This window comes from Zootoca vivipara, chromosome 6 (assembly GCF_963506605.1).
Source record: "Zootoca vivipara chromosome 6, rZooViv1.1, whole genome shotgun sequence".
NCBI lineage: Eukaryota > Metazoa > Chordata > Lepidosauria > Squamata > Lacertidae > Zootoca > Zootoca vivipara.
Window position 1 is genome coordinate 21025673 of NC_083281.1, and position 115598 is coordinate 21141270.

At 48.2% G+C, this 115598-nt stretch overlaps 2 protein-coding genes and 1 long non-coding RNA gene across 3 annotated transcripts; 1 reads left to right on the top strand and 2 right to left on the bottom strand.

Moving 5' to 3' along the window:
* Positions 1-441: 441 nt before the first annotated feature.
* On the bottom strand, positions 442-7464 carry LOC118087935 (uncharacterized). Its single transcript, XR_004692881.2, has 4 exons — positions 7387-7464; positions 6171-6298; positions 3021-3158; positions 442-1455 (listed from the first exon to the last, which is right to left on the bottom strand). It is a non-coding gene; the product is annotated as an uncharacterized LOC118087935 (long non-coding RNA).
* Positions 7465-7584: 120 nt separating this feature from the next.
* BCAM (basal cell adhesion molecule (Lutheran blood group)) lies at positions 7585-59097 on the top strand. The gene is made up of 16 exons (XM_035118038.2): positions 7585-7726; positions 39194-39327; positions 39436-39652; positions 42674-42744; positions 43762-43858; positions 44544-44726; positions 45777-45901; positions 46180-46339; positions 46825-46940; positions 48198-48339; positions 50068-50195; positions 51359-51497; positions 53805-53840; positions 56152-56299; positions 57125-57239; positions 57969-59097. The coding sequence occupies exons 1-16, from the start codon at positions 7651-7653 to the stop codon at positions 57972-57974; spliced, it is 1893 nt and encodes a 630-aa protein (XP_034973929.1). The 5' UTR covers positions 7585-7650; the 3' UTR covers positions 57975-59097.
* A 23158-nt stretch (positions 59098-82255) lies between these two features.
* Positions 82256-102735, bottom strand: CBLC (Cbl proto-oncogene C). Its single transcript, XM_035120318.2, has 11 exons — positions 102083-102735; positions 98353-98499; positions 95461-95617; positions 92643-92764; positions 91012-91149; positions 90684-90771; positions 89831-89962; positions 87146-87328; positions 86930-87052; positions 84510-84665; positions 82256-83511 (listed from the first exon to the last, which is right to left on the bottom strand). Exons 1-10 carry the CDS (start codon positions 102415-102417, stop codon positions 84537-84539), a joined length of 1554 nt encoding a protein of 517 aa, XP_034976209.1. The 5' UTR covers positions 102418-102735; the 3' UTR covers positions 82256-83511; positions 84510-84536.
* Between the last annotated feature and the right edge of the window lie 12863 nt (positions 102736-115598).

Here is a 115598-nt window from a genome sequence, read left to right on the forward strand (position 1 = left end):
TGGAAAGAAGCAGAAGTCCCAGCAAAGGAAGAATGGATACAAAAAACTTATGGAATACTGTATGCAGAAATGGCGAAACTTACCGTAAGAATAAGAAGTCAAGATAACAAACTTTTTTATAAAAGAGTGGAAATGGTTTATTGAATATTTACGGATAAATTACAAACAGATAAAAACATTGGCAGGATTATTGTAATAACCTGCAGTTTCATAAGAGTATATATTGAAAGCAGATAATTAAATGAGCAACTTAAATGAATTTGGATATGCAGAAGATATTAAAAAACAAATTTAAGGAACCACAGGAAGAGCGGGAAGGAAGTAAAACTTTGAAATGTTAAATTGATTGTATGTAAAAGGATCCCCCCCCCCGGCTACAACGCTTTTCAATACTGAGGGAAATTTCCCTTTTATCATTAAAAAGGAAGAAGGGAAACGGGAACATTTGGGCAGCAGTCAAGGTTAGCACCCTCTGAGCAAACACTTGCCCACAGCCAGAAAAGATACCAAAGGATTCTCTCATCACATCTGCATGTGCTGGTTTATGTTATAGATGCCCATAGAGAAATAACGGCTGTACTGTAATTTAAATGGAAATTTAAAAAAATGCAGCTCACTATAATGGGGGGAACTGTGACCCAGTGACTTGGCAGGCTTACTGTTGATGGGAGTACAGTAACAGAATTGTTGAATCTGGTGCAAATGCAACAGAATACTGTTCAATAGAATTGTAGAGTTGGAAGGGTACCCATGGGTCATCTAGTCCAACCCCCTGCAATGGGTACCATCTTGGCAGAGAGGGTGAGGCCTTGCTCGCATCATGCGTTTAAAACACTAGGATTCCACTTTAAACAGTCATGGCTCCCCCCCCGGGAGTTATAGTTTGTCAAGGGTGCTGGGAGTTGTTAGGGGACCCCTGTTCCCCTCCCAGAGCTACAATTCGCCGAGCAGTTTAACAATCAATCCCTCTTCACAGGGAACTCTGGGAACTGTAGCTCTGCATGGAGAACGGGGTTCTCCTAACAACACACAGCACCCTTGACAAACTGCAGCTCCCAGAATCCTTTGGGGGAAGTCTGTCTGTTGGCACCTGTCTCAAGAGACAATGGAGTGCTCCTCCGGGGGTGAAGTCAAACCCCTGCATTAGCAGCACTGAAGTGACCTCCCCGGGGCGCAAGCCCGGGTAGCGTGTAACAAACTACAGCTCCCAGAATTCTCTGGGGGAAGCCGTTTAAAGTGGCACCGCGGCGCTTTATGGAGTTGGCTGCCTGGCCTCCAACTGAAAGCCTTCGTAAGTCTCCTCTCCGGCTTCGAGATGGGAGAAGAAGATTGGCTTGCGGCCAAAACATGATCGGATCTCTGATGTTGTTTCACTTCAAAGCAGGTCTCCAGTTTGGATCCGAATGGTGGTTCTGGGAGAAGGGTCTGTTTTAGCCTCCTCTGCCTGCCGTCTTCCTGGTGCAAATGCAATGGAATAAATACAGTGAATTGCACCCTTCTCCCTACCCGGGAAGAGAAAATACAGGCAAGAAAGACCATGCAGGGAATTCCCAGGTCCTCAGCCTAGTTTGTTTACCCAACCTTCTCTCCCCCCCTGTTTTGCCTGGCTAGCCTTGAGCTGGCCCTATCTGCTTGCGACAGCTGGGCTGTCCGTTTGCCATAGGATTCATCCGGACAGCAATTAAACTGCTGCTGATCCAGGGGCAAGGCCGTGTGGGTGTGCAAAGGAGTTTTTACAGCAGGGGGGCTGTGAAAAAAAGGAATCTCCTGCATGCCAGTAATTCTCCAAATGTGGGGCCTTGAAACGCCCCCCCCCCGCCTTAGGCCCCATCTGTGTCCTGAATTTAAAGCAGTATCATGGCACCTTAAACAACCATGCTGTCCCCCACTGATTCTTGGGAGTTGTAGTTTGTTCAGGGTGCTGAGAGTTTCATAGAAGTGGGAGGGGGTCTCCACAGTCATCTAGTCTGCAATGCAGGAGTCTTTTTTGACCCCTATTGCCTTCACAGAGCTGCAGTTCTGTGGTTCAACAATCTCTCTTCCCAGGGAACTCTGGGAAGTGAGGTCTCCTAGCAACTCTTGGCACCTTTAACATACTACAATACCCAGGATTCTTTGGGAGAAGGCATGCCTGCTTAAAGTGGCATGATAATGCTTTATTTTTACAGCACACATGGGGCCTTGTTGGCTAAAACGGAAATGAATTGCCTCCTCACTAAGAATTCTCTAAACGCTAATGCTCAATATTACCCTAGCATTCTCTGGTTAATCAAATACAGTATTTCCAGAAGCTTTGATGCTGGCAATAAATATACTGATAACCCAGTTTAATTATTTGGTACACGATATCTGACATGCAATGCTGTCCAGCGTTATTTCATCACTGACATGCAATGGTGTTTCCAATCAGACTGCTTTTAGCCTTTTGAAACTTTTGGCTGGACGGCACCTGCCATAATGAAAACAATGAAGATATATATGAACAAGTCTAAGGTGCTCAGGTTTCCAATGCTGTGAGGGAAAGCAACATTGACATTTGGGATTTCTGTTTCCAAATGTTGTGCTTGGCCAAATTTTGTGAAGACGTTTTGGCTTAACCACTGGATGGCGCAGCAAAGTTAAGCCTCCAAAAGCACAGAGGGCGTGTCCCAGAGAAGATAAATATGGGATGCTGAAGGGCAGAGGTTTCAAAATTGTTTTCTGGGGTACCCAGACCAGCCCAAAACATTTTGTGTCTGAGGCTGTCTGAGGCAGAACAGCAAATGCCCAGGGCCATTTTGACCCCTGAGGCAGCAAATCCCACAAGCACCTCCCTCTAGCAGTAAAAATACAATAGCAATATATTAAATCACTACCATTTTCTCATAACATCCAACCTCAGGTGCCTGGAAACAGAAGCCTCTAACTAATGGTAGAGCCGGCCAACCCTGGATTCTCTGGGAGCCTATGGGGAGTTTTTCAAGGAGAAAATTAGTAATAATGCATAAGTTTCCCTGACAGAAAGAAAAAAACCCACTTACTGCCAACTTCTTTCTGCAAGATGCAGGAAAGTTTTGGGAAACGGTCTGTTCCTGATGGGGAATGGTGCCCGTGCATGAGCTATGTGCCATAGAAACTTCTGCAACCTATAGGGTTTCCTTCCGTGTCAAGGCATGGCTCTATAGAAACAATTTTGTTTACATTTTCATACGCGGATTTATATGTAAATATTTTTCTATGTACATATATGTATATGACAAAAGAGCCTTGTGGAATTTTAACAAACGTATTATGGCATTGGCTTTTTGTGGACTTCATCAGACATGGTGGTTCTGAAGTCCGCAAAAAGCTGATGCCTTAATTAATGTAGTCGCTCTTACAAGAGCCTTTGTAGTTTTGGCCTTCTGGTAATTTAGATGTATAAATGCAAATTCAGAATTTAGATGTCACAACTAATCTTCCGTCCAAATCACCCCAGATAAACACTTCAATTAATTTGCGCCGCATCCCAAATCACCCTCTCTAATCAGTTCCCCTTTCATTCATTTCTCCCTAATTAACTTCCCCAAAGACCCTGCTCAAAATCAGCTCAGTTCCCCTTCATTTACCCCCTTCATTATCCCAAATCATCTCTAGATAAAGCCATCTGAAATTAATTTTATTGCACCCAAATTAATATCCTGCTCAGCAATCCAGAACACATCCAATTTGATTCCTCCTGAATTCATTGCCAACCAAGAAACACTGGGGGCACTCAAGAAAATATTTGGGAGTCTCTGCCCTATATGCCCACCCATAGCAACACCTGTTTGCTCAAAAGTTCATTGGGAAATGGTTCTCTAAGGATACAAAACGGCTCCTCTGGAGGGTGGGGATCAGTGGTGAGTTCGGGATTGTGAATTATGTGGGGAGCCAATGGTGGAGCTGGTGACTGATGATAATCTGTGCAGGGGGGCTCAAGCTGGAGCCTGGAGTCAGCGCTGTGGAGAGTTGAGGGCTGGAATTAAGTAGTAATAATCAACTGTGCTCCTGAGCACATGCAGAGTGCCTTTTGTACCCCTGAGAGACCAGGGCATGCATCAACACATCTGAGAACGCAGAAGGCTTGATTCCTGGAAGAGGGCTGCTTATTTTCATCATTATTATTTTTGCAGCTTTGTGAATTTTAGATCTAGTAGTAGAGTAAATAAAGACACATTTTGGGGAAATAGTCTTACAACAGCTTGAAAGCATCACAAGGATGAACGTTATCATTAAACTTATTATTCCGAAACATTGCAAACGCGCCCCCCCATTTTTTCCATGTGCCCACTAGGTTGATCTATATGGATTATTTTGCAATAAGTTAATTTAATCATTAAAGACCAGCTCCCCCCCCCCCACAACCTTTCACATAGCAGGAGATACAGTGGAGAGATGCTTATTTTCAAAACCAAAAAGTGCCCAAGTCTTCCGGCAGACTTTATCTCTAAACCCAGATGTGCGAGAGTTGGCTTTTCCCTTCTTCCTCCAATTAATAATTTTACTCCGTGTATTTCCTCTCTCACTTAGCCAGCATAATTGGGAAGATTCCAAAAGGCGGGGGGAGTTGCTGTTCATCTCCTTGGCCAGAGTCCTTCAAGGTCCCTGATGCTATTTAGCATCTACATGAAACAATTGGGAGAGGCTGCGCAGGAATTTGAGGTTGGGTGGCAAGAGTAGGCTGGTAACATCTGACTCTTTCCCATCTGAGTCCAGGAAGGCTGTGGAGATCCTGAACGGGACTGGATGGGGACTCACAAGCCAAGACTTAGGCTGCGTACACACCGTACATTTAATGCGCATAAAAAGAGCTCTGATAGATTGGGCCAATGGCCCATCCAGTCCAGCATCCTGTTCTCACCGTGGCCAACCAGATGCCTGTGGGAAATCCCAAGCAGGATCTGAGCACAAGAGCCCTCTTCCCTCCTGCAGTTTCCAGAAACTGACATTCAGAAGCATTACTGTCTGAAACTGTGGAGGCAGAGCACAGCCATCATCAGAGGTGATTTTAGGGTAGTGCGACCGGTGCGGCCGCACTGAGTTTTTAGTGCCACGCTGAAATTTGAGAGCCCAAAGTCCACCGCTGCCATCACGTCTAGCAGATTTCCCCAAAGAATCCTAGGAACTGTAGTTGAAGGGTGCTGGGAATTGTAGTTCTGCGAGGGGTGAACTACAGTTCCCAGGATTCTTTGGGAGGGGGGGGACCATGTGCTTTGAATTTGCTTTAGATGCCTGGTGTGTACGTTGCCTTAATCTAGCGGACAATGCAGAAGGGATATCTGTTGAGCAGGAGAGACATTTCAGGATTAGGCATGCAGCTGATTCTAGACAGGACCACAAAGTCATCTTCTGGAAGAGTTCAGGCTTGCAGCCTAGGCTTGCTCCTGGAGCCAGCGCCACTCTTGGGACATCCCGGTTGCAGCTATGTCTAGGAGCAGGGCTGGATTTAGATTTGACAAGGCCCTACCGTAAGCTACTGAAGGTAATGGGGCCTTTTATACGTCCACCTGTCCTTTGTCAACAACAAATTGTCGCTGTTTTTTGTGTGAATATATGCTATATGGTAATTTATGGACCTAATAGGTATCTAACGGCATTTGCACATAATAAAATATGCATTTTATCAAAGTAATTGTTGAACTGAAATACAATTAAGAAAAAGTATATTAATAGTAAAATACAGGTGGGGCCCATGACTTACGTCACAGGAGCCTACACAACACAAAACACTGTTGCTGTATGTTGGTTTTATTTTATTTGTTTTTTATCTTATATTTTGGAAATGTACATCTTTTTTTCCAAGGGAGTGTGGCCCTAAACAATAGCTTGTTTAGCTTATATGTAAATCCGGCACTGTCTAAGAGTGAATTTGCACAGCACTGGTTAACATGCCAGCTGTTGTACCCTTTTACTGGAACAAACAGCCCCGGCCTCTGCCCCTCGTGCCTTGATCGCATCCAGATTAGATTACTACATTGCATCTGCGTGGGGACGGTCTTTGAAAAGTTTCCACAAACCTCAGCCAGAGTATTGACTGAGGTTTGCAAAACTTCTGTTCAATCTGCATTGGCTTCAGTGTTCAGTTTGAAGCGCTGCTATGAAGCTCTAAAACTGTCTGGGACCAGGCGATTTGACAGGGCCCCCTCTTCCGCCAGCCTGAACCTGCTCACCTCTTGCATGCAAAATCTGAGACTTTGATCCAGACCGAGATTGTTCCTCAGGGCCTTCTCAGTTGTGGTGCCCGGAGTGTGGAACTCAAGCTCGATCGGCTTCCCTCCCTTCATGGCTTCCCAGCCACCTGTAAAAAATGAGCCAAGTTCTTGTTTGATCTGAGTTTTCTTCATACCCTTGCCATGAATGCATTTTAGACAGCCTTTCAATTTTCTTCCATTTTTAATTTTACTTTTGGATGTGATTGGAGTTTTTTACTTGACTGTTTCTTATGTGAACTGCTTTGAGCACAGATGTATTTATGGAAACTCCGGTATATAAATAAATTGTGGCTATTATTATCATGACCATTGCTTTGTTACAGATATACTGTGTATTTCACTATTTGGGGTTGTTGCTGTTGTTTAATTCCAAGCTGCCTTGGAGAGCCATTTGAGCAAAAAGAGGAGGTAAAAATACTTAGATAGGTAAATAGGCTGCATAAAGCAATATTAATTTCTGGAGTGGCAGCAGCCCCCTCCCCCCTAGAATCTTTGGCACCTGAAATACTAGATTTATTGTCATAAGATTCCATGTGTTTCATTACAGCACAGAAAGCATCAGCTTGAGTGACAGCTATATGCATCAAGAAAAGAATGGTACTCTGCACTTGCTCAGAGGTCCTCTCTTCTTATTTCTAGGTTTCAATCTCAGTGCTTAAAAGTGGATAGGCAAGGGGAAGTATAACCTCATTTGTATTTTAAGGGAATATGATATTGTTGTTATATTGCAATGTAACTATAGGAGCAGGAATTGTTAAATTGACAGCTGATGGATATTGGGAAAGGGAAAATAATACAGATTTAAAAAATAATTGCAAATTGAATATAAGGAATGAAATGTGAGTTATAGATAAATATGTAATTGGAAGCCGCAAAGGGGAAAACTAGGGACGCATCTTGGACGAGGGAACTATTTTGGGAATTTTTTATTAAATTTGATTTAATTTGGCATTGATTTGTTTAAAAATAGGAAAACTAATATTATTATTTGGCAAAAAAGAGAGGCTCCGGGCCTGAAATCGGGGTCCAACGAAGCCCTGCGCAAAGGAAGGCTGAGACCCGGCACCTCTCTTTTTAGAAAGCAATCTAAATTGGAGAGGGGCGGGAATGGGGGGACGGGGACGGATCTCGGCGAGGAAAAGCGGGACGGCGGAGTAACGGCAACCCCCTTTACCTGGGAGTAAGTTCCGTTGAATTCAACAGGGCTTACTTCCGAGGAGAGGTGGATCGGATCGCGCGCCAAGCCGGCGACCGTCTCCCCTCCGCCGGCCAGGGAGCCTCGCTCGCTCTTCCGCGGGGAGGGGGGGCCGACTGGGGCTGGCGCTGAGCCGCTGGGGGCGGGCCGGGGGGCGGGCCGTCTCGCCGGGCCGGAGGGGGCGAGCTGGCGGCAGTGACTGGGGTGCCGGAGTCGGTCGCTGCAGCTCCTCTCAGGCGCACCATGGGCTCTGCTTGCTCCCCGACGGCGTTCCCTCTGCGCGGCCTCGTGCTGGGGCTCTTTCTGCTCGCCTGCTCAGGTAAGGGGCCCAGGGAAGACCCCGATCGCGGCTGCTGCTTCTGCCGGCGGGGAATGGAAAGGGAAATCGGGAGCCCGGAGTCGGACGCGCGCGCCCCGGGGTGGGAAGAAAGAGACCGAGCGCGGCCGCTGCCGCCGGGAATGGGAGCGCAGCTCGCCCGGGATCTCAATACGCTTTCGGCCACCCCCCTTTCCCAAAACACCTCTTTGCCCGCCAAGGAACCTTCCCCGGTCTTTCTGCCTCCCCCTCCGCGGGTTTAAGCGTCGGATCCACCTGCTCTTCTCCGCAAGCCCCTCCCTTCCCAAGTTTCTGGCAACTTTTACGCGTCCGCGGGAGGAAAAATTTGGAGGCGGCGGCGAGAGGGGTGGGAGTGGGGGTCGCTTTGCACCTGCGATCTGCCCACCCCCACCCCTTTTGCGAGCAGCCAGCCTGCCACCTCGCCCTGCAGGAGGGTTTCTTTCTTTCTTTCTCAGTGCCTTGCCTTTTTGTGGCAGATGATCCTTCTTTTCTACCCGTTCCCTTTAGCCAACCACCTTTCGGGACCAGGAAAGGCGCCATTCGTTCTCTTCTCCAATCCTAAGGGGGAGAGAGCCAAAAATGAATGGGGCGGGGTGGTGGGGTTGGCGGCGGCCAGGTTCAGTTCTAGGGGAGGTGGAGAGGAGGGGGGGGACCTAGTAGATCAGGGTGGGTGGGGTGCAGGGACTGGGAATAGTTTTCTGTGTTACTGGATTGGTGTCTCTTTGCTAGGAATTCAGCTTAGTACTTAGAAAAGTATGGGTGTAAGCGTCTCCTGGTGGGAAGCAGCCAAAGATCCCATCTCTTCTCCATCCTGCCCTCTGACACCACCCGCATTCTGCACCACCTCTCCAATTAACATGCTACGGAGCCCCTTGGCAAGATTGAGGGTCCCCTTGGGGTCACTGCAACATAAAGCGTGTGACCCCCCCTTCTTTCTCTCCCCACCGCCCAGCTCCCTGCGCTTCCACCTTCCCAGTCCCTCCTTGCTGCCCCAGGACTGCTGCTGTTCCCTGCTCCCCCACCACTCATATCCTCCCCATCTCTTGGCATCATCGACCCTCATTTCCTGGCATTTTTTCTTGCTCAGCGGTGACTTGACCGTTCTTAAGTGACTCATGGGCAGGGTGAGGTGATTTGGAACGTAATTAAAGGAGGAAAAATAATGTGCGAGTTCCTTCCCCCCCTCCACTCCCCCCCCCCGTCAAATACAGAAGAGGAGCTGTGGAGAAGGGTGCCATCCTGGACTCAGACGCACCTGTTTTCGTCCGCACACACCAGATGGTGCTATTTTATTCCAGGCTAATTTACCCTGGAATAAATCCTGAAGCCTGGTTCTGTGCACGTTCTTGCTCGCTTGTTGTAGGAAGCTTGCATTAAAAAAATCCCACCCTTAAAACCTCAGCCTTTCCTTAACCACCTGGATTATGAAGGGTGTTTAGTCCTTATCATCTCAAAAAAAAAAAGCTGTTTCGAGTGCTAAGGCTGAGTGCTCTCTGGAGCATGAGAATTAATACAAAAGAGTGCCTCTGGGCGTGTGCAGAGTTTTTAAAAATATCTAAGGAACTGCGGCTCAGCCCATCTTTACATATTTGGGATTAGGACACTGAGCTCAGAGGGTGTGGCTTTTACACGGGGGTGAGATCCAGCACCTCTAATTCTTGCTACTTAAAAAAACACACCAATAGCTACAACCCAGCTTTCAGTCCTCCTCATTGGAACTGTAGCAAAGAATGGATCTAGCCCGAGATTCAGAAAACAAGCTCTGCAGAGCCTTTTCGCTTGGGTTCAAAATTACCCCTCGAGTACACTTTCTTCTCCCACTCCCTTTCAATTCGTTTTGGGGGCCCCTTTCTCTCAGGACACTGGGTTTTGCCCCACCCTGCCAACACCCCCTGAATCATTACCCCCTCCGCTGGATTTTGTAGATGCCAGAGGCTGGCACACAGGGGAGGATGTTTATACAATCTGCTCTTAGGGAGGCGGATGTCGGAATGGTGCTGGGTTGGGTGTGGAGGGCTCTGCTGGAATGAGACAGGGGTGCCCAGAAGAGTCGGGAGGAGGAGGAGGAGGAGGAGAAGGTGTAACTCAGTTGTAAGTCTCCCCCAGTCCCCTTCCCCCAGCTTGGAGTACTGGGAGGGATGCTCTTACCCAAACATGACCCAGCTCGTTGTTTGCTCAGCCCCAGCCTCTTTGCATTCCTGGTCCCCTGAGTTAGCTTTTCCCAGCCTCCTGGGCTCTTCAAGAACCACTCCCTTTACCCCTCCGAGCAGTGGCTGAGATTGCTGCTCCAAGGCAGCTCTGCCTCACCCCAGAGGCAGAGGCAACAGCAAGCATCTTGGGAGAGGATTTTGGGGTGGGTGGGGCGGGGCTGGAGAAGGTTTCCCACTAGTCCACCCACTTGAAACCTTCCCATCCAGAGCACCCTTTATAAAAGGAGGTGTTCTAAGAGTTGAGCCCCTGTGAAAACCACATATCCTATTACTAGTTGGTAAGCCTCTTTTATGGCAGGCCCCTTTAAAAACCCATTTTGTAAAGTGCTTAATTCATCTGATCCTGGCGAGCTCAACTTGGGCATCCTTCATAATCTTGAAATCTTTTCTCCAGGCCCAGAAGTATGAGATCAGGGTGGCTCTCCTGGTTTCCTGACTGGTGAGGAGGGAAAAAGAGAGAGAAAGAAATCCCTCTGCACATGCTCACAACAACCATCGCCACCATGTTCCAGAATTGAATCTTGGCTGAGATTTCAGTTCTCACGCAGCGCATCTTTAGGCATATCCTCCTCCTCCTCCTCCAAAGATTTTTACCCTTTTTGTGTACGTAAGAGCCATGGAAATCAATAAATTACAGCAATTAAAGCCTCTCCAGGTACAATTTCAGCAACCACAGCAGCCAGAACATTAAAAAAAGGAGGGCAAAGAAGTCAATATCAATAGCAAATGCCAGGATAAACAGAAAGGTCTTTAACTGCCTGCGAAAGCAGCTCACTGCCACTGCTCTGCTGATTTCCATTGGTAGCTCATCTGCAAAACGGGTGCCACCACAGATAAGGCCAACCAGGCTTCAGGAAACGGGGGTCCGGTCTGGAGGGCTTCACTCATATCGGTAGATCACCCTGAGCTGCGTTGGGAAAGGTGGTATTGGAGAGAGCCTGGTCCCAAACTCTTTCGAAGCTTTATAGGTCAGAACACGCACCTTAAATTTGATGTGCGGCAGCTAGCTGGCAGCCACGCCCTGGGTGGCATAATGTGTACTTGGCATAATTCCTGGTTTCTCTATCTGCGTTCGCAGCTTCAAATGACAAGGGCCCGAGATAAGGAATTTCATTTACTTCTGTTTAAATTAATATCGGCAACTGCCTCTTCGATTTAAGGCTGCATTTTAAGTGTGTTTTTTTTATTAATGCATGCTGCCTTGGTGGTGTAGCTGAAAAGTAGGATAGTTATTACATATTACATAAATATATAGTTTTTTAAACAAATATCTTATTGAACTGTATAAAACGGGAGGCATTAACTAAGAGTTCCAAATGCAATGCTATATGCTTAAAATGTATTAGTTGCTTGTGATGGCCATTATAAATCTCCTTGCACTCTGCTAGTCATCAAGGAGCGGTATGGACAGAGATGGGGAGGAGGGTTTTATCTTGTCCCCTGATTACTAATGGGGTGCAGATGTGCTGTAAAATCATCCCCAGCTCCTGTGTAGAAGCAGTGCAGATGGCCAGCTCCCCATGTGGCCATATATCTGCCCTAATAAGTCCCCACTTGGTGAATTGAGGTGGTTAAAGAGGTAAGGAGATTTGATTTCTTGCAGATGCAGGGCTCCCTGTCCTTGTTAATGGTGATGAGGGGCAGGATAAAGGGAGGAGAATAAAGAAACTGCAAAGCTCAAAACCATGATGCAGAAAGGCCACCATGACATCGGGTGTCGTGTTCTCCAGCGGTGCACTCATACAAGTCTAAACGGGCTCCTCGACTGCGGTGCGTGTAGCATCGTGGAAGAAGCCTTGAGCCCTTGACGAGGCAGACAGTTGTTTTTGCTCCTGCTGCTTAATTTTCTAAGTCTGCAGTTTATACTTCTGCTCAACTGCTGGGTCGTTTTTACGCCGTTGCGTTTTTATGACGGTTTTAGTGGGTGTGTTTGAACTGTGTTGTGGATTCCTAACATTCTTATGGGAAGGCAGCATAAATAAATGATAAAACATACATTGTTGTGGGAATTTCTGTTTTTTTTTTTAAACTGAGTTTCTAGTCCTCATGGATGTGGAGAAAAAAGTAAGAGTTGAAGGAGGGACTAGCTTGCAATTGACTTCTCAGTATGGTAGCTATTTTGTTGCTTTCTTTATGCTGCTTCTCCTTTTTAGAAGTAGCTGCTCTCCTTACCCCTAACCCCACACTTCAGTCACTCTGTCTTCTGACCAGTGCCTCTCCTCACCTATACAGTGGTACCTCGGTTTATGAACACAATTGGTTCCGGAAGTCTGTTCATAAACTGAAGCGTTCATAAACTGAAGCGAACTTTCCCATTGAAAGTAATGGAAAGTGAATTAATCCGTTCCAGACGGTCCGCGGAGTAAGCGTTCATAAACTGAAGCGAACTTTCCCATTGAAAGTAATGGAAAGTGGATTAATCCGTTCCAGACGGGTCCGCGGAGTACTTAAACTGAAGCGTTCATAAACTAAAGCATGGGTGTAATTGGTTCCGGAAGTCTGTTCATAAACTGAAGCAAACTTTCCCATTGAAAGTAATGGAAAATGAATTAATCCATTCCAGATGGGTCCGTGGCGTTCATAAACCGAAAATTCATAAACCGAGGTGTTCATAAACCGAGGTTCCACTGTAGTTTGGAAGAAAAGGGTGGAGAAAGAAAATGAGATTTGCAGCCCAGTTTGTTCTGAAGTAAGCTCCCTGCGCTCAGTGAAACATATTCCCAGGTAAATGTGCATAGAACTCCAGCCTCCATGTCTATTTTGGTTCTCAAGAGGATGGAAAGTTAGGAGTCTGATACCACGCTGACAGATCTCTGCCTGGGGAGATGGTGGTGCTTGGATTCTGTGAGATGCCTCTTTCTGGCTCAGCCTCAGGGCATTGTGAATGAGACCGGTGTGAGCCTGCTCTCTCTCTCTCTCTCTGTGTGTGTGTGTGTGTGTGACATTTGAGGTGTGAAAATTGCCTTGGCTCACTGCGTAGGGAAACAAGACTTGGAGCAGCTTCCCACAACAAGTGACATGAAGGATGTTAGAAATAATTGCCTCTGCATGGAGCACACCGTGTTCTGTGTCCTGCTGGGAGTTGCAAGCAGTGTGCATGCAAGGCCACACTCACACCATGCGTTTAAAGCGCTTTGATACCACTTTAAACTCTGGGAGCTGCAGTTTGTTAGGGGCACCAGGAGTTGTCAGGAGAACCCCTGTTCCCCTCCCAGAGCTACAATTCCCAGAGGTTTAAACCGTCAATCCCTCTACACAGGGAACTTTGGGAACTCTAGCTCTGTGAAGGGAACAAGCCATAACAAAGGGCAACTCCCAGAATCCTTTGGGGGGGGAACACACGGCTACTTAAAGCCCTTTAAACATGGTGTGCATGGGCCTGTATGTGGCAGCGAGGGGTCAGGCTGCCGTGGCGGTTCTTCCACACAAAGAGCTTGCCTTGTGGGCTCACCCTCGCACCCAAAGAAGCCTGGGGCTCGACTGGGTGCCACAGGCCTGTCATGGCTCCCACGACGACAGGGCTACGTTTTTGTCCGTTCGGGGGCACCTCTCGCTCCTTTTCCAAATCCTGCCTGCTTGCTTCATATCCGCACAAACGCTCTCCCCTGCCGGAGAGAGAATGTGCCTGCCAGGAGGTGGCTAAGCAGTGCCCGTGACAGAATATATGCCGCTCTTGTGTGCCAGCCGTGGCACTCACAGTGCCATGCTGCCAGCTCTGGGCCCTCTTCCTCCACCTTCTCCCCCTCGGCCTGATTCCCTGATAACATCTCTTATATCCCTGAGCCAGAGAGAGGGAAGACAACCGGTCTGGCCACTTCAAGGGGCCCTCAGAGCCCAGAGCAGTGGCTGGGGGCTGGGCTGCAATGCCGGGCTGCCTTCCTTAGGCGTACCTAAGGGGGCAGCGCCCCGTCCCCTATTCCCTTGGCAACCGTCCTCTGCTTTGTTCCCCTGCCTTTCCCATCAAGGCCTCTCAAAGCCCCTTTATGCGGCGGCTTCTGTGGTTTCAGGTGTGTTGAGGCCTGTTCCATCCCACAAGGAACGCCTTTCATTGCTCGGCACCTGCCCGGCTTCCTCCCTCCCTGGGGCAAGGCCTGTTTTCGTTCCCCACTGTCTATCTCTGCCTCTCCCTTCCCGATACCCGTTTCTCTCTCTATTTCTCTCTCTCTCCCCCCTCCATTTCTCTCGCTCTGCCTGACTCCTTCTTCGCCCGTCCATCCTCTTCGCCGCATTGTGTTTATCTGACCAAGCGTGTAAACTTCTCTTCAAATCGCAGGCTAGAAATTAATGCGCGTGGTTCCCCCCTCCAAACACACACATGTGCGTCCATGGCAGAACCTGGACAAAGATTGCCTGATAAACTCGGTCAGAACGGACACTTGACTTCTGGATTTTGACTTCTGGAGTGCTTTTGTGTGCGCGCTGGGCTTTGTGTTCTGCTTCTTCTATGTTGCCATGCTGTTGCAGGGAATCCCAGAGTCCTGGAAATCCTGTTCCCAGACCTATGGTCTAAAGCAGGCATCCCCAAACTGCGGCCCTCCAGATGTTTTGGCCTACAACTCCCATGATCCCTAGCTAACAGGACCAGTGATCGGGGAAGATGGGAATTGTAGTCTAAAACATCTGGAGGGCCGAAGTTTGGGGATGCCTGGTCTAAAGGCTGTGCTAGAAATTGAGCCCGTAACCTTTTATTTTAAAACGCCAAGGCTAAATGTGGAGGCTGGCATCTCTGAGCATGTGCAGAGTGTCTTTATCTTTCCACTGATTATCCATAGCTAGCAGGTTTTGCAAGGTTTCTGGAGCCATGGTTGATAAGCGGTCTGAAGCCACTGCACAGAAATATTTGGGCGAGAGCTGACACAAAGTCCTTCCTCAAGGGTTGCCTGCTTTCACCCACGTGGATTCTGTTGTCTTCTCAGAGCTGGGGAAAGAACCCAGGAGTTCTGGCTTTGATTTTTTTCGCTTGGAGCGCCCCTTCTCCTTGCTCCTCCTTCTTCTCTCAGATTCCTGAAAGTTCCCTCTTCCTTTGCTCTATTTGGCAGCTCCCACACCAGGCAAACTCCAGTTCTCCCCCATGTTAATTAGCTGGCTTCATTAAGCACGTCTGCAGGCGCCCCAGCCCGGCTGGGATGCTGAGCCGATGCCTTGCTCTCATCGCTGCCCTGGGAGCCAGGGAGATAAACAATGTGCCCAGCAGCACCGCCTTCCCTTTCATCCTTAGACTGGCACGGCAGCGTGGGGTGGGGTGGGGTGGGGGGAGAAAGCTCAGAAAGTCCTTGCTCTAGCACCAGCTTGTGGTTATTTCTAGACCCTGGGGCTTTTTTTAGTTCCTCTGGGGATTTGGGGCTGGTCCCCCCAGGCAGCTCTGGGATGGAGCTATTCATAGCTGGGCATTTGGTCTGTGGGAGCTGGGAAGGAAAGCGTCCCTCGCTGTCGTTGGCTCTGAACGTGACGCTGAAGAGCAAAGGAACTTTGCCGGATTCCAGCCCCCTTGCTCCCACCCTCTGGAATTCATGTGCTGAACATAGCAGGAACCCGTGCGCATGCATGCTACCTGGCGTGCCCTGGATCTGCGGGAAAGCTGCGCCACGGGACTTTGTGTGCGCATGCAAACCGCAGGAGAGTCTGTGGTGCAGACACGCATGTCACTACATGTGCTTAGAAACACGCTTAGGTATGTGCCACAGGGGACGTTTGCCGTGGGTGTGCATGTTCTGCGCTCGATTTTTAAAAAAGCAAAAGCTCTTCCGAGGCAATTCAGATTCTGTAAGAAGATGAGCTGAATTCTGCAACCTGTGTACATTGTACACATTCAGTAAATCTTAATCCCCGCTCCCCTGAGTTTACAGAATCTGCTTTGCAGAATTGTGCTTATGCCACACAGAGGAAGAGAAACCAGCCAGGCGCTGAAATTTAGAACACATTAAACATCAAATAAAACAACCCGGGATAAAACAAATTCAAGTTTCGGGAAAAATATTTCAGATCCTTCTTTACGTGACATGTTGCTTTCTCCCTATTTATTTAACTACTTGGTTTATAGAGCTGCCCCGTAGCAGAAGGGCTCTCGGAAGGCAATGTGGGGTAGTGGTTAGAGTGTCGGACTCTGACCTGGGAGATCAGCGTTCAAATTCCCACTCAGTCATGACTCTCGAGGAGTCAGTCACAGCCTCTTAACCTGCATCGCAGGGTCATTGTGGGGGATTAACCGAGGAGAGGGACAAACAATGTACCCCTTGGAGAAAAGGGTGGGCGATAAATGCAATGAATAAGCTCTTCTGCTTACCTGCTTAAGGTAGGCGGAGGGGCCAGCCAGATGGAGATGTCAGTCACCAACCTGGCACCCAGAGATCTCCACGTGGTCGCAATTGGACTAGCACCAGTAGCAAATTGGCTAATTTCTAACACCACATCAGAAGAAGAGTTTGGGTTTGATATCCCACTTTATCACTACCCAAAGGAGTCTCAAAGCGGCTAACATTCTCCTTTCCCTTCCTCCCCCACAACAAACACTCTGTGAGGTGAGTGGGGCTGAGAGACTTCAGAGAAGTGTGACTAGCCCAAGGTCACCCAGCAGCTGCATGTGGAGGAGCAGAGACGCGAACCCGGTTCCCCAGATTACGAGTCTACCGCTCTTAACCACTACACCACACTGTTGTAGTTCTGATAGTGCAGTGCCGGAAGTTGCATCCAGCATTTCTTGGTGCACATGCTGTCAGGAAGGGAGTCCCCAAACTTCCCCTCTCCTTGCTAAGTGAACTTTTCTAAGCCTGCTTTGTGCAGCAGCTGCTGCTAAGTAAACTAGGGAACTTGCTATCTCAAGCCGTCTATCCAGCCCCCCTTGACCTTCTGCCATCTAGTCAAGATGTTTCTCTTCCAACATGCATCTGGCCTCTCAGGTTCAGTTTTTTAGCAGACCGACCTCTTTATTTGCACTGCTTTCATACGCTGCTCCTTTCTCTTGTTTTATTGATCGCTAACATGTCACAAATTGATTTTGTAGTTTTTTTAAAAAACTGCTGTTAGTTACTCTGCGATTGCAACAGAAAATCAGCCGAAATGAAAACTAGCCAAAGAATAAATATGAGCAATTCAATATGTTTTTGTGCCGAAGCTGGACACCCTTCCTAACTGGCGCTGTTAGGTGATAGGCATGTCATGGTGAGAATTGCTCCTCTGTTGAGAATTCGCCCGTTTCCAGATCTGGTGTAATATTATAGACTTGATCACGTTTGTGTGGTGGGAGAGAGTGGGCAGAAAAATGGAGGGGTGGGTCTGTGGACTGCAAAACTGATTTCAGCTGCAGAACTGATTTCTTGCTTCTCCTTGGAGTCATAGTATTGGCAAGTTGGGAGGGATCTCAAAGGTCATCTAGTCCAACCCCCTGCAATGCAGCTGTCCCTGGGTGGGCTCGAACCACCAACCTTCTGGTTAACAGCCAGACACACTGACCCATGGCGTCTTTGCCTGCACATCTGATTTCTTTATACAACATCAAGCTGCCTTTCCCTCTTTCGCCTCTAGGCTGTGTGTGTGTATGTGTGCAAGCATAATATTATCGTTATTCCAACCATATCCGTTTATTATGAGGACCAAGCCTTTACACAAATATCTACACGACAATAATTTAAAAATATATTGAAATTCATTACATACTATCCCAATAAAACCTTCACCCCACAAAACAGGAAGGAAAAAAACAGCAATGAGTTACACAGACAATGAAGGGGTCTTTACTTTGTCATCCAGAAATCTTTGCCTGGCTTTCATGGCCTTCGTCACAAAGACTGCTACCACGTGGGCAATCCATATTATCATTATTCTTGTTATAAAAATCTTAATTTTATGGCAAGGAAATCCGGTTTCTGTAGAGCTGGAAATAAAAATGTGTGCAAATCAATTGATTTGCACACATTTTTATTTATTATTTCCTTAATGTGTGTTCCACCTTTCTCCCAATGCAGGGCCCAAGGATAAATTAAGCAGATGCAATTTTAAAGTGGGGAAAAATATAAAAAGGAACCCTATTAAACAAATAAGTAAACCTATCATGCATTGTGCGATTTACACAAAAAGATGCACATGTATGTCTTCATTTTTCTTTTCAAAGGCCCAGATATTCAAGGCACCATCATTTGGAAAATGATGGAGAGGCAGCTATGGGACACTGGGGGGAAGCCTGCAGGTTATCATGGTTGGATGCTAGGCAAGAAAAAACAATGCGAGGGGGACTGAAGTTTGCCTCTTGATCTTTGCCTCCGGGAGTCTGTGGTACCTCTTCAGATACTGCAAGGCTTCTCGCCAGCCACGAGGGCTAGCCAGTTTTCTTTAACAAAGGAGGCAGTGAGAATCCCAGGATGCCAAGTTTTGAACTGGCTGCCCACCGCTGCATTTGCAAGCCCAAATCCCAGTGGCGCAGAAACGCCACGTTCTTTCTGCTCCCATTAGTCCTTGGCTGCTCATCCTCTCGGTTCCCCCTCCTCCTCCCTCGTGCTTTCTCCCCCTCCCCACCCTCCCTGTTTTTATTCCTTGGTTGTCCCTGGCTCCTTTTTCATGGCAGGCCACAGCTGTTCCCTGGGTCAGCGGCACCTGTTACTGTTTAATCAGCCTCCCCTTTCTCAGTAACTCCTTCGTCTCCGCCACCCCCCCTCCCCAGGGATGACCTGGAACCCACAAGGCTAGCAAGGGAGATCCCTCCCTCTGGGGATCTGCAAAGAGAGAACAGTCTGTGTGATCCACTTCTAGGACTTCATCAGGATCCTCCCCAATTGCTCTTTTTAGACGTGACTAAATAGCTGTGCTTCTCAAGTCACTAGGAAGCATGACATAGAAACATATGCATGGGCTCAGGATATGTCCTTGGAATCCTGCACCTTTTCTCCTTCTGCCCTGTGTTTCTTTCTTTTTTTTCCTTTCCAGAAGCTCCTTTTGAAGATCAAACGGTTTCAGCAGGCCTTTGGCCTGGTTGGCTGATGACCAGCGTTCGAAACTCGCATTGTTCTAGGCGCATTTTGTGAGCATCATCAGCGCGAGCAGTTTCTGAGCTCTGGGTGCAGTACTGCGCCTAAGATTTCAGATTAAAAGTGCAGAGTGGAAGGAAAGGAGGACCTTTTTCTGCCTCCCCACTTCCAGCTACTCTCTGAAGACCGGAGAAGAGACATTCTCTTAAGAATATTAGGGGGTGGGCAGGGGAAGGACTAGACCATGTGCAAAATAAACACAATATTTTAACTGTGGTTCATTCATTTTCAGCTTTGTTTTCTTCCTATAAAAAAGCACGCCTAGACATTCCTTTGTTGCGCCCATAACCTAGGTTTAAGGTGCCATTTAGCCCCTAGCTTTCATATCTCAGCTTCTAACACTGTTGATGATATATTTATCCCCCGTGCCCCAAGATATCTCTCTTATCTAAGTGGCTGGTTTGAATTTAATTTTTGTGGGGTTTGTCTGGTCCGTGTGTGTGTGTGTGTGTGAGAGAGAGAGAGAGAGAGAGAGAGAGAGTGAGTGGAAGAGAGAGAATTGTTCTGTATGCTATTCTGGGAGGCTGAGAAGCAGAAACAGGTACAGGCGAGGAGACATCAATATTTTAAGTAAATAAATAAGCGTGCTGCTGGGCTCCCCATGGATGGCGCATGTATCCTGCCTGAAGAAGCTGTGTCCTAAGTGCCTTTTCATGCTGTGACTGCGTGTCAGCTACTTGTAGACATCTCCTGGCTATGCGTAGGAGGGGGGGTCATCTCTCTTTATGTGTTTCTCCATTCTGTCCCTCCTCTTCCTGTGACATGAAACCATATCAAGGTGCATGTTCAGAACAGCCAGCTTAACCCAAGAAGCTGCCTTAGGGTAGGCCAGACCATCTCAGCACTCCTGTGTAGATCTGTTTGGCTAATAAAGAGTTAACTCCAACTCACGGTGTGATTTACTGCACGGTCAGGCAGATGTCTTCTAGATCAACCTTCCTCAACCTGGCACCACCCTCCAACTATTTTGGACTACAACTACTCCTATTCCTTGGAGGGAAGATCGATTGAATAAACGAAACTCCTGGAGGGCACCAGGTTGGGGACAGCTGTTCTACACCACCTGCTACCTGATCCTCGTAAACAGGAGATGCCAGGGATTTAAATGGACTGTGCCAGTTTGTTCTCCCTACCATTGAGTTGTGACTGCCCCGCTCTTAAGTTTAACAGCCTAGCTACCCCCTCAAAACCTTTCGCCGAGCTCTTGCCTGATGGGACTCATTGCAGTGGCTTCCCCCACACCACCCTTGCAACTTTAATATATCTGCGTGTACAGTAAGTGACTGGCTAGGAAAATCTGGAGGAATTACATGTTGCAATTTAACTAAATCTTCTGCAGCAGCTCCCTGTTTGGAAGCCGAGTCATCTTTACGGTCTCTCTTTCATTCCCCTAATGCATTAAGACGCCGCAGCCAAGAAGGCTCGGAGAAACCGCAAGCGAAGCATGCCCATCCATCTCAGCCCCATCCATTAGGAGCCTTCCCTCCAATTGGCTGATTAACCTGCAGATTATATGGTTTCAAGCTTTTCAAGGCCAGATAATATGGAGGAGTCCTAATCCGTGTTTGTGATTGGGGTGGTAATTCTGGATTAATTAACGCAGAGCAGGAGAGTGTGACGTTGTCGTTGTTAACAAATGCTTCCTCCCCGCTGTTGTTATTTTCCAGCAACAGGGTTTCTTCATTGCTTTGTTTATGTGACAACTTGTTGTTGTTCTTCCTCCAAATTTGAGGAAGTGTCTTCTGCTTGGCCAGAGAGGTGTTGACCAGTCTCTGTCCCCTTTATCAGCTTTGCACAACACCCCCCCCCCAAAAAAAAAGACTTGTTTGGGATGATAGCAGCTTGATGGACAGGAAAAGCAGGGCATAAATGTTTTAGCGACTAGATTAATGTTCATTGGCAAGCGTCCAAGCCACCCAGATTTTTTTTCTCTTTGCTTTGGAGAGAGTCTGCTTTCGTTCTGCGCTTAACACTACAGAGGTGTAGGTCATGGGGCTATGCATTGGCAAAGAAGAGTAGTTCCCTTCTGACTGTCTCCTTGTTTATCATGGGATCTGTTGCTCTGCTGTGGCTATCGATTAGTTTCTGGGCTCAGTCCAAAGCGCTGCTTTTGATCTCTAAAGTCATTTGTGACGCAGGTCCACCCTCTTTCCTCATATGAACCAACCCAAACCTTTAGTCGGAGGCCCTTCTCTGTGTGCCCCACCTGAGGGCTGTCACCTGGAGGATGGAGCGAGCTTGTTTTTTCCTGCTCTGGAGGGTAGGACCCAAAGCAACGGGATCAAGTTACAAGAAAGGATATTCCGACTCAACAATAGGAAGAACTTTCTGGCAGCCGAAGCTGTTAAGACAGTGGAACGGATTCCCTCGGGAGGTTGTGGGCTCTCCTTCCTTGGAGGTTTTTAAGCAGAGGTTGGATGGTCATCTGTCATGGATGCTTTAGTTGAGATCCCTGCATTGCAGGGGGTTGGACTAGATGACCCTCAGGGTCCCTTTCAACTCTATGATTCTATGTTTTTAAGTGCAGCAGCAGAAGGCTGCAGTATGAGTGCTGACAGGAGTGAGGCCGTGAGCATATATTCACTCAGTTAAGAGAGCTGCGCTGGTTGCTGATCTGCTACCAGGCCAAATTCAGTGTGTTGTTAGCATATAAAACCCCACCTCTTCCCCCTGAAAATCAGCTCTTTAGTGCAAAATCAGTTCCCCAGAGATAAACCCTTTGTCACATTTTAGGCAGCAGGCTAAGACCTTTCTGCTTTCCCCTGATAATGCCTTTGGTACATTAATGTTGCATCTTTTTAATGGGGTGGGTAGAAGTGGTTGATGGATTTAATTTCGTATTTTGTATTCTCGTTGACTTTTTCGTTTCTCAGCTTTTAAATTGCTCCGGCGTGTTTTGTTGTGCCAAGCCGCTTTCGAAGCTTTTCAGTTGTATAACGTGGACTGGCAAATGGAATAAATAGATAAATAACAGCCATAAGAACAGAAAGAGGCTGGGGATAATCGATACTGGGGAGTGAAAGAGGCACCGCATTCTGCACCCAAGCAAAGTGGATTCTGGTACTGGCATAAATGAAGCAAAACGCATTGTCAGCTGTTGTGCATCACAGATCGAATCTCCTAGACTTGAGGATCGACAAGGAACTAACCTCACAGCACCATAAATCCCTGCTCCCTAGAGATCCTGATCAGCCCCTTCCCCAGCTTTTAAGACTTTGTTGGGCTCTGCCCGCACACATGGAAGCACAAGCCTGCCTTTCCCCTGATTTATTTATTTTTTAAGCTGCTGCATTATGTCGCCATTTCAAAATATTTTAGCCCCTATACCATGCAGTCAAGGAATATGCAGTTCTGGCTATGAAGTCTGGGGCCTGATTGCATGTCCATTTACGAGACCGTGGCCTGAGAGACGGAAGAGAAAAGCCCGCTTTAGGGGTGTAGGTATAGGAAAACCTTGAACCTGCCCGGACAGCTCAGTTGATTAGTATGTGGTGTTGATAATGCCAAGGTTGCAGGTTCAATCACCGTATGGGACAGCTGCATATTCCTGCATTGCAGGGGGTTGGACTGGATGATCCTCAGGGTCCCTTCCACCTCTACAATTCTATGATTCTTTCCACTTGCTGCTGCTCCGCTCCCAATTGCTTCTTCCAAAGATCCCCCCCCTTTTCTTTTGGAAAGAGCTTTCAAGCTGCAGTAACACACTTTTGCATGTCCTGTGTAATTTGGCACTGACAAGAAAGGGGGGGGGACGAGGCGGGGAGCTGACCTGGCTTTGGAAACTTTAGTTAAAAGAAAACCGCTCTTTTGGACGCAGGTTAGTATGTCGAAGAGAGGGATGATGTGTCTGGATTATTGCATCACTTCCATGGCTCTCAGCAGAGCAGACTTGGGACACTTGCAACCTGTCATTATATTGTTTCGATTCTAATTCCCAGCGGCACCAACCAACCAGCATGCCCAGTGGTCAGGAATGATGGGAATTGTAGTTCAGAAACACGTGAAAAGTACCTAGTTCGCTATCCCTGCTGTAGGGGATGAGTTTAGGTGGGGAGGAAGAAGGTCAAGATTTGCAACTGAGTTAATTTGTGATTAAGATTATGTTTATGACGATTTTTATTTCTATTTTTTTGTGTAAATGCGTGATTTTGTGTGATTCTTTTTCGTTGTTTTTTTGTTTTTTTTGTTTTTTGTTTCCTTTGCGTATTCTTTTTGATGTGATTGTGAATGTATTTTTAATGTGCAATGCAATAAAGTTTAATTTTATATATATAAATTTTTGCAACTGAGGCCCCTGGTTTCTTTCCCTATTTTTGGGAAGAGAGTTGTAGGGTCCAAGGTGTGAATCCTGTCCGCATCAGGGCAGGAATTAATGATCACATCATTTTTTATTTTTTGCAAAACTGCCGTCAAGTTGGAAGGTAGGACTCCCGGGTTCTCTTCTTCCCACTTCTGGGAGATCCATTATTTTTACGAAAGGTTCACGCTTCAGGAGCTCTGTCTTCACTGAGCAAAAAGTGTGTTAGAGCTGCGGTTTTGTTTGTTCTGGTGAGGGCGGGATTTCTTGCCCAAGTGCATTTCAATCTGTTTTGGCTCCGGTTTTGAAAATGTGCTTGGAGGCGGAGAGGAAAAAAACTTCCTGTTTTCTTGCGGATAGGATGGTTATCTGGAGAGTCCATAAAAGGTGGTAAAAGCTTGGCTGGAGTTGGCTGGACAGAGATCAGGGCAGGAGGGATTAGGAACTTTCAGAGTTTGGGAAAAGAGGGTTGTAGGAGCTAGCCGAGGCATTTGGGGCTCATTGAGAGGCAGTGTGGCATAGCGATTAAAGCAGCTTTTCCCAGCATGATGGCCTCCAGACAGTTTGGGCTAAAACTCCCGTCAGGATGGGAAACTGTAGTCCCAAACAGCTGGAGGGCGCTTGGTTGGGGAAAGCTGAGCTAGAGTGCCAAACGAGAAATGACAAGACCCAGGTTCAAATCCTTCCTCAGTCACGAAACCTACCTCACAAGGTTGTTGTGAGGATCAAATTGTGTGTGCTGCCAGAGTGGAGGGTTGGGGAACAATGTGCAGTGACCGCCCTGAACTCCTTGGAGTGAAAGTGGGATCAAATTGTAATAGCAGACAAAAAATTCACCCCACATTTTACTACACGTTGGCAGTGGTAAAAATTCTGCTTGGTGGAATGATGCAGGAGACGGAGGCTGTACATTTGGAGCAGAATCGACACACACGTAAAGCCTTTAAACACACATAAAACCCCACCAAGAATCTAGGGAACTGTAGTTTCTTAAGGTTACTGGGAATTGTATATGTGAAGGATGAATTACAGTTCCCAAGGATTCTTAAAGGGGAGGCAGTGTGCTCTAAATGTCTGGCGCAACTGATAATATTAGGGCCTCATTGCTTGCTTTTGCAAATCCCCCGACCCTTTGCTTTTTCCTCTGCCCTGAGAGAAGTTGGCTATTCTTAGGAGACCCCTCCTCAATATGAATAAAGAGGCTGGCCTGGGTGTACGCCGCCGGCCTCTTTCATCTGCCCTTCCCATGCCACTGTGGGCTGCGTCTGGCGCAGGCTCTGGGATTTGGGGTGGGTGTGGGCGAGGAGGCTCCCTTCCCGGCCTGGGAGCGTCCCCAGCGCCAGCTGTCACTGGTCTGTGTCCCCTCTGCGGGAATCCCACTAACAAGGCTAATCTGTCACTCCGGCTTCTCTTCCCTGGCAGGGGAGGCCTGAGGGAGGACAGGGCAACCTGAACCCAGACAGGGCTGGGGGGCTGGGGGTGGGAGAGAGAAAGATGGCCGGGTTGGGCTCAGATGGGACAGCTTTTGTGTGCGTGCCTCAGAGGTGGGACACCGTGGTCCCCCGGTCTGATATGGGGTGAGGCAGCTTCTGCAGGAGACATTTTAAGCTAACCAGACAAGCCTAGCATAGCTTTTTGTGGTGGTGGTGGTGGTGGTGAATACTGTCACAGATTGGGGTTTGGCCAGAGCGGAGAAAGTTCCCTCGGAATTTGCTTTTAAAAACAAGTAAAGAAAACCTTCGAGTGAAATCTAGGGGGCTGTTAAGCTGTCAGAAGTGGCTGGCTATTTACAGTTTGGAAATGGTGCGGCAAGAGGAAAAGGCTCTTTAAGAAAGGAGGGGGGGAAAGCAATGCTTTGCCAAATTCTGGGAGAACTAGCAGCACCGGGATAAAATCCATTTAGTTGTCCTTTATACAGGGCAATGCGGCTTTAGGTGGGTGTTAAGATGCACATTTCCTTATATTTTTGTTTTTCAAAGCATCAATGGCTCATTTGACAACCAGGGTTCAGGGTCCCCCACCTCCCCATTTTACCCTCACAACCACGCTATGAGGCCCACAACAGTTTGTTTGGTTTGCAAATGTGATGCCCACTGCCCCCCCCCAAATTGGTGATCCCTCGTGTAACTGAATGTTCCCTTCTACATAAAAAATAAAATTCAAGAATGTGATAGCTCCAAAAGCTAATTTGGTTGGAGGTGCCTGGGGTGGGGTGGGGGGGAGGAATGAAGAGATGAACACAAACATTATGGCTGTGTGGACATTCCCAACTAGAAACTCAGCTGGTTCACTCTGTTCCTCAGTTTCAATGGAAGATGGTTTGGGGGCAGATGCATCAAAGTGCGGTGTTTCATAAGAAACTGCAGGATAGATACAGGATAGATAGGGAATACAGCAGTTATTTTGTGTGCACTGTTTCCAGAACAGTGGTGAGTAAACTCTGGATCCTGACTAAGGCTCCAAAATGTAGTGTTTTCAGTGTTGGAGTTAACACCTACCATCTCATTGTTCCGATGTGCATGAGGTTAATTTCCTTTGTGTAATGGAGAGAGTGCCCCTAGGTACATGCAGAGTTCAGTTCCCTTGACACAGTCACCACAGCCAGTCCTCGCTCACCCAGGATCTTAGCAGGGCTGGGTTTCTCCACAAACAAAAGAGCCTTGGTGAATCTCGTTTTGCAAAGTCGGCAGCGTACAAATTGCGTTTCAAGGTCTTTTTGCTTGCCCACACACATGGCTAGGAAGGGGGGATTAACTGCACTCTATTTGCAAACATGTACATGTGCTCATGTTTGCATGCAGGCATGCAGCAGAGGGGGCAGAAAACCATTTTCCCAGTCAGTCACAAGTAGGGTTCAGTGAGTTGTTACCAGAAGCACAAGCCTAGGTGGGTGCCTTCCTCTTCTGCCAAAGGGACGCTTTTCTGCTGCAGAAGCTCATTTACAAGACTGACGTTCTTCAAGGGACTGCCTTAAATCTAGCCTTTGCTTCTAAACCCAGCTACTAAGATTATCTGAATCTGAGTGGCAAAACTCTTGCATGGTTCAGCATTTGAGTGAATGGGCTTCCTTTCCTTGCCCTTTCCCATTCTCCGCTTTTGGGTGTAATGCCGGGAATCCTGGCCGGTTGAAAAACACGTTGACAGTTGAGGTCGCTGCCTGTATGTTTTATCACTTCATCTTGTGTAGTTTTCATAAGTAAACATGTGAATCTGGCTCTCGTGATGAGTCAGAGCGCCGTTTCATCTAGCCTGGTGGTTTCCCGCTCTAAGCATCTTGGTCTTTTCCCGCGTCAGCTTTGCTTTTCGAGTGATAGCTATGCATTACCTGAACTTTTCTGTGTTGAAGAGGATTCTGGGCAGGTTTTAGTGTGAAGGCTTGAATCACGCATGGCGTTTGTTGCAGGCCTATTGAGTCTTGCTGTGGCCCTATGTAAACTGAAAGGTTGCCCTAGGCAGGAGTGTGTGAAATGACCGCGAGCTCATTTCTGCTACTGAAAATAAATGCTCAAGCTGTGTGCTGGTTGAGAACTGTAACAATAAATTAACTAACTAACTAACTAACTAACTAATTAACTAACTGCTCAGGCTGAGTGTGTGTTCAGGTGTGCTGTATTCTTTAATTTTAAGTGTGGCTTGTCCACACTCCCCATCCCTCCCCATTCTCTGTTTTGCATCTGGCTCCTGTTGGTGAATCAAGTAGATTCGACAAGCCTGGCGTCTGCCCACCCCTTTCTCAGAGCACGCCCAATACACCCTGAATCTCTCTCCATTGCAGAGGAATCAGAGGTACCCCAAGGGCCATCTAGTCCAACCCCCTGCAATGCAAGAACCTCAACTAAAGCATCCATGACAGGTGGCCATCCAACCTCTGCCTAAACAACCTCCCAGGAGTTTCCCAGGCACAGTGTGAAACGCCACAAGTCTAGCCTGGATCGCCGTGTTCTCTGGCAGAGTTCCTCCCTGGTCTCGCTACGGGAGATATCTTTTAAAACAAAACAATGTTGCAAGCTGAGCCATGGGACTGTTTACCTACATGAGTAATGGTTCCTCTCCTATACTGTACAAGCGGAAGGGCCATAGTTCAGTAAGAGGACACCTGCTTTGCATGCAGAAGGCCCTAGGTTCAATCCCTGGCATCTCTAGGTAGGGCTGGGAATGTCTCCCTTTCTGAACCTCCAGGGAGCTTCTGCCCTTGGTGTGCCCAATTCTCATAAAGCAGTTTCCTATCTCCTTCCAAGGGAGGATAATGGTCTGCTCGGGTTCAAATCCTACTTCAGCCATGGACTCCCTCTCTGGAGCTACCCTTGACATACGGGTGCCAGATGTACCCGGTTAAGTGGAACAGTTCTGGGGAGCGCATGAACTTTCTCCCTGTCAGTAGAGTGCAACGTCACCTTCCTCTGCCGTACTCTCCTGAGTGCCAGCGAACTGAGAGGGAAGGAGGGAGATGTTCGTGTTGAGAATGTGCTTTGCCACCTCACACGGAAAGGCCTGAAGGCATGCACCCCAGTGGAGCCTTCTGCCTGGGCGCACCCGGTGTGCCACTATGGCCCTCCCTCCCTCCCGGTGCGGACAGGAGACAAAGCGAGCAAGTGGCGCACTTCTAAAACTGGCAGCTCGCATTTTTCTCACCATTATCTATACAGGCCTTTCGAGAATAACGTTCTTCCCACTGGGGAGCCCTTGAAAATCTCTTTCCCACCGTGCTTCTTCGATGCGCAGGCTGGAGCATGGCTCCAGGGGAAAGTGTGCTTGACAGGCCCGAATCGACAAGGCCCAGCCTGACCAAAGAGCCTCTGGATGTGGGCCAGAGGTCCTCATTCTTGTCCTTTCTCAGTCACGATGGAAACAGCTGGTTGGCCTTCCCAAGTTTAATGTCCCCAAAATAAAATGAAATAATCCCCAGACAAAACGGGCCTGGCAGCGCACCCTGGGGACTAGAGAAAGGCGTGTGGGCCTATTTGGTTCCATACGGTTTTAGGCCCCTGGAGATGCACCTCAGGTGAAGGGAAAATAGGTGTGTGTGTGTTTTGTTTTGTTTTTGATTCCTGGTGTTTTTGACCATTCTTGTGAGGCATGGCGTCACACAAGCTCTGTTTTCACTGCTGCAGGGTGGCAGCAAGCTGGCAATCTGCCTTCTGGTACAGACTGCCAGTCGCTGGCATCTGTCTCAGCCTCCTTCCCATGGGAGACCTGACTTGCACTCTGAACATCAGGCATGCAGGCAAACCCAATCCTAAGCCAAAGGGCATCCATTTTCAGGGTTGTTGTTGTTGTTTTGGTAATGTTTATTGTAGAATAAAGGTAAAGGTAAAGGTACCCCTGACAGTTAAGTCCAGTCGCGGACGACTCTGGGGTTGTGGCGCTCATATCGCGTTATTGGCTGAGGGAGCCGGCGTACAGCTTCCAGGTCCTGTGGCCAGCATGACAAAGCCGCTTCTGGCGAACCAGAGCAGCACACGGAAACGCCGTTTACCTTCCCGCTGGAGCGGTCCCTATTTATCTATTTGCATGTAACGTGCTTTCGAATGGCTAGGTGTGCAGGAGCTGGGACTGAACAACGGGAGCTCACCCCGTCGCGGGGATTTGAACCGCCAACCTTCTGATCGGCAAGCCCTAGGCTTTGTGGTTTAGACCACAGCGCCACCCGCGTCTGTTTTTTATTGTAGAATATATTGTAGAAAAACAGAGGTCCACATCCACATTCAGTCGCAAGATACAGTCAGACAGGGGGTCGCTTCATAGGTCCATCACCAGACATTGTAATATATCAATATATCACGATGCTTAGCTGGTGATATATCGTGATGCTGAAAACCAGATATTGCCCAGCCCTAACGAACAAAGCACTGAAAGGAGGCAAGCGGGGGGGGGGGGGAGAGACACTGCCTTGTTTTCCATCACTTAACCAAGTCGAAACTCACCTATCGTTATGTGCAAAGCCTGCTGAATGCTCTAAAATTTAAAAATATCTGTAAGCAATATAAACGAGAGGGAGGGGAATAGAGAGGGAGGGAGGGAGATTTTTAATTGCTTTGGTTAGGGCCATCAGTTTTCCACTACTGGGTTTAGAGGAGATTAATGTAACAATGCATATTTGTTGTTGTAGTTCAGCCTCACCACCTCTGTGGCGGACAGTTGGTTCAGCTTCAGCAGCCACATTGTGAGCTGACAGGCGGCAGATAACCTGCCCATCTTATTTATACATAATTAACCTCATTTGCATACAATTAAGCATGTGCTCGGCGAGGGGAAGACTACTGCCGGTGGACATATTGCAACATTTCCGCGCTTGTCTTTTGTGTAATTTCTAGGCTGAGGCCAGGAGTGAGCTGTTGTTTATTTTCTTGTTGCTCAAGTTGAGATTGCTGTACCTTCTCAAGCTCAGAGCAGCTGCATCCCCCCAGTCTGCACTTGCTCATAATAAACCTATGTCACGCTGGAGACAAGTGAGAAAATGGACGGTTTCACCTCTTTGCAAACGGAGGTCGCAAGTCTCCTTTTGCAAAGTCTTCCAGTCATATTTAATGGAGGCTGGGAGTCAGTGGTTGTGAAGAAAGGTGAATGTAAACAAACAGAGCATTTTTCACCTGGGCCAAGGCAAGGTATATCTTCCATAATGCCTTTCATTGATAGGGACAGGAGTGCCCTCCTCCTTTCCATTGCCTTGCCTTGCCCCAGCCAAAATGAGGGTTTGTCAGCTCAAATGTACCAATCCTAAGTTAACCTAAAGCATGGTTTGCAAAGCCACTTCAAACTACAGTTTTGGATTCCAGTTTGCTGTCCAGCCATGGTCTGTCAACTTGGACATTATGCCAAGCCATAGTTAAACTACAGGAACCATGCCGTGGAGCTGAATTCAGCCAGAGCCATAAAGCTGTTGTCCCTAAACATTCAAAATCACAATGGTGTCTCTCAGAATCACGATATAGGGGTGCATAATACGTTTGAAGCTCTTCTGAGTTTTGAGAATAAGGTGTTTACCTGGAGCATAGCTGTCAAGTTCTGCCTTTTTTTAAAGGGAAATTCCCTTATGTTAAATAGCCTTCCTCGTGAGAAAAGGGAAAACTTGACAGCTATGCTCAGGAGGCTGAATATTGGAGGGGAAATTGAGTTATTTCCTCCTCTGACTGTTCCGCAACTAGAAAAAACAAATTTCAAAGTGAAAAAATCAACTTGCTTAGTTTAGACAAACCTGTTAGTATGCCCCTGTATGAGGACTGGATCGCAGGACTTGCCTGTCGCAGTCCTCATCTTGTGCATATCACTCATCTCACCGTATGCAAGATAGGAACAATCAGGAGGTATTTTCTCGGCTCCATTTTGTCACTCGCTCAGGGGCAATTGCCTTCTCAGAGCGTGTTTTAGCCTGCTGCATGAAGGAGAGTGTAAGGACTTGTTCTGTAACCATTCCCGCCCTTTCATCTCTTTTACCAAAGCTTCTGCTTCTCCATAGAGAGAAAACCTGAGTTGGGTTTGCTCACCATCTGCAGGGATTGGACATTTTAAAACAACAGCACGTGTTCTTTCTTTGAGAACTTGCCCCATGTCTTCATGTCTTTCTGCTGTGAATCACCCCTCCATACCTCAGCATGAAAAACGGCATTATACGGAGAGTGATTATGGGTGTATCTACTCCAAAATGTTGCAGAACAGTCAAGAATGCTTGGCCTTGATTCATGTATTCCCCCCCCCCCCGATGTCTAAGATTGAAGCAGTTTTGCCCAGGACCGGATTATTGCCCAAACTAACAAGGCCAAAGCCTTAGGGCAGGCACCCCCAAACTGCGGCCCTCCAAATGTTTTGGCCTACAACTCCCATGATCCCTAGCTAACAGGACCAGTGGTCGGGGATGATGGGAATTGTAGTCCAAAACATCTGGAGGGCCAAAGTTTGGGGATGCCTGCCTTAGAGCTGGATATTTGGATAAATATGGTGCTGTTTTTAATGGTTTATGCTGGTGCTGGGGAGAGGAGAGCATTTCACAAGTGGGGGGCCACCACAGAAAAGGCCCGTTCTCGTGTTGCCACCCTCCGGACATCTCGTAGAGGAGGCACGTGAAGAAGGGCCTCAGATGACGATCACAGGGTCCAGGTCAGTTCATATGAGGAGAGGTGGTCCTTGGGTTATCACGATCCTAAGCTGTTAAAAGCTTTATAGGTCAAAACCAGCACTTTGAATTTGGCCCAGAAACTAATTAGCAGCCAGTGCAGTCGGGCCAGGATCGGTGCAGTATGCTCAAACCGTCTTGCCCCGGAGAGCAGCCTAGCCGCCAAATTCTGCACCAGCTGGAGTTTCCAAACTGTCTTCAGAGGTTATTCTTTCGGAGTGACTTAGGTTATGTTTTCTGTGAAGTTCCATTGGGCATAACAGAACTAAACGGGCTCAGCCCCCATCGTTCAGCCCGTGCACTGAGGCCCAGCTCCAAGGGCCTTCTGGAGGTTTGATCATTGCGAGAAGTGAAGCTACAGGGAAGCAGGCGGAGGGCCTTCTCGGTAGTGGCGCCAACCCTGTGGAACACCTCCCAAATGTCAAAGAGATAAACAACTATTTGACTTTTAGGAGACATCCGAAGGGAAGTTTTTAATGTTTGATGTTTTATTGTGTGTTTAATATTTTGCTGGGAGCCACCCAGAGTGGCTGGGGCAACCCAGTCAGATCGGGGGCATATACATAATAAAATTATTATTATTATTACACACCAATCTCTTGAAATCAAAACCACTTGTGTTTTCAGTGTTCCTAAAGCCTTAGCTTTGCACAGAGCAGCTACAAATCCCCACTTTCACACTGATGTTGGAGACAGGGACCCCGTTGCAGAAATAGTATGGGGTATTTGAGACACACACACCCTTGCCCTGTGCCCTGAACCATTACTCTACTGGTTGGGACACAGGGAAAGATAGCGATGTGGTCTTGCCCCATTCAGCACCAGCCCCATGTCTCCTTATAAAGTGCAATAGTTCTCCTCTGAGCTCCCAGAAGTCAGAGTGGGACAGAAACATCCGTCAAAAAAAGAGAGAAAAGGGTTAAGTACTGTACCAAGGGTAAGAGGGGTGTGGGAGGATATCTGGGAATGGTTGGCCTTGAAGCTAAAATCTTTTTAAGTTGCCAGGCCAGCTGCTTATGCATCTCTTTGCCACAGGGTTGTTTGAGCTTTGCTGCTGGTCCTTTAGCACAAAGAAAGGCGTTTGCATCTGAATAATGCCAGGAGCTGAAAGCTTTTGATTTTGCCTCTCTGTTCCTGCTGTGCTCTTAATTTCAATTTCATTTCCTCTTCTATTTGGGGGCACCTGTTTTCTCTTTCCCCATAAATATTCTAGGGTGGCAGCATTTAAATAAACCCAATGCTGCCCTGAACCTCTAATAGTTATTCAGAGCAGGGGTAGGCAGACTTCTAGAACCCCGGAATCTGCAAGGCAAAAGACTTGGAATTGAAAAACAGTGAACAGGATACCTGTGCTGAGCACCGCAGTACTTCAAGGACGGCTTGTCTTCATATGAACCAACCCGGACCCTGGGATGATCATCTGAGGCCCTTCTTTGTGTGCCTCCTCCATGAGAGGTCTGGAGGGTGGCAACACAAGAACGGGGCCTTTTCTGTGGTGGCTCCCCATTTGTGGGATGCTCTCCCCAGGGAGGCTCGCCTGGAGCCTCCATTGTATATCTTTAGGTGCCAGGTGGAAACATTCCTCTTCAACCAGGCCTTTGATTCTATGGCCTTTTAAATGTGTTTGTAGGAGGAGAGTTATTGTCTTTCTTTTGTTTTATTACGTATTTTGTGTTCGCATTTTGTGTTTTCATGTTGTGAACTGCCCCGTGACCTCTGGATGTAGGGCGGTATAGATTTTTTGCTTATTACATATACAAAATGCATTAAACAGATAATAAATGACTCTGAGCACTTTCTCAGTCTAGGAAATGGCTTTTTTGTACCGGAGCTAAACTTAGTTCGCAAACCTTTCACATAAACTTCTGCTTGCTTACTGGCTTCCTTTTTCTCCCCCACTTCAGCCACTTAATTTACACGGAAAAAGGCACTTTGTGGTTGCCATTGTAAAACAATCATAATCCCTTGCAGCTCCTGGGCCAGAGTTTAATTTTGTTTTAATTTAATTCAGACAGGCTTTCGATGGCCAGAGAGATAGATGAGAGGGCACTGGCTTAGCGGTCGGCATGTTGTGATGTTACATTGACAAAATCTGCCCTGGGACCTGGTGGGTTGTCAATCGGAGAACTAATAAAGGCATTTGGGCAGGTGCAGTTTATCTACATAATGGTTGACCTGGGCGGCCCAATCAACTCCCAGGAAACTGGTGGACCACGTGTTCTGCGTAATATCTACCAGCGGGCATTAACAAAACGGCAGTGTTGTGTTCCATGGCAATGCACAGGTTTTGGATGTAAAAAGCCTTTGGTTCAATCCCTGATAACCTCCAGGTAGGACTGGGAGAGACTTCCTGCCGGAAACCCACTGCCTCACATTGTAGACAGCACTGAACTAGATGGCTCAAGAGTATAGGTTTCCCTAGGAATGCATCTATGAAAGAACTACAGAGCCCTTAGACGGCACCTGTCAGGGACTGGCTGGACGCAGAGGGATGGTGGGAAGAACCAGGTGGGGAAACCCCAAGGGAAGAAGGCGCAGAGTGGTGGTGGGATGATGGTGAGGGATCAGAGGGAGAAGACTGGGAAAAGGAGGTGTCAGAAGCTGAAGAGATAACAAACAGGGGAGTCTGTGGCAGAGAGAAGTCCAGAATTAGAGGCAGAAGCTGAAGCAAGAGAGGAGGGAGGTCAAGAGGCAGAGAGGAGTCAGAGAGGAATGCCCCTCCTGCTGAGACAAGCTCTCCTCCTCTCTTGTCTCCCAGAACCAGAAGTGGCATGAAGAGAGCGGAGGATAAATTAGCACCACGAAGGCGCAGTCTAGCTCAGGATTGTCTCACTAACAGGCACTTGCTTTCTAGAGTTTTAGGCAAGGGACGTTCTGACCCTTACCTGGAGATTCCCAGGATTGAACCTGGGGCCTTATGCATGCAAGACACATGTCGTACCCCTGAGCTACGCTACGCCACTCCCCCCCAGAAGGATTGCAGATTGTCGGAAGTGTTTCACACAAGGGATATTTTCCCTGCAATGCAAACATTCACCCCACCATCACCCTTAGTAAGCAAGCTTTCCTTGCAAAATCTTAAGCAGCTGAGTGTAACAACAACAAAAAGAAAAGGTGTGTGTGTTGTACCCCAGAGACAGTGACGCCTCTGCCACCCCATTTGCAACCCTGGACATGCTTCTGCCTTCCCCTGGGCATTGTATCCATCCAGCATCCTTTAGACCTTGCAATCCCTCCCTGTCTCTGGGCCTTGTGCCTGCCTGCTCTGCAGTCCGAATAAGTTCCTTCCTTCCCTCCTTCCCAGAGAGTCTTTTACAGAGGAGCTTATCATAGCCCTGTCATCGCCTCTAACTTTGGGTATCCTTGGGGATGTGGGGTGGGGGTGGGGCCTCCTCCGTTCCTCCGTCTGCCTTGGTTTTAGATGTTACGTGAAGACGAGGAGCCTTCTGTCTATGCACCAGTGTTTATGAATCAATCTCTTTTTCTTTCCTGGGTTTTCCCAGCTGGTTCCCTGGCGCTCAGCAGTTTCTGGGCATTCTGCCTTGCCAGAACCCCCTCCCTCCCTCTCCATTACCCGGCTGGAAGATGAAAGCTGGCTCTCCCCCCCCCCTCATTTGGAGGGGCTTATCCTGGAACAAAGCCCTCAGCGCCAGCCTGGAATCCCAAGCAGCTGCCGGCTTGCTTCCTTGTGGGCCCTTTCATATCGCCAATTTCTCTCTCTCCCCTTTCACACACCCCCAATGCTAGATAACTGCTTTATTCTTCTCTCCTCTTCTCTCTCTCTCTCTCTCTCTCTCTCTCTCTCTCTCTCCCCCCCCCCGCCCCATACCAGCTCCTACCAGCAATTCTTAATCAAGATTGCCTTAAGTGTAGCTAAAGGCATATAATATAGGGAAAAGGGGCATGCTTGTCCTGTTTTGAGTGCATGAGAAATGCACAACATACAAAATGTAATAGAGAAAGCTCTCTCTCTCTGTGTTAGGTGTGTGTTAGATGTTAACACATAACGCTAAACTGTGGTTAACAGTGTTATGATGAAAAGACCCATTGCTCAGTTCAGATGATCCCCTAACCATGATTTGGAGGACTGGGGATAAACCATGGGCTCACATACTCTCCCTTCCCTTCTTCTGTGCAGCTTCACTTCCCCGTTTCCTGTTTGGAGCTAACCATAGTTTGCCATGGCAACCATAGTTCAGCAAACTATGGTTAGCTCCTGCTCTCCACCGTGCTGTTGTTTCTCTGCAAATTGGAAAGATGCAGTTTTGGCTCTGTGTGCGTTTGTGTGTATGTGCAGGAGTGCAAAAACCCAGTGTAGGCTTGCAGATTGTTGAGTTGCGTATGAAAGGAGGAAAGGTGGTATATCCGGAAGGGTATCGATCATATAATTGTAGACTTGTAAGAGACCCCGAGGGTCCTTTAGTCCAACTCCCTGCAATGCAGGAATCTCATCTATAGCATCCATGACAAACGGCCACCCGTCCTCTGCTTAAAAACCTCAAAGGAAAGTCTGTATAATAAAAATAGTTCTATTTGGAGGGGTATTAATTAGTACACACATACCAGCTACAAACCTATGTAGCATGGGAGGATTGGGTACAATTGGCAGGGTCTCCTTAGACCCCACTTTACCAACTTTATTCTAGTAGTAAAACCGGAAGTTGCAGCAGCATACCTCTGGGACTTTAAACTTAGAATTTGAAATTTCTCCACAGGGTGTTGCAAAGGATGTGGCTTCTGGACCAGAAGCATTAGGCGGTCTTCTGGTGGCCAGTGAGTGGAGAATAAAAGGATTGCGTTTTCCACTTAAAGTCAAGCCGCCCTGGCCCTTATCTGCTTCTAAGACACGGCGGCAGAGAGAGAGAGAGAGAGAGAACCAGCCATGGATATTTTTAGAAAGGCTGAGGAAAGAGGAGCCGGGCATTCGGTGGTCCTGCTTTGCAGCTTAGAAACTTTCGAGGGCAAACTTCCCTTTGGAACAATCTCTCTCAACAGCAGCGGGGAAAACCGATGTTAGAAAACATTTGATGAGTACTGCGGGGACCTGATCGTTTTCAACAGTTGTGGAGACCCTCAGCATGGCCCTCCTGCCCCTCAGGGCAGGACTTTGGAGTGAATGTCAAGCACCTTACTCTGCTGAACGCAGCATGTCTGCCTTTCCACATATTTGCAATTCCCAGAGTTGCTTGGGAAGAGAGGTGGATGGTTAAATTACCATGGGAAGCGTAGCTCTGGGAGGGGAATAGGGGGGTCTCCTAACAACTCTCAGTGCTCTTAACAAACTACAATTCCCAGGATCCTTGGGTGGAGGCTAGGGCCACATTCATGGCGTACACTAAAATTTTATTTTATTTCTTTATTACATTTATATGCCATCTTTATCTTCCAAAGATCTCAAGATTGTGTACTTGTTTCTCCCCATTCCATTTAATCCTCACAACAACCCTGTCGTAAATCTCGCTCCCCATATTTCTGCAGCCACTTGCATGGATTTTTTTTTAAAAGCATGGAAGCCCTCCAGAGAAGTTGCCAGCATTTTTAGTGGAAATCTGTTCTAATGTACATACATGTACACAGCTTTGATAAATGTACAGTCGTACTTTGGAAGCCGAACACCTTGGCTCCCAAACAAATTGGCTCCCGAACGATAGAAACCCGGAAGTGAGTGTTCCGGTCTTTGAACGATTTTTGGAAGCCAAACGTCTGGCGCAGCTTCCGCAGCTTCCGATTGGCTGCAGGACGCTCCTGCAGCCAATTGGAAGCCGCGCTTTGGTTTTCGAATGGTTCCGGGAGTCGAACGCATTCTGTTCAAAAACAAAGGTACCACTGTACACATTTGCGCAAGTGGTTTTCCTTAGGACTTTGTACACTTCGGTTGCTTGGAGAACTGCACCGCAAAATTCAGAGAAGTGCAAATTTTGAAGGAATAATGTTACGAGAAGTGCGGATTTGGGGAATTTCTGATTTAAGATCAACATCAAATTTCTCCTTTCAAAATGGCCACTGGTGATGACAGGGGCAAGGAGAGAATCTGCTGAGGGCATTTTGTCCAAGACCAATTTCAATCACACACACACACACACACACACGGGACCTCACATGTTGTGAGAATCATAATTCTATATGGAACACATTTAACACCTTTCAAATCAAGGCATTTAGAGGCGAGAGAGATGAATTGCATTCTCTTCAGAGGCCGTTTTACTTCCCATTGGGAATGTTACCCATTGTGATAAAAGATGAGCTGCCAGTTTCAGTGTTTCTCCTCCTTCTGTTGCCATGGATGGGGCAGAGGAAAGGGCCGCTGTTTACAAAAAAACAATAACAGCGCAGGGAAGGGGGGATGACCGGTTTGCTGAAAAGATAGGCTGGCGAAAGCTGCTGCTGTAACATAATAGATAAGAGCAAGTGCTGTGAGCCAGGAAGTACATGGTTCAGATTTCATCTCTGCTCTGAATTTATTAGATAGCTTTGGGCAAATAACCAACCAACCCCACCCCACCCCACACACGGCTTTTTCCCCCTCCTCAGCCTCAACCTTTGCAATATGAGAATAACTGCCTATCTTGCAGGATTTCTCCAGTGAGGCCTGAGAGGAAGCACTTTAAAAAACACTTTGTGAGAGCTGCATGAATCCTAACAAATAAAAAAGTTGCTTTTATTTGTTCTTTAAAATGATGGGCGAGAGCCGTAGCTCAGGGGCAGAGCACTGCCAATTTCTTGTCGAAGGCCCATGGTTCAATTTCTGGCATCTCCAAGTTGGGCCTTGTCCGAAGGCCTGGAGACCTGCTGCCGGTCAGTGTAGGCAGCACTGAGGTAGATGGAGCATTGGTCTGACTTGGTTTAAGGCAGCTTCCCATGGATTTAAACCACAGGGTGAACTGCGAACATAAGGAAAGCCTGCTGGGTCAAGCCTGCGGCCCATCTAGTCCACCATCCTGTTCTCACAGCGGTTGCCAGAAACAGAAACAGGCAAGCAGAAGAGCACTTTCCCCCCATGTATAGTTTCCAGAAATTAGTATTCAGAAGTATTGTTGCCTCTGACCGTGGAGGAAGAGCATAGCCATCATGGGAAGAATAATAGAATTCTAGAGTTGGAAGGGACCCTGGGGGGGTCATCTAGTCCAACCCCCTGCAACGCAGGGATATGCAGCTGTCCCGTACGGGGATCGAACCCGCAACCTTGGCATCGTCGGCACCACGCTCTAACCAACTGAGCTATCAACAGGCTTATCCTCCGTTAAGTTGTCCAATCCTCTTTTAAGACCGTTATGTGGCCACAATAAAAGTACGTCTTTATGACTGTGACATCCAAAAATGTGCCGTTTCTTGCTGTAACTAATTTTGGTGGTTAACGTTTTTGGGAAATTGAGTCTGTAACCAATGTGCCCCTTTCCCTCTGTCCAGCATTTTGTGTGTGTATGCGTGTGTGAGAAAGAGAGAGAGAGAAAGCACTTTGGCTGCATCCTCATGAAAAAATGGTGGGCAGCACTGAGCACTTTGTAAGGATTACAGTGAAGGAGCTCTTGACAGCAACACAGCCGTTAAGATAGAGGTCAGCAACTGACGGCCCCCAAGCTGAATCTGGTCCCCCTTGAAGGAAGCCCAAAAGTTGCCAGCTTGGAGGCAAAAATATGGGATATGGAAGACCCATTGACGGTGAATATGGGGCTTGCTTGGGCAGGTGGGCCTTGAGCCTATCCTTTTTGGGGAAACTTCTGACAAAATCTACTACAGAGCATGGCCTTAGGTTGTTTTCTGGTCAGTCCTGATCGCCATTCATTCTTTCTTTCTTTCTTTTTCTCCTCCCCTCAGCCCCAGAATGCCAGGCAGAGGTGCAAGTGTCCGTCCCGACTTCGTTGGAGGTCCAACTAGGCCACAAAGTGTCCATCTCCTGCACTCACACCACAGAAGGTCAAGATAGCTTGCCCGTGGTGGAGTGGTTCATTGTGAGTATGTGGGTCTTGGGAAGGCGGATAATGGCGGCTGGGGGTGTGGTGCTTTTAGACGCCCTTAGTAACCAGCCCTTTTGTCCTTGGCTGTGAAATCCCCCGCAGACGGACAAGAACGGGGAGCAGCGGCGTGTGGCCTACAGCGTTCAGGGTCAGCATGGGGTGGACCGAGGCACTGAGTACACGGACCGCGCCTCCATGGAAGCCAGCTACAGTTTGGTCATCAAAGCGGCCGAGGTGATCGACGAGAGAGCCTTCTCCTGCCAGGTGACAGCGGGCACTGCAGGGAGCGGAATGGGAGTGACGCAGCTCAAGGTGTACGGTGAGCTTCCTGCCATCGCTTCTCTCGCCATATGGACCACGAGGCGCTCCTGCCGCCATCTTGTCTCCTTGTCCTTCCCTCGTAAAGCTCTCTTTACGGCTTGTCTTTGTTTTCGCTGCCTGCCCAGAGGTTTTCTGGCTCCACCCTTGCTCCCCTTGGGCCGGCCCTACCGTTGAGGCAGTGTGAAACGGGTGCCTCAGGGTGCTGGTTTTGGCTGTCAAAGAAGGCTAGCAAACGACCAGCTACCTAAATTATTGCTGGTAGATTGGCAGGGAGGAGGAGAGGTGCTTGTAGGGTTTTCTGCCTCCAGGACCAAAATAATTTGGCCGCCCTCAGGCTTTGTGCATGAGAATTGTGGGCGGGTGGAGATTTATTGCTCTGCCTCAGGCAGCAAAATGTCTTGGACTGCAGATTCCACCTTCAGATCCCAACCTTGCCTTCAAACACACCGTTTTTGGGTTAACCCTTAGGCCTCCACAAGAACTGGCACAAAGCCTGAATAAGTCCCTGCGGTTGGGATTTAGATCCTTGGAGCCAGAGACCTCCCCCTCCCACCCTTAAGTTAGCCGTAAAAGCACCTTGTAAATCAGTAAAAATGAATCTTGCTCTTCTTGGCTAGGTTAGCCCTTAAAAGCACCGTGTGAATCAATCGATAGAAGAAAAACAAGCCTTTCGGCGCAACCCTTTTTGGCCAGATGGTTTTTTTTCATTCCGGGTGTCTCGGCCGTTTTCTGTTTTCTCCGTATTCCCATTGCCAAGCTCTGAAAGGCTCCTAAAGAGGAAGTTCTAGGCCCTGAGATGGCCCAGTATATTTCTGGTACCCGAAGCAGAACATCCCTAATGGTGGTGAAATATTTCATGCTATTATTATGATTGGCTTCTTAATGGTGCCCTCAGAGCTGCAGCCTGAGGTGTCCCTTCCTTGCCTTGCCTAATGATAAGGCCGGCCCTTTCTTGGCCTCTTCCTCCACATTAACCTGTGGATAAATTAGAACTAAGCCGGTGTTTTGTGCCGGTGTGGAGACAGGACATGCAGTGTTAAGATATTGTGAAACGCCTGCCTTGCATCAGTTCAACCTGTGTCAACCTGTTTCCTTATCTCCTTAGAAGGCCCCTGTTTTTTGTGTTCCTTTTCATTTCGTTTCACTTTTAATTTGTATACCGCCTTCCTATATTACTATATGCAAGGCAGTTTACAAGCTGAAGAAACTGCACCTTATAACAATCTGATCCGGTACAAATAAGTCACAATAGAAACATAACTTTAAAATAAACAACTTACGTCAAATAAAATAGTAACTCGTTAGAATATAATAGTACGCAATGAAATTAAATTATCAGCAGACGACAATCAAATAAGCAATTCAATTACTGTACTATAGTCAGTAAAAATTACAGCGAGTCACAACGCATAAAATACATGCAGAACCCTGAGGAAGGATCAAATCGAGAAACCAAGACAGACAACTTGAGCCTGGTTTTGTGGCAGCCTTGCCTTGCTTAACGCTGGTCCTGCTTAAGAAAGATATAATTTCTTAGAGATGAAATAGCATCATAGAACTGTGGAGCAGGAAGGGACCCGTAGGGTCATGTAGTCCAACCCCCTTTCAGTGCAGGAACCTCGATTATCAGAACACTGACGGAACATATTGTAGCATTGCAGGGAGATCACTCAGCCTTCCCAATCTGAATTGGCGAGAAATATCTTGTGCCCCCATCTCTTTGCTATCCTGATTGATCTCCTCCCATCTAGGACTATCTAGGACTTCTCATAACTCCCTGCAACCTAGTCCTCCTGGGCCAACCTCTTTCCCTCCAGCACCCAGATGCTTCTTCGCCCGATGATGCGTAATTCCTTCCCTTACGCAATCATTTCCCTGCCTGCAGCAAAACACCTGGAGACGCCACCTCTGCTCTTTTGCCAAAGGTGGCTTGCATCTCTCATCCTGCCTGTACTTTCCCCTAATGCTGGTGGGTCTTGTATGCTCCCAGCTTCCACGGTCGTGGTCTTTCAGTGGCCAGGTTCAGGTCAGCCTTTCTGACCTTGGGACAGCAAACGGCTGCTTGCAACAACATCCCCGTGGCTCTGTCATGCACCTGCAAACACAAATGAGACGGGCAGGGAGAAGCAGCTGTGTTTGTCTACACACCTTGCTAATAAACAGAGGCGCCCGATCATTTCCCCCTCTCTGATCGAGAGGAAGCAGTGGGGTTTGGTCCCGGAATCTAGCTCAGTGCTGGTTTGTTTTGGGGTCCCCTCCCCCCACCAACGGTGCTTATTGAATAAGATAACTTCTATTGTGTTTGTCCTTGAACCGCAGCAGCACCAAGCGAGATAACAAAATTTAAACCAGATAACAGAAACTCACACAAAAAAATTCAATACTCTCTATTTATAACCAGTAATTCATAAAGTTAATAATTAGGATTAGCAAAACGAAAACAGTCATACTGAAGCATGAAACATATTAAAACATATTCTTAAAAAAGAAAAAAACCCATTTGTGTAATGCAAAACTGATACAGTATCAAGGTATGTTGCTTGTGTTTTCAGATCTCCAAGGTACCTCCATACTTATTCCTATATAAAGCGGTCTTTATGGCAAAATAAGCAACTTTCCATACCACATACTGATTAGTGACTTGCAGCAGGAAACCCAGCTTCCTTTTCGCACCACAAATTCTGGGAAACCTGTTTACTGATGGGGGGGACGGACGGATGGACTGAATTTTGTTCCAAGACCAGGGCTCCTCGCTCGTTTTCCCAATTTCAATCTCTTCATTTCCCCTTGAATCTGGGGAATGAAGATGGGAGAAGGTTGGACTTCCTAGGAAGGAATTTCTGCTGCTTGGGTGCCACTGGTGAAAAGGCCCCGCCTTGCATAGTCACCCACTCAGGACCCATCCTCAAAGGAGAAGCTTAATAAACAGGGATGTACACGCAGAACATGGCAAGCCTTGTAAGTGAGCAGAGTAGTCAATAGCCCTACTTTGTCTGACCTCTACTGTCTCCTCAAACAGGTGCACCTGAAGCCCCAGAGGTCATACCTAACAGCAGGACCCTCTCTGTGACTGAGGAGGACGCCTCAGAGGTGAGATGCTGCTATCCTTTTCTTAAAGACAAAAATAAAACAAAACCCTGGAAGTGCCCAAAAGCCTGCACTGACTATGGTGCCATTGCATCAGACGGAGAGCACTCTGTACATGCTTAGAGGAATTCGCCCTTCTCCAGCCCCTCTCCTGGCGCTGGAGTGAAATGGCTCAAAGAGATAGATGAGGATGAGCTGGAAACAGCCTTGAGAGTGTTCTCTGCCCCGTAAGGGTTTGTGAGGGAGGTTTTTAAGACTTTCCCTTGAGTGTGTGGATCTAGCTTCCCTTCAAGTTGGAAGACCCCACAGTTCCATGGGAATTAAATATGGCATCAGTCTCAGATTTAAACTACTTGAACTCCATTTTGAGTTCCATTTAAAAAAAGAAAGAAAGCATCTTTCTAGCTCTGGTGCTTCAAAATGTGTGGGCTGTGCCTGGTGAATCTCAGGGGACACCACGGAATAAGTTTTCCAGTTGTCAGGAGTCAGGCTTCTCTGCCCTATATAGCTTTGTCTCTCCCCATAATCAGCAGAAAGAATAAATCATGCAAAACACTCACTGCGCTCGGCGGGAGATGGTGCTCCAGCCAACTACCATCTCCTCAGGAGGTCCTCTCCAAGTGACATAAAAAATTGGGCCTTCAGCCTTGCCAATGTTATCTTATCGGTGCCTATTGAATGCCTTACTTTTTCAACAAGACTTTTTAAAGTAGAGATTATTTTAACTCAGCCCATATCCGTGTTGCAGCTAAAACTTTTAATTTTTTTAAAAAATTGTTAATGGCTTTGGGATGTTTTATGGGAAGCGATTAACAGGAAGTTAGGAAAGGTTCAGAAACCAGCGTAATTTAGCGTTTCCTCTTTTTTTTTTTTTGTACAGCCCCGCTGGCAAGGTGGGAGGCTATGACTGTAAATAAGGCTAACTAACATCCCAGGTGGGAGAAGTCTCCTAAGGAGAGTGAGGGAGAGTGGTCATAGCAGGGCCACACCAGGGATTCACTGCCTTTCCTTCCTCTCCAGATTGCAACGTGCACCAGCAAAAATGCCAACCCGATGCCAACCATCAGCTGGTACAAAGATGGCCGCCCTCTGAATGCCTCCACAGAACGCAATAAGGGTAAGGAAGCTGTTTTCTCCTGTTGTCTTTTCCTTCGAGGACAATAGCTGTCTGAGAAAACATAGCCCCAACTGCCACTGCCGTTTTCGGTCTTACGTTCCTGACTGCCACTGAGCATCTTATGCCATCCTGAGGCTAATTTCGAATAAATGTAGACAAACAGGTGCTCTCTCTCATCTTTTCCTCAGGTTGCTCTGTGCTGCCTGTTGTTTAAATTTATTTCCCCACTCAAAATAGGCCTCTATTACTGCAGAACCTTAAAACCACCCATTAAAACAAAACTACCACCGTATAGCTGCTAAATCCTTAAACTGCGTGAAAGTTGCCATTTTATATACCGTGGTACCTCGGTTTTCGAACGTCTCTGTTGACAAACATTTTGGTTTTTGAACACGCCTCGTCAGTCGAACATGCCACGTGGCTTCTCCTGAGTGCAAATCCTGAGGCCTAGCTGTTGGCTATTGAGTTTTCAGTTTTCAGACGTTTCAGAACTCGAACGGTATTCCGGAACGGATTACGTACATTCGAAAACCGAGGTACCACTGTATTTCTTTCAAATCAACAAAATGATGCGTTGAAAAATATCCTTGTACTGGCCCGTTTCTGGAGTTCTCGCCTCCCCATGTGCCCCTTGGCCGGATAACCTCACTCTCTGCATCACCGCTATACCTGTTGTCCTCCCCAGAGCTGTATGTCGTGTCACGGACGGTGAAAGAGGCGTCAGGGCTGCTCTCCGTCTCCAGCACGCTGTACCTGCGGGTGAACAAATCTGACAAGGACTCCAGCTTCCTCTGCCACGTCAGCTACGCAATGCCGCACGGAAAAGTCGGCAGCGCAGAGTCGGACCCCTTCCATCTCACGTTGCACTGTAAGTTACATGGAAATGTTGGGAGCTTCTGTGGAGCATTCATCCTGTATGGTTTCGGGTGTGGTGGCCCTCAGTAAGCATTTTCCATTTTGACTGTGCTAATGTTATCATTCTTGCTTTATTAATTCCCTTCCAAACCACCGTTCCGAGGCGATTTGCACACGTTTGTGTCCCTGCCCAAGTTTTAAGTTTTAAGATCTACTTTGGAGGCCTGTCTTTGATCCTCAGCGAAGGCCCAGTGGATGGGTACAGGGCCTTTTTGGTGGTGGCCCGCAGACTGCAAAATGCCCTCCAGCAGCTGCCTGTCTGCCAGGTTTCCTCTTTGACCTGCTTTGAGAGGTACAGCCAGAAGGAGTTGGTGCCACCTGAAAGATAGCTCATTCAGGACTCTTAAGCTCAGGATTGTGGGTTCGAGCCCCACATTGGGTGAAAGATGCTGGAAGGTAGGCTAGAGATGACCCTAGGGGTCCCTTCTAATTCTATGATTCTATGAAGACACCCGCCTTTTGGTTTTGCTTTTAAAATTATATTTGTTGCAAGCTGCTCCGAGGTTCCTAGTCAAGTAGAGGGTGCAGGATTACAAATATTGTTTAGAATAAATCCATTCCGGCAGGTTTTTAATTTGTTTTAATCCTGGCTGAAGGCTTTAATGTATGACCTGAATGTTCCTGCTTCTAGGATCTTGCCAAGCATTGGTTCTAATTTTATTGTATTGTGGTCAGGTGTAGCTAGGTACTTAAAGGAATTGGTGCACAGTCCCATGGCTCAAATTCTCTCAGCCTAGCCAGCTTCACAGTTATAGGGATTAAAGGAGGAGGAGAACCATGTAAACTACCTTGATCATCTTGGAGAAAATGGTGGGGTTATAAATGCAAGAAATAAACAAATAAATACTGTGCAGCAGGCTTATGAGATCTTTGGAACGTGCACGAGAAACTCTTCCACAGACTGCAGAGATCTGTGATTAATAGTAGTAATAACAATAACAATAATAATACAGAAATAAATAGTCATGTGCTGTCAGTGTGACCCTCCTTCCTCTTCCCTCAGACTTCACAGAGAACGTGGAGTTTTCTGTAGATTCCCCAGAGGTCATCAAGGAAGGGGATGATATCGAGTTGCAATGCCAGGCGGACGGCTACCCTCCACCGGAGTACGTCTTTTACAAAATACAGGTACTGTTGACCATGATGCATCATCCATGCCCAACCTGTTCCTTCCTGGGGGGAGGCAGGGGGGGAGGGGTTTGAGGCGTTCTGCGTGTTTTGGTTTTAGCTGCTGATATGAGTTGGAAAATAAGGACATCCTTTCTGACAACAGTGGGCATGAAGTCACTTCTCCAGGCCTAAGGCTGGGTGGTGGTTGCCATTGCTGTTTCGCTCCAGACGAAACTGGCCTCCTGACCTTTTTTTGGGGGGGGGGGCTTCCCTTTTTACCTCCCTTGCAAATCCAGAGTGAAAACAGACAGGTAGACCTGGGGTCCCGCCCCAACGGAATCCTGAGCCTTCTGCACGTGACCAAGGCAGACGGTGGGACATACCGGTGCCAGGTGCTGGACTTTGACAGCCCCAGTAACGTAGAGCTGGAGAAGGATGTGACCATCTATGTCAACTGTGAGTGCCCCGTGGGCTGCTGGGGGAGGGGTCAACAGGGCCTCGTGCTGGGAGACAGGTTGGTGGGGGACGACGGCAGTGAAACCTGTTAGCAAAGTCACTTAAACAGCACAGAGTCCAGAGAGAAAAGTCATCCTGACAACACCTTAGAGAAGAAGCAAAAATGGCGTATAATTTGAGGAGAATGTGCATAGCAGGGAGATGTACAACCAAACATACAGAGGAGAAACTTCCTCCAAACTACACAGCCAACCAGAGCACTCGCTGCTTCACAGAAGATCGTGCCAATCTGTCTGGTTGCCAAGCAACACCTCTACATACGCACATGCCCTTCTTGGGTAGTTGACCGAGTATCACTGAGGATGGAATTAACCCCTTAAGTTACAAACTGATTGATCCCTGCTGTTGCACTTCCATCAAAACCCTGAGTATTGTCAGCCTTTCTCACTCTCTCTCTCTCTCCCTTCCCCCTGTTCCCACTTTAGATCTGGACCCCCTGGTTCTGAACCCGAACAAGACTGTGATGGCAAGATTGGGCGAAAACATCGAGCTGACCTGCTCTGGTACTGGCTCCCAGATGCCCACCTTGCTATGGAAGAAGGTAGGTGGAGGCTCCACAAGGTTACGAAAAAACGCAGAAGCTGCCATCTAGCTCAGTATCTCCATTTGTTGCGATTCAGCACTAAACACCAGGTTTTCCTGGGGGAAAGTGGGGGAGCAAACGGAAGTTCGACTCATGTCCTTGACCTCTTGCAAAGCACAAACTCCGCAGGTGCCCTGGGCAGGCTGTGATGGTTTGCACACTTCTCTCCCTATTGTCTTCATTCCTCTAGCGGCTTAACTCAGGCCTAATCTCGTCTCACAGAACTGTGTCTTTAAATTTGCAACTTGCAAGGCTGAAACTGCACTTTTCTCTAAAGGCACAGCTAGCAGAACACAAGCCTAAAGCTGCACACTCAAAGGAATGCTAAGGTTCTCTTGCCCAGCTTCCCATAGTTGTAAATGGAGCCTGTGGCAGGAGAACCACCCTGTTGGGTTGCAGACTGTCCTGCTGGTCATAAGGGTGGAAATGGTAGGCAGTCAGAAGTGATGAATCTCCAAATCCCAGAGTCTTTTCAAAAGGCACCCTGCTTGCAGGTTTTCAGACCTGCTGCGACGACACTGAGGGATAGAAACTTGCATTTTAAGTGTAAGAATGGAGATGCTTGGAAAAGGCATCTGGCGGTGGGTGGTGGTTTGTTTTTAATTGTACTTCGCCTTGTAGTTATTTATTTCATAAAATTTATATACCACCTGATTGTGGGGAAAGCCTCAAAGCGGTTTACAAAAAAAAGATAAAGCAAGAACCTTATCACTAAAAGATTTGCAACCATAATTTAAAACACACAGAAAGTTTAAACCGCAGTAAAATAGAATGAAACAAATCAAAACTCCTACAAACCTTCTGGGTAGGCTTGTCTAAATATGAATGTCTTCTGAAAATCTTGCCCATTCTCAAAGGCTCAAGGCACGTGACCCCACTTTCAGAAGTAATGATGATGATGATTTAAGGTCATTTAGATCCTGCCTTTATCCCAAGTTGGGGTTCAAGGTATGGCTCACAGTGTTTAAAAAGGACGAGGCAACAAACTAGCTAAAAACAATCATTAAAATACATCAGAACACATTTAGGACCAGCAGTTAAGATCCACTTTGCCCGGACAGCAGCTGAGCGAGCAACTTCTGTCTTCTGCTCAGTTTCCTGAGCAGGAAAGTCTCAGGCTGCTGGATAACGAAGAGGGATCTGGGCTAGCCTCCCTTGGGAGGGAATTCCACCATTCAGGTGCATTCTCCTGTTTTTACCCCCATCCCCCTGCAGGGAAAGACTAAGGTGGGAGACGGCGAGACTTTGCCCCTGAGTTCACTGAGCTACCACATGGCCGGTGGGTACACGTGTGAAGCCTCTGTGCCTAGCATACCTGGGCTGCAGCGGACCCAGACCATCGAAGTCGTCGTGGAAGGTAGGCTGGTTGGGTGGCCATGGAAGTTAAGAGCAGAATTGCCCTGCAGAATCTGGTCGATGGCCCATAATACTCCAGCATCCTTCTCTCACAGTGGAGACAACCTGATGCCCAAGGGAAGCCTCAGAAAAGGACATTTTATTTATCTGTCTTGATATATTCCTCCAAGGCGTTGTTGTTGTTGTTGTTGTTGTTGTTGTTGTTGTTGTTGATTAAATTTGCAAACCGCCCTTCATCCGTAGGGCTCAGAGCAGTTCACAACATAAAAATACAAGACCAAAGCACAGAATACAGAATAAAAACAACAAAGGTCACACCCACACCCACTACAAACCAATAACCTCCACCCCCTCTCACAAGCACGTTTAAAAGTGCGCCGGATGTTAATCAGCCAAAGGCCTGGTTAGAGAGGGACATTTTTGCCTGGCGTCTAAAGGTGTATAATGAAGGAGCCAGGCGGACCTCCCTGGGGAGTGCATGACACAAGCAGGGAGCCACCACAGAAAAGGCCCGTTGTCATGTTGCCACCCTCCATCACCTTTTGTGGAGGAGACAAACGAGGAAGGGCCTCAGAGGAGGGTCACAGGGTCCAGGTCAGTTCATGTGGAAAGAGGCAGTCCTGGAAGTATTGTGGTCCTGAGCCGTTCAAGATGGCATGCATGTCCCCCCCCCCCCAAAAAAAACCAAAACCCTGTGAGGTAGGTTTGCCTGAGAGTCAGAGACGGACCCAAGGCCACACGGTGAGCTTGACTCCTTTCCTTCCAGTTTCTATTCCAACTCTCATCCGTTGCCCTTTTAAATGTGTTGTGGGAGAAGGGGGATTATTTGGTTTGTTGCTATTGTTCATATTTTTACTGCGTGCTTTGTGGCATTATGTTGTAATGTTATGTTGTGAACTGTGATCTGCAGATGAAGGGCGGCATACAAATTTAATGTTGTTTAACAACAACAACAACAACAATAACAACCACCGCAACACGTCCTGCACGAGTGACGTAGTCTTCCAGTCACTGGCATTTGGGCGTTGGTTGACTGCTTGGGATAGGCTTGGGCCTACGGCTGTCTCTCAGCCCAGCCTACCTCAAAGGGTTGTCGTGGCGACAAAAATGGGAGCTCCTTGGAGAAAAGGCTAAGTTTAAGTAAATATTGGACACAACTCTCATACATGATTCTGTGAAAGGGGGGTGGGGGACAAGGTTTGCTGTTGGGATTACTCTCCTTCCTTCCTTCCTTCACAACTTTCTAGTCCCTAAGACTATGAAGATCAGCTTGAAGGTATATAGGTGGTATTAGAAGCTCACTAGAATACATTTGTTGTTGTTGTTGTTTAGTCATTTAGTCGTGTCCGACTCTTCGTGACCCCATGGACCAGAGCATGCCAGGCACTCCTGTCTTCCACTGCCTCCTGCAGTTTGGTCAGACACATGTTCGTAGCTTCAAGAACACTGTCCAGCCATCTCGTCCTCTGTCGTCCCCTTCTCCCTGTGCCCTCCATCTTTCCCAACATCAGGGTCTTTTCCAGAGAGTCTTCTCTTCTCATGAGGTGGCCAAACATAGTTGGATATAATTCATTCTTTTAGTCAGAGAGAGAGGCTAGTTGACATTTTCTGTGCATGTTGCAGAATCCATCCTTTTCCCTGGCCCAGAACTTAAAAGCTTTTGGGGGCAGGGTTCATGTGCCTCCTCCTGGTTGTCATGTCCTGACTTCCTCCTCCTTCCCCAAAACAGGAACCCCACAAGTGGAGCAGCCTCAGTCCACACGCCATTACCAGAGCCTGGGCCAGAAACTGACATTTACCTGCTCTGCTTTCGGCTACCCTGAGCCAGAGATCAAGTGGAGCGTCACTGGGGAGGAGGTGAGTCTAGTGGCGAAGAGCTTTGTCGGGGAAATGCAGGGCTCAGTGAGGATTGTGGAGCAATTGTAGCCCCCTACAGGGGTGCTGGACCTTCCCCTTCACCCTACTCTGGGCCCAAGGGCACAGAGGTTTGCAGAGTGTGTTCCTGCTGGATTTCTTGGGAGCTGGTTGGGTCTTTCTCAAATGAGGCCAGCGGCGGCAGATCAGCTTCCCTGAATATATCAGCTCAAGGGGTATGGGTGTGTGGGTGTTGGTTATCTTCGTTTGAATCTGGGGAGCAGACTATTTGCTAGGGCTTTGTTCCCATATGGCTGGCAGTGCAGCGTGCAGCTCACCCCACAGATCACAAGGAGACCTGACAGGCCTGCTTGGGGGCCCCTATTCAGCACCTGTGCCCCCAAATGAACCCAGATAATCCCCTGCAACGTCCTGGAGCTGAAAAGCAGGCTTGCAAGGGGTTCATTAGTGGGCAAGTCAGCATCCCCTGCTGGAAGATTGTTTGCAAACCGCTGGTTTTAGGGGTCCTTCTCTCCCCCACACCCTTGCCTGCTGATACCCAGCTGCTCTCAAGCTGTCAGGCTGCGGGAAGCGGACTCCCTGGGTGGCCTCTTTGCGTGCCGAGATGAACAGAGGGAGCGGGCAGAGGCTTCAAGAAGAAGCCCAAGGTCATGAGTAGACACAGAAGAGCTGTCTCTGCCATGACTTCTCCCCAGTCCGCCCCCTCACCACCAACAAGCAGGGCACATTGGGAATGAAACATTAAACGTTAAAAACTCCCCTATACAGGGCTGCCTTCAGATGTCTTCCATAGGTTGTATAGTTACTTATCATTATGTAGGTTTGGGGAAACATATTGGCCAAAGTAAGCTGTAGTTCTGCCCTTGGGCATCCTTGCAACAACCTTGCGAGGTAGGCCGGTATTTGTAATGAGGTCGGATCCGGCACTGCGCACGTCAACCTGGTTCGCAGCTCAGTCTCTTGACCCCGACTCTGCAGCAGCCTTCTTGACTGCTTTCATTGTAGCTCCTGTGTGGTGCCTCTGGCATCCCAACAACCTGTCCAGGTAGAAACAAAGGTGAATCAGGTGTGAGGCAGAAAGCTGAGGATGGAGAGAGACTCCGTCCCATGCGAAATGCTGCCATTCTTTGCTTCTCTCTTCCCAGCCGTCTGCGAGGACCTTTGGCAACAGAGTCGTCAGCGAATTGTCGGTGGAGGTGACCCCTGAACTGGCCCAGAATGGGGTCACGTGCTGGGCAGAGAACGAGCACGGCAAGGCCGAACAGACATTCCTGTTACAGATGGGTGAGTGTCCACAAAGGGAAGGGAGGGACCTTTCACCCTTTCGCTCCAGACGCCTCTTCTTATCTTTGTTTGCAGATGACTTGTAGTCAATAGTCCAAGCAGCAGCATAAACCAGTGTCCGAATTAAACAGAATGTTAACTGCACAATTGCAATTTAACCTGCGTGGTTTTAAAAATTTAAGTGGCAGCAGTAATGGTCAGGGGAAGAGCAGGATTGCCTCCCCAAATGCTCACCATGGCCTTCTACTCGCCCCAAACTGCTACCTACCCAGAAATCACAGGATTGTAGAAGGGACCCCAATGGGTCATCTAGTCCACCCCCCCTCAATGCAGGAATCTCAACTAAAGAACCCATAATTAAAGCCTCGTCCCTCCCACGAGCTGCTGTCCCAATCCTGACAGCCGCTACTGACATCTTTAAAAGCCGGGCATGTTAAATTGCAGTCGTGCAATTAATTACATGCTCAGTTTGGCTCTAGCTTGAATTGGTTCTGGGGATGCCCAAACCCTTCAGGTCAGTGGAGGTTTATGGCCCAGGTGTGGCACTTAGTCATTTGCAGCACTCGGTCTGCTTTCTTCCCCCCAGGCTGGGCAGGTGTAGACAGGTTGGCAGGGAAAAAGGAGCGCATGGCAGTGTTTAGACAACCACAGTCATCGGTTGAGGCCACTGCAAGGCGCGTTTCCACCTCCTTTCAGTAGGTCTGCCTCTCATTCTAATTTCCTAGCAGTAAAGCTGTTGACAAATTATTAATCCTTGCATTTAAGCCAGTTGTGGGGAACCTAGTGTGTGACGATGAGCCTCTCTGGGAAGGCATGCTCTTGGCACACCTTGCTCCAAAACCAGGAAGGGGTTTGCATTGAACCTGCTGCTAAAACTGAGAGTTTCCCTCTCCATATTAGCAGGGAGTTCAATGCACATGCCTCCCCGAATCTGGAGGAAGCTGCTCTCCCAATGCCCAATCGCCAATTTAAAAATCAAAGCCGTCAAGTGCACAACCTCGTGGGTAAACTGGTCCCAAGCTGATACGTGGGATAATCTTGTGAGGAGGGGTGTTGCGATTTCTGTGCAGGTTCCCTATCTTTGGGGGGGGGGGTTGCGCAGGGTTTCTGGATGTTAGGGTTTGACTTGACTCCTAGAGAAACCTTCCCCAACCTGGCACTCTCCAACATTTTGGACTACAGATCCCATCAAGCCCATAGTCCAAGACTAGTCCAATAATTTTCCATGGCTGCGTGAACTCTGCACAAAGTCATGACCCAAAAGGGTACGCTTAGATAGGCTCAGTTCTGCCGCAAACTTCTTGCAAGGTGTGTGTTTACTTCTGCGACAACATGCATAGGGACTTCCTCTGCTAGGCCACAGATGGGGCAATACGCCTCATTCCTGGAGCAACAGAAATCGTACTCAGCACCAGCTTCCTCCTCCTACTCTCCAGCTTCTAAGATTTCGCCACACGTTGCCTGTATTCTTTCAACAACAGCCATCTCTCCTTCCCCCTTGCCACCTTCCCAAAAAGGGAACATAACAAAGGTGCTTGTTTATCTTTGACTGCCCGACAAGCCCCTTGGAACGAAAAAAAAAAAAAACATGTACAAAGCCGTTTCACAACAATGTGGGGGCACTGCAGAAAGGGAGAAGCTCTCTTGTGAAATCCAAGCACTAGTGGGCCATGCAGTTGCAGAATCGTAGAGTTGGAAGGGACCCCGAAGGTCACCCAGTCCAACCCCCTGCAAGGCAGGAATCTCAACTCAAGCATCCATGACAGATGGCCATCCAAACTCTGCTTAAAAACCTCCAAGGAAGGAGAGTCCCCATGCTCGAGTGGGAGACCGTTCCACTATTGAACATCTCTTAACTGCCCGAAAGTTCTTCCTGATGTTTAGTCAGACTCTCCTTTCTTGTAACCTGAATCCATTGGTTTGAGTCTTACCCTCCGGAGAAGGAGAAAACAAGCTTGCTCCATCTTCCATGAGATATTTCATTTAGATATTTGACGATGGCTATCCTGTTTGCTCTCAGCCTCCTCTTTCCCAGGCTAAACATACCCAGCTTCTTCAACCATTCCTCCTTAGGCCTGGTTTCCAGACCCTTGATCATCTTGGTCGCCCTCCTCTGCACACCTTCTAGCTTGTCAATATCCTCCTTAAATTGTGGTGCCCAGAACCGGATGTGGGAGTCTTTTGGCCCTCTGAATGATGAAAGGGATAAGGGGAAGTGGGGATTTGGGTGCAGGCTGAGCAACTGCAGATCGCAGCAAGAGTTCACCCTGTACCTTTGCTAACAGACCTGTCTCTCTTTCCAAGCAGTTGCACCAACGACATCTGCCTCTCCCATACCAGCAGGTAAGTCCTTCTTTGCCTCCCTCTTTCTCCTTTCTCTTCCCGCCCCGCTGCCCCCAGACTCTGCACTGCTATTACAGTGGGGTGGCCAGGATGGGCAATGACAGCACAGCTTAGCTGGGTGGGCTCACTGACAGTTCAGGTGGCTAACTGCTTTTTCCTTCTTGTGCATGCTGCCTCAGGGAACCCCGAGCTCCGGACAGGTGGGTGTTTGAGGATGAGAAGGCAGGACAAGAGTCACATGCACAAACACAATTAGCCATACGGAAAGGGAGGTAGAGACAGGGCTTTTTTGGTGGCGGCTCCCTGTATGCGGAACTCCCTGCCCCAAGAAATTGGATTGCCTTCTTCTTTATTTGCATTCAGCCAAATAAAGGAAACAACCTTAATAATAATAATAATAATAATAATAATAATAATAATAATAATAATAATTCCCTGCTTAAAAGTATCAATTGTCTATGCTGGTCTCTGCAAAGGGTTCCTTTGGCTTTTCTGCTTGCTTTGATATTCACAAGTCTCTTTGAGCAATTGCTCCGTGAAGGGGAAATAGTGGAGTATAATCCATTTGGGGATAATAATAATAATAATAATAATAATAATAATAATAATAATAGGTATTCTGGGTTTCGCTTATTTCCACTTCTCCCTCCCCACGCGAGGGGACCAACGGGCGAAATGAAAGAGGGAAGCCTTCCGTGGAATCTCTTTCCACCGCAGAAAGATCGGAATAGATTAATTTCCCAGATGTTTTTGCTTGCAGGTTTCTTTTGCTTTCAAGTGTAATAAGGCCAGGGAAGGTTCATTGTGTGTGATTTCGGAGCTCAGAAATGCTATCCAAGTTTGAAGTAGTACATGATTCACTTACCACAGTTTATTTCTCCCTGAGGTTTTGGGGTTTTATTATTTTTTTTAAAAAAAATCCAAGTGTGTGTGTGTGTGTGTAACACACCACATGAATAGGTGTGGCCTTGTGCTGTTGGTGCCCTGTGGCTGAAACTACACCGTGGAGCGAGTTTTTCTCAAGTTTGAGTCCCTAGCAGTGGTCAGGGTCCAGGATGATGGGAGTTGTAGCCCACCAACAGCTTAAGAACCTGAGTTTGAGAACGCGGCTAGACGTATAGAAACAGCCTTTGGCTCCTCTTCCTCCCGCACTCCAGCCCAAATTCTGAGAATTGTTGTTTTGCCCCTCGTCCTTCAGAATAACAGTTCTCATACCGGTAGTTCCCTGGGTAAGATCCAGGACAGATGAAAATAAAGCACCTCTCCCCTCGGCACGAAGATAAACTCTGGAGCTCGCTGCCTCAGGAGTCAGTAGTGGCCACCAACTTGGATGGCTTTAAGAGGCAAATTCATGGGGAGGATAAAGGCTACAATTGGCTACTAGCCGCGATGGCTACGCTCTGCCTCCACAGTAAGATTCCTCGTAGATCTGCTCCAAAACATAGTTTTTATGGTGTTTCCTGTTTTAATGTTGTACACCCTGATACATCACAAAATGGCGGTGTTGAAATAAATAAATAAGCAAGAGATCTAGCAGCAGATTCTTATCAACATTCATTCATTCATTCATTCCCTGACCAACCTTCTGACCTGCTTTAAATTGCCAGAACACAAACTACCTGTTGGAATAGTAAGTGAGGAACAATTGACTATAACCCTCCTACAATTTTATGATGAATCATGGGGTCGTTCAAAATGGCCCTCCTGTTTGGCATTAGTAGTGATCAGAACTACAAATGATCATGTGTGTGTGTGTGTGTGTGTGTGAGAGAGAGAGAGAGAGAGAGAGAGAGAGAGAGAGAGATTTTATCTAATGAGTATTTAGTTTAAATGGCATTGTTGTAATTCTAAGGAATGCAATTTGCTGTTCTCGTTACAAGCTGAACAATATTGTTGTTGATCTTATTAAAGATAATATGTATTTCACTTATACGTATTGTAACAGTAAACACATCCTTATATAGCAGCAATAATAATAAAAATGTTATTGAACAATACAGTACTATTATTGCGGCACGTTTAACAATAGACGTTTATCTGGTGAACCGCTCTGTGATCTTGCGATGCAGGGCTGCATATAAATCTAATAAATAACAACAACAACAGCAACAATGCTTTAAAAGCAACAACAAAGCTTTTATTTGTAGCAACGAACAAAAATGTTGGTAGAAACATGGCAGCGCTGTTCAGGTGGTCCTTCCCAATCTTTGCCAGACAGAAGCAGGCTACAGGCAAGGAGGTTGGGGAAGGACCTGGTATCTGCAGAACCTCAATCTCCCTTCCCTTTTTTTTGCTTCCTTCCCCCCAACAGTGGACGGGGAACAGAGCCAGGGTGGCAGTACAGTCGCCGTGATTGCTGTGTGTGTCTGTGTCTTGCTCCTCCTCATCATCGTGGGCTTCTTCTACTTCATGCAGCGCCGCGGCCAGCTGCCCTGCGGCGGAGGCGAGAAGAGATCTTTGTGAGTAAGGCCTTGCAGGCCGCTCAAACCACGCGCATCCTACAGCCCCTTCTGCCTCTGTGGGGCTCGGCACCAGTGGCAACGAAGCCACAAGTCCCTCGACGTCTAGTAGCAGGGCCGGCCCATCCATGAGGCCAAATGAAGTGACCCGCTCAGGCGGCAGGCTACACAGGGGCAATGGCACGGCAAGCGTTCCGGCCTCTGGTGCTCCTCATCTGCCATTGTTTGTGCCTTAGTTACACGCATGCAGCGAGTGGTGTCTGGCAAACCCCTCTGCTGGGGAGGAGGAGGTTAAAGACCTCTGCCTTTCTTCCATCATGGCTGATCAGGGGAAGGGGAGGAACCTTATGTTACAGCCCTTCACACTTGCTAAGTCCAAACGGGTGCCACGCTTTAAAAAAAACACCTACCTGCCAGATCAGAGATCTATGTGCAAATCTGGCTCACTTTATGCTCATGCTCAATTAAATGTAGACAAACCAGTGGCCTCTGTTTCCGGATATGTGGGTGTTTTGCTGGCATCTGTCTGTGGAGGTTTAGGATCAGAGTTTTCCTTCCCAGGTGGCCCTAGATACTGATAGATAGATAATAGATAGATGATAGATAGATAGATAGATAGATAGATGATAGATGCCCCCCTTTTTTATATGTAAATCTTCGCCAGCCTTCCCTGGGCTGCAGAGCCATAAATGGATGAAGGATCAGGGAGCTGTGCAGGGTGGGGTGGGTTCGGGGAGAGGCTGGACGTAGCCATACCCTGTTGGCTTTCTTGGCCACCTGTTCCTGGAATGTGGCGCTCAGATATCTGTTTCCTCCTCTCGTCAGGACCCCCAAGGAAGGGAATCCCGACGACACTGTGGTGGAGATGAAGACGGACAAACGGAACGAGCAGACGGGGCTCTTGAGCCCTGGGGGTGGCGGTGGCGGTGGGGCAAATGAGGTGAGGAACGGAGGAGAAGGTGGAAGACGGTGACCCTGCTCTCACTGAGCTTGGGGCGAGGGGTTATCCCTGTTTCTTGAGGGTACCAGGAATTGTAGCTCTGCAAAGGGGGAACTGCCGTCGGGAGGCCTCTAGCTCAATGGGAGAGAATCTGCTTTGCATGCAAAAGGTCCCTGGCAGCGTCTCCAGGTGGGGCTGGAAGAGATCCTTGCCTGGAATCCCAGAGATGTGCTGCCGGTCAGTGTGGACAGCACTGAACTGAATCCGCACCAGCAGTTTCCTATCCCTTTTGCAGACCTGGGACGATGCAGAAGTGTTTCCAGGGCCTGCTTTGAGGAACAGCGCTGTGTACATCTATTTAAAGCACATTTAAAACTTGGAGCCCCGTGTTGGGCAAAAGATTCCTGCATTGCAGGGCGTTGGGCTAGATGGCCCTGGGGGGTCCCTTCCAACTCTGTGATTCCATGAAAACATATTCTGCCCCCCGAGAATCCTGGGAACGGTGGTTTGCTGCTGGGAATTGTAACACAGCGAGGGCTAAGCTCCCGTTTCCAGGATTTCTTTGGTGTGGGGATGTGCTTTCAAAAGCATGGTTACAGTCCGTGTCTCTGTGGCAGGACTGCAATGGGTCCCGTAGGGAGAAGGCTGGGGGGTGGAGCCGAGGGGAAAGTCTGGGGCGCAGACTCCCTGTTTCATTCTCCCTCTCTTTCAAATCCTGTCTCCCTGCAGTGCTGAGAACAAGCCTGGAGTTGTCTTCTTCCGGAGGATCTGCCTCTTGCCTGCTCTGCACCACCCAAACCACGGGGCAAAGAGGACGCCAGGGCTGGACTGTGCGAGGGGAACCCGGTCCCTCCGGGGCCCTTCCTTCTCCAAGGGCAGGGGAGCATCCTTCCTTGCGTCTGGACTTTTTTTTGTGTGCAAATGGGGTGAGGTGAGGGGGTTGTGCTGCCGCTACTACTTCTTCCTCCTTGAAACGCCTGATTGTTATTATTGTTCTTGTAATTATTTTAAAAGAAACTGACACTTGCCCAGACCCCTCTGGCGTGAGTAGACACGCCATCGACACACAGGCCCCTGTCTCTCCACACACCGATATGCCTCTTGCTGACTTGCGGACCTGAACTAAGCCCACATGTGCACTTACGTCCTGAACACGGAAACACAGCCTTGGAAGAAAACTCACACAAGTTGACTGGCCCCTTTCTGCTGGCACACGACTGTTAGCCACTTGTGGTCTTAAAGGACTCGCTTTTTGTAAACCTTCCCACCACCACCCCGTCCCGCTTAGTCGCTTGGAGGCGATTCTTGCTCGCCGTAGGTGACCAGGCTAGCAGTGTCTGTCTTTCACCATTGGGCAAAGACATGTGGACACCTATATTCCTGTGCACACTTCTTCTTTATCCTCCTTGTGAAACATGCATTGTGAGTGAACACATACAGACACACCCTTGTTTTGTCACGCATCCACACCCCCACACCCATTGAGCATGCTTGTTGGAAAGTCGTGCAAAGACTTGCAAAGTTGACATGCTCCCCACATGCATGTGAATGTGTTCCGTCCATACATTAACATGTTCATGTGTGTGTGCGTGTGTGTGCGTGTGTGCATGCACACAAGGCTTTGCAAATTACGTGTGGGCATCGTAGCTGAGTATTAATTTCTACATAGAGCCCCGAAGTCCACTCCACAATACAGCACAAACAGCACCCTCTGCATTTATCAACACAGACGCTGATATCGCTCAGGCTGCAATTCTGTATATGCTAAGCCCCATTTATCTCAATAATGCTTGCTTCTGAGTAGATCATGCTGTCACACTTTTATCTAGGTTGACAAACGCATGGCATCTTTTTTTTTTTTTTAAAGTTTCCTTTCAAGTTGTGATTCATTCCACAGCTTCTGCCTGTTTTTGTCTCCTTCAGATTTATAGGATTGTTCTTTATGCACACACACATATTTTCTGGCACCAAACTTCAAAATACAGGAAAACGTTGGGTTTGGCTAATCAGTTACTTGTTTTTAATTTTCTGTCTGAGGCGTTTTAGTACAAAATTGAAGAGTGGAGGGGCAGTTTTTGAAAGAGTTTTTTTTTTTTGGTGGCCTGACTGTGGGATCTACCTGGGGAGTTTGTTCCTTTGAAGTCAGCAGTAAAATTAGTTAGATACCCAGCTTTAAGAGAGTTCATCTTCAGCCAGCCAAGGTTCAGCTTTCATTTAGGAATGTGAACAATTTCACAAAGAGGTGTTTATCCTATTTAAACTGCTAGCCTGAAGTAGAAATCCCATCAGTTAAGAAAAGAATTTCCCTTCTCTTAATGAGCAGCAAGCAAGGATCTCTGACTCTGCCATCCTGCTTGCTCTCCCACCCTCTTGTTTTTAGTTCTGGATTCTTGGCTTGGTACATTTGAACTGCATAGATAAGAACAAGCGTTGCCCTACGGTGAAAATCTCTCTGTTCCATAGATTTTTTTGAAATGCAGCGAAGATGTCACGGACAGTAGTAGAATTTGAAAGCCTCGTTATCACTTGCCTTTTGCCACAGTTACTCTGCTGTGTGGTTTTATGGAAGCCTTATGCATGCGTGCCTGTACACACACACACACACACACACACAAACAAACAAACAAACAAACACATGTGTGTGCTCACCACCATAATAAGAACACCTGCCACCCACATACATTTCCAGTTAGTAAGTATATTTGTGTTTTCTAGCACATTCACAAGCCAGCTGATGGGTACTGTATATTAAAGCAGCCAACTTCTGGAACAAGGCCTCTGCGGCTACCCCTTTTAAACAACTGTTTGATTTGCAGCAACAAGCAAAGGAGAAGGTTTAGGGCACCATGCCATGAAAAAAAATAGAAGAAAAGCTTTGCTTGCAGATTTCTCCTGCAGATCAATACTCTGTTGCAGCAGCCCAGGCCGGTTTGGGTGTGCTTGTTCCCTGCCGTAGCTACATGGCTGGCAACCTCGCAGTATGCCACTGCCAGATAAAGCATGCCAGCAACCCCCCCCCCCAATAGGGGCACAGGTTCCCAATAAGTTGCCTCAGGATCCTGCTTTTTAAAAAATCTCTGTTCCCGGAGGCTGGCTGTTGGAGAGCGCTTCCCTCCCTCTCTGCGTCTCCCTATGCAAAATGCTCCAGCCAGGGATGATGGGCCTTGGAGGGCTACAGATCCCCGCTCGCCCCGTCTTAACGTTTCCCACGCACGATGAAAAAACCACGGCAGCTGGAGAATGGGCGACCTGCCCCCAAACACCCGAGTCTTACCAAGAGGCAGCCACTCCCATTTCAGCTCCGTCCGTGCTCTCGTCGTTCACCACCCCTACCTACAGGGGGCGTCCTGATCTCTCAGTGTTCTGATTTCCTTCATTGAAATGCATTGGGTTTTGTGTGTTGTTGTTTTTTTTATTTAAAAAAAATGGCATGTATTATCGGTCTGTACGGGACAAGCCTTTTGGGGTTCTAGTCTTCCTATTCTCCCCTGACCCCCCCCCCCCCCGACGGCGTGTGTCCTTTCTCTGTCTCTTGCACTGTCTTGTCGAGACACTGGCTCTGTTTTGGGTGGGTGGGTGTGGGGAGACTTGGGGCCTTTTTTTTAAAAAAAGTAGTGTATTTAATGGTGTTGCATCCTAGAGAGCAAGGTGAGGCCGCGGAGCTATGGCAGGGCCCCCAGGGTGAAGGTGTGGGAGAAGGCAGCAATGAGGGCAATATTCTGGCTACTGACTTTTAACCATCCTTGCAAGAAACGAAGGTGGGGTTTTTCATAGCTCCTCTCCTGGCATGGCAGCTACAAGACTCCTTAGAAATAGAATAGAAATACTTTATTGTCACTGTACCACTTGTTTACAATGAGATTAAATGACCCCCCCTCCCTCCCACAATCTCTCAGTCCTTGTTACACTCTGTCTGCTGTTGTACAACCACCAACCCTGAACGTCAGCTGCAATGTTGCTGTCTTCCATTCAGCAGCCTCACGGTCCATGGACAGATACTGTTCTTTAACCTGTTGGTGCGGCTTATCATGCTTCTATATCTCCTGCCCGAGGGCAGGTCTCCTGCGATAACATCTAGCGGACTCAGGGGACAGCCCACAATATTGTGTGCTGTCTTCACCACCCTCTGTAGGGACTCTCCGTCCATGGCTGTCAAACCAGCATACCACACCGTAATGCAGCATGAGAGAACACTTTCTATCATGGATCGATAGAAGGAAATCATCAGTTGCGGTCCAATCTTGTTCTTTCGCAAGACCCTAAGGAAATGAAGTCTCTGTTGGGCCTTCCTAACCACCTGGGCTGTATTGACCTTCCAAGTTAGGTCTTCACTAAGAGCCAGTGTGGTGTAGTGGTTAAGAGCGGTAGACTCATAATCTGGGGAACCGGGTTCAGGTCTCCGCTCCTCCACATGCAGCTGCTGGGTGACCTTGGGCTAGTCACACTTCTCTGAAGTCTCTCAGACCCACTCACCCCACAGAGTGTTTGTTGTGGGGGAGGAAGGGAAAGGAGAATGTTAGCCGCTTTGAGACTCCTTAGGGTAGTGATAAAGTGGGATATCAAATCCAAACTCCTCCTCCTCCTCTTCCTCTCTCCGCACAGCCCCCCCCCGATATACAACGGGACTAGCTCCCCTCTCTTCCTCCAAAAGTCCAACACCATCTCCGTTGTCTTGCCAATGTTTAGGTGCAGAGTGTTCCTTAGCTCCCCTTCTTCACACCCTTCCTCACATTTTCCTAGCGATTGATGGTGTGTCTCTCTGAAACACATCCCACTGGCCCAGACTGCCCCCTCCTTACACCCCTTCTTGTTTCATGCCCTCTTTTCACTTGTGCCTGCTGCTGTTTTTAGGGTTGACAACCTTTAACAAAAAAAACCTAAAACAGATACCTGGCTCCTCTGCCTCCTGCAGCTGTTTGATCTGAAAGCTGCTAGCAGGTAAGACTGCCATGAAAACTTTCACCTGCCATTCCCCACCCCATCCACCCACAGACTTAAGTTTACTGCAAAAACCATGCAGGAGTACGGTAAGTCAGTTGGCAAACGCAGCCACCTGGCACCCGCGGGCCGCCCTCTCTCAGCTCATGCTATAGCTCCAGCTTCTCACTCCCCATCCCTTCGGATGTCTCTGTTACCTGCTGCCTTCCCACCCCCCAACTGGGTTACACACACTGTACATTAGCAAATAAAAATATTGTAACCTCAGTTTGGCTCCCGCGTTTGTTTCTTCTCCCTCCGGACCTTGTGCCCCTTCCTCTAAAGTCCCCCTTTTAAACTGGATTTCAAACAAACACAACCTTTCCCATCTGGGAACGTACCATTTGGAGTCGCCCCTAGTCGTGGACAGAGCGAAATGCTGTTGGCATTGACTTTGGAGATGTTAAGGCTTCCTTCCTCCTGGGAAGGAAACTTCAGCTGGGAGCGGGAGCGAGTTTATTTTTTGTTTTGTTTTGTTTTGTTCTCCCTGCAAGGTGCTCGTGGTCGGGTTTGACCTTCGGCCTTGCGTGGCCTGCTTATTTTTGGCCCTGGATTCCCATGATGCACTGCTGTTGCAGAAAACGCCGAAAGCGGAAAACGCAGGCTTGAGATATATTGAGCAGTGGAAATGGGAGACGCTTGATATTTCTTAAGAGATCCTCCTCTGGAAGGGCAGATCCCTACTTTTAAAGCACATGACTCCCCTCCCCACAATATCAAAGAATCCCAAGAACTGTGGTTTGTTAAGAGTGCTGGGAACTATAGCTCTGGGAGGGGGGGAAACTACAATTCCCAGGATTCTGTGGTGAAAGTTGTGTGCTTCAAATATCTATCTATCTATCATCTATCTATCTATCTATCTATCTATCTATCTATCTATCTATCTATCTATCATCTATCTATCTCACTCTCTCTGTCTTTGGTGATCCCTCATAGCTGAGTAAGATTGTCTCGCGTAAACACGGCTTTAACAGTGAGTCCATAAGTGACTGTGGAGGCCAATTCTGGATCCACACGTCCTTCCACAGTGGGGACCTAAGTTTCTAGGTGGGAGTTGATCACAGTGAGGGTTTGCCAAGTGTGCCTTCCTCTTAGTGTGTTTCTCCTTTTCTTCCTGAGCTGAAGTGGTTTCAAAGCCCACGACACCTTTGGTAAAGGCTGTTCTCCAATTAGAGCGCTCGCAGACCAGTGTTTCCCAGTTGTCGGTGTTTATACTACATTTTTATATATAGATTTGCCTTGAGAGAGTCTTTGAACCTCTTTTGTTGACCACCAGCATTACGCTTTCCATTTTTAAGTTCGGAATAGAGTAGTTGCTTTGGAAGACGATAATCAGGCATCTGCACAACATGACTAGTCCAACGAAGTTGATATTGAACAATAATTGTGTATGGTGCGGGTCTGCCCTATTTCACTCCTGCTTAAGACCATAGGAAGCCCCTTGCTCAATTAGACAAGGACCCAACTTGGTTGAGTGCTGCTTGCAATAATCTCAGTAACAGACAGGCGCTAAGTCAGGGGTAGGCAACCTAAGGCCCAGGGGCCAGATGCGGCCCAATTGCCTTCTCCATCCGGTCTGCGGACAGTCTGGGAATCGGTGTGTTTTTACATGAGTAGAATGTGCCCTTTTATTTAAAATGCATCTCTGGGTTATTTGTGGGGCATAGGAATTCATTCATCCCCACCCCCCTTCAAAATATAGTCCGGCCCACCACATGGTCTGAGGGGCGGTGGACCGGCCCACAACTGAAAATTGTTGCTGACCCCTGCACTAAGTGGTCCATTGGAAATTCGGCATCAGCCAGAATTTCTCAGTTGGGAGCATCTGTCTTAAATATTCGAATAGGGAGTAAAAGTGTAGAAAGGTTCATAGAACCATAGAATTCTACAGTTGGAAATGACCCCAAGGCTCGTCTAGTCCAACTCCCTGCAATGCAGGAATCTTTTGCCCAACGTGGAGCTTGAACCCATGACCCTCGATTAAGAACCTTGTGCTCTACCAACTGAGCTATCCCAGGCAATTATAAGATCATTGTATCATCTTAGACGGAGGCATGGCTGTGACTATCGGGAAGGAACCCTGCCCTTCTGAATTTACCATTACACTACTGGCAAAGAGGGAAGCTCGCTATAGGCAGAGATTGGTGAAACTTGCTTTGGGGGTGAGCAACAGAAAGGGGAAAGAAGCCTAAGGAAGGAAGCAGCAATGAAAGGAGGGTGAGATTTCTGCCAGCAGAAAGAAAACTGGGAAGACGGGCGCTCCACAGGTTCCTTTCTGCTAGTGGTTTGCCTTGGCGCAAGCTAAGGACGTGGCCAGGCTGGCCCAAGTGCAGGGTTGAGAGCCCAGGAACCCACAGACACAGAAGGAAGAAACTTTTTCTTCTTTCCAGAGGCCTTTGGCAGCTCCTGTTGCTGCTGCCGGCTGCCAAGGTTCCTTCTCAGGAAGCAGGGATTTGCCTGCGGAGACCTGAACAAAGGAGAAAACGTAAGCTGGGACTGGGAGGGGAAGATTGGCTTGGAAATGCCCAGCCACGTTCTGTAGGAGCCTGTAGACCAGGGGCAGGCAACCTAAGGCCCGGGGGCCAGATGCGGCCCAATCGCCTTCTCAATCCGGCCTGCGGACGGTCTGGGAATCAGCATGTTTTTACATGAGTAGAATGTGTGCTTTTATTTCAAATGCATCTCTGGGTTATTTGTGGGGCATAGGAATTCGTTCATCCCCCCCCCCAAAAAAATAGTCCGGCCCACCACATGGTCTGAGGGATGGTGGACCATTCCATGGCTGGAAAATGTTGCTGACCCCTACTGTAGACAGTGACGTTGGGGGGCTAGAAGTGCCTGCCCTGTTCTTAACTTGCCTTGCATTTATATCTCATCTCCGTCTCCAAGGAAATCGAGGTTCTCCCCCTCTTTTAATCCCCTGTGAGGTAGGTTAGGCTGAGAGGCAGTGCCTGGTACACGATCACCATTTGAGCTTCATGGCTGAGTGGGGATTTGAATCCTGGTCTCTCTTAACAGTCTGGCACTAGTCTAAACGCTATACTGTATCTCACTGCCACTCTTAATGCAAGGGAAATCCCCAGTTATAGGAGGCTGCCGGTTTGAGTCGACGTCTGTAAGGGGGAGACATGTCTGCTGTTAAATTCTGGCAACGGTCCCTGCTGAAAATCTTCCCCACCTGTTTCCCCATCCATTGGGGGAGTGAGGGAGATAAAGAAAAGGCAGCCAGAGGAGGAGGGGTTATGAACAGAAGACCCTGGAGATGACAGGGTTAAGCAGCCTGGACCAGGAACCCCCAAATTGCAGCCCTCCAGATGTTTTGTCCTACCACTCCCATGATCCATAGCTAACAGGACTAGTGGTCAGGGAAGATAGGAATTGTAGTCCAAAACATCTGGAGGGCCGAAGTTTGGGGATGCCTTGCCTGGACTCTCAGTGTGCTGTAGGACAGGCATGGCCAAATTTGGCCCTCCAGCTGTTTGGGGACTACAACTGCCATCATCCCTAGCTAACAGGACCAGTGGTCAGGGATGATGGGAATTGTAGTCCCAAAACAGCTGGAGGGCCAAGTTTGGCCATGCCTGCTGTAGGAGATGGAATGGGTGAGGGAGCTATGGGCCGCTTGAGTTTGTTGGACTCCAGCTCCCATCATCCCTTGCTATCGGCAATGCTGACTGGGTCTGATGGGAGCTGGAGTCAGTCAAGCACTCAAGATGGCCAGAAATCTTCACCACAGAAGTAGGGGACCCTTTTTTTGATCTGAGCAACCTTTAAGAGGCGGCGGCGGGGGGGGGGGGGGGATTGGGACAATGGATGTGACTCGTTGCCTTTCTACAGTCGGTGACTTTCCAACCATGCAAAAGGCAGAGGTTGAGACAGCCCCTCTCTGCCCTCCACCACCAGGCATTGTCGCAGCTCTTGGGCACATTCTAGCCAGTTGAAAGCATTTTCAGAGAGACCAGAGCAGCGCCACTGAGGGCTGTGGTACTCTGAGGAAGGGCCACAGTGGGGAGTCCAAGAGGGCCACATCCAGCCCTGAGGCATGCCCTTCCCCACCCCTGCTTTGCAAGGAGTTCCCATACCCCCGGCACTTGGGTTCTTGCCATATCAAAGGAGGACCAGAGCAGTCAAAACATAGATGCCCATCACAGGTTAGAAATGGTCTATCACTCCTGCTTTGGGGCATCCCAGTCAACTGCCTGTTAGGACTTCAAAGGGAGGTTGTGACCTTCATGCATGTGTGAACTGGTTTGGAGGTCTCACCTAGCCTTTCTGTGGTTAGAACAGGGGTGGGATAAAAACGTGGATTCAGAGCTGGATCTGTCTATGCCGAGGCCAGCGGCCACGGCTGTACATGCCTACCCAAAAGTGTATTGGACTCTCCCATCTCTTGCACCTCTTCCGCAGGGACTCTGGAAGACTCATAAGCTGCTAATTAGAGCAGTTCCTTCCTGCCTTCTTGGTCAGACATCCTTCCTTACTCCCTTGACTCCCCACACGCCCTTTTCGCTTTTAACTCATTAGCTCTCCTCCCCGTTTCTTTCCAAGGAATGTCCAGGGGCACTCGCCTGCCCCAACTCAGCCTGCTCTGCTTCAGGGGGGCCAACTTTCTTCCTGATCTTGGCTCCGGTGCTCTTAAAACCAACCAACTTTTTCTGGAGACTCTGGATAAGAGGAGGCTGCGAACCGGGAGTGTGTCTGGTAAGATGGAAACATTGGTGCCAACTCCCCGGGGTTCTGAGTGGCCAAGCACCCACAAATTTCCCCATGAAGGGGCCAGGCACCCACAAATTTCAAGGCCATGCATGTTGCATGGCACCCATGACCCCAGGCACTCATGGTCTCCTGGCTGGAAAGGACCCCCCTTCCCAGCCGGCCGCTGTCACATCCCCTCTGGGCCAAACCACCACCACCAGGGAGTTTCTGAGAATGAAAAGACTTGACATTGGAGACCATTGGCCACTATCTTTGGAACTCTGTGCTGCTGGGCCAGCAGTCACACTCGGCAGTGCCCTTGGTTCCTTACCATAGCTGCCAAGTTTTCCCTTTTCTCGTGAGGAAGCCTATTCAGCATAATGGAATTTCCCTTTAAAAAAGGGATAACTTGGCAGCTATGTTCCTTACCCTTGCTGTAAATCTGGGAAATTATCATGTGGGTCGTTGCTTCTTTCTTTTTGCAACATTAATAAAAAGTGCATGCATCAACAAGTCCGCACCTCTGCAACCAGCTTTCTAGGTGGTCTTGCTTAGAGCAACTGCTGTCAATCAGGCCCCTCCTTGCCCTATGGGGATAACAGCAGTGGCATAACCTACAGGCCCTGTTTTGCAATAACAGGAGAATACAGTACACACATGCTAAGGATTCATCCCTCAGAAGGGAAACAGCATTGCTGGGGGGTTGCAAGGACAAGATGTTGGTTCCGAGTACTTTTCTCCAGCTCAGCTGAGGAAGAGGGTTTCTAATAGTAATATATGTTTTGTCAGCATATAACACCTGTGCTCAGAGATCTACCTTGGTTACGATTTGCTACCGGGCCAGGTTTTAGGTGCTACTATTTGTATCTAATAGTACCTAAATTTGTATCTAAACACGGGACGTGGGTGGCGCTGTGGGTTAAACCACAGAGCCTAGGGCTTGCCGATCAGAAGGTCAGCGGTTCGAATCCCCGCGACAGGGTGAGCTCCCGTTGCTTGGTCCCAGCTCCTGCCAACCTAGCATTTCGAAAACACGTCAAAGTGCAAGTAGATAAATAGGTACCACTACAGCGGGAAGGTAAGCGGTGTTTCCGTGTGCTGCTCTGGTTCGCCAGAAGCGGCTTTGTCATGCTGGCCACATGACCTGGAAGCTGTACGCTGGCTCCCAGGCCGTCCCTAGGCCTGGGCTGGGTGGCGCAAGGCACCAGGGCGCCTGGCCATCAGGGGCGCAGAAGGCTGGTGTCTGCCTCCGCGCACCTCTGCTGTTGAGTGGCTTCAGGCCACTCTCCAGAGGCACGCGGGGAGTGCTGGCCTGGTGCCGCCTAAACAGCTGAGAGGCGCAGTGCGGCTGCCCCAGGCTCGCGCGCCTCCGGAGCTTCGCGCGGGGAGCAGGAACCTGGGGCCTCCTCCTGCGTGCCTCTCAGTTTTTGAGCGGCTTCAGGCTGCTTTCCGGAGGCACGCAGGGAGCGCGAGCCTGGGGCTGCCTCTTCCGCGCCCCTCCTGCCTGCCTCACTCACGGGGGGTGCCGGATCTGGTTAAGACGGCCCCGCTGGCTCCCTTGGCCAATAACGCAAGATGAGCGCCGCAACCCCAGAGTCAGTTGCAACTAGACCTAATGGTCAGGGTCCCCTTACTTATTTTTTATCTAAAGCCCTTGGGACCAGTTTACCTATGAGATTGCCCCGCCCCACCTCTGACAAGTTGGCTCAACCTGCTGAATTTCTTCCTGCTGTGCATCAGTTAAAGACATGGGGGGAGGGGGAGTTGGAAGTCCCCTTCCTGACCTGGAATCCTTTCTTGCTTGAAAACCCTTAAGAGGTGAGGGCTGTTTGTGACTACTCGGAATAACACTCTGTACATGCTCAAATGATCTGACACTCTAGTGCTGAATGATTGAAACTGAGAAGAGCAAGCTGGGAGGCTAGGTCTCAAGGGTGTTCCTCCTGTTCACAAAAATCCTGGGGTAAGAGAGGCAAGGCTTTCTTTGTGTCTTACATGTACCTAAAAATCCTCAGGGGAGCCAAAATCTAGTAAATAATGCAGGGACGTTTATGATCTCAGTTTTACAGCGTTCAATAATGCAGTGTGTGTAATCTGCAATTTGAGACCCTGTAAGCATTGTGAATATATATATATATATATATATATATATATATATATATATATGCCAGAAAATGAGCAAGCGTTTGTGTGACACAGAAATCTTTCGTCGGGCAAAAGACAGCCACACCTCTTAATTTAGGGATCGTAGCATTGCACACAAAATTCAACAGGTTCGGAATTCCACAGTGTGGAGTGGGCAGGGAAAGCTTAACCTGCTGGATTTCTGCCTGCCATGGGGGAGGGGTGGGGAGAGAGAGAGAATGGAAGAAGGGTGGTGAATGGAAACTCTGTCACTTCCTGAACTCTATAGGTGGTCCCTGACTGGATGTGTTACAGCTTCCCATCTGGCTCTCTCCTGTACGGATGTCATTCAGCTGGCTAAGTCAGAGAGACACAATGGTGGCTGGCAACTTACTTTGGAAATAATGGTTGAACAGGTGTGTTTGTGGTAGAAGGACACATACTTAGCATGCAGAAGGACTCAGCCCCCACCATCAACACCAGCCTAAAGGTTTCTGAGATCGGATATGGGGTCTTTGGCCAAGATCCCATAGAATCATAGAATCGTAGAATTGGAAGGTACCCCAGGGGTCATCTGGTCCAACCCCCTGCGACACAGGTATCTCAACTCAAGCATCTGCTATAAGAATTTTTGCTTATATCACATCCATGACAGATGGCCACCCAACCTCTGCTTAACCCCCCCCCCCAGGAAGGAGAGCCCACAACCTAAAAGGGAGTCCATTCCACGGCCGAACAGCTCTTACTGTCAGAAAGTTCTTCCTGGTGTTTAGTCAAAATCTCCTTTCTTGAGATTTCTCGAGTCCTGCCCTTCAGAGCAGGAGAAAACAAACTTGCTCCATCCTCCACGCGACAGCCTTTTGGAAATTTGAAGACGGCAATCACGTCACCTCTCAGGGGATTTGGGGAGGGCTGGGCGTGTCCCACTGGATCCTTGCTGATCCCTTCTTAACCAAAAATGCCGCACCTAAGAACAAGCCAAGTTGGCATAGATGGCAGAGAGCAAAGGGTGATCACACCCCGAACCCGGTGTATGTTTGCGTCTCTTGCCATTGTTCTCACCCTGCCAAATCACCCAGGCAGCTGAGCACCAAGCTGCTAAAATAAATCCTGGGGATGGAATGAATGGGGAGCCATTGGGGACGAAATGGGACTAGGAACTGCAGGCTCCCGAAGGAGTTGGTTTTATTGAACTTTTTGCCAAATCAAGACAGAAAACAACAAGGTCACCGTGGTACAACGGCACAGTAGCAAAGTTTCCTACAGATGTCCTCAAGCTGTGGCCACTCCTTTAAATATAACTCTTCCCTGTTGATATCTGGCTTGATGGAGGTTGCACAAATCTTCGTCGAGGTATGAGATATTATGTCAAGTTTATCTCTCTCTCCTGTCTGCAATGCCTCTCAGCCGCTTGGGTGTGATACACCACTTGCTCTGATAACACCACGTCCCTGTGTTCAGGGTAGCCAGGGTATCAAACTATCTGGCCTCTGGTGAGCCCTGCCACCTCCCAGCGGCAAGCTGTTTCTAGTCTAGCTGCTGTCGGCAGCAAGGCGGCCAATTCTCCAGGAATTATTTGAAAGTCATCAGAACTTGGGATCATCAGTAAAGCTCACCCTGCCTCAAAGCCTCGATGGGCCATTTGGCTGCATAAACACCAGGCGTTTAAAGCACACTCTTGCCAGAACCCTAGAATATAGTTTGCTAAGGGTGCTGAGAATTGTAGCTATCTGAGGGCTAAACTGCAGCTCGCAGCAATCTTTTGGGGGGTGGGGTGGGGGTAGAATGTGCTCTAAGTATGTTGCATACCAGTTTCTTCGAAAAGCCCCAGCTCTGAGAGTGATGTGAATTTTCTGCCTGTGTCCTTTGACCTTGAATGGTCTTTTATCCCCAGCCTGAGGCGGCTGAGGAAAATGCCTGTGTTTAATGGGGCCTGTTCCCAGCTCCCTTCGCTTCATAAAGAGGAGCTATCCATCATCGCGCCGCAGTGCAGCGCAGCTTCTCAACATGCCCTGCACAGTTGGCGCACACATATGCCAACCCTGGCCCCTGGGGGCTTGTGTCGATGCACTAAATATGGCATCCTTTGCTGAGATGCGGAAGAGAGAAAGGATCACAGCGCGCCTGGCCATTTCTGAACCAGTCCATAAAAGGAAGCAAGGGAGTTTCTGCCGAGGTCTGTTTGCAGTAACTCTTTAACAGGGGACCAGCACTCTGCACATGCTTTAGTGCCCTTGGGATCATCAGCATCCCCGCTGCCAGCGTTTGGGGTTCTGTTCCTGGTTCCCGGGCAGCACGGTTTAGAGCTGGACTCCTGGGTGGGTTGCTGCCCTCTGTTAAAGGCACAGGAGACCCAGCAGGCAAAAACATGGCTGCACAGCCGTCTCCCCACAAACAATTAGGTATGCCATGCTCTTTATGGACTGCACTGCATTGACTTCAATAATTCTTCTTCTTCTTCTTTGGCGATCACTCATAGCTGAGTAAGATTGTCTTCCATAAACACGGTTTTAACAATGAGTCCGTAAGTGACTGTGGAGGCCAATTCTGGATCCACACATCCTTCCACAGTGGGGACATTGGTTTCTAGGCGGGAGTTGATCATGGTGAGGGTTTGCCAAGCGTCCCTTCCTCTTAGTGCGTTTCTCCCTTTTGTCCTGAGTTCGAGCGTCTTCCAAACCTATGACACTTTTGGTAAAGGTTTTGTATGCAGAAGATCCCGGGTTCAATTCCTCAACACCTCCAGGTTGGGCTGGGAAAAGACCCCTCTCTGAGACTGCCTCCACTTTGAGAAGTTGCTCATGGGATGCTGGCAACACGGTGTCATTGCTTGAGAGCCAGTGCCATGGCTCCCATGCCCAGGGCCTGGGAGACCAGGGTTCAAATCCCCACTTGGTCACGTAGGATGGCCTTATAGGCCAGTCATCGCCTCTCAGCCCAACCTACCTCACAGGGTTGTCGTGGGGAATGAATGAGGAGGGGAGAAGGATGTACAGTTCCTTGGAGGGGAAAAAAGATGGGATATGAATGCAATTGATTGCTCGATCGATGCAAAATACAATTAAATGCGAGCAGGTGGTACAATCTCAGTGGTCCTGATCACAGACACAGAAATCCAGCAAAGGTTTGTAGAAAAGGGTGTGTGTGTGTGTGTGTGAAGTGATCCTGCACATGTGTGTGTTCAAAGAGAGAGAGAGAGACTCTTTTCCTGCTTATTAACTCAACCGTGGTCCTGAATATGGGCTGGGTTCCCCTTCAGACGGAAAGGCTGGGTGGGAGTGGCGGTGAATTTCCTTCCCTTAGCAGGCAGCCCTTGGATGGAGCTCCAAGTCCCTAGCAACTGTGTGCTTGCAAGGGGTTGAGAGTGCTTTGCTGTGTGTGTGTGTGTGTGTGTGTGTGTGTGTGTGTGTGTGTGTAGGTTCACTCTGAGGTCACACACTCACACACTCACACACACACACACACGACACTTTCCCTTCAGGACCTCGACTTAGTGGGATGTCAAAACCCAAGCAACCCCTACTTGTTGTTGTTTAGTCGTTTAGTCTTGTCCGACTCTTCGTGACCCCATGGACCATAGCACGCCAAGCACTCCTGTCTTCCACTGCCTCCCGCAGTTTGGTCAAACTCATGTTAGTCGCTTCGAGAACACTGTCCAACCATCTCGTCCTCTGTCGTCCCCTTCTCCTAGTGCCCTCAATCTTTCCCAACATCAGGGTCTTTTCCAAGGACTCTTCTCTTCTCATGAGCTGGCTAAAGTATTGGAGCCTCAGCTTCACGATCTGTCCTTCCAGTGAGCACTCAGGGCTGATTTCCTTCAGAGTGGATAAGTTTAATCTTTTTGCAGTCCATGGGACTCTCAAGAGTCTCCTCCAGCACCATAATTCAAAAGCATAAATTCTTCGGTGATCAGCCTTCTTTATGGTCCAGCTCTCACTTCCATACATCACTACTGGGAAAACCATACCTTAACTATACGGACCTTTGTCAGCAAGGTGATGTCTCTGCTTTTTAAGATGCTGTCTAGGTTTTTCATTGCTTTTCTCCCAAGAAGCAGGCGTCTTTTAATTTCGTGGCTGCTGTCACTATCTGCAGTGATCAAGGAGCCCAAGAAAGTAAAATCTCTCACTGCCTCCATTTCTTCCCCTTCTATTTGCCAGGAGGTGATGGGACTAGTGGCCATGATCTTGGTGTTTTTGATGTTGAGCTTCAGACCATATTTTGTGCTCTCCTCTTTCATCCTCATTAAAAGGTTCTTTAATTCCTCCTCACTTCTGCCATCAAGGTTGTGTCATCTGCTTATCTGAGGTTGTTGATATTTCTTCCGGCAATCTTAATTCCGGTTTGGGATTCATTCTAGTCCAACCTTTCACATGATGAATTCTGCATATAAGTTAAATAAGCAGGGAGACAATATACAACCTTGTCGTACTCCTTTCCCAATTTTGAACCAATCAGTTGTTCCATATCCAGTTCTAACTGTAGCTTCTTGTCCCACATAGAGATTTCTCAGGAGACAGATGAGGTGATCAGGCACTCCCATTTCTTTAAGAACTTGCCATAGTTTGCTGTGGTCGACACAGTCAAAGGCTTTTGCATAGTCAATGAAGCAGAAGTAGACGTTTTTCTGGAACTCTCTAGCTTTCTCCATAATCCAGCGCATGTTTGCTATTTGGTCTCTGGTTCCTCTGCCCCTTCGAAATCCAGCTTGCACTTCTGGGAGTTCCCGGTCCACATACTGCCTAAGCCTGCCTTGTAGAATTTTAAGCATAACCTTGCTAGCGTGTGAAATGAGCGCAATTGTGTGGTAGTTGGAGCATTCTTTGGCACTGCCCTTCTTTGGGATTGGGATGTAGACTGGTCTAATCAAGACATGAGCTGCGGCCAACCCATACCTTTGCAGCTCAGGCCAGTGGTTATGTGTGTGGGGGGGGGCATTTGGGACTGGTAGGGTGGAAAGTGGGGAGCCCAACAGCAGGTGGCGTCAGGGCCAACGTGAGGCGGCGCAACCAACTCTCGTTTGGTCTCCATCCTCCTGTTCCCAGCTGAGTCCTACAAGGGGCAGCACTGAGACAGAGGAGGAGGAGGAGGAGGAGGAGGAGGAGGAGGAGGAGGAGGAGGAGGAGGAGGAGGAGGAGGAGGAGGAGGAGGAGGAGGAATCTGACAGCCAGTCAGTCAGTCTCCAGGGATGGAAGGTACCCAGCCACAAACACCCACAATAAACCCCATTGCCTTGGGGGGGGGAGAAAGAATTACTGGAGTGCTGCTGTCGCTCAGAGTCTGCAATACTGAGCTGGATTGACCACTGGTCTGACTAGGCAGATTCCTGGGTGTGCTCCTTTCTTGGGTTTTGCTATGGGTATCCATGGTGCTGCATACCCGCCAACATTTCTCCGATGAAAATAGGGACACCCTATTCCATAATATTAATAATAATTTTTATTACTTATACCCCGCCCATCTGACTGGGTTGCCCCAGCCACTCTGGGTGGCTTCCGTTTGCAGAGAACATGGAAATGAGCGCTAGGCTTGTGCTATATATTCCGCTTTTCTGTGGCACAAAATGCAGTGCTGTTTTCCGAGGGGGGGGGGGGGGAGCTGCCGGACCTCTCTGTGAACGCCTCCCTCGTTCTCTTAGAACGGCAGTGGCACTGGAGTATTCTGTGAGCAGGGATGTCCTCTCTATGCGGTGTGCTGAGCCGGGATGTTCAAGGTGAAAGCTGAGACGAGCAAGACGACATCTGGCAGCTCCTCTTCCCTTTGGGCATCAACCTGACCTCCAGTGGAGCATATGGGAGAGGTCTCACCCGGCAAGCGCTAGCCAGCCCCTCACCCCCAACGCAAAGAGCTCGCCCGGCTGGGTCAGACCAAAGGTCCTTCTCTCTAGGCCACTTCTCTGGCTTCTAAACGGACTTTGGGGAGTCTATTCCTGGAAAAGAGGGACACTTGGAGGGTCTGGTGGGTGCCTTTTTTGTGTGTGAAATGCAGCTCTCCACCCCATTCTCTCTCTGTCTTTTGGAAGTTTCTCAGGCCACGCTCCCTCTCAGCCAGCCCCCTCTCCCACCAGGACACACCTGTCCCCTATTTTGGGGGTCCACAGCAGTGCAGACACTCAGGAGCAGAAGGAAGGACCAGATTCCCAGCTCCTTCCTTCCTTCCTTCCTTCCTTCCTTCCTTCCTTCCTTCCTTCCTTCCTTCCTTCCTTCCTTCCTTCCTTCCTCTGAGAGAGAGAGATAGCTGGCTCTCTCCTTTCAGTGCTTCATCTTGCTGCTCGCTAGAAAAATTCCTGCAGGTGCCCCATCTCACCCGCCCTCCTTCCTCCGCACCCTCCTTGAGTGTTTGCCAGGCTGGAATGTGCTCTTCATCTCCGATAAGGCCTCTCGCTTGCCTGGGTGGAAAATAGACAGGAATGTTTCCATGGGTGTAGACAGGGGGGGCAGGAGGGGGCAGCTGCCCCCCCCTAGAAGCAAAAAATTATTGTATTTTACAGACCATAACCAATACTTTGCCCCTCCAAAAACTGAAGTGGAAAGGGCTTTGCTTTAGCAAGAGCAGCTCTCCACTTGCTGGGGGCGGGAACACAGCTGTAACAAAAACACATCAAATAAATAAAGCAAAGTGGCTACCAGTACTTAAGCAGTTAAGACAATGGAGCAGAATATCCCTTCAGGCAAGGTCCACCCTATTCACCCTATTGTTATTCAGTGGGAGTTGTTAATGGGCATTCAGGGATCGCATTAACAGTTCTATTGGCGATTTAATGAGGGTGCAGAGGATTCAATTTGACTAAGGTGGCCCTGCAAGGCTAAAAGGAAGTGAATAAGAAGGGGGGGCTGGACCTTTGATAGACACAGTGATGTTTATAAAAAGCATTGGTGTTCCAGTCTGCCCCTCCTCCTGCATCTGTATACTGTAAATCAGGGGTGGCCACCTCCCAAGAGACTCTGATCTACTCACAGAGGTAAAAACTGGGAGTGATCTACCCCCTTTTGGGGGGTTCAGGTCAAAGCTGTTGAGTTTCTTTAAGGAAGGGAAGCCCTGTTTTGGGGGGTTTAGGTCAAACTTGTTGAGCTTCTTTTAGGAGGGAGGCAGGCCCATTATTGTTTAGGGCTTCAGGTCATAGTTCAGCTTTTTTTAGGGAGGAGGAAAAATTTGGGTGAGCTTTTTTTAGGGGTGCCAGTGATCTAGCAGTGATCTACCACAGACATCCAGTGATCTACTGGTAGATCACAATCTACCTGTTGGACGTGCCTGCTGTAAATCAAGCAGAGAGAAAGCTGCTTACAAGGCTCCTGTACAGGTGTACCGGTATCTTCCTCTTGCTGCAGAGTTCTAGCATCGCAGCGTCACCCAGAGGCACCCACAAATGTGAGTTATCCCTCTCTCTATTTCTTCCTTCCTTCCCTCCCTCTTCCATTCTTAATAAAATATGGGGGGCCAGATAAGCCCCACATAGAAAGCCCATCAACATGGGGGGATGGCTCTTTCACATACGGTATTTACTAGTAATTGGGGGGGGGGAGGCACCTAGGCCTCTAGGAGTTGACTGCTATGCCTAGGAGTAGGACAATTCAAGAAAGCAGAATGATGCATATGCTATGGCAATATATCAATAGAATCATAGAATTGTAGTCGGAAGGGACCACAAGGGTCATCTAGTCCAACCCCCTGCAATGCAGGAATTTTTTCCTGAGGTGGGGCTTGAACCCACAACATGGTTGAAATATTATGCTGATATGCAGCAACGCCTCGGAGCCGTCGTGACTGCGGCCGTGCCTTGCCTTGCCCTCGCCCACCCTGTCACCCCCTCTTGCCTGCCCGACCCTCCCGTCCTCTCCAGCCAAGCAGGGTAGCCGCCGCCGTTGCCAGCCCCAGAAGCACAAGGTGGCCGCTGCCGCCGCTGCCACCACCACGATGTCGTCAGGCCAGCTGGCCCTGTAGCCCCGCCCACGTTCCCACTTTGTGGCCCCGCCCCTGAATGATCATGGCTTGCCCCCCCCCCTAGTTTTGATCCTGGCTACGCCCTTGAATGTTTCAGCGTGTGTAGAAAGTCGCCAACTGTGCGAAGGTGGACTTGACATCCGTTGCTCTCCCTACACTGTTAGGTGTGTCCCCACAACCCCGTGCCAAAGGTTCCCCCCCTTTCGGCTGAAAATGGCTGCCCGTCCCTGGCCTAGGGCACTTTGGCTGGCTCGAGGAAGTGAGCCAGGCTGTGTCCTGCAGGAACGAGAGCTTAAGCACCTCTTCCTCCTTTGGCTCAATACCTGCGCTGAGTAGAAAGCGAGGAAACTTGTGAGGAGCTTCGATCACCCCCTTAAAAGCAAAGGCATTGGGGGGGGGGGAGAAGAGAGACATGGGCTTCTCTGCTCCAATTGCTAGAGCAGCAGGCGGGGAAGAGCTGCAGTGAGGGGCTAATGAGCCATCTCGATTTAATGGACTCAGAGAAAATCAGCATCCGCCAAAGGGAGCCAGAAAACCCCTATTAAGGCCACATAAAGGCTGGTGAGTATCCGGCCTTTCAGCGCCGTACGGGGTCTGCCTGAGTGTGACGGCAGAGAAAGACAAAGAGGGGTCTCGTGTGCGTGTCCACGAGGGACAGGCTCCTGGGGGTGATTGAGCGGAGGGCTTAGCCATCATGCGACCCAGAACTTGGGGGACAAAGCGTCTTCCAGGAGTCTGGGCAAGCGAAAGGTTGCGAGCATGCAGAGGCAGCTGAAACTTCGCCACTTTATCCAGGCTTCCCACTCGGTGATGCAACGGAATGATTGACGAGGGCCTATATACAGTTCCCTGGCTGGGCTCTTAACACAGGCCTGCAACAAAAAGCTTCCTTTACATCAGGGCTGGGGAACCTCTGTCACCAACCACTAAGTCGTTGTTGAACTCAACAGTCCCAAGCCCACGTGTGATGATGGGAGATGTAGTTCAGTGAAATCGGGGGTGGGGGCTCCGACTCCCCCTCCCCACCTTACAGGAGGACAGGGGAGTCTGGGATGTTGTCCACTGGCTGAGGCATCAAGGGGACCTGGGTGAGGACCGACGTTCCCCATGGAACTTGTGAGGGAAGCGGCAAGCAGCCCCAGGCGTTGCCCTATATTAGGACGGCTGCCTCCCCCCCCCCAGCTCCCCAGTTCTGTCAGACCCCATCTCTTCCCCTCACTGAGTCTCCTCTGTGCTGCGTCCCTCCCGGCAATGTTGCCCCCTCTCAAATCCCAACACCCACCCACCCACCCACCCATCCCAACCTTGAAATCAACTGTCCGAGCAAGACACTTCATCTGTTGCCGTAGAAACCGCCTCTTCTCTCCCTGCCAACTGGACCAAATCTTATGGATGGTGGGAGCAGCAGAAAGACTAGCCTGATTCATAATAGGCTCAGAAGCCATGGCTGCTTTCCTCAGGGGAGGGGAGGAGATAATCCCCCCCCAGCCCAGTGATATTATCTCCCAGTTCCTTCCCATATTTTATTCTGCGGGATGTGGCACCCCATATTTCACCCTGAGGGGGAGAATTTTGACTTCCGTTTCTGATAAATGCATTCCCTGGTCCCGTCAGTCCCACAAGGCCTGTGCGGTTTGTGTTGTGTGGGGAGGAAGCCATTTTGGAGCCCCCCCCAACGATGATTTATCCATCGCCTACCCCTCCCCAATGTCCTTCCCCACCTCCTGTTTGCTTCTAGCTCTATCTGAGGGGAAATTGGATGTGAAATGGAGCGTGGTTACAGCTGGCGCGGTGGCGTCTGGGGGGTGGGTGTAGGATGCCCAGGGTGGTGTGTTTGGAAAGAAAATAAGATCGCAGGAGCCAGAATGGGAGAGAAGAGGCAGGAGCTATTAAAACCCCCCACACACCGCCCAGTTTGCCTCAGATGGAGAATATAGTTAGGAGTTATGGAGGAAAACGGCAGATCTGTAGCCCGGCAGTGATCAAGGCTTCTCCCTCCAGTGCCAGTCTGTTAGGGGTGTCGGACCTGGGAGATCTGGGTTCAAATCCCACAGCCTTAGCCCCAAAATTCAGCTGGGTGGCCTTGGGCCAGTCATTGCCTCTTCCAGCCCAACCTACCTCACAGGGTTGTTGTGAGGAGAACAATCCCTGCCATCATCTGCTAGATTTACTCCCATCTGGATGTCGCTACAGGTCTTCATATACAAAATCGGCCAGGCACAGGAACAGTTTTTCCCCCTTGTGCCATTAAATTGTTAGATTTGTAGATGTGCAGCTGAAGGGGAGGTAAATTATGGGTGGGTTTCTTTGCTTATTTGTATTGTGAGTGGAACAGTGTGTGTATGTTTACATTGCAATGTAGCCGAAACAAATTCCAAGTATGTTGGAAAATGTACTTGGCCAATAATAAATTAAATTTATTATTATTATTATTATTATTATTATTATTATTATTATTATTAAGAGATGAGGGGGAAGACCATGCATGCTGCCTTGGGCTCCTGGGATGAGAGGTGGGGCAGAAATGGAATTAAGTTAGCAGGTAAAATGCCAAAGGCAGGTAGGGAGAAGGCGGCGAATGGGTGGGGGTGGCTTTTGCTGGGTTGCAAAGGGTTAAACTCCCCCTCCATGCCCATTGGGATCCTGATCTTGCTCCCCCCCCCGCCCAGCTCAGTGACTGCTATATACATTTTAAAATATATATACTGCAAATTACATCCACACCATTAGCATCATTTCTGCTTAGGCCACAAAGGGTGAGCACAAGGTAACTAGAGAGCTGTTCTATACCTTATTGGCTGCTGCATACGCAGTCTACGCTGAAAGCCCATGGCTCCCCCCCAAAAAAAAAACCTCTGGGAACTGTAGTTTACCCCCCCACAGAGCTACAGTGGAGGAGCAGTTGCGTAGTTTGGGGGTGCTCCTCCACCGCATGTGTCCACAATTCGGAAAACCCCGAATTAATGTTTGCTCTAGTCAAGTGCTAAAGAGAGGGTTTCCCTGGGGAAAACTCCAGGGCAACCCCCCCCCCCAAACAACAGCGTTCAGACACTGAGCTATTAAGCGTGGCTCCTGCTTGGTTTCCTGCTTGGCAGGGGGTTGGACTGGATGGCCCTTGTGGTCTCTTCCAACTCTATGATTCTATTCTATGATTCTATGTGGAGAAGCCCAGAGTAGTGACGGCACGGGCACTGCCCAATAGGAGCCTCCAACAGGATCACAACTGCTATTCCCCCAAGGAAAGGGAGGGGAAAAAGCAAGTTGCACCCCAAGAACCCGTTCCCCACTCTACCGCTCTCATAATAGCACCTCATCTCCACCACCTGCCTGTGTGCCTCGGCGGTCCAGAGGAGGGCGGTTCTTCTGAGCCTCCTCCGCTTTTGCGCAGATTCTGCTCTGCTCGCCTCCTGAGCTCTTCATTCCACCACAGAGCATTGATCTGTGCTCTCAACAGTTCCCGGAATAGGAGCTGATCTCACCAAACCACCCGGAGCCAGCAGCCACCTCTTCCTTCCCCCTGGGGGAGCAAGATCAATAGTCTCGCCAGAGGAGCCAACTGCCACACGGGTCAAGGTAGTGGAGAACACAGGTCGGACGTCTATTGGGGGTGTGTGGAATCCCCCCCCTCCAACAAACTGTAACCCCCAGGTCCCCAACTTCCTTTTTCTTCCTAGCAAATATTTCTAGCATTTGCAAAAAATTGCAATATGAGGCAAAATGCACTGCCCCCTTTTCTTCTTCTCTTTTTTTTGGCAAGAAATTAGTTGTTCCTGCCCTTTCAGTGTTTTGCTTTGCTTCCCCCCCTCCTTCGGATGTCCTGCCCGATATTTTGGGCACATCTCAGGGCCATGGTTTCGTTGACAGGCTCAGATCCTGCAGCCTCGGATGGAGGAACTTCGCAGACAAAGTTTTTCCTGGTCAGTAGTGCCAGGGGTGGGGTGGTGGTGAGGTGGGATGGGATGGGCACTGGGGGAGCTTCATATGAAAATGTCCCTTTTCATGTGTGGCTAAAGGTGACAGCAGGAACATCAGTTTTAAAATGGCAGAAACCCTAAACTGGTGATGGGCAACCTTTTGAGCTTGGTGTGCCAAAATTCACCAAAAAACCGAGCATAACTCGGGTGGTGTGTCACTTTGAGAAAAAACACCATAATTTCGCGATATTTATAGTTTAAATAACAAAAATGTATAATTGTAATATATAACTGTATTTAATAAACCAAAAACTAATTATTTAACCAAACCAAACCAAAAAACCCTTATTTATCACAAAGTGCCCAGAGTTGAGCTTTTTGGGGGCAGCTGCTGACCAAAGTTTTGGAGGGTTTTTTTTGGGGGGTGCAAAAGTTGCTTTGCTTTTTTGGGGGGAAAGAACAGAAATAAATGACGAATAATACCTTCTCTGGAACTAACACGCAGCACCGACGTAGTCTGCCAAAGCGCCAAAAACCAGCACAGAACGGGTTAAAAAACGAACGTTGTTACACCCAATCACAGTCTGCCAAAGTGCCAGAAAAAACAGCACAGAAAGGGTTAAAAACCAATCTCTGGCTACCAGCAACAACAACAACAAAAAAGGATCCGGGTTTTAACAGTGGAGACAAGCTGTAGGAGGAGCGGGAGAACAAATGGGGGGGGGGACAACAACAACAGTGCGACTGGGCCAATGGGGCACGTGCTAGCAGTGAGGGCACTGTGTGCCACGTCTGACACGTGTGTCATAGGTCCGCCATCACTGCCCTAAACCTTGGAGACTTTCCAGCACTGCTTTTGAGGTAATGTAACCTGGACTTGTCATCATGATGTTTTAAGATAGTAGCACCCCACATGTAATGTATACCTCATGGTGAAGGACGGCCAATAAATCTTATAAATAAAGATAGTAAGAAAATCCCCGGTCCCACCCCAAATCCCTGCATCCATCAGCACCCATAATAAACAATGCATGCTTCAAAAATCTGAAAGGAGACTCTGGTCGCTTCCAGGCGACCTGTTTATTACACTTTCATCCTGATTTGTTTGCACAAGGTTTGCAGGGAGGTTAGACGACATGTATATTTACCGAGTACACATTCTGATTTCTTTGAGGGGAGTTTGAAGGACGTCAGCTCTTATCTCATTATACATGATAAGCGATCTTCAGCCATCTCAACCCTTGCTTTTTCATGCAAAACCATTTGCAGTCGTTTTCGGTCATCAACAGCTATCAGTCAGTCAATCACCCACTTCCACCACCCTTCTGAGTGATCTCCCCTCCCCATCCCCACCCCTCCCCACCCCTTCTCTACATAAGTGCCTGGGGACTTCTATTTCACTGTATCTGAAGAAGTGTGCATGCACACGAAAGCTCATACCAAAATAAAAACTTAGTTGGTCTTTAAGGTGCTACTGAAGGAATTTTTTTATTTTAGGTCAAGCAATCGCCATCTCATACTTTACAAGGACAATTTCCCCCATCATTTTCCTTATTGCAATAAAATCTGATTTTGGGGGGAAGCAGGTCTGCTGCAAAACAGCAGCCCAATCGTCTTCAGAAGAGCAACCTGAATTTGCAGGAATGAGAATGAATCCCACTTGGAAGCAGCAGTGGTCTGGAAATGCCCTAGAAGTGCACAAGTGTGTGTGTGTGTGTGTGTGTGTGTGTGTGTGTGTGTGCGCGCGTGTGTGCATGCGTGTACACAAGTTCAAACTTGAAATTGTGGTATTTGCTGCTTCTATCACTTGAGTGTTGACACCACCTTGTGGATGTGGCTAATATAGCATCCACCCAACCTAGAAAAGCTTCATGCACACACAGCTAGCTGGAAATGCTAACCAAAACTAACTCTTTACCACTCGTAACACAGGCCAGATTCAACCCTGGCCTCAGAAGGTCTGAAACAAGAAATATTGGACCCTTCCTTCTGAGTTTGCTCCCAAAAGAGGGGAAAAAAGGCATCAGAACAATTTACAAAAACTAGCACCCTGCCAAACAATGACGCAGCTAGGCAAGGAATGGGACGTGGCAATGATGGCATGGACACTGTCCAGTCAGAGCCTGCGGCATGAGCACCATTCTCACAAGGAAAGGAGGAAGTTCTTGTGATGCATTGGCAGGAGCGGGAAATCGCTGTTTCCCAGCAATGATGCTTTGAGTGCTGAGCGACTTTCTGCTGGCAGGAGGGGCTGTCTGTGTGATGTGGTTTGCGCAGATTGTGCCGTTCTCCTGGGAAAACCGGTACCCGTCTGAAAAGGCACCCAGGAGTCACTGGAAAATACAGAGGACCCACTTGGCTCTGTCACGCCGGCTTCCTTCGCCCTTAGCGGGGGAAGTCCGTGCGGTTCAAGGCTGTGAGGCGAAGAGCTGCAGAGGAGCAGGACCATATTTTCCCCTGGCAAACAGGGAGCTGCTTTTCTAGGTGACAACCAGTGCGATGGAGAGTTCAGTCTTGTATGGCTGCTGCCCCCAATGGAAGCAATCTAGGCTGGCGATGGGATGCCGGAGGGGCAGGGGTACCTTCCAGCGGAGCAGATTGTGCATTGCAGATGGCATCAGCTGTGCAAACACAAAATGGATTAGGTGACATCTGGCTGCTCCTCTTGGCTCTGGAGAGGGCGGAAGCTTTCAAGTCAGGTAAAGGAGGCATTGCCTGGCCAGGAGCACCCTAAAGAGCCAGCGTGGCTTAGTGGTTAGAGTATTGGACTAGGACCTGGGAGACCAGGGTTCAAATCCCCACTCAGCTATTATTAATTATTATTATTATTATTATTATTATTATTATTATTATTATTATTATTATTATACCGGCCTTTACCAGGGGGTCTCAGTCATGAAGCTCAGTAGGTGACCTCAGGCCAATGGCTATTTCTTAGCCCAACCTACCTCACAGGGTTGTTGAGAGGATAAAACGGCAGAAAAAAACCCACATACCCTATCTCAGTGGTGTAGTGTAAAGGAGCTGGGGGGGGCTGTAGCCCTGGGCACAGAATCTTGGGGGCACAAACCAGGCACACCCTGCAGAGATCCTTGTTGCACCCTGCCTGGCTCCGGCAGCTCAAAGTCACTCTCTTTCAGCCTGACCAAGCTTACTGGATCGTTGATGAGGGGCAAACGAAGGAAGCATTAAAAAAAAAAATACTGAAAAACTGCAGTGGGGCTCTCCCACACCCCCTCCTTCCAAGCAGCTTGGGGGTGCATTTCAGCTGCTGCACAACGATCCTACGAGGTAGCTGAAGCCAGAAGATGGATGCTTACCCAAGGCCACCCATAGCTGGTTGGAACAGGTTCTGCTGAAGGACTCTGTGTAACATATGAAGTTTGCATCCTTCCAGCAATGGACATTGCTCCGATTTCTCCCTTCCCTCTTCCCTCTTCCCCTCCTGCTCCTCTCACTGTCCTTTTTCATTCTGCTCTTCTATCACTAGGTGGAGCTTTGATTCAGCACACAGGTCTCATATTCTCCTGTGATATTCATATGCAATTGGCCTAACCTTCCCTCGTCAGTCAATCAACTTCAGTCTTTGGTTGATTAATCTGCTGGCGACGTCTCTTACCCATCTCCGCTGCCGTCTCAGCCACAATCAGCTCAGCTGCTGCTCCCCAGGAAACGGAGAAGTTGCCAGGGTGTCCCAGGGCGCTGCTGAAGGGGGGCTGCCCTGGGGGAGACTTGGCAAGGGGCGATGAAGCATCCAGTGGGCAGAGGAGGAGGCCTGAGCAGAGAGTCAAAGAGTTGGCATCAGCTGACCGCCCATGAAGTTAATAATAATAATAATAATAATAATAATAATAATAATAATAATAATAATTTATTTATACCCCGCCCATCTGGCCGGGTTCCCCCAGCCACTCTGGGCGGTTTCCAACAAAATATTAAAATACAGAAATCCATCAAACATTAAAAGCTTCCCTAAACAGGGCTGCCTTGAGATGCCTTCTAAAGGTCTGGTAATTGTTGTTCTCTTTGACCTCTGGTGGGAGGGCATTCCACAGGGTGGGTGCCACTACCAAGAAGGCCCTCTGCCTGGTTCCCTGTAACTTGGCTTCTCATAGCGAGGGAACCGGCAGAAGGCCCTTGGCGCTGGACCTCAGTGTCTGGGCAGAACGATGGGGGAGGAGACGCTCCTTCAGGAACTCATGGGCAGGGCCGGATTTAGGTTTGATGAGGCCCTCGGCTACTGAAGGTAATGGGGCCCTTTATAGGTCCAGCTGTCCTTTGTCAACAACAAACGGCCGCTGTTTTTGGTGTTGAATATATATGCTCTAGGGTAATTTATGGACCTAATAGGTCCATAGCCATTTGCACATGCAGAATGTGGGCACCCTATACAGTCATACCTCCGTTTACGACCACAGTCGGTTCCAGGGAGCCGGTCGCTCCCTGAGTTTGTTGCTCCCCGAGGCACGCTTCTGCGCATGCGCAAAGCGCCGATAGAACGGTTCTGCGCACTGCACAGATCGCTTCTGCGCATCCGAGCACTGCGGAACCTGGATGTAAACACTTCTGGGTCCACAGTGGTCGGAAACCGAAGCGGTCACAAACGGAGGAGGTCGCAAACCGATGTTTGACTGCATATAGAAATGAGCAAACCAGTGATATTTTCGGGAGCAGGCTAGCAGGCGGGGCCCATGTCTTACATCAAGGGAACCTACACAACACAAAACAAAACACTGTTGCTGTATGTAGGTTTTATTTTATTTGTTTTTTATCTTATATTTTGGAAATGTACATCCAGGTGTTTTTCCCCTTTAAATTTTTTTGGGGCCCCCAAGAGAGTGGGGCCCTAAGCTATAGCTTGTTTAGCTTATACGTAAATCCGGCTCTGCTCATGGGCACATTTATCCTTGCATTGCAGGGGAGTTGACTCGATGACCCTTGAGGTCCCTTACAACTCTGCAATTCTATGATCCCACGTCCTGGAATTTCGAGAGAGCACTGGGGGAAGCACCCACTCTGGGTTGCAACAAATGCAAGTCACCATAAATGTGCAATCTGCAGGGGAGAAGCAGCAAGGGGGAGGGTGTGCTTAACCCACCTCTCCCTGCTGCTTTGCCCCTGCACTTTCCTGGCCTCTTCCCTCATATTCACTGAATGATTATTGCTTCTGGGAGCCCCTGTTGGAGGGAAAGCTCATTTGGGGGGGGGATGGTGGGTGGGACAAGGGTAAACTCTCCCCTGCCTGGTGCTTCTTCACTGTAATTTGTTCCTCTCTGCCTCCTCGAGGGGAAGCAGAAACTGGAGTCCTCTCTGCCATTTGACAGGCTCTGGAGTTAGATGTCATTCAAGCAAATGTCTGCAGACTGGCCAGGACATCCTCTGCAACTCCCACTCCACACCAAATGTAAGAATAGCTTACTGGATGAGGCCTATTGGCCCATCCAATCCAGCATCCCATTCTCACAGTGGCCAACCAGACTAGCTCAGTGTTTCCCAGACTTGGGTCGCCAGCTGTTTTTGGATTACCACTCCCATCATCCCTAGCTAACAAGACCAGTCGTCAGGGATGATGGGAATTGTAGTCCAAAAAGCAGCTGGAGACCTGAGATTGGGAAACACTGAGCTAGCAGAATCCAAGCACCAGAGCCCTCTCCTGTAGTTTCCAGCCACTGGTATTCAGAAGAATTTACGGGAAAGCTTCAGGCCAGAAAACGTGGGGTTTGTTTCCTCCTCCCGCTTGCCTCCAGCAGTGGAGGCAAGTGCATAGCCCTCATAGTTAGCAGCCACCAATAGCCCTCTCTCCTCTATGAATTTGCCCAATCATCTTTTCAAACCACCCAAGTTGGTGGGCGTCACTGCCTCCTGCAGGAGGGAGTTCCGCAGTTTAACTATGCACTGCGTAAAGGAAAATGCTCTTTTGCCTATAATGACTCTTCCAGCATTCAGCTTCACTAGATGCCTCTGAGTTCTGGTGGAGGGAGAGAGAGAGAGAAAGAGAGAGAGAGAGAGAGCAAAACTTAAGAACTGGGTACCACTCACCTGGTAGTCAGGGATAGGTAGGGGGGTCTTCTTCTGCCTCTGCATGTTTAGCCGAGGCGGCACTGGCGGGGTTTGCAACTTGGGGGTGGCGCACGGAGATGAGACAGCATTCGCTGCCTGGAGCTGAGGGTTGGTGCAGAAGAGGAAGGGCAGAATTAATCCGGATCTTGCCCCATAGGCTGCACTCCCCACCCCACCCTACCTTGTTCTACCGACCTCTTTCCCCTGGCGCATCATGGCCAGTTCCTGAAGCACCACCTCCACGTCTTCCAAATCCCCCTCATCCCCCTCGTCCTCCAGGCCAGCATTGTCTTCTTTGTAGCTGAAGGCATCGATGAGGATGTCTTCGTGGCCCCAGATCTCCCGGCGACAGAAGGGGCAGGTATGAGCTTCGGAGAGCTAGGGGGCAGAGAAGGCTGCGTTAGAATTTGCCAGGCTGGCGTCAAGGGCGGCTGTGTGCCCGAAGGGGGAACTGGGAGGCGGAATCCTGTCCGGGTCGCTGTTAAAGGCGAATCTACATAATTTGCACACAGACTGCCCATGAAACAGGCCCTTTCCTGAATTTTGCAGCACCCTTCTCCAGACAATCAGATGAGGAGGGGGGCCTCAATAATAATAATAATTATTGAGGTTCCCCTTGAGCTCCTTGGAGAAAGAGGTGGGAAAATAGATGCAATAAATAAACAGTAAATACTGGGCATGTTCAGTCTTCACTGGATTGAGTTTTTGGGGGTGTTTGTAGTTTCCCCTCTCTTTTATCACCCCTTGTGATGCTAGGAGGTAGCAACATGCCCAAATTATGCACCTAAGGTTTGTGGTTGTGTGGGAATTTGAACTATGCCATCCCTCGTTTAAATCTGACTCCCTAACTGTAAGAGACACACGATCTCCGAGTTTGTTAAAATACGATGGGCCAGAGAATTGGTTTATTACGCTGCCGAACGATAAGGAGCAGCTTATCTCCGAAATGTGATGTGGAGAATTAAGAGAGCGAGAGAGAGCCTAATGAACCGGCTCATTCAAATGGGCCATTAAGCCTGATGGAACTGATAAATCCAGATGCGTGGCGGATGAACTTGTCAACTCCCTGTACTGCCGTCTCCAGTCTCAAATGATTTTCTTAATGATTTATGGAAGCTTGACCGGGGGTTAGATTACAATCTCAGGGCCATATTTCAAAATGGAGATACGTAGACAGAGATATAAAACAAAGAAGGTGCATTTAGAAATAGCAAACCAGGGGTGGAGAAACTTCAGCTCTGCAGACGATGGTGGACTACAGCTCCTATTATCCTTGACCAGTGACCATGCTGGCTGGGGCTGATGGGAGTCAGAGTTTAGCCACGACTGGAGACTGGCAAGTTCCCCATCCTTGTACAGTAGTACTTTGGTTCTCAAACGCCTTGGCACTCAAACAACTTGGATCCCAAACACTGCAAACCCGGAAGTAAGTGTTCCAATTTGCGAACTTTTTTTGGAAGCCGAATGTGCTCCATTTTGAGTGTTACGCTTCCGATTTGAGTGTTACACTGAGGTCTGTCTGTTTCTGCTATTTATTTTGCATTTTTGTTTTTGTGGCTCTTTTTGTGACTGTTCAGCTACTGATTGATGGATTGTGTGACTGCAGTACATTGTTTATTGCTTTCATTTTATGGATCAATGGTCTCGTTAGATAGTAAAATACATGTTAAACTGCTGTTTTAGGGGTTGTTTCTAAAAGTCCGGAATGGATTAATCCATTTTGCATTACTTTCTATGGGAAAGCGTGCCTTGGTTTTGGAACGCTTTGGTTTGGGAACAGGACTTCCGGAACGGATTAAGTTTGAGAACCAAGGTACCACTGTACTGACTGGATGAACATTTCAGCAAGATGGAATCAGTATTATGGGCTGGTTGGAAGCAGAGGAATGGAGGGAAGAAGCAGCTGGGGATGTGACAGTTCATCTTGTGGAGCACATTAAGGAAAACTATAACAAGAAGGAGCTCAGCCACACCGTGTAGTCTTATGTCACTTCAACAGCCATGGCTTTCTCCAAAGAATCCTGGGAACTGTAGTTTGCTTGCCACAGAACGACCTAGTCCTCTGACCTGTTTAACAGCCGGTCCCTCCTCCCAGGGAACTCTGGGAACTGTAGTTCTGGGAGGGGAATGGAGGCCTCCTAACAAGTCTCAGCAAAATTCCCATAGTGATTTTTTTTACAAAGGTTTGTTAAGGGTGCTGAGAGGAGGCCCCTATTCGCCTACAGAACTACAATTCCCAGAGTCCCCTGAGGAGAGGGATTGACTGTTAAACCACTCTGAGGAACTGTAGTTTTGGGAAGGGAAATAAGGGTCTCCAAACAACCCTCTGCACCCTTAACAAATGACAGCTCCCAAGATTCTTCGGAGGGAAGCCATGACTGTTAAAAGTGGCATAATGCTTAACGTGGAATAGCATTAAGAGTGGCTGACGGTCTCTGCGAATGAGGGCAAGAAGGCAGAAGGTTCTTCAGATCTTTTGCTCATCGAAGGAAAGTCACTTGAAGACTTTCTGTGGCACATTTTGCAGGAACTGAATGTTAACCAGCAATGGGGTTCCCCTCAGGACGCAAGGGAGGAATGTTCTAAGAGGAAGGTACGCTTGGCAAATCCACACCGTGATCAACTCCCGCCCAGAAACCAATGTCCCCACTGTGGAAGGAGGTGTGGATCCAGAATTGGCCTCCACAGTCACTTATGGACCCATTGTTAAAACCATGTTTCGGAGGGTCTCCACTCGATCAGAGCAATAAAAAGGAAAGGGAGAGGAGACAGTAAGGTGTTAGTTCGCAAGAGAAGCAGCTGCTTGCATAAGGCAGCGAGGCCCAGCCACGCAGGGTGAAGGGGCAGGGGCCTGGGAAAGGTTGGGGGTCGAGCCCTCACCTGCCACGTGTTGAGGCAGCCCCGGCAGAGGAGATGCCCACAGGGCTGGATCCGGACATCCTTGTCGTTCTCGGCGCAGATCTTGCAGAGCTGGAAGGTGGAGCCCACCTGGCAGTAGAGTTCGAACTGTTCCTGCGGGAAAAGCAGAGAAAGGGGTATGGGATGGCGACTTGAGAGAACAAAGGGCAGCATGGCTTAATGGTTGGAGCGCTGCACTCGGAGACCCATGTTTCAATCCTCACTGAACCCTGAAGCTCAGGGGGTGACCTTGGGCCAGTCGCTGCCTCTCAGCCTCACCTACCTCACAGGGTTGTTTGGAGGTTACATTTGGGAGAGGGGAAAGCTAGGGATAGGCATGCACTGTTTTTCACCAAAGGCCTGGCGAAACGCAACCGTCTTAACCTGCCATTTTTAATGGCAAAAACAAAGAGGAATAAAGGTGGATTTCTCCAGGGTGTCGTAGGCCGCAAACAAAATCCCCCCTATCCTGGGTGGATCTAAACACAGGAAACCCAACCCCCGCTATAAATAAGTCAGAAATTAGATCGTTTTAACAAAAGATTAAAAAAAGAAACCTATGGAAAATCGCATTTTAAAATTTCCTGCTCTCTGGTGCCATCTGGTGTTGCATGTTTATAGCACATTCAAATAGCTGTTTCTTTACTAATGTAGCTGAGTCCGCAGCTGGCACCCACCTAGCAGCTGCAGATATGTGTGCTGGAAACCTAGCATCTGATGAATGCATTTTTTTATTCTGCTTTTCTTGCTGTCTCTCTACTCGGAGCGCTTAATTTTTAAAGCCCAAAGTCTTAGCCACATGCTCAAGTTGGGGGAAGAGCACAAGGAGACTTACTTGCGAGACCTGGATTCGGTTTTGGGATGACACCTCCATCAACTCGGCCAGATCCGGATTTGCATTCTTCCCGTCGGCATACAGATAGCTGCAGAAGGGGGATGGGATAGAAATTCAATCCAGGTCTCACGTGAAGCTGAATCTTACAAATCTGCACCTTCCAAAAAAGCACCATGTGAACCGGATCACAAAAAATGTGTGCACTTTAAGCTTCTTGGACGAAAGGTGAAATATAAATATAAATATAAATAATATAAATATAAAATTAGTAACAATAATCGAACACCCGCAACTCCAGCCCTGCCCACCGCCAATCCCCATCACCTACAATCCCTCCTTGCGCCCGTCAATCAGCGCCTGGAAGAGGGGCTTGTTCTGTGGGATGGTTTGCAAGATGCTCCCGTCTTCCGTCACGTAGCCGATGGCCCACTGGCCAAGCCGGGTGCAGCTCAGGCGGAAAATATAGCTGAAATGGAGAGAGGTCCAGCGAGAGGTCAATATTGTGGCAATACAGCAGTGGGAGCTGGCGGCACAGACTGAATGTGGTTCTTTTTGGGGGGTTGTTTTTATGTTGATTATATATTTTGTGGTTTTATATTTCGATTTTGTTTTTGAATTGCCCTGAGGACCTCCGGTTATAGGGCAGTATAATAATAATAATAATAATAATAATAATAATAATAATAATAATAATATGCCCCCTGGATGAAATGCAAAACAGCCGCTGCCAGTCAGTGTAGACAATGCTAGGTGGACCAATGTTCCAATTTGATTTAAGGAAATTTTCCTGTGTTCCAAATAGTAGTCTACCTGCAGTTGCCACGAATTGAACCCGGGACTTTTGGCATGCAAAGGAGGTGCTCTAACCACTGAGCAGCAAGGTCCTTGCTTGGGGTTAGACCAGGCACCCTCCTAGGGTCCCTTCCAGCTCTCAAACGGCATGATCCCCTAGCATGGCAGCCACCCGACCTGTTTTACTAACCATAGGAGCATCATAGAGGCAGGAAAGGTGGTGGTGGGGGGACACAGCCGCCGCCGCCGCCACTCCTCCTCCTCCCTTTGCTCGCTGAAGGTGCCTCGGCTGTCAAGGGATTCCAGAGCAAGGCAGGATTTTAGATTTGGGCAATTAGAGCACATTAGGGCACTCTGCTGCCCCAGTGATCAATCCACCACCACCACCACCACCAGTCCCCAAACCCTCAAAACAACACTGGACTTTTGAGGTTAGGAAAGCAACGAGAAAAATGCAGGGTGAATGAACAATTAGCAGGAAATGATGCAAATATCTCACAAATTGTGTAACTATCCCACAAAGAGCCCAGGAATGCACACGACGCGGAGTTCTTCAAACCTTCTTTCAGAGTGGCTTAAGTTGTGTTTTCCTTGAAGTTTCATTGTATGTATCATAGCTCGGTCAGCGTTACCTCGAAACCCCAAACCCCTTGTGTTTTTCAGTGTTCCTAAATGATTAGCTTGGGAGCATACAGAACCACAACTCCTCAGTGGGTGACCTTAGGAGCCCGTCCTCAATGGCCAACTCGCCTCCTTTCACTCTGATTGGCTCCAACCAGCACAAAGGGTGAGAAGACTTCTTAGTGGCTGGAAATCTCCCCATTCATGCTGGCTGGGCGCCTCTAGGACGCTAGAGGCAGGGACCCCGCCCCGGTGCAGAAATAGAAAGGGGATTTTGGCCCTCCCGTGACCCCAGACTACTATACCTCGGCCCACCAGCATATCAGGAATGAATGCAGGACAGACGTTCCTTATTGTATAACTGCCCCATAACAAATCAGAACAAAGGCTTGAGAAAGAACGGACCTGGTCTAACCGCCGCGTACACTTTGTGCAAGCAAATCGGGATGAAGGCGGAATAAAAACTGGGGGGTCCCTGAGAAAACCAGTTCTTAAGTGACGCAAGGAGGCCTGCTCGGGTAGAACTGGTCGAGGGCGCCATTTTACCTGCCGGGCTTGTTGGTGTAAGCCTGCAGGCGTGCCTTCACTTCGTCGTAGGTGAGGAAAGCCATGTATCCCGGGTGCGTGACCGCGAGGTACGTCCAGTTCTTGAGCAATGTCGGCCAAGGCTGCAGGGGAGGGAGCAGAGAGGCATCAGCAAGCGGCCGGGAGCCGTTATAAATGTAAGAGAGGTGGGGAGAGAACCTGTTTCAGCCCGAGGGCCACATCCCCTTCTGGCAAGCCTTCCAGGGGCCGCATGCTGGTGGTGGGTGGGACCAGGGGCAAAGTAGGCGGAGCAACAGGTGCAAATTTTCCCTTTCCGGGGTAGGCTTACTTCTACACACAAATAGTCCTCCATCCAGGTATTATTAAGGGGGCATTTCCAAGCAGGCAAAAACACTCACAGAGGATGCAAAGCAGGGAGGAGGTGCAGCCCGGAAAGAGGCCTGGGGGGCAGAGAAAGAGGTCCAGAGGACCACATTCCCTACCTCTGATATAAGAAAAGTCCTCCTATATTAGGCCAAAGGTCTAGTCCAGGGCTTCTCCAGCTATTTTTGGACTACAACTCGCATCATCCCAAGGACAATATCTCACTCAGTCCTGATACACATAATAATTTGCAATACATTGCCAGGTCAAAAATTATGGGGGTGGGGAGCAGGGACACCCCTGCCCACTGACAAGGGCTCTACAAAATGACATGAGGAACCAAAAGCTGCAATAGCCTGACCACACAGCCCTAATAATGACTTTATGATTTTTAAGCCTGGCAATGTATTGCAAATTATTATAACACAGTAAGACATACATGTACATACATTAAAAACTCCCCGATACAGGGCTGCCTTCAGATGTCTTCTAAAAGTTATGTAGTTATTTATCTCTTTGACATCTGAAGGGAGGGCGTTCCACAGGGTGGGTGCCACTACCGAGAAGGCCCTCTGCCTGGTTCCCTGTAACTTCACTTCTCACAGGGAGGGAACTGCCAGAAGCCCCTCGGAGCTGGACCTCAGTTAACAACAACTTCTCCCATATTCACACCACCCATTTAAAGCGCTATGATACCACTTTAACTGTCAAAGAATTCTGGGAGCTGTGGCTTATTAAGTGTGCTGAGAGTTGTTGTTGGGGGAACCCTATTCTCCTCCCAGAACTACAATTCCCAGAGTTCCCTTGGAAGAAGAGGTATTGACTGTGAAAACACTCTGGGAATTGTAGCTCTGTGAGGAGAATACGGGGGTCTCCTCACAGCTCTCTGCACCTTTAACATGGGGCTTGAGCCTTGACATCTCAGAATGTAGAACACGGTATTTGGAAGGCAGGGCAAACTGACTTACAGGAAGCTTTCGACAAGAACTTTGCAAATGGGTCAGAGGGCTGCCAGCTCCACCTGACAAACAACTAGCTGCCTCCTTCATGACACCCGTCACCCCCTTCCTCCACACCCCTCCATGGAAGATCTTTGTCTTGTGTTTGCGTTTTTCGCGCCTCTTGCAAGGAGAGCAGCTGACCACAGGGCAGGATGTGGCTGGTGTACGTCCATCACTCATTCAAGGCTGCCGTGCGTGGGTGGTGATAGCAGAAGGGGGTCAGCAGAGGTGGGCGAGGAGCCAAAGTTTCCATCTCTTGGCTAGGTTTAATTTCACAAAGGTGCAGGGAGGAAGTGTGTTCAGTTTTTTAAAAAACAAAAACAAAAAACACCTCCCCTCACTGAACATATAAAGGCAACAGGCAACACAACAGAATGTGTGTTCCATGTACCCCTCTAATAGCATACTTGGGCGGGGGGTGGCATGACAACGGGAAATGGAGATAAAATAGGACCACTGAGAGCAGTTTTCCTAAAATTAGCCCTGGCGTTCCTCTGATTCATAAGATCAGCCCCCATTTTCTGTGTTTGCACCCCCTAAATTCCCATTCTGTTTAAAAATAAAATAAATATACCATTATATTATTGTCCTCTTGGTTTTATGTTGTATTTTTGTTTTCAAGATTTGTTTTTTGTTTCACTATCGTACACTATTTGGAGGTTTTTTGTTTTTTTTAAAAATGACATCAGTTTATAAATGCTTAAAAAAACAAACAAATACATTTCAGTGCCCAAGTATTCCAATGCTGCTTATTTTGAATGTGAGGAGTCAAAGGAGAGGAAAACGTTTCATTTTCAGTGTTAAACCTCCTGCGCCCTGCCCAGGGAGGGATAACAGATATCCATGTTAAGGGGTTTTTTATTTCATAAAGGTAAAGGGACCCCTGACCATTAAGTCCAGTCGTGACCGACTCTGGGGTTGCGACGCTCATCTCGCATTATTGGCCGAGGGAGCCAGCGTACAGCTTCCGGGTCATGTGGCCAGCATGACAAAGCCGCTTCTGGCGAACCAGAGCAGCACATGGAAACGCCGTTTACCTTCCCGCCGGAGTGGTACCTATTTATCTACTTGCACTTAGACATTCTTTCGAACTGCTAGGTTGGCAGGAGCAGGGACCAAGCATCGGGAGCTCACCCTGTCACGGTGAAATAACTATGAAAGTTATTTCATAGACTTGTTCTAATTTCTATTATATCAAAAGCCTGGAATGTATTACTGCTGTCTACGCCCCCCCCCCAATTCTTTGTCCCTGCTTCAATATTTCGCAAAAACGACGATTCCGTTTTGCGTTTGATTTTGTATTTTAATAAAACAGTAAATAAATATAAATAAATAGATTTCCGTTTCCTCTCCCCAAGTATTCCGGTTTTGCTTCTTTCGAAGGTGGGGAGGGCAAGACATTTCGTTTTTAGGGTTAAAACCAACTCCCAGGTCCCACTAAATCCCAGGTGTACCTGAAAGAGGCGAGTGAAAATGTCAAACTCAAATACGGAGATGTGCCCATTGCAGGTGAGGTCGATGGTAGATCTCAGGGCTAAGGCCATTGGGCCGGGATCCACAGGGTGGACACGATCAAGTCCTTCTCGAAATTCAGACCAGGATACGAGGCTTCTGCAGAGAAACAAAAGGGTGCCGCCAAATTCAGAGTAAGGAGGGTCACTGGCCAATTGGAATATGCCCAGACGAGGGCAACCAGGGCTAGCAAGAGAATGAATGAAACACTATTCATTCGAAGCACTGTGAGGCCACTTTCATTAGACTTGGCTTCCCCCAAAGAATTCTGGGAGCTGCGGACTGTGGAGGATGCTACAATCCCCAGAGTGGTTTAGCATTCAATCCCTCCTCACCAAGGAGCCTTGGGAACTGTAGTATGTGAGGAGAACAGGGGTTGTCTTAAGAAACTCTCAGAGCCCTTAAGGAACTACAGCTCCCAGGATTCTTTGGGGGAAGCCATGGCTGTTTAAAGTGGTATTGCGGTGCTTTAAATGTTGCCTGGGGGAGAGACAAGGGGAATGAAAAGATGGTTTCAGCAGTTAAGGAGGGTCAATTAGGGACCTTCCAGACTGCTGGATTCTTGGGTTTGTTTGCAGATATATTCTGCAATATGGCATTGACCTAATCATAGCACATTATTGGATGCTTTATACTGGACTGTGCACACATTCGGCCTTGTCAGTTGTTCTGTGATGCTGTCTTGTATCAGTGCTGCTTGGACAGGTGCTCTTGCGCTGTAGCGCGAGAAAACCTGGAGATATATAACATATGTACACATACTGGAGGATTGGTAGTGTAACATTTACTCTATTTATTTGTTGGATTTTCTATTCCACTTTATTCCACTTGGTTCTCCCTCTTCTCATTTAATCCCCACAACGAGCATGTGAAGTAGGCTAGGCTGAGAGGCAGTGGCTGCCTCAAGGTCACCCAGCGAGCTTCAGGGGTTGGACTAGATGATCCTCAGGGTCCCTTCCATCACTGCAATGCTATGATTCTACGGCCGAGTGGAGAGTCGAACCCTGGCCTCCCAGGTCCTAGTCTGACTCTCTCCAGGGTTTCCCAAACTCGGGTCTCCAGCTGTGAGTTTTTGTTTTTGTTTTGGACTACAATTCCCACCATCCCTGACCACTGGTCCTGCTAGCTAGGGATGATAGATGTTGTAGTCCAAAAACGGGGTGAAGGCCTGAGTTTGGCAAACCCTGTGCTATTAACCCCTACAGCACAAGATTTCAGCAGGAAGTTCCGGGACCTGCACCGATCGGAAGCAAAGGCAGAACATCTGCCCCGAAACTTGTGCAGGCACAAACAGGATCAAAAGCAGGATCGTGTACGAACCCCCACCCCCTGCTACCATCCTGAGTCACGTATGACCCCCCCCCCAAACCATTACGAATTCACAATAAACAGCGCAACAGGAGGCTGTGTTGTGTTCAGGGCCGGATTTAGGTTTGATGAGGTCTTAAGCTACTGGGGTATGTGGGTGGCGCTGTGGTCTAAACCACTGAGCCTAGGGCTTGCCGATCAGAATGCCGGTGGTTTGAATCCCCGTGGCAGGGTGAGCTCCTGGCCACATGACCCAGGAAAACTGTCTGCGGACAAACACTGGCTCTCTCGGCCAGTAAAGTGAGATGAGAGCCGCAACCCCCGAGTCGTCCGCAACTGGACTTAACGGTCAGGGGTCCTTTACCTTAAGCTACTGAAGGTAATGGGGCCCTTTATATGTCCAGCTGTCCTTTGTCAACAACAAATTGTCGCTGTTTTATGTGTTGAATATATGCTATATGGTAATTTATGGACCTAATAGGTATCTAAGGCCATTTGCACATAACAAAATGTGTATTTTATCAAAGTAATCGTTGAACTGAAATATAATTAAGAAGAAGTATATTAATAGTGAAGGGACACGGGTGGCTCTGTGGGTTAAACCACAGAGCTTAGGGCTTGCCGATCAGAAGGTCGGCGGTTCGAATCCCTCGCGATGGGGTGAGTTCCCGTTGCTCAGTCCCAGCTCCTGCCAACCTACCAGTTCAAAAGCACCTCAAAGTGCAAGTAGATAAATAGGTACTGCTACCGGTACAGCGGGAAGGTAAATGGTGTTTCCATGTGCTGCTCTGGTTCGCCAGAAGCGGCTTTGTCATGCTGGCCACATGACCTGGAAGTTGTGTGCTGGCTCCCTCGGCCAATAATGCGAGATGAGCGCGCAACCCCAGAGTCGGTCACGACTGGACCTAATGGTCAGGGGTCCCTTTACCTTTACCTTTATATTAATAGTGAAAGACAATTAAGAAGTATATTAATAATGAAATAATTATTAAGCTCTAACTTAAAATGATTTTTATTTGTAACAAACTTACTAATGCAAACACATTGGCATTTGGCAATAACACAAGTTCCTTTAGAAACACAGTTTACAAAGACTCATAATCTAATCTCCAGAAACTTGCTATAACATGAAATAGTAATAGGTGTAAATATATGATGCAAACTACTAATAATTATAAGTAGCAGAATGTAGGCACCCTATATCTAGAAATAAGCAAACCAGTGATATTTTCGGGAGCAGGCTAGCAGGCGGGGCCCATGACTTACATCATAGGAGCCTACACAACACAAAACACTGTTGCTGTAGGTAGGTTTTATTTTATTTGTTTTTTATCTTATATTTTGAAAATGTACATCCAGGTGTTTTTTTCCTTTAAATTTTTTTTTGGGGGGGGGCAAAAGAGTGGAGCCCTAAGCTATAGGTTGTTCAGCTTATACGTAAATCTGGCACCGGTGTGTTGCAGTAGGAAGAGTAACATGTTTGTGCTGTTGTCCCAAGCCGGAGCGACCTGCAGGGAGGGTCCTACCTTGAACCCCACGTCTCCCTCCAGAAGGTCTGGGCCTCGGGCTTGCTGAGCTGGTAGGTGCTGCCGCGGTCTTGCCCATCGGGGAACAGAGCCTGCAGTTCGGCCACCATGTGGCTGAAGATCAGGGACAGCTTGGTGAGATTCCTCCTGCAGCAAGAGAAGGGGAAGTGGGGAAGGCCAACCAGCCAGTCAGTCAATCAATCAATCAATCAATCACACACAACTGGACTTAGCTGTAGGCACAAATGATAATCATTTACCAGCGCTGCCTGGGGAGGCAATTTTTACAAGCACACACAACGAAGAATCGGCACAGCGGGTGTGAAATATAAAGCCATTTCCTGCTTCTCGCAACACCTCCAATGGATACTTTGGTTGATATGCCTGCATTGCAGGGGGTTGGACTAGATGACCCTCAGGGTCCCTTCCAGCTCTGTGGTTCTATGATTCCAATTGCCCTCCCCCCTTTGACTCATAGTGTTGAAAGCCGTTTAGAAATACGCCATTCATAAAAACCACGCCGTGCAGTAATCAGCCACATCTTGCTAATAATAAAATTCAACAGCATGGGCTTTTAACGGATTTTCCTGCGGGTTTCGCGACAGCAAAGCTTCACCTGTTGGATTTCAACTGTGCAGCTGTCAAAGCCCTGGTCAGGACAGGCATTAGGCCTGGCCTCTTCTTGTTGATGGGGACAGGGGGGAAACGTGGAAAATATATGGGTTGTCGTTTAACAACTGCAGAAAAGGCAGAAATATGACAGGTGAAGCACTTTCCTCCTCAACGCCTCTTGGGGCTTGTGGATTAGGTATATGTTGCGGTGGGAGAGGCTGGGTGAGTGGCTCCCGCAGGGTCCAAACAGGGTTGCCGAACAGCCAGAAAGCAAGCCAGGCCTGTTCTGCTCCTGTTCCTTTAACAGCAGGCTGCCATGAGGGAATGAGACAAAGGGACATTATCTGCAGACAGCTGTAAATCAAAAGGGCTGCAGCTCATGGGTTCAAAAGCCAGCAACAAACTTTTATTCATAAGGTCCAATTGTGGCCTTATAAAACAGGAGGGGAGAGGCCCGGGTTACTAAACAACCAGCTGATGAAGGAGGAAACAGAGCTCACTGAGGCTGCAGGTGGATTGGGGGGGGGGGAATGGCCAACTCTGTTTTCTTTCACCTGCTGCTGTGCTGCTATCAGTACGTTAGCATGAAATAATTGCCTGACGAATTTTGCAGTCGAGTTGTTAAACCAAGCAGAGGCCGTACACTTCTGAAAGCACACTTACAAAAGGAATCATGGGAACTGTAGCTCACCTCCCCCCTAAAAAACTACAGTTCCCAGCACCGTTAAGAAACCACAGTTCCCAGGATTCTTTGGTTGTGTGGAAATGTGATTTAAATGTACGCAGCCCGCCACCCACCCACCCCCATTCACCACCCTGGTTTCCATTTCTGCCAAAGCATCTAAATTAAAATTCGTCAGCGCACCTCTTGGAGGGAGAATATTTGTTTATATATAAATGAAGCTCCCTTTAATTATTGGATTGAAGATATGTACAAAAACTCACTACGCATGAGCAAGTTGTGTGCAAACGTAGGCATGCCATAAACAAATGTAACGATATTTGAAATTCGTTTTTATAAATACCATAACGTCTGGCTAACTACAATAAGAATTTCCCCTCTTTTTTTTGGTAATATACACAATATTTGTTGTTCTGCTTTGTTTTCTACATGGGTACTATTTCTTGCTTTTTCTTTTGTGTGTCTTACTTGACCCTGTGCACTCACAATTTTGTACTTTTCTTATTTTTCAGTAAATAATATAAAACCACCCCTCCTCCGCCCCTCTTGCATATAAGGCTCGTAGGTCCAAGATTTCCTTCTGTTCTGCCTTCTCAGGATTTACAGGCACAATGCAGATTTTCCTGATCTGGTGTTAAAAAATGTCTTCCATGTAGAAATGTGCCCCCCCTCCTCACTCTGGTTGCAATGTTTCAAAGCATAAGAGAGCCCCTAAATGATATTGATCTATCCCAGCTTTCGAGGTGTACTTGATTTTAAATTAACCACAGCCCTTATTGCAATTTTTAATCCAGGACTTTCACACCTGAGATGTGTGCTTTCAAGGCCCACCCTATTCCCCTGATTGCAATCTGCTTTAAGCGTTTTTAATTTTAAATTGCTGTATCGCACCTGGGGCTGGTGAAGGGAAGGTAATAATAATTATTACTAGCAAAAATGATAATTGCCCATGTTTTACCACGGCAGAAACTCTGTTTCCCTTAACAGCTGCAGTGGGGCAGGTAGAAATCCAACAGATGAAGCTTTTTCTTGAACTTGTACTGCTCAGAACAAGCTGCCATGGTTGTATTGTTTAGTAGAATACGAGAATTGTAGAGTTGGAAGGGACCACGAGGGTCATCTAGCCCAACCCTGTGCAATGCAGGAATCTTTCGCCCAATGTGGGCCTCGAACCCACAATCCTGAGATTAAGAGTCTCATGCTCCATGCTGAGCAACAACCAGGTTGTTATTTAATTGGGGTTTTTTGCCACAAAGAAGCTGGCAATATAAACAGTGTTGCCTTATCCCAGAGCACCAGCAGGATTACTAGTTTGTAAAACTCCTTCTGGCCAGAATCCTTGGATTTAGCCAGGCAGAAACCTAACAGGTGCGGCCTTCCACCAGCATGCTTGCAACCTGGGAAGAAAGGGAGGCGAAAAGTGTGCCCTTGCACCTAAATCTGGGGGAGCCACTGGGGTGATCTCTAGATGTTGCTGGACAACAGCCGCCACCATCCCTGACCATTGGGCATGCTGGCTGATGGGAGCTGCAGTTCAGAAATGCCAGATTAATCCATATTTGGGGGTGGTGGTCTTTAGCTTTGTCAAATTTGAGGGACCCCACAGCACTAACTACTTCCCCAAAATGTGTGCTATTCTATCAGAAAACAGAAATAATGAACTTTCGCATTTGCAAGCTCACAAGCCAGCTGAAACATACAGTAAGTGTGCAATATCATACCCTCCAAGCTTTCTCCGATGAAAACGGGGACATCCTAGTCAACAACAACAATAACAGCAACAATATTTATACTCTGCCCATCTGACTTGGTTGCCCCAGCCGCTCTGGGTGGCTTCCCATATATAAAAAAACATAATAAAACATTAAATAAAAACATTTTAAAAACCTTCCCTATACAGGGCTGCCTTCAGATGTCTTCTAAAAGTTGTATATTTACTTACCTCCTTGCCTGGTATGAGTCACATAACTCCATACCCTCCAACATTTCTCAAATGAAAATGGGGACATCCTAAGGAAAAGCAGGACATTCCGGGATCAAATCAGAAACCGGGACATCTTCTCTAAATCTGGGACTGTCCCTGGAAAATAGGGACACTTGGATAGCCTGCAATATTTGAAAACTTAGCTTGTTGTTGCTGTTGTTTTAGAGACCCTAAAGCATCACAGAGTTTCACACACTCGCAAATCCAGCACTGGCGACCACCCTTGGTGTCCCAGAAAATGGGGGGCAGCCTAGCAAGATGTTGCAAAACCTAGGATAGCTCAGTTGGCAGAGTGTGAGACTCTCAATGTCAGGGTTGCGGGTTCTAGTCCCACGTTGGGCAAAGGATTCCTGCATTGCAGAGGGTTGGACGAGATGACCCTCGTGGTCCCTATGATTCTATGATTCGCCCTCTTCAACGTGCAAAGATTTAACCCGTTTCTTGACGTTTACCTGGCAGCCGAGCCCTCCTGGAAGATCTCTTCCTTCTCCCTCTTGAAGAGCCTCATGGCTTGCTTGATCTTCTCTAGCAGGTTGGTGAGGAAGACCCGAAAGTAGGTTTCTTCCCAGAGCTGGGCCAAACCTGCCCCGTAGTGTTCCCGAACAAGCCTCAGGTGTTGGTGTGTCTGGGGCAGGAGGAACGGCAGGTGAGGGGGGCTGTTGCGGAGGCCCAGGCGAGGCTGCTCCACCAGGTGCTGCAATTTCGCCAAGCCCTGCAGAGCTTTCTCTAGGGTGCGATGGGCTGAAATCCAGCGAGGGAGCCGGGACGGCCCGGGAAGCGTCTCCATGGCTGTAGGGAGGAGGAAAGGAATCGAAGAAAGGCGAGGCCCAGCCTAGCCGGAGTTCCCCAGTGCCAGCCTCGGAGCCAGGCTAGCAGGCTTCTGAGCGGGCACTGCCTTGCGTCACACAGAAAAGCAGGGAGGAAGGAGGAAAGGTAGAGAAAAAAGAGAGCCAAAGAGCACAGCAGGGGCGTGGAAGGGGGGGAAAAAAACCTCTGACAAACCCCTGAAAAGGAAGCAACAAACAGTGCCGGAGAGCGAGAGAGGCCTTGACAACACACCACAGGGCTGCCCACAACACACAGGGGAGAGTTTTGCAGCGGGAGTGGACAAGCTGATGCCTGCACCAAGCAGGCTTGTTCATCTGCCTCAGGGTATCGCACACCCACCCTGAACACTTCACACACATGCAAAGTGCTCCAGTTATTCACCTCCCACTGCCACTGAATATTCACTGGCTGCTTGTTGTGCACTGGGCGTGTTGTGCAGGCCGCACCAGGGCCGCATTCCCTCCCGCGCAAGCTTCAGAGGGCCGCGTTCGTACCCTCCAACATTTCTCCAATGGAAATAGGGATGCCCCTAAGAGGAAACACAATACAAACAGTTAATAAGGAATGGACAGTATTTCAAGAACACCTTAAAAACGCCACGGATAATGTAAATCTCCTGACAGACTCAGAATGAATCTTGAAAACGTAGAGCAAAATTTGTATAGAAAAAAATATAGGAAAGTAGAATAACAAAAATGAAATGCGTATAGATTAACAAATTACAAAACAACACAGTGAGAAGAGTCAAATGTTCACGGTGTGTTTATGTTGGGTTTGTATATATGTAAATTTTTGTATTGTATTTATTGTATGTATTGCATTGTCCAAGTTTTATGTAAATTAAAGTATAATAAAGAATGTTTAATAATAATAATAATAATAATAATAATAATAATAATAATAATAATGATAATAATAAAGGAAATAGGGACGTCCCGTTCCAGCATGGTAATTTTACTATTTATACCCTGCCTATCTGACTGGGTATCCCCAGCCACTTTGGGCAGCTTCCAACATATATTGAAACATAATCAAACATGAAACATTAAAACAAAAAACAAAAAAAACTTCTCTGTGCAGGCTTGCCTTCAGGCGGCTGGGGAGCGGATAACTCCATACCCTCCAACATTTATCCAGTGAAAGTAGGGACATCCTAGGACCTAAGGGAAAGTGGGATCAAATCAGAAATTGGGATGACTTCTCTAAATCAAGCACGCCCCTGGAAAATAGGGACACTTGGAGGGTCTCTGCATGGCAGAGTGGCGAGAGGATGGGAAGATGGGAGGTGGGGGCTGGGGCCTAAATCGAAGCCCTGTGAGGCTGTCTGCACACAGAGACGTCTAGAGCCATCCTTCCCTCGGGCGAGGAAAAGGCTTCGTGGTCATAGTTGAAGGACATGTCTAGGGCAGTTTTTAATGTTTGATGTTTTATTGTGCTTTTAATTCTGTTGGGAGGCACCCAGAGTGGCTGGGGAAACCCAGCCAGATGGGTGGGGTAATGATGATGATGATGTTTCTAGCCTGGGAAAGCAGTTTGGGAAGGGGCTGAGCAGGGCTAGAAAAAGGTGGGGCCAAGACTTCAGGGAAGGTTGCCAGCTTTTCTGATTTGCCTCTTCTGCCTCCAACAGATGCATGCAGGAAATAATAATAATAATAAATAAGAATAACAATGATAACAAATTATTATTTATACCCATAGCTGCCGAGTCTCCCGTTTTTCGCGGGAAACCCCTGTATTTTAAACCGTTTCCCGCTGGCAGCCTGGATTGGAAAAAATCCCGTAAATCCCCCAGATTTCAGTACCTGCCAGGGAGGCTCCTTCTGCGCATGTCTGGACATGCGTAGAAGCGACTCCCGGTGCTGCTCTGCCCATGTCTGGGCACCGGAAATCGGGCAGCGCCGGCACCAGAAGTTGCTTCTACCGGTACACATGTCTGGAAGCGACCTCCGGTGCTGGTGCTGCTGATTCCGGATTTTTCTAACCGGGAGTTGGAAGGTATGTTTATACCCCACCCATTTGGGTGGATTGCCTAGCACTGTTTCATCCTTGGTCAGGAAAACCTTCAATGGTTATGTTTCTGGCTGCAGGGTAGCCATTCAAGGCAGACGAGCCCCGCCAGTAGAAGATCCGGCCACTTTAACCATGCTTCTTTTGCATACATATGACCTTTAACTGCAAGCATCTGCCTCTTTGAAAGGCCCATAGCTAACTAAGGCCTCATCTGCACACTACATTAAAACAGTATCATGTCTTCTCCCAAAGAATCCTGGGAGCTGTAGTTTGTTAAGAGCACAGCTGCCAAATCTCCCGCTGAAAAATGCGGGATCAGCAGCGGCGCGGCACCGGAAGTCGCTTCTACGCATGTCCAGACTCTCCTTACAGAACTACAATTCACACTGATTCCTGGGAACAGGGATTGACTGTTAAACTGCTCTGGAAAACCAGCCTCATATAACCAGCATGCTCAAGTCAATGCATGAAGGGGTTAAGACCGTAGACTAAGCTGTCCTGCCAGGCTTAGCTAGGTCACACCCCCTCACCTTGGGAGGAAGGGTTATCAAGCTCCTTGTTCTTCCATTCCACCATGTGAACCCTACCAGTAAGGAGGTCTATGCTGGTTGTTCCAAGCTCAGACTCTGTGGCTTAAGCAAGCCATCCTTTGCATTTCTATACAAACAATTTAGAAACACTCACCACTTGGAAACCGAAGTTTTGCTGCCTGTGTTTTCTGACTGCTGTATGGAAAAGCACATGAATTTGACCTTTGAAGAGTTTGTAAGGAAATCATTTTTAACTTACCAAACCTATGGTCTCTTTCTGTGCTTAGGGAAAAGAGGAACTTTGGGAGCAACTTAGAAGAGGCTATTTTAAGGGTTTAACAGCCTATATTTCCATGCTTTCCTTTGCTGTATGTTTTGTGGTTTTAATTCTCTGCTGGGCTTCTCTCACCAAAGACTACTAGCCCCCAACCTGGATCTTAGGCATCCTGCGAATTCTCTTTTTATTTATACCTGCACAACAGCCTTCTCCCCTCCAGTGGTTTCCAGTCACTGCAAGCTGCATTTCCCCCCAAGATTTGCTTATAGATTCTTTTGATTTTTGGCCTGTTGCCTTGAGAGTCTGATTTGGTGGAAAGGCGTGTACAAATGCCATTTTATTTATCTTCCAAGGAACTCAAAAGCTTCCTTGCTGCTTCGTGATGTTTTAGTTGGACTTGATGCAAGAGATTATCATACTGATACTTAACCAAAATATTGTTGCTTTTCATGATTTTCCTTACTATTTTAAAATCTCTGTCGTTTGATGTTACAGTGGTACCTCGCAAGACGAATGCCTCGTGCAACGAAAAACTCGGTAGGTGAAAGTGTCTTGTGATGTTTTTGGTGACTCTCAAGATGAAGTTTTCAATGGCTGCGCTTCGCAAGATGAAGTTTTTCGGCTTTTTTTTTGCCATGGCAACCTGCACTTCGCAAGACGAAATTATCGCTAGACGAAGCGACTCGCGGCATGAATTAATTTCGTCTTGCTGTATTTCAATGTACAAAGCTCTTTGCAGGGCAACATAAGAAAAAGCAGACCCTACAATTGTTCCTATTTTCCAAGGACAGTCCCGGATTTCTAGAAGAAGCCATTCTGATTTGAACTCAGAATGTCCCTCTTTTCCTTAGGATGTTCCTATTTTCATCCGAGAAATGTTGGAGGGTATGGAGTTATGCAACCCCTGAGCCAAGGAGATAAGTAACTACAGAACCTTTAGAAGACATCTGAAGGCAGCCCTGTATAGGGACGTTTTTAAATGTTTAATGTTTTATTATTTTTAGATGTGCTGGAAGTTTCCTAGAGTGGCTGGGCAGGGTATAAATAATAAAATCATCATCATCATCATTCTTAAGGACGCTCCTATTTTCATTGGAGAAATGTTGGAGGCTACGGAAAAGGTCTCTGCACGCAAGCAGCTTGCACTGTAAAGTTAGACGGGGCTTTATTTTGGAGGGGGTGGAGACAATGGCAGTGGGAGCAAAAGGTGGAATTGTGTGGAACTGTCCCTTCCTGATTTTGCTGGCCAGGAGCCAGGCAGAACATAAGCTGCTCAGGATGTCAGAAGAGGCAGAGGAGTTCAGCCAAATATGAGCAAACAAGAAACTTGTCTCTGCTTTGGTTGTAGGTGAGGATGGTTAGGCCAAAGGTTGTTGGGTTTGGGGGGGAAGTCACTTTTTCAAAGTGTTGTAAGAAAAATACTGCTCCCTTTCCCTTATGGGGTACCCAAGAGTCCTTATGTAGGTTCTCTATCGATAGGAGAAAATAACAGAGGCCAACCAGAGAATACTGCGAAGCAAAGCAGCTAGTAAGCCTGATCTTTATGGAACTGTTGCAGCAGGGTGCTCACACCCCCACGCAGGAGGGAGGTGGAACCCAGAACCTTGGTGTGAAAGCTCTTACGGTATATAGACTTTTGAAATTGCCCACCTTGTAGTCCAAGACCACCCCCCTGAAACATCATACATACATCACAGGAGGAGGCAGTCAACAGCAGAAATCCTGTTTGCCAGGGTACCTAATAAAGGTCACTGATTGCATTACCTGGGCAGTCTGGCCATTCTTTTGTGATGGTAAATACTTAGTACCTGAATCCAGCTCACAAGCTCACCCTATTCATACGCAGATACGCCCTTAAGACAGGATTTGTGAGCAAAGAGGCAATGGGGAGGTTTTCCCATTTCCTTCCTCCTTGCAAAGAAACATTTGAGGTCAATTTGGGAGAGTAAAAATGGCTTTAGGACTGTTTTCCTGTACTGTTTCAGACATGTGGCTTACCTATATGTGGCATTTATGTATGTGTTTGCCTGGTACATTTGTTGTTGTTGTTGTTTAGTCGTTTAGTCGTGTCCGACTCTTCGTGACCCCATGGACCATAGCACGCCAGGCACTCCTGTCTTGCACTGCCTCCCGCAGTTTGGTCAAACTCATGTTCGTAGCTTCGAGAACACTGTCCAACCATCTTGTCCTCTGTCGTCCCCTTCTCCTAGTGCCCTCAATCTTTCCCAACATCAGGGTCTTTTATTTTATATCTTAGACCAGGGGTCAGCAAGATTTATCTTGCCTGTGCTGGATCAGTCCTGCCGAGATCCCTCCGTGGGCTGGATCGCTCACACGCCTGAGCACCCGCACCTGTACTTTTCAGCATCTGTGCAGGCTGAGACGCGATTTTCAGCATTTGTGCATGCGCAGACGTGATTTCCGGTGCCTGCGTCGACGCAGACGCAGTTTAGCGCAGCGCGTGAGCGGGTTACTCACTTCGGGGGCGGCTTGTGGGCCGGTCAAACGACCTCCGCGGGCCACTTCCGGCCCATGGGCCTTAGGTTGGTGACCCCTGTCTTATACCGTATAATTCTCATAACAAAAGAAAAATGCAAGGGCATTTCTGGCACCACGAGGTGCTTTGTAACAGCAAGAATATGTGGGGAGCCTCCATGTGATTTGGATGACACACAAAGAGCAAGCTGTCTTTGTGGTTACCCACAGAGAGTGGTTTAATGGGGAACTCCAAAGATTCACCCAACAACTCCTAGCACACTTCACAAACTGCAGCTCCACTTATTCTATGGGGGAAGCCATGCTGCTTTAAAAGTGCCATCACACAGTGCTTTAAACATATGGTGGGAAATCATATTTCAGTAGAATCGTAGAGTTGGAAGGGACCCCAAGGGTCATCTAGTCCAACCCCATGCAATGCAGGAATATCAGCTAAAGCATCCATGACAGATGGCCACCCAACCTCTGCTTAAAAACATCCAAGGAAGGAGAGTCCACCACCTCCAGAGGGAGACTACTCCACTGTCGAACAGCTCTTGTTGTCAGAAAATGTTTTCGTATGTTTTGTCATAATCTCCTTTCTTGTAACTTGAATCCATTGGTTTGGGTCCTACCCTCTGGAGCAGGAGAAAACAAGCTTCCATGTGCAAACCCTTTAGCTAGTGGAAGATGGCTACCCTATCTCCTCTCAGTCTCTTCTTTTCCATACCCAGCTCCTTCAACTGTTCCTCATAAGGCTTTCTTTCCAGACCCTTGATCATCTTGGTTACCCTCCTCTGCACATATTCCAGTTTGTCAATATCTTCCTTAAATTGTGGTGCCCAGAATTGGACACAGGACTCCAGGTAAGGTCTGACTAAGGCAGAATAAACTGTGCTATTACTTCCCGTGATCACTAGACTTCCGTTGATGCAGCCTAAAATAGCATTAGCTCTGTTTTTGCTGCTGCATCACACGTTAATATTGTGGTCTTAGTATTGCTGGCAAGCCAAGTACCCCACCCCCCACCCCAATCTTGTATTTGTGTAGCTGGTTTTTCCTGCCTTAGTGTGTAGAACCGGGGCATTTGTCCCTATTGGAATTCATTTTGCTGGTTTGGGCCCAGTTCTCCAATCTGTCCAGGTTGTCCATGTGGCCTGAGTGTCCGTCTTGCCTTTGCGCAACTCTGCTGGGTGGAGGATGGGGAGAAACCCAGGAGGAGTTGGCTCTGCCTGCCATTGGATCTGGCCCCACCTGCTGGTGGCCTCCCTCCCTGCCTTCTGCCCCACCAGACCCAATGGAAATCTGCAACCACAACTCACCAGGCTGAGGCGAGTCACTTTGCAGAAGCAGCTTACCGTGGGGACAAGATAATGAATCAGCTGGCCCCTGGAAGAAACAGGAAGCAGGGCAAGCGGGATAAATTATTTTCTAAGACAGCGCCCTGTAGTGGTTAGAGCAGGGGTCAGCAACCTTTTTCAGCCGTGGGCCGGTCCACCGTCCCTCAAGCCATGTGGTGGGCCGGACTATATTTTGAAAAAAAATGAACGAATTCCTATGCCCCACAAATAACCCAGAGATGCATTTTAAACAAAAGGATACATTCTACTCATGTAAAAACACCAGGCAGGCCCCACAAATAACCCAGAGATGCATTTTAAATAAAAGGACACATTCTACTCATGTAAAAACACGCTGATTCCTGGACCGTCCGCGGGCCGGATTGAGAAGGTGATTGGGCCGGATCCAGCGCCTGGGCCTTAGGTTGCCTGCCCCTGGGTTAGAGTGTTAGACTGTGACTGGGGCTCCCCAGGTTCAAATCCCCATTTAGCCTGGAAACACTCATTCTGTATCTGTGTAACACATCGCCTCTCAGTCTAACCTACCTAAGGGATGGGCCAATATGTTAGTTTTGGTTTCGCTCAGCTTCTCATTTTTCCATTTATATTTCCACATCAGTGTGTGATGCTGTTTTTTTTTTAGAGTCCTCACGAAAACTTGTCAGTATTCTGGTGTGCGTTGTCTCCTGTTGTGCCCTTTTTTGTATGCCACTTTGCCCAATATTCACCGTTTCTTTTTGCGAGCAGCTTCCCCCAAACATGGTGGGTGGGTTTCAAAGAAAAGGTACGTTTCAATTTGCATACTTTTTAGAGGAAGTGCGGTTTAGGAGTGCCTTGCAGAAAAGGATGGGGTAAAAAGGGAATTAATAAGACATGAGGCTCTGGGACTAAGCTGAGCTTTTTTGAGCAAGGCCTTCCCCAATCTTTGCCTTCCCCGAATCTTAGCTTTCGACTAGATTATCTTTCCGTCATAACAAATCAGCTACCACATGCATTCCTGTGGCACCTGGCTCTGGGCAGAGGACATATCAGAGCCTCTGAGGTAAAATCAGCAGACAGGCTTTGAACCTGATCACCTCCCTTGATCCCTGAGAGGGAATTTCCCTGGGTTTGATCGCTCCTCCTCCCGGAAGAATAAGGGTTGGTGGTGCTTGGAAAGGGAAAGGCACTTTGTACCTGCTTATTTATGCTCTGGCCTCAATTAATTCCTCCCCACACCCAAAAAAGTTATAGGGTGGAAAATATTCTATTTCCGTGTTACGTGAGAAAAATAAAAGTAGAAACCTTGGGAGTCGGGAGAAGAGGTGGCGAGTCACTAGGTGTATTTGCAAAGAGACGGAAGTGCAAGAAACATGGAATAAAGGTCTAAATGGAATAAAAGTCAGCATGGCCAATGGTCAGGGACAATGGGAATTGTACTTCAGGCAAGGCTCAAGGTCCTTGTGTTAACTCACAAAGGGCTAAACTACTTTAACAACCATCTGATCCCTCAAGCTCCATCTTGATTGATGGCATCTTCTGAGGGGGCTTTTCTGGTGGTTCCCCATATCCTTGAGGTTCACCAAGGACTGAGCCTTTAGTGTGGCGAGCCCTGCCCTGTGGAACTCCCTGCCACAAGAGGTTTGGCAGGCACCGCGCACACCTACTTTCAGACGTCTCTCAAAAACGGTGCTTTTAAAACAGGCCTTCACGATAAAAAGAGTTTCTCTTTTTATCCAACATTGTTTAATTTAATTATGTTTCATATGTGTGTATGTGTGTTTTTATTGCATTCTGTGTTGCAAGTTGCCTTGATCTATTTTACGATGGGATGGCGCCAGCGGGCGTGAATACCAGGTGTATCTGGAGTCTAAAGGGAGTGGGGTCTTGCCTTGCATCGAGCCATCTCGGTGTTCCCCCGGGTCTTGGCTGACATTTTGGAGAGTAGAGGTGGAGGACATGACTTGCTGTACCTGTCTATCCAGCTGCTATCTGCTCACCTGGGAGCCCCACCCTTCTCTCAGCGTACCTTGGAGCCTGGCCCAAAAAATATTTGCAGAGGAGGGCGGGAGGAGAGTCCCCAAAGAGATTAGGTCCTCCTCGCCACATTGCAGCAACCACCATGGGGCGATATTGCTCTGTTATTGTTTCCTTCTTGCACGGACCGGAGAGAATTTCCGCCAAATTTTGCTTTCCCACATCAGAGTGTGCGATGACATTGAACTTGAACGGTCCTAGCACGTAAAACGCCACTGTGGTTTTATTTCTGGTCTGTGTCAGACTCACGTGCGTGCACTGAAAAGTCCCTTCTGTCCAGTATCTACATTAATCTGCTGATGTTAAAAAGGAAAAAAACTCACAGCAAAAACATAGGTTTAAAGCCACATTCTATCTCCATGTGGTGATCTCCTTCCTTGGAGGTTTTTAAGCAGAGGTTGGATGGCCATCTGTCATGGATGCTTTAGCTGAGATTCCTGCATTGCAGGGGGGGTTGGACTACAGGACCCTTGGGGGTCCCTTCAGACTATGATTCTATGAAATGCATATTCTAAAATGAGTGTGTTGGTGCCTTTTGAGAGCCAAGGACTGTACTATCAGACCCGGTGAATTCAGAGTTTGAACTCTGACGGATCATTCCGATTTGCACATTAACCTGGGAGGCGGGAATCAGGTCAGTTTACTCAGCATCGTTACTTTACTCCCTCTTCTTCTTCTTTGGTGATCACTTGTAGCCGAGTAAGATTGTCTTCCATAAACACGGTTTTAACAATGAGTCCGCAAGTGACTGTGGAGGCCAATTCTGGATCCACACGTCCTTCCACAGTGGGGACATAGGTTTCCAGGTGGGAGTCGATAACGGTGAGGGTTTGCCAAGCATGCCTTCCTCTTAGTGCGTTTCTCCCTTACTTTCTGAGCTCGAGTGTCTTCGAAGCCCATGACACCTTTGGTAAAGGCTGTTCTCCAATTGGAGCGCTCGCAGGCAAGTGTTTCCCAATTGTTGGTGTTTATACTACCTTTTTAAAAAAATTGCCTTGAGAGAGTCTTTAAACCTCTTTAGTTGACCACCAGCATTACACTTTCCATTTTTAAGTTCAGAATAAAGTAGTTGATTTGGAGGAGGATAATCAGGCATCCCCACAACATGACCAGTCCAACGAAGTTGATGTTGAAGAATCATTGCTTCAACACTGGTGATCTTTGCTTCTTCCAGGACACTGGCATTAGTTCGCCTGTTGATGGAATCTTTCGAGGAGTTGTAGATGGCCTTTATAAGTGGTCCATGATTCACAAGCATACAGTAAGGTTGGTAGTACAATAGCTTTGTAAACAAGCATTTCGGTTTCCCTGTGACCCTGCTGGAAGTAAGAGATTCCCGACGGCTTCACACACAAGGGTTATGGGAACATATAAGCCCACTCACCACAACAAGGTGATGACCCCGCAAGTGAGACTTTACTGCAAGCACTAGAAGGCAGCATGAACGGTCTTCGCTGTAGCAGTAGGGGAGAGAGGTGAAAAGGAAGTAAGAAGAGCCGTACTGAATACCTGCAGCTCTCTGGTTTTCTTCTGAAAGCCCAACCTTTGGCCATGAGATACAGAAAGATGTTTAAAATAGCTATTCCCAAACATTTCTTCTAGAGATTATGGGGGCAGAGGTTTCAAAAGAGATGGTTAAGTACGTTTCCAAGCACAATTCAAAGAGTTGGTGCTGACCTTTAAAGCCCTAAATGGCCTCGGTCCAGTATACCTGAAGGAATGTCTGCACCCCCATCGTTCTGCCCGGACACTGAGGTGCTTTCTGGTGCTTTCCTCGCTGTGAGAAGCCAAGTTACAGGGAACCAGGCAGAGGGCCTTCTCGGTAGTGGCACCCGCCCTGTGGAACGCCCTCCCACCAGATGTAAAAGAGAAAAACAACTACCAGACTTTTAGAAGACACCTGAAGGCAGCCCTGTTTAGGGAAGCTTTTAATGTTTAATAGATTATTGTATTTTAATGTTCTGTTGGAAGCTGCCCAGAGTGGCTGGGGAAACCCAGCCAGATGGGCGGGGTATAAATAATAAATTATTATTATTATTTATGTATGCCAGAACCACAGCCCAGAATCCTGTCTGGACAGAAGTGTAAAGGAGAAGCAGTCCCAATGAAAGAAGAATGGGTTTTGAAGTCAATGGACTAGGCAGAGATGGCAAAGTCGACAGCAAAAAATAAGAGACCACAAAGATGAGAATTTTGTTGGAGAGTGGAGGTTCTTTTCGGGTTATTTGAAAGGGAAAAAAAAACTACAGTCAAATGAAATTGCGAGCCTGAGTTGAATGATAGGCAAAGGAAGGAGAATAAATAAATGATTACAATATAAGGTTGAAAATAAATGGCAGTTGTGGCAGCAGATAAAGGAACACAACAGGAACGTCATGGGCGTAAAGATAGGAAGTGAAAATGTAAGAAATTATTATACTGAAAGTAAATTGAATAATGTCAAAGGGTAAAAAAAAACCCTGATAAAAATCCATTTAAAATTAAGAGAGAGAGAGAGAGAGAGAGAGAGAGCCCTACCAGCACCAGTGAACTTACTGGATTCTATGTCCTGTTTAGGATTCTGAGTGGTGCCATCCCCAGTACACCCTTCGCTGGCATATAACATTCATATCCAGAAATAATTGTGTCCTTCCGTTTCTCTCCAGAATGCTACAATATGCCTAATATACCTCTGCTGTTCCTTAAAACCAAGCACTCCAACTCATCCCAGAGGATGCACTCTGTTGTTGTTGTTGCATTCCGATCCCACCTTTTTCTCCAAGGAGCTCAAGGTGGGGTACATAGCTGAGAGGCAGTCTCCCAATGAGCTTTGTGGCCGAGAGGGGATTTGAATGCTGGTCTCCCAGCACTCTAACCACTGCACCATGTTGCTACCCTGAACCAGTTTAAATGGCACCCCCTGGAGCCACCATATGACATCACGCACAGACCCGGCTGCCTTCAACCACAGATGTTCGGAGCTTGGAGCACAGGGCTGATTCATCCGTCAAGGAATGCCGACCGCCTTCCTCCAGGCATGTGGCTACCAGCCCTTCTTGACACCTTGAGAGTCTGAAGGAGTTCTGCTCATTCCACTGTGGCACGACTGCGCTAGGCAGGAGCAGGTTAGGATGTGTTTTTCCCAAATGACTGGGTCTACTGTGCATTTTTCTGAGGCGCAATCTCATTTGTGCATTCTTTTTCATCCTGGTCATTTCCTCGTTTTGGTTCAAGTGTTAATTTAGGAAGGAAGGAGCCAGGACTGAATTTTGCAGAATCAGTGGTCTCTGAACCTCTGCCAGTCACTTCCATGGAAAGGCAGCAATGTATTGTCTTGTTTACCCTGAGTTTTGGTTTTCCTTTCCCCCCGGGAATGGCTTCACAAGGTTAGTCCAAACAGACACACAAGCCGTTGACATTACTGCTTCAACTCTAAATTCATCAGGGAGCAATCCCAAGAGACCACACAGTTATTCTGGACTTGTGCAATGCTGCTGTGTGTTTGTGACCTTTATGAATTTCATATTTCAGGAGCTCTGCCTGTAAAAGTTCTAATCGTAATTGCTAGCATTTAAAGAGCACATTTCTGTTGCTGAAAGCAGTTTGCCACAACCCTCTAGGGCAGGACAGATTTATTCTGTTTTATTATTTATCCCAGATTTATCCTGTTTTATTGTTGTAAATATTTTTATGTCACACATCATTTTATGTAGAATTCCAGGGCAGTGCTCAAGTGAGTTGGATTAATTATAAAAGACAACATATTATCCCCATTAGGTGCAGCCCCTAAACAAGTGAAACCCCCTGCTCCGGAGGTAAACAAATTGCCTCTAAAGTGAAGTGGGCCTGATCTGAAATGGTCCAAAGTGACACAGCTGGTCTCCAATGCTTTGGACCCACTTAAAAGGGGTTCCCCGCCCACCTTAAGTGCACAATTTGATAGATTAAATTCTCCCATGGCAAACTCTCCCTAAACAGCAGATTCCAGGAGGAGGAAAGTAGTTTTATTTTGTGACTAACAGCTGTAGCTTCCATCCGGGGAATGACTTTAGCAGGGCTCCCCAATCAGTGCTCCCCCTACCCCTGTTCTAGGCAATGTGATGCCCTGCATACAATGTTGGACAACAAGCCCTATCATCCCAGACTAATTGCCACGCTAGCTGGGGCTCATGGGATTTGTAGTCCAACTGCGCCTGCACACCATTTCTCTCTGCTCTAGCCGCAGCCAGAGCCCGCTGTTGCATGAACCAGACTCATTAGCATGGTGATGAGCCACCACATTTGCATACTGTTATGAGTTTGTGGGTGCCCAACTCCCTTAAATTCCTAGATCGAGCTAGTGTTAGAATTTAATTACGGCTTGTGTTAGAACGGTGCTGGACCCAATATATATTAAGGTGTGTGCGTTGGATGCTTTCGATCTGCTGGAATTGGCGTGTGTTAAAAGGTAATTAAACCAGGCAAACTTCCTAAAGTATCAGACCATGATAATCCCAGGCAACCAACATGAGTT

Bases quoted from the DNA above. Each gene is read 5' to 3' on its own strand.
- BCAM (XM_035118038.2), top strand. From the start codon at position 7,651: ATGGGCTCTGCTTGCTCCCCGACGGCGTTCCCTCTGCGCGGCCTCGTG. The intron at 48,340-50,067 runs GTAGGCTGGTTG...TCCCCAAAACAG, and splicing joins CATCGAAGTCGTCGTGGAAG to GAACCCCACAAGTGGAGCAG. The intron at 51,498-53,804 runs GTGAGTGTCCAC...CTTTCCAAGCAG, and splicing joins GACATTCCTGTTACAGATGG to TTGCACCAACGACATCTGCC.
- CBLC (XM_035120318.2), bottom strand. From the start codon at position 102,417: ATGGAGACGCTTCCCGGGCCGTCCCGGCTCCCTCGCTGGATTTCAGCC. The intron at 91,150-92,642 runs GTAAAATGGCGC...TCTCCATTTCAG, and splicing joins TACACCAACAAGCCCGGCAG to CTATATTTTCCGCCTGAGCT. The intron at 90,772-91,011 runs GTAGGTGATGGG...CCCCTTCTGCAG, and splicing joins GACGGGCGCAAGGAGGGATT to CTATCTGTATGCCGACGGGA.